This window comes from Gymnodraco acuticeps, unplaced genomic scaffold (assembly GCF_902827175.1).
Source record: "Gymnodraco acuticeps unplaced genomic scaffold, fGymAcu1.1, whole genome shotgun sequence".
In the NCBI taxonomy this organism is placed as follows: Eukaryota; Metazoa; Chordata; class Actinopteri; order Perciformes; family Bathydraconidae; genus Gymnodraco; species Gymnodraco acuticeps.
Window position 1 is genome coordinate 304305 of NW_022990118.1, and position 144179 is coordinate 448483.

The window sequence follows — 144179 nt, forward strand, 5'->3', positions numbered from 1 at the left end:
AGCGCAGCATTAAAGTGAGCCGAGCCTAATAAGGCCTAATCAAACCGAGCGAGGCAGAGCGAGGCCGAGCGAGGCCTGCAATGGAAATGCGCCATAAGTGAGTGGTAGCTACATTGGTGCTAACGATGCTAATTGTAGTCTCCAAGTTAAAACCATAGACTGTATATATAAAGGTTAAAACGAAATAGACAAGTGTTAAGCGTTAAGTGGGATAATACTGTTGAACAAACGGCTTCTGTTTGAGGTTGATAAAATAAGGTCATCCTTGTAACTTAGAGAGATATTTTATTATGTAGGTAGGAACTGTATGCATCTAAGGTTAATTTAAATTGGCTATGCTCAAGTATGTAGACAAGCTAATGTCGAAGTAGTGTATGTGAAATCAACCTCACAATATATATATTACAATTATTAATGTCATATTTCAAGATGATTACTTAGATATTTCAATATGGTTGGTTGAACTGGAGTTCATTATTGAGCTTACACGTTAACGTCACAGTCATCTGAAGAACGAACCCAAACCTTGTTGTTTTTATTAATTGCATTACCAAATGGGTATCAAATAAACAGTAAGCATTGGTAACACAACTTCCAAAGTTACAGTAAAATAAAAAGGACCCTGACTCGGACAATACACAATCCAACATGTTCAACAGAAGAGAATCAGTTATATTGTTTGTACACATGGTACTTTACATATATCTGTTTGTTTAAGGTGTCCAGGTGATGCAGACAGGCTGGACCAGAGAGTGAGAGACATAACTGGACTCCTCACAGCAGTGAACGTCAGCATAGGTACAAAGACTCTATTTTCATACTGTACAAAGAATCAAGAAAGATATTTGCTTAAATAAATGAAGTATTGACTTGAATACACTGATATACATTTAATTAAACAATACTAAATACTAGATCACCGACACATCAGTTAAGTTGAGGGGGTTTTCCAAGCAAAAAGTTACATTTAGATGTTAACAAGCAATATGATTGTGTGGAAATGAGACCTTGTGTCTCAATGAGATCTACACCTGTATAAATAAAGGCTAAAGAAATTTGACAAGTTTTGTCAGCTTTCTAATTTAATGTATTGAAGGCAAAGATATGTAACACATAGTGATAACTGCTACTATTTATCTCTCAATATTGTCTGAAAAACAGAATACCGTATTGTTTAATACAGTATTTATCCACATTCATGGTAATATTTGTATATTCAACAAAAAACCAAAAAATGTCTTCATATTAATAATAATAATAAATCATATGTGTCCGAATGGGAGTAGGAGGAAGCAAATGCTTATTAATTCCCACCCCTTACTTGATCAATGATTGTCCTTTAAATCATTATGCAAGTTATTCCTACATACATTTACATTTATACATACATATACAATCAGGGCCGCCCCTGGCCAACTTGGGGGCCCAAGCGACATTGTGAGATGAGGCCCCCCCCCCCAACCGACAGTTGTTTTTGGAAACAAAGTAGGCTACTTTGCAAATATAATTCCTGTTTATTATTATTATCAACACAGTTACTTTTTCATACAGTGAGGTAAATGGTAAATGTGCATGTATGTCGTTCAGTATGTGTTTACAGCTGAATACGTCTGCATTTCCTGCCAAATACTAGCCTCAAAAAGATTAAAATATAATGAATGCAAATAAACTACTTCTACTAATAATATTAATCATAATCAATTCAATAATATAAATACTATATTATTTTTATTATAATATAGTTGTAATATAGTCAAGACAAAACATGCTTATGACATGCTCTAAAACTGATATTTCTTAAATCTGTATTCAAACGTAGTTCCCTCTGTCAGCAATGTATCAACAACTACACACATATTTCTATCAGTATTTCTCTGTGTTGTGGTTGACATGATGATGACTGTTAGGAGTAAAAGTTTACTTTTATTCATGTATTTTTTCTTTTAATGTTTCTTTTATTATCTTTTACTGTTTTTAAATGCCTTTGTCTGAATGTCTTTCATTTTTGTAAAGCACCTTGAATTGCCTTGTGTTGAAATGGGCTATATAAATAAACTTGCCTTGCCTTGCCTTAAGGGGAGAGGCTGAGCATCACCATGAAATGTGCAAATTTACATAAAAATGAATAAAAGGGGAAAAAATGCTCCATGTTTTTTAGGCTGTAAACTTGAACTGTTATGTAAGCCAACTAGACAGACAGTGTATCACTCGTCCTCTTGTACATCAGCAGATAAAAGGCATAAAATACTTGAATGAATGTTAAATAAAGAATGCTGGAAATACCTGCATCTCCATTAACATGTATGCTATGCAGAGACTGCCTTCTTCATGTCGTGAATTGCAGCTGATGTTTGAATTTGGCAATTTGACTTATAAAACATTCGCAAGTTGTACATTTGACTCATACAATAACCCACCTTCGAGTGATGCTCTAGTTTCTTCAAGTTTTGTTTTTTTTCCCTCTTGCTTGCCCCGGACTGAAACTGTCTTTTCACCGACATCTCTTCACCTGCATGTGGCCGTATCAAAGCCGTGATTGGTCAGATGTCGATTCATTGCAACGGTGTCGGTTTACAGACGTGCTCCCCTGCAGCGGAGAACTGCGCACAGCAGCTGAAGCCCTCTGGGCGGGGCCCCCTGCGCAAGGCGGGGCTCCATGCAGCCTGCGTGATTGGCCTGTAGGGAGGGGCGGCCCTGTATACAATCATTTCTCATCTTCAATCACCTTTCTTCATTCTCATATTTTTCAAAAAAAGTGTTTCTGTACATCCTTTTAAACTGAATTATGCTTGTGCTTTGTTTTAACTCCTGCTCCAAACCATTCCATAAAATCACCCCACAGATTGTTAAACTCATACTTCTCAGAGTTGTTCTGACCTTGAGTTGTTTAAAATGTAGATTTCCTCTCAAATTATACCCACCCTCTCGGTCTACGAACAATGTTTTTAATTTCCTAGGAAGTAGATTATGTCTTGCTCTGTACATGATTTGTGCCGTTTTAAATTTAACCAGATCAATGAACTTCAATATGTGTGACTTCAAAAATAATACATTAGAGTGTTCAAGATATCCAACATTATTGATAACTCTTATAGCCCTTTTTTGTAATGTGCATAACGGCTGTAGGTTGGTTTTGTACGTGTTTCCCCAAATCTCCACACAGTAAATCAGATTTGGCAATATTAGTGTGTTATATAGGTATATGTATATAGGTATACGTATGCAATGAGTTGTAGTCCAGAATGTATCTGGCTTTTCCCAATATTGCGATAGTTTTAGCCAGTTTTGCTTTTACATGAGTGATATGAGGTTTCCAGCTGATTTTGTGGTCTCAAACCACACCAAGGAACTTAATTTCATATACTCTTTCTATGTGTATGTTATCTAGTATTAATTGTATCTGTGGATTTGTTTTATGTTTTCCAAATAACATAATCGTTTGTTTAATGATAATTTGTTTGTGTCAAACCAATGTTTTACTTTAATAATTTCTGCTGTTATCATTTCCATATAACCAGTGTAATATATGTTGGATTCGCTCAGGTGTGGCAGGAAACACTACCACTTTGTCAGAACCTTCCAATAAATACAGAGGCAGCTTTGTACAAAATATAGGACAATCTTTATTTTAACAACACAGTTAATTGATAAGAGGAGAGGAGAGAACTGGAAGCGAGTCCACGGGGCACCAGAAACCCCCACTAGACTGTGGAATCTACTTTTAAATACCCTACAGCAGGGCTAGTTTTACTAGCGTTTAACGCGGCACACCACACCAAGAACACGGCATGCAAACACCCTCTGCCGGAGGCACACAACTAGGCAAAATGAACACACACAGCACACACACACTGCAATGACCCAACCAACAATTTAGGGCGAGAGCTCCAATTCGTGGTAGCCTCTCCCCTGCTGCTCTCCTTCCATACACTGTAAAATACTTCTAAAATCAGACATACAACAATATAAATGGGTGTACGTAACTCGCCAGTTAGCGAGACCCTCCCCCGGGGTCTACGCTTGGGACGCCGTCCAACTCCCCGGGGATCGGCTTCGCTGGACGACGTGAACTGAGTCACTACAGCTGATGTCCGTGTTGCTTGGGCACCGCCGTGCATAAGGAGGGATCGCGGCTCGCACTCACTAAAACCCCGGCCCTGACTATCTATAGGAGGTAACAGGCCTCCCGATCCTGACACTCTAACGCAGTGGTTCTCAAACTTTTTCTGTCAGGCCCCCCCTTTGGAGAAAAAAAAAGTCGGGCCCCCCCCAACACAAATAGTCAGGCTCAGTGGCGGCGACAGAGATTTCTTTTGGGGGTGCCGTGGGGTAGCTTGACGTTTCATAGAGGGTGCTCAAACATTTAGGGTTTTCCATTAATGTACCGGGCGCTACAGTGGAATTTTCTACAGCAACACTCCCCACACGCATATACACAGTGTACCCGCAACTGTTACAACGAAGGCTCGATAATCAGCTCACGGCATATAGGTGTAAGCAGGGGTAAAGTGCTATTTTTATAGGTGGTGTGTGGACCTCACATACTGTAAGGGGGTCCGGGGCAAGCTCCCCCGGGAAGATTTATTTTTAAATATTGAAGTTAAAAGCATCAATCTGGTGCACTTTGAGAGCAAAATTAAGAGACCTATGGATACATCTCTCAACACCCATTTGAAACAGAACTGTAAACAGATTTACTTTTTCTTTATGGATATTTTACAAATCACCCTTTTACACTTTATTCTTGTTTTACTGTCATATAGTATTTCATAGCTGTTTTTCATGTATTCTCTTATTTTTTATAACTATAATGATCATATAAACGTGTGCCTCGGAAATAATTGTTGACATTAATGGTGACCAAAACATTTGAGACCCACTGAGATAACACTGAGAGAGTCCTTTAGCTTACTGAGTCTCTCAGTCTGACAGGAGAGGACTCTCCTCCACTTTGTTGTTGAAAAAACTCCTTATATCCGTTAGCGTAGCTCGCTAGCACCAGAAGCTAACAACAACGATCTCCGATACCGGTGCGCTCTCTCACCATTATTCCTCCTGGTCTCTCGCGCCCCCCCTGGCATGCCTCTGTGCCCCCCAGGGCGTTAATCAAACATGTTTTAAATAAAAAGCACATATGGACAGAAGGTGTAAACCTATTAAATGTATAAGTAAACACATTTAGTCAAATAACGTTACAGACTAGGCCTGTGCAGTTGGTATCAGCTTTGCCCAGCATGGGCTCCTCCATCAGGCCTGGTCCTCCTCGCTGAGGAAAGACCCTCAGTCCTCTCCAAACCAACAGACAGGACGTCCATCACACGGAGGTTTCTCCCTGAAGTCTCTGCAGCTCTCTGGACACCATGCTGTCTCAATCCGTCCACACTGAATATGAGAGGGGGAAAATGAAAATAATAAATGCTTTAGACAATAAGAAACATAAAGTTGACTGTTGAGTTGCTCAGTTTTTTTAGATTGTCAATACTATTACTGTATAACTAATATCTCAGATTAAGAGGCACATTCAAATAAAGATTGGTCTTTAAATACATTTTGTCTTTTGAATTGTTTGTCTAAAGTCAAGGATCTATAACTGGTACTTAGTTTTAATGATAGTCTGGTTATTATGCTGTTTGGAGGAGGCCTCACAGGTAAGAGCGCTAACTAGCTACCATCACATGTACCTTAGCTTGACTTAAATGTATTAAACGTATAATTAAGTGATATCAAAATATAAATAACTAATGTCATGCAAACATATTAATATTTGCTTGATTCCAGTGTTGAATTTAGCACAATTGCATACAAACATTAAGGGGTTTTAAGATTCTGAAGTATTATGTTAAAAGCTCAATAACTTAGATTATTATTTATAGTTTTGCTGAATAGTTTCATGTCCGCTTACCTTAGAAACGTAAAATGCGACGGCCGTGTGCAGATGGGGAGCATGTTAGCTTAGCTTGGTAGCTTCAGCTAGCTCTGGAACTTCCAGCTCGGTCGCAGCAGGTCCCGCCTCGGCTCCGCCTCTTTGCCCTTATTTGGAGCAGGCTGGAATAGGCGGGAGTTGAACTTTGACGTCACTGTCGAGCCGTTAGTGGCCGACTCCGCCTACTAAGGGCTTCTCGGCAACTCTGCAGAATCCTATGGGTGACGTCACGGACCCTACGTCCATTTATATATACAGTCTATGGGTAGTACCCATAGAGTCCAGTAGAGGGCGGAGCCTGTGTAAGATATAACCACCATTGAATGATGGGATACAGGGGCGGATCTAGAAAAAAATGCATGGGGTGGCATGAGGTTGGCAGGAGAATTTCAGGGGTGGCATCCCCTGGCAGAAGTATATGCTGATTTAATCGCAGTCATATCAATCAATGTTAACTTGGAAAGCCACAATATTGATATTTTAACTCAATAACATAGGTGACATTATTGTGGCACATCAGTAAAGCCATAAATATAAATATATATAAGGTGGCAGACGTAATTTAATGAATTTTAACTGAATGAGTTGGTTTCACTCTTAGACCAGCAGGGGTACCAAATCTATGCAGACCGCTGCAATAAGTACAATAATTAACTGTCTCATCGATGTTTGTCTGAATGAATATGATAATATTAACAATCATATCATTCCTATCGGCTGTCAATCCCTTTTATGATTCACATATTCAGTGTTATTATTAAATAAACTATATTTTTTGGAGGAGTTAATGATGAATGTTCGTCTTGCTCACCCTCCTTCAAATTTGAAAAACAAATAATTACTATCATAACTCAAAATAATCAAAAGAACAGTTCAGCGCCCCACAACTTCATTGCAAACAGTTACAACCTTGACTTTACATCAGAAAGAACAAACATTAAATAAGTGACTAACTGCATCAATTAAGGTTAAAAAACGTGTATTCAGCTAAAACATATACATCGCTGTAGTGGAAAGTCCTTAGCTACTGGCCTAGTTAAATCAAAGTGGTTACTTTCTGTTGGCTGGGCAGTGAAGGTTTACACACCGTCTTATTTGACTTTCTCAGGACTTAAAACTGTTTTTTGGGGGCAGACCCCCACAAAGAAAAATATATATACACGCGTAAGGTCATCATCTTAACAGTTTATTATTCTCATCGACTCATCCGTGAGCAGAGCATCAAGTTGGCATGCCTATAACAGCTGAATGTGGCGATTACCATCTTGATCAGCAAAACGCCTCACAAACGATTTAAAGCTATGGTGCGTTTTGATTGAATGCTGAGTAGGCCTACAGCCAAACTTGACAGGCTCTTCTCTGTCATTGTAGACCGCAAATCAGTGGCGGCTCCAGAGTATTTGTGTTGGGTAATCTATGGTAGGGCTAACCCATACAGTGGTGGGGCTCAAGTCAGTATTTGCAATGTAATTACATACACGCTCCCCTTGACAGTGAAATGCCACACGTGAGGTTTAGATTATTTCCCTGTCTCAATCCAAATTGAACTGTATGAAATAAAAAGGCACATTTGTCTTGTAGCAAATAAAAAGGGCGACGTTAGATTTTTTAAAATACTAACATAAAATACACATTCTACTCTCTTGAGAAGAAAAATAAATAAATCTATTACTCCACGACATATTTAAAAAAATGAATGCCATTTTAGTTTTTTGTTACTTTGTTCTGAAAGGCAAGGCAAGGCAAGTTTATTTATATAGCACCTTTCAACACAAGGCAAAAAAAGCTGAACCTGCTGCTCCTCACTGAAGAGGGAAGAGGCTGTGTGAATTACTTTACATTGTGGATGTAAGGGAAACTTCTGTGTAGCAATGCAGTGGGAGTCACCGACTCATGAAAGAGACACAGGACGAGCAGGAGTTCTGATGTCAAACACCGGTAGTTTATTACAAGCATCGGCCGGAGAATTCATATCACAAGTCACAGCATAAAAAAGTTCTGACTGCACGGGTGGGATTTTTCAAAGATGTTTTGCCTTGCATGGCCTCAGATCTACTTCATATAGTAAACACATCTCTTCACTCAGGTATTTTTCCACAGGCCCTGAAACTGCAGTCATTAAACCGCTCTTAAAAAAGAATAATCTAGATGCTTCAGTAATGAACAATTACAGGCCCATATCAAACCTCCCATTTCTAGGTAAAATCATTGAAAAAGTTGTTTTTCAACAGTTGAGTAATTTCTTGCATTTAAATAACTGTTTCGATGTGTTCCAGTCAGGCTTTCGTCCAAACCACAGCACTGAGACTGCTCTTGTAAAGGTCTTCAATGACATCCACTTAAACACAGACAGTGGCAGAACTTCAGTGTTAGTATTATTAGATCTCAGTGCTGCGTTTGACACTGTTGACCACAGCATATTACTAGACCGACTGGAAAACTGGGTGGGACTTTCGGAAACAGTTCTAAATTGGTTTGAATCCTACTTAAAAGGACAGAAACAACTTTGTTTCTATAGGTAAATACACATCTGAGTTGACAAATATGACATGTGGGGTTCCAAAAGGCTCCATCTTGGGGCCTCTTCTCTTTAACATCTACATGCTACCACTGGCTCAGATAATGAAAAACAACAAAATAAGTTACCATAGCTATGCGGATGACACACAAATGTACATAACAATTTCACCAGGAGACTATGCTCCAATTCAAACACTGAGTAAGTGCATTGAACAAATCAATGACTGGATGTGTCAGAACTTTCTCCAATTAAACAAAGATAAAACTGAGGTAATGGTTTTTGGAGCCAAGTCAGAACGTATCAAAGTTAGCGCTGAGCTTCAGTCTGCAATGTTCAAAACAACAGATAAAGCCAGAAATCTAGGTGTAGTCATGGACTCTGACCTGAGTTTCAACAGTCACATTAAAACAGTTACTAAATCAGCCTACTATCACCTAAAGAATATATCTAGGATTAAAAAACTAATGTCACAGCAGGATTTGGAAAAACTTGTCCATGCTTTTATCTTCAGTAGACTCGACTACAATGGTGTCTTCACAGGTCTCACTAAAAAATCTATTAGGAAGCTGCAGCTGATTCAGAACGCCGCTGCTCGAGTCCTCACTAACACTAAGAAAGTGGATCACATCACTCCTGTTCTGAAGTCTTTACACTGGCTTCCTGTGTGTCAAAGAATAGATTTCAAAATACTGCTGCTGGTTTATAAAGCACTGAATGGTTTAGGCCCAAAATACATTTCTGACCTCCTGCTAAATGATGAACCATCCAGATCTCTCAGGTCTTCAGGGACTGGTCAGCTTTCTGTCTCCAGAGTCAGAACTAAACATGGTAAAGCAGCGTTCAGTTATTATGCTCCAAATATCTGGAACAAACTCCCAGAAACCTGCAGGTCCGCTGCAACTCTGACTACTTTTAAATCCAGGCTGAAGACTTTTCTTTTTGTCGCTGCTTTTAATTGAACTATTCATATCTTAGACTGCACTGAAACTTTTATCCATGTATTTTTTCTTTTAATGTTTATTTTATTAGGTTTTCTTTTTAACGACTGATTTTAAATGCCTTTTTCTTAATGTCTTTCATTTTTTGTAAAGCACTTTGAATTGCCTTGTGTTGAAAAGTGCTATATAAATAAACGTGCCTTGCCTTGCCTTGCCTTGTCATGTCAATTCTGCCCAGCCTATCTCTCGAATAGACCTTTAACTAGTTTACAGAGAGCTAATCAGCATATTGGGGGAAGGTATCCGTGAACACCTGGAGACACTGAATCACTCATCTGACTCTATGGCTCTTGTGACCGAGAGTTGACCGGTCATAAAACTGGTAATGTCAGCAATAGCTGAGGCTTCCCATTCCTTAAGACAGATAACAGACTTAGGGTTCGGCCGTAAAACGTCAACAGGCCGAAAGGTCAAATATCTTAAGTAAAGACAACATTAATCCCTAACAGTGGATAAGGGTGGATAGCCCCCATTGTTCTGTGTGTCAAAATGAAAGACAGCCCACACACCTATCAATCATCAAACCGTGGGGTCTTATTTCATTACGTGTTGATTTCTATCAACACGTAATGTTGTATCGATGTATATAGAGATGTAGCCTACTACAGCAAAAGTATTCTCCGTCGGGACTTCCTGCAACAACACCACGCCGTTATTGTGATTCTGATTGGTCAGAAGACATTATCAAAGATGTTCTATTGAGAAGAGATCACTACGTGACAAACGTTTTCAAAATCGTTTCTAGTCTTCGGTATTTCCAGACAAGTGGCTACTGAAACCAATCTTACTAACTGCTGTCTGTGCAATTTACTCCGCGCGAGTTGGCGGACTTTATTTGGCTTACCTTAACATCATTGGTGGGGCTAAGCCATTTCTTGGTATGGCTGTAGCCTACCCCATCCATACCCTGACCGCAAATACCTCATTCCTTCCGTCTACTTGGATCCGAAATGCTTCTCGTTGTGCGCTGTCCCCCGTTCAAAGGAAATCGCTGCCAATCATATTTCCAAGCTCGCGCCAGGGGGGGAGGGGTTACAAGGCTCGCGTCTTGTGCTGCATTCACTTGCACTCGGACATTAGAGATTTTCTCTCATAAATGTCCGATGAGCCACAACTTTTCTTTCAAAACAAAGCTGCCAACTGGGGTGGCAGCTGGGGTGGCAAGGCATTTTTCTGAGGTGGCAGCTGCCACCCTGTGCCACCCCGTAAAACCGCCACTGATGGGATAGTAGACTAAAAGCTTTAGGAATCCAAACTATAACATATAATAAGTACCCTGTATCAAGATTGATGCAAAACAAGTGAAATTTGACCTTTTTAGAGAGATTTAGAAAGAAAAAAACCCACTTCTGGGGTCATTTGGGTGCATTTTCCATATCTCTGGAACCCATCGGTCGATTTTGATGATTGACACCTCTTTTTAACCGTTAGAGCCAATAGAATCGAGGGGAAGTTCCTAAAAATCCATCTCAACATTACCCATTGGTGAATAGAGTGACTTGTAGCCAGAATGCCCAAAACCGGCAGCTGTCATACACTCTCATAGCTATCATAGCAGCTATATATGAAAATAAATATGTGATAAATATGACGATGGATTATCAGTAATCATTTCAAAGTGACACAGACACATTGAATTAACCTATGGATTAACCTTCAGCAGTGTTTTTATAATTTCAATGCCATTGAACACAACTTTTGATCAGAAGAACAGCAAAGGTAAGACTATTTTTCGTTTTTGCTCCGTAAAGCTACGTCGTGTGATGTCTGGGTTTGCTTCCCCTGCCGCGAGTTTTGATCGCACAGTGATGATACTTATACCTCTATCTGTATCTGGAATCTCAGCTATATAGCTGATATCTTGTGCAGATCCGATAAGTAATAAAGTATTTATACCGTGAGTTCTGTGATAAGTGTGTTCGCATTTTTTAGCTCAGGGCTCATTTAGACGCTTCTTGTGTTTTGTTTCGGTAAAAATGGTTCGTACCGTCAGTTAGCTGAGTTTCTTCCTGTTAAGTGGATATGACACATTCATAGTTTGTTAAATGTTAAGAAGCCCTCAGACTCTGTTTCTTGCAAGATGTTGCATTTTGTTGCATGGGGCTTAACTGGACTCGAACATTTAAAAAAGTTAATTCACTGCTAATGTTCTGATGACTATGAACTGATTTGTAATATCGCGTACACAGTGCTCAACCACTTTGGGTCATATTGGTGATTGTACTTAAAGGTCCCATGTCATGCTTTTCCGGTTATTACCCGTCCCCTTGTGTGTTATGAAGGTTTATATGCATGTAAACGGACTGCAGAGTCAAAAACCGGAAAAATACACCCACGTACCTCCCCAAAACGCCTCGTTGGAGATTTAATGTTTACTTTCTGGTAGGGGTGTAACCGTATTCGTCCCGTACCGTCACGGTTCGGATGTCACGGTTCGGCACATGCAGTCACACGACGAATACGCCTTTTTTTTACGAGTGGGAAAAAAGTCTGTCATTCAGGGCAGTATCCACTACACTCTTTATAATCCAGGGGGCGGTATTGTGCCTAAAAGCTGTTTGCCAGCCGCCCTTAAACAACAAATGAAGAACAAGAAGAAAACACAACAACAAAACGAACAAAATACAAGAAGAAGAAAAGTTAGTATGGCGATTTCAGATAACACAGAGAAGCTAGAACCCACCTGCTTCTTTTAAATCAGCTGTGTGGGAACATTTCGGGTTCACTGTGGACTAAATAACGATGAAGTGTGCGAGTGGTGGATCGGACGAGGACGGTGTGTCGGCGTTGTTCGATAGCGGTGCGGTATGCTAATGGTAACACATGCCAAACATGCTAAATCATATCAGAAGGCATCACCCAGATTTGCCAATCACCGGAGCCCAAAAGACAACAGCAGTTCAACAGCTTATCCCCGCTGTTTTTAATAAACCAATAGACATGAAAGCCATGAGACCTAAATAAATAACGGAAGCTTTTGGCATATGTTGTTCAACAACTATGCGCTCTTGAAACACTTTCTTATTATTTATGATGTAATATTTTCAAGACATTCTTTTTAGTTTTACAGCTTGATGAAACCTTTTTGTTTGACATCAGCCATTATAGATAATATGGCCATCTTCAAAAGACCTCATGAAAGAAAAACTAAGAAGTGAGGATACCCGGCCCGGAGGAAGCCCGGGGTCCCCTTCTGGAGCCAGGCCCAGAAGGAGGACTCGTCGGCGAGCGTCTGGTGGCCGGGCTTGCCACGGAGCCCGGCCGGGCCCAGCCCGAAAAGGCAACGTGGGCAACACCTCCGCTTCTCCGTCCCGCGGGCCCACCACCTACGGGAAACATCGATGGGGTCGGGTGCGCTGCCAGAAGGGTGGCAGTGAAAGCGGAGGGTCTCGACGGACCAGACCCGGGCGACAGAAGCTGGCTTTGGGGACGTGGAACGTCACCTCTCTGGGGGGGAAGGAGCCGGAGCTTGTGCGGGAGGTGGAGCGTTACCAGTTGGATCTGGTTGGGCTCACCTCTACGCACAGCGTCGGCTCTGGAACCTTACTTCTGGATAGGGGTTGGACTCTATTCTTCTCCGGAGTTGCTCAAGGTGTGAGGCGCCGGGCGGGTGTGGGGGATACTCACAAGTCCCCGGTTAGGTGCTTCGTTGTTGGAGTTTACCCCAGTGGACGAGAGGGTCGCCTCCCTACGCCTGCGGGTTATGGGGGGGAAAACTCTGACTGTTGTGTGTGCTTATGCACCCAACAGCAGTTCAGAGTATACGGCCTTCTTGGAGACCCTGGAAAGAGTCCTGTATGGGGCTCCTGAAGGGGACTCTTTAATCTTGCTGGGAGACTTCAACGCACATGTGGGCAATGATGGAGACACTTGGAGGGGCGTGATTGGGAGGAACGGCCCCCCTGATCTGAACCGGAGTGGTGGTTTGTTACTGGACTTCTGTGCTAGTCATGGATTGGCCATAACAAACACCATGTTCGAACATAAGGATGCTCATAAGTGTACGTGGTACCAGAGCACCCTAGGCAGAAGGTCCATGATCGATTTCGTTATCGTATCATCGGACCTGAGGCCGTATGTTTTGGACACTCGGGTAAAGAGAGGGGCGGAGTTGTCAACTGATCACCATCTGGTGGTGAGTTGGGTCGAGTGGCGGGGGAAGCCTCTGGATAGACCTGGTAAGCCCAAACGTGTAGTTCGGGTGAACTGGGAACGTCTGGAGGAGGCCCAAGTTCAGGAGGACTTCAACTCACACCTCCGGCGGAGCTTTTCGGGCATTCCTGTGGAGGTTGGGGACATTGAACCAGAGTGGTCGGTGTTCAAAGCCTCTATTGCCGAAGCCGCGGCGGGGGAGCTGTGGTCTCAAGGTCCTAGGTGCCTCAAGGGGCGGTAACCCTCGAACCTCCTGGTTGACACCGGTGGTCAGGGAAGCCGTCCGACTGAAGAAGGAGGCCTTCAGGGATTTGTTATCCCGGGGGACTCCCGAGGCAGTTGCAAGTTACCGACAGGCCCGAAGGGCAGCAGCCTCATCCGTGGCCGAGGCAAAGCAGCGGGTGTGGGAGAAGTTCGGAGAAGACATGGAGAAGGACTTTCGGGCGGCACCAAAGTTGTTCTGGAAAACTGTCCGACACCTCAGGAGGGGGAAGCAGGGAACCATCCAAGCTGTGTACAGTAAGGATGGGACGTTGTTGACCTCAACTGATGGAGTGTTAGGGCGTTGGAAGGAACACTTTGAGGAACTCCTGAACCCGACAACTCCGCCCTCTATGTTAGAGGCAGAGCTGGAGTATGACGGGGGATCAACACCAATCTCCCGGGGGGAGGTCACTGAGGTCGTCAAACAACTCCACAGTGGCAAAGCCCCGGGGGTGGATGAGATCCGCCCGGAAATGCTGAAGGCTCTGGGTGTTGAGGGACTGTCATGGTTGACACGTCTCATCAACGTTGCGTGGAAGTCGGAAACAGTGCCGAAGGAGTGGCAGACCGGGGTGGTGGTCCCCCTTTTTAAAAAGGGGGATCAGAGGGTGTGTGCCAATTACAGAGGCATCACACTACTCAGCCTCCCCAGGAAAGTTTACTCTAAGGTACTCGAAAGGAGGGTCAGGCCGATTGTCGAACCTCAGATTGAGGAGGAACAATGCGGATTCCGTCCTGGTCGTGGAACGACGGATCAGCTTTTTACTCTCGCAAGGATCCTGGAGGGGGCCTGGGAGTACGCTTATCCGGTCTACATGTGTTTTGTAGACTTGGAGAAGGCGTATGACCGGGTTCCCAGGGAGTTACTGTGGGAGGTGCTGCGGGAGTATGGGGTGAGGGGGTCTCTACTCAGGGCCATCCAATCTCTGTACTCCCAAAGCGAGAGCTGTGTCCGGGTCCTCGGCAGTAAGTCGGACCCATTTCCGGTGAGGGTTGGCCTCCGCCAGGGCTGCGCTTTGTCACCAATCCTGTTTGTAATATACATGGATCGGATTTCGAGGCGTAGTCATGGGGGAGGGGGTCTGCAGTTCGGTGGACTAAGGATTGCACCACTGCTTTTTGCAGATGATGTGGTTCTAATGGCTTCATCGGTCTGCGACCTTCAGCACTCACTGGATCGGTTCGCAACCGAGTGTGAAGCGGCTGGGATGAGGATCAGCACCTCCAAATCTGAGGCCATGGTTCTCAGCAGGAAACCGATGGACTGTCCACTTCAAGTAGGGAATGAGTCCTTACCCCAAGTGAAGGAGTTCAAGTATCTCGGGGTCTTGTTCTCGAGTGAGGGAACAATGGAGCGTGAGATGGGCCGGAGAATCGGAGCAGCGGGAGCGGTACTGCAGTCGCTTTACCGCACCGTTGTGACGAAAAGGGAGCTGAGCCAGAAGGCAAAGCTCTCTGTCTACCGGGCCATTTTCGTTCCTACCCTCACCTATGGTCATGAAGGATGGGTCATGACCGAAAGAACGAGATCGCGGATACAAGCGGCCGAGATGGGTTTTCTCCGCAGGGTGGCTGGTGTCTCCCTTAGGGATAAGGTGAGAAGTTCGGTCATCAGGGAGGGACTCGGAGTTGAGCCGCTCCTCCTTCGCGTCGAAAGGAGCCAGTTGAGGTGGTTCGGGCACCTAGTTAGGATGCCACCTGGGCGCCTCCCTAGGGAGGTGTTCCAGGCACGTCCAGCTGGGAAGAGACCAAGGGGTAGACCTAGGACCAGGTGGAGGGATTATATCTCTTCGCTGGCCTGGGAGCGCCTTGGGATCCCCCAGTCAGAGCTGGTTGATGTCGCCAGGGAAAATAAAGTTTGGGGCTCTCTGCTGGAACTGCTACCCCCGCGACCCGACCACGGATAAGCGGAAGAAGATGGATGGATGGATGGATGGATGGCCATCTGAGTGTGTGTGGTACTGTTTGTGGTTTGGTTTTAACTGTGTAATACAGTTAATTATTCAAAATGTCAAAGTTCCTTATTTTTAAACTGAAACTTGCACTACTGTTCAAAAATAAATAACAACAAACCTGGAATTATGCATTTGGGACTTTTTTTTGCTTTTTCTTGTTGTATCGAACCCGTACCGAACTGTGACCCCCAAACCGAGGTACGAACCGAACCGTGACTTCTGTGAACCGTTACACCCCTACTTCCTGAGTATCGCTACGTAGGGATATCCAGTAGCCACGCCCAGAGCTATGGCCGCACCCTCTGCCAGGCTTTCACGAAACAAAGCTTCCCAAACCTTTCAGCGATTCATGCCGGTGTTGCAGTATAAGTTGAGTCATGACAACTGGCGACATTCTATTATTTTCGTCATAGGAATCCGGGGCGTGCACATTGAGGACCCATTGTTGACTTACCAGGAAATAAACATGTCGACCGCCTCGTTTGTCGTTTACGTTAATCTTTTGCTATATCTGCCTTCCTACGATCACTTTGCTGCACATTCAGTGCTCGTATGTGAGGTTGTGGGTGAGAGGTGGATATCGTGACGCTTACAGGGAGGTATCGAACATTACAAAGTAGGTGACTGTGTGGATGCCTGTTCAAAATATTGCAAACTTGAATAAATAATTTAAATTATATATTTGTGTCCGACTTTCATTTGTACATCGTTCTTAACACTAGAACCGCCAGAGGTCGCTGTATACCTAAAACCGCCAACGGGTAAAATGTACCCGCTATTGATTTGCAAGGTACAATGTTATTTTATTTATCATACAGAACAGTGAGTTTTGATCGCACAGGGATGAAACTTATACCAATAGAATCTGTGGACTCTTAGCTTTTCATATGATATAGTTTGTGCAGATAGCATGAAGTATAAAATATCGCTAAGAATGCTGATTTAAACGCTTGGTGTTAGACTTGTGTTTTGTTTAGGTACAAATCTCTCTCTCTATCCATCTATAACTATCTGTAATGTTCTGTTCTAAGGACATATAATTGTCTACACAAACAGACGACGCGGACTACTTCTCTCATTCAGAGTGTCCATTTTTATTCAACTGGCACGTAGCCTATACACATGCATTACGTCCTCAACGTGAGCTCAGTCATCCAAGATCTTGTATTCTCCAAGATGTTACACTATCTATAACTATCTGTCTGTCTATCTCTCTATCTATCTATCTATCTATCTATCTATCTCTCTATCTATCTATCTCTCTCTCAATCTATAAGGAACCGCAGTAGACAAAATGCGTTGCTATAGCTACACGTCATGTTTACGCTGCATTTTCTATGAGGTAAATATTACCCGCTGGCGGATATAGGTATCAATGGCATTTTGTTGGCGAGTTTTGCAATCTGACTTCATATTGACAATTGTTAACAACAGAGGGTGCTACATAACACACTTTCAGGAAAAGTCACGGACTGGGAGACTTTAATATGTTATTGAAAAAAAGTTACATACAATCAAAGAACAGCTGCGGGTAAAATGTACCCGTTGGCGGTTCTAGTGTTAATGTGATGTATAGTAGCTTTGATAGCTGTCCATACCTTCAGACAGCCTAAAAGTAACACACAAGTTGTTTATTCACAGCCCGAACGCTCATCGACATGACTGGATCACTCATGACAAGTTGTGATCAGCTCCGATTAAATTGTGATATAAATGCTGTAGCTATTCTCCAGGGAGCACGTTTTTTAAATGAAATACCTGTATCCCTCTCATCACAACAAGACTCTATACTGTGCAGGAAAAACAATTAGGCTACATGAAAATAACCTTGATGCATGGGAATGAATCACACAAACTATCTTCCGTGGCTATATAGTGATTCACTACTTGTTTAGCTAGCATAAACTCAACAAAGCTAGCGTTAGCTGGCGAACTGACGTTATTTTGCCGCTAAACTGCACAATATAAAACGGTGGTCTTCAAAGCGGATTTAATCCTCAATCACAATAATAATATTCAAAGTAATACTGGGCAAGTAATGGGAAAAACTTACCGTTGATTGATGCGCCATGTCAGCGAACTGGTAGCGACACGAACCGTTAGCCATCCGGTTCGACCTGACTGTGGCTGTGACCATAGATATATCTATGGCTGTGACTGTGACTGACTCGAGCCTCGCATGAGCCTCCTCGTTCTGATAGCTCCGCCCCTTCGCTCCAACCCCCCTCCCTCCCCCACATCTACAGGTGAAAATGACTTTTGCGGCACATTTATCGCAAGAAGTGTAGCAAAAGTCAAGACCGCAGATTCGTCGATTTATACAGCCATAGAGCAGATGTGTCAAGTTGTAATGACTGATTTGAGAGGTTGTAATAACCAAGTTACAGTTGTAATGGAAAATATATTTTAAAAATATGTATTTTTCTGCAAGTGAACATTTCATCACTAAGTTCATTTTTTTCTACAAGCTACAAAACTTTTATTTTTTCTTGTGTGACTTCAAATTTGGTTCACAGTTACGTGGATATTTTATACAAGTGTACATTTGGTTCACATAAATGTATGCACACAAGTTCAGATTTTTTTTATGCAAGTGCTCACATCAGGTTGTACACGCTCTCGCATTTTGCACCATATCTACCTTCATAGGATCACAGCGCACCGAAAAATACCTACAAATCAAACGTTTGGCAACACTTCGGATTTTTCAAGAAAGACGGTCAACTTGAAAAATCGCTCGTAAATTGTAAACGATGCCGTGCCGCTTTAAAGTTCACAAGTAGTACGAGGAACTTAGCGACGCCCATAAAGAGGGGACATGGGGTCTGCGGCTGAAAAGAGAAACCTGAAAGTTAGACATGTGAGTGAAATCACTCAGTGAGGTGTTCTGTCAGAGAGAGTGGTGTTTAGTTTACAGCAGCCTGTGACGGCCAATAATACTTTAAATGTCTTCCTTACTGTAAGCAGTTATGAAATACCTGTTTGTGAAAGGGTATTTGTATTTTTTTTTTCTTTATTGTTCATATAGAAACAGGGGTTTACGTATTGTAACCCTAGTTATATAAGCGCAGGCGGAGCCCTCTACTGGACTCTATGGGTACTACTCTCTATCATGCTGTGCGTGCTTTCACCTACTGAGTTTATGTAAACGTAGCCGGCCAATCTGGGCGAGCCTACCTGAATGCGCGCGCAGGCCTAGAGTATATAAAGGCGGCTACACCCGCCGCCCACTATCCTATACACTCTTCAGCGAGCGGACTAGGAAAGACAGGGCCCCCAGGTAGAGGGCTCCGCCTGTGCTTATATAACTAGGGTTACAATACGTAACCCCCTGTTATATTTCACACAGACTCCGCCCTCTACTGGACTCTATTTTATGAAGGAGCCTGGCGTAGACCAAGACGCCGATGTGCATATATCTTCTACACTCACGCTGCTGAATAAGGCTGTTTGACACAGCCCGTGTAGAATGTGCACGGACCCCAGTGGGGAGGGCTCTCCCCGCCCGTCCATAGGTATGTGTAATGCACCCGCATAGCCATCCTGTTAGGCGCTTCTTGGAGAGATGATGACAGCTGCTCCCGCCTCACCCTATCCAGAAGGAGTGGGATAAGGTGCAGCGGTGGAAAGGCGTAAAGCAGCTTCCTTGGCCATGGCTCGTGTGCAAATGCGTCCACCCCCAAGGGCGGATTGTCCCACCGGGCCAGGGAGAACCACAGGGCACAGTGGCTGTTGCGCCGATTGGCGAACAGGTCCACCTCTGCTCTCCCGAACTGAGTCCAGAACTGCTTCACCACCTCCGGGGTAAGCCTCCACTCGTCTGGCAGGGGTCCGCCTCTTGACATGAGGTCGGCCCCCCCGTTCTCCCGTCCCGGGATGTGCAGGGCCCTTAGAGACAACACAATCTGTGAAACCCACAATCACAGGTTCTCTGCCGCGGTCAACAAGGCTATTGAGCGGACTCCGCCTTGCCTGTTGATGTACGCCACTGTGGTGCGGTTGTCGCTCCTCACTAGCACATGTTTGCCCTGTATTAAGGGTTTGAAGTGCTGTAGGACCAACATCACTGCTTGCAGCTCCAGGAGGTTGCTGTGCCGAGCCTCTGTCAGAGGCCAGCAACCACCTACAGCTCTCTCTAGGCACGTCCCCCCCCATCCTGTCACTGAAGCGTCTGTAAAGACTGTGATATAGGAGGTCACTTGCCCCAGTGGAGCTCCCCTCCGCAGATTCTCTGGGGACCCCCAGAATCGGAGGTTGCTCTCTACTGAGGGGGGGATGATCACCAGACGTCGTTTGTGTCTTGAGATCTAAACGAAGGCCGGTAAACCACCTCTGTATGTGACGTGCATGCAGAAGTCCGAGTGGCACTACGGAGTGAGCAGCCGTCATGAGACCCAAAGTCTGCATGATGATCAAAGCTGTCACCGTCGCCCCCTGACACAGCCTGCAGACTGCCCGCAGCAGGGATGCCTGTCTGCTTTCTGTCAGGGTGGCACGTAGTCTGCCTGCATCGAGTATCACCCCCAGATATTCTACCTGCTGGTGAGGTATGGGGGAGCTCTTCTTCCAATTGACCGCAACTCTTTTTCAACCCAACTTGGTTAGGTGTAGGATCAATTGGGCTGTGTGAAACATTGCCCATTCCCTGGACCTGGCCATGACTATGAGGTCGCCCAGATAAAAGAACACCCTCATGTCATGGTCCCGCAGCGGTTGCAGCGCCGTAGCGTGCGTGGGGATAGGGAGTAGCCGAACGTCAGTCTGTTGTACTCATAGGCTACCCCCTGGAAGGCAAAACGCAAATACTTTCTGTGTTTTGGAGCAATTTCGCCATGAAAGTAAGCGTTCTTCAGGTCGATGGTTGTGAACCAATCGCCTGGCTGCACCAGTCCCAGTAACTGTTTCATAGTTAACATATGGAACTTCTTGCATGCAATGTGCTGGTGCAGGCATTTGAAGATCCAGAATGGGCCTGAATTCTCCTGTCTTCTTGGGAACCAGGAAGTACAGGGAATAGTGCCCCTTCTCTCTGACTTGAGAGTGCACATGCCGAGAGGAAACCTATCTCCTCCTGGGATGACAGATTTGCCTCTCTCATGCCTCTGAACGGAGGAGGGATGCTGCAAAACTGGAGTGAATAACCCAGTCTCAGTGTTCTGTCCGTCCGCCCTGTTAATACACCACTGATTTTTCATTCCCCATAACATTGTGTTAGGGCAAGGATGGGCAAATGGCGGCCCGCGGACCGCATGCGGCCCCCACCTCCTCTTTTTGCGGCCCTCAGATTAATTTATAAACAACGTAATTAATTAAAAAAAAATTATTAAAAAAATAATAATAATCTTTTAATTTGTTTTACTTGTAGTACTGATACCGTCCACTAGACTCCTAGTTACGTCGCGAGCTGTGTACATGATTTCAAATACCGCAAAAATAATCTGTGACGCATTTGTGTGTATTGTGTTTGTTTCCCGGGGAAACACTCACAAGAAACAGCGGCTGTTGTTATGCCTGCTGTGACATTAAGTTGCCTCTTGTAATTATGCCTTTACAAGCTTAAAAGTTGTTTTTAACATCTGAATTTGGCGAAACAAGTTTAATATTCTTAAAACCAAGACTTTGTTGATTTGAAATCAGATGAAAACAAACTGTCACGGACTCTGCCGTGTTATCTATGATTACTACGCTTTTCATTCATAATTTCAGCGGGAGGGAGGGGGAGTGGCGCTGAGGAACAGCAGAGTGCGGGCTGACAGGTGTCTGTGTTGACATTCCCCTTATTGTGGAATAAGGGGAATGCAGAGAATGGCTACAAGTGTTTTAGGTTCAAGTTAGACAACTAATGTCTGGGTTAGTGTTCATGACTTCATGTTTATGTCATCTTAATGGTTAATCTCAATACACACACATTTTCTCTGTGTGTTTAAAATAGGTTTATTCCACTGTTTAATAACCTGTTCAATACAAACATGCCACTTGTAAAAATGAAATAACATTTATGTGAACTGATATTTGTTTAGTGAGCTTATTAGAGGATGTTCCCATTTTTTGGGGATGTTCCCTTTGATTGTAAAATGTCAATGAAGATGTCAGACTTAGTATATTTGTTAATAATTACATACAACACATGGAATTTGTGTGTGTATGTGTTCCAAGTGAATCTGCGGCCCCCTGGTGGCCAGTACATCAATGATGTGGCCCCCACCACCATCAAAGTTGCCCATCCCTGTGTTAGGGGATGTGCAATCAGCTGCGGAGCCGCAGCTATGAGGCTGTGGTACTCTCTGGTGGCCCACTCCGCCGTCAAACCCTCCATAAAAGGAAGTTTGACCCATGGGGGGCTGACACAGAAAGGGCCGTTTTTCTATAATGCAGTTTCCACTCAGAGAACAAAACGGACGATTTTTCACTGAGGTCCCTGAACACACCACGGCACGCACCGTGAGAGCGCGCGCTCCGCCATAATGCTGTTTTCTCTCAGAGAGAAAGAGGCATTAATCTGAGCTTCTTCTATCCATGAACGCACCGCGGCCCACTCTCGGGGGGGGGGGGGGGGGGGGGGGGGGGGGGGCATTATGGGGAAATGTGGAATGTGGAGAGAGATGACTCTTACTCTGGGATAAATGCACTCGTTTTTACTGACTGCATTTTACACACCCATATTACACTACGTAACCCACTGTTCTTCTGCGGAGGTCCCTGAACGCACCGCGGCCACTCTCACGGGGCGGCCGCGCCTCATAATGGGTGTCCAATTAACATCGTATGAAAACGGCCTTGCCGATCTCAACGAGACATTATGGGAAAATGTGGAATTGTGGAGAGCGATGACTCTTACTCTGGGATAAATGCCATAGTCTTTACTAAATTCATTTTTCACACACACACATAACTCTAGAACTAGGGTTACAATACGTAACCCACCGTTCATGCAACAGGGCCTCTTTTCGACTTCCTGTTGAAAGGAAACCTATCTCCTCCCAGGATGATATATTTGACTCTATATTGCCCCTGAATGGAGGGGGACGCTGCAAAGCTTGAGTGAGTAACCCAGTCTCAGTGTCTTGCCCCTCTACTCTGTCAGTACACAGCTTTTGTGGGGCTTCCATTCCCCACAAAACTGTGTTCAGGGGACATGCCAGCAGCTGTGGAGCCAAAGCTAAGAAGCTGTATTCTCTGGTGGCCTACTCCGCTGCCAAACCTTTCCATAAGAAGGGAGTTTTGGCATGGGTGCCGACACAGAAAAGGGCCGATTTTCTACTGAGGTCCTTGAACGCACCGCGGCACGCTCCCGTGGGGCCGCGGCTCTGTCCTAATGCCGTCTCTTTGAAACGGACATTATGGTGAAAAGTGGAAATGTGGACTCTGGGATAAATGCAATCGTTTTCACTGAATACGTTTCTCACACACACATCACTCTCTCTTGAACCCGCACAGTGTTTTAACAGCACTTCGGTTTATTCCACTCACGTGCACGCGCCCACCTACTGGCTCCTATACTGGAGTTTACAGAGGGGGCGGGGAATGTGGGACAGTGTTATTTCCTCTGGGCAGGGGCGAACTGGCCATCTGTAGAATCTGGAGAACCACAGAACGGCCGGTCGTCAAGGGCCGTTGACGGCCGGCCGGCCCTTTAAAAAAAAAAATGGTTTAAGGTCATAATTTAAATTGCGCTGACGGCCGACAGAGGGCAACAGCGGCCGCTAATGCAGTTGTGTGGTTCTTATCTGTCAAAATAACACACGAAGAAGAAAAAAGACCGGCCACACGAAGAGAAGGGATTAGACGCCGCGGCAGACAGGGAGAATGAAAAAACATGAGCCGCTTTCACACCGCAGGACTTGCGTCTGTGCTTGCAGGACTTAGTGCCGGCACTAAAGTACCACGGCACTGAATCCGCCAGGGGGCTAGTGCCAATCGCATTCACACCGCAGTACTTTCCCTGAGGCAAGATTACGCTGACGTCACTTCGTCTTCTTCTTCTCTGGGTTTACTGGCAGGCCGCAAAACCACTTCACGGCGAGTACAAAAAAAACGAGAGAATAAGAACTACACGGGGGATGGGTTATAAAGCCCACCCGCTGTATGAGGCGTTTGTTTACTTTCCGACCTCAGACATGATGGAGTTCATAAGGGTAATTTACAAATAAAATACCCCATTATAACAATGGACTTTATCTTTATGTATTTATTATATATTACCCCCTCAGGCTGATTTTGGAAAAGGACATTAACCCTTGTTTGGTGTTTTTCCCTTATTTATCTAAAACAAATGACATGATAAATGACTTGTGTTTATGTGTGTAAGACTTGTGTTTCTGCCCGTGCCATTGCTGCACAAGGTTGCAACATTGTAGATACATTCAACCACCGACACCTGTCTGCTCTCACATTCTTCTATTCTGCACATTTGGGGTGGGACACAATAAATAAAGCTTTGCCAGTTTGTTTGTTTTATTGCACAGTCAAGACATAACAATAACGGCATCACGCTGTTCCAGGTGTGTTGTATGCATGTACATTGAAGTTAAATAAAAGTGTGAAATGTAAAATAAAGTGTAAGTAGTTTCAAAACAATGTAACAGTGGCAATATATATAGCAGCAGACACACCTTAGTGCAAGTTAGGTGTCAGTATTAAAAAACAGTGGCAATATATATATATATATATAATAACAATAGAAAATCGTTACCACTCTTATTATTGTGGTCTTTAATTTTTGTATAGTCCTGCCTGAGTTTCTTTATTGTTACCCGGCATCCGTGTGCACTGTGCACGATTCCCAGCTCAAGTAGCTTTTGCGAACATCGCTCAAAACTAGGGGTGCACCGAATGGGAAATTCTTGGCCGAAACCGATACCGAAAATAGGAAACAGTTGGCCGAAAACCGAATGCCGAAAGGCCGAAAATGATTAATAGAAATATATATATATAATGTATACATTTTTTACCAATGTTGTTCAGCTACCTGATTATGGAAATAGACATGATTATGGCAAAACTTAACTTAAATAATAATCACTATTATGGGTCCATAAAACATTTATTCAGCACTTTTGAATGCATACAGTACATTTATATATGTCATGTATTATTGCTAAAAAACATTATATCGCAGTCTTAGTGTCGCCAACTCGTTTCTAATATGCAAAGACAACAAATGCGTCTATGATGTATTTTCGATCAGACGAGATCTCTCTCCCCCGTCTGTGTGCGAGGGGGCGGGGCAGTTTACACACACGCAGCTGCTACATGCAGCGGAGCACACTGCGGAGATGGCGGAGAGAACGCGCTCCGAGGTGTGGTTAAACTTTACCCGTCTCGATGTGGAGAATACTTGTTACCATAAGTGCAATAAGAGTTTAGCATGTAAGCACGAGCAATTTGTCTAAACATTTAGCAAAAGTGCACCGCATGCAGACGGAGGAATGTACCGGGTTCGACCGTCTTTCTAGCAGCTCTGTAGCCCCATCCACGAGTAACGGTTCCACGTCAGGTGTTATGTATGCTAGCAGCAACACACGGAGTTAACTACATTATACAAACATGGGTTAATGATTAGAGGAAACTGAGTTATTTAGTTTGTTAAAATTTCAGCTATTCTGTTTACAGTCTGTCATCAGATTATTTAATACGATTTGTTAAAGGCTCAGGGCAATCTCGATGACAAAGGTCAATGTTCCCCCCCCCCTGTGAGCTAGCAGCGAGCATGGTCGCCGCGTCTTTATTACGTCATCACAACAACACGTTAGGTTACCAACGTAGCCTGTTCTGACATTCGGTGATATTTTTTCGGTGCTAAAACCCTTTCGGCCGAAAGCCGAAAGGGCCTTTTTAACCATTTTCGGCCGAATATTCGGTGCATCCCTACTCAAAACATTTGGAGTTGGGAACTGCTTTCTGTAGAAGCTGCTGCATCCCGTCCTCAGAGTAAATTGCCAGAAGCGCCGACACTTCCTCATCATTCCACCGCTCCGGTGTTGTAGTACGTGTGGTGATAACTGCTTTAAAGTACAAAAAAACTACTCGCTCAGGTGTGGATGTGGTTTTGTAGCGAGGAAAAAAATGGCTGCCTAACAAAAAAAATTCAGAGTCTAACGGGGCGTGGTTTGCAATTCGCCCAGCCAATAGAAATAGAATAGAAATTGGCACTCTTTTATCACCAGGTTCGTACCACCTCTCTAGCAGGGACTGAAAATGGCCAAAAGAGTTCCCGGCACTGAGTAGTCCCGGCGGTGTAAACTCGACATTATTGGTACTAACGGAACTAAAGAACCAAAGTACCAGGGAAAGTCCTGCGGTGTGAATGCGGCTATGGATAAATATCAAAGAAAACGAAAAGAAAAAGGTGGGGTCGAGAAGGCAAGAGAAAAAAAGGTGAAGTGACTCGCAGGTGAAGCATATACATTTTGCAAATTGACAGACCTTTTTGGCAGCAGCGCTGCTACAAGCACTATCATCAGCAGCAGCTTGGAACAAGCGCAAGATGATGAAGAGAATGATGAGGGCGCGAGTTCAGATATACAGCCAGTCTCCTGCGTTCATGATGAGGGACAGACTTGAGCTGGTGGAAGAACCAGCTCAACTGGCACATACAAGTGCAGGGCAAGAGCAAGAGGTGAGTGAGAATTATCCCTTGAACTCAGTGGCGTTTTCTCCTGGAGGCCAAGGGAAGCCAGGCTTCCCCTGTTTTTTTGGATTGTAGTTATAATTGTAATAAATAAATAAAAACACTTTGTTTACTTTCGGTAATTATTATGTGCTGTGTGTTGCAGCCGGCCCGTCTCTCCCCCATTCTCATTTTACAAAGAGTGAAACAGCGCCCCTCTAGATGTTATGGTGAAACAGTAGATTGCACTCTCTGTTGCAGAGGAGGCTAGCCAAAATTGGCTTCCCTTGGTGAAAAAAAAGTAGGGATTGACCAATCAGATGAGGCCTACGTCATGCCCCTGCCAACCTGTGATTGGTCAGGGCCATGCCAAGACCAATCCAGAGGCGGCTGGCTGCCTCACAATCCAATCAAATCGCATCAACTTCAGTTCGTACTGTTAATGTCATCACCACCCTTAGAAAGTAGCAAGCAACTGAAGCAAGTGCAATTATGGAGGGTGGAGATTTGAAGTATTTCATCAAACATAATTTTACTAAACTTCCGCTACAGCAGCAACTAAAAATAAAATATGATGACAGGTCAATGCCCAAACTGGAGCTGTGTACTGAGAGGAAAAAAGGAGCGAATCGGACGCAAAACTTGAAATAATAAACAGCAGATTTCTAACATTTGACATTTCATGTGGCCGGACTGGGTCAGTTTCCAGGGCTGACATTTTGTCCCAGTCCGCCCCTGCCTCTGGGGATGAGCAAGAAGCAGCCACGCTGCGACTACTCCTCACCCACGTAACCAAGGAGATCGATCCAAAGAGCCCTTCCGTAAACACGGGGGCTCCCGGCCCGGGAGATCAACAACACGGTCCTTTTGGAAAGTGCCATGCGGCGTGATCCCTCACCGGGATATATCACACGGTAGACAACGGCGGCGGCCACGATCAAGCTACAAATAATCGCTCTGATCTGGTGAGGTGGGGAGCATCTCCAGCAATGAGCGAGATGCCCAACACACCCGTGTTTATTTGCAGTCGCCTTGTCACGCGGTAGCGTGGCAGAGCTGTTTTCAGCTCCCTGCCCAGCCTGCTGCCCGCTGGGAGCAGCTGCGCACCGCCGCCATGGGCATCACCTAGGGCGGTGGACCTCCATGGACCGGACCCGGAAGTGCCCGACAACGGCAAACGGAGCCATCTGCCCCGCTGGAATGGCGAACGTGAATGGCACCGCCTCGGCCATATCCTGGTCCCCCAAACACTCTAAGCAGAGGTGGTGGAGACCGGCGCCCGCGATCAAACCAGGGCAGGTGCATGGCCGAGCTTCCAGTAATGGTGAGTCCATTTTTCCTTCTAATCTTCTAATCTTCGTTCGTTTAACTCTTCGGTTGTCAGCTCGTCTGAAGAGAAAAAGGATAGTGGGCGGCGGGTGTAGCCGCCTTTATATACTGTGGGCCTGTGCGCGCATTCAGGTAGGCTCGCCCCGATTGGCCGGCTACGTTTACGTAAACTCAGTAGGTGAAAGCACGCACAGCATGATAGAGAGTAGTACCCATAGAGTCCAGTAGAGGGTGGAGCCTGTGTGAAATATAACCACTGCTTTCTGCTCACTGGTGAGTTAGCCTATGAACAGGGGCGGACTGGCCATTGGGAATACCGGGAGTTTCCCCGGTGGGAATTGCCTAAATCCTACCGGCCCACATTTGTAAGTGTTCCGGCCCAGCCCAGCCCAGTGGGGTGTGGCCAGGGTTGGGTTGTAACGGAATACATGTAACGGCGTTACGTAATCAGAATACAAAAATCAAGTAACTGTATTCAGCTGGCGTTACATTTGAAAAACGAGTAATCTGATTACAGTTACTTTCGTAAACCTGAAGTGAATACATTTTGGAATACTTATTGGAATTATTGGTGGAAAGATTTCCTCACAACATTTAATATTCATTACTAAAGGTACAGCCGAATCATCACAGCACACAAAACCGTGCAGATGGACCAAAAAGGGGAGCGTTTGAAAGAAATGTGCGGGTCCGCTCAGTGAAACAATAACAACGTAACATGGAGGAACAAAAGTCTGTGTTTAAATCGTGTGTGTGTGTGTGTGTGTGTGTGTGTGTGTGTGTGTGTGCCTCTTGAGGTCTCCATTAAGGCCAATTGTAAATACAGCCTGCTCTTTCCTCACAGCAGCAGCTGCACACTTTTAGTTAATCTGCCAAAAAGGGCTGCATTATTGACCCAAAAGTACACAAAAAGCACACTTCAGATGCTCAGGGTCCTTGACATGCTTCACGCGTTGAAATTTCACCGATATCTGCTACGGTTCTTCAACAAAACGTTCACATGTAAGAGGTTTATCTCTCATTCAGAACAATGGAAAGGCTCTCCTCTCTACTGCACATCACCATGGAAACCTTTGATCTCTGGGCTCAAGCACAGGTGTTTAATAACATCATTAGCTCAAACACAAACACCTGTGTGATAACTCCAACTGACAGGCTCAGAACGCCACCAAACATCACATGATGGTTAACACTGTGGCCCTGAACAGCTCTACGTCAAATCTGATGTTACATAATGTGGTGTTACCATGGCAACGCATCCCTCGCCATAAAACACGATATTGCTATAACTCCTATGAAAATTGTCAAAAAGTGCTCAAAATTCACATGTGTGCCAACAGTCCAGCCGTGAAGACATCTACGGGACAGTTTTGAGATTTCTCAATGCTCACCATGAAACACGGTTTTCTCATAACTTCAGTGAAAATGCTCCAAACGGCCCAAAACTTCACAGGTTTGGTAACGATGCAGCCATCAACACATCTAAGCGTATTATGGGATTTCGTCAAATGCCGTTGCCATGGCGACAGATCACTCGCCATCAAGTTAGTTCAAAAGTTTGCAGTTAAAATATGCTGCTGCTTTCCCAAGCCTTTTTACTTTATTTTCTCTTCTTAATACACATTCATTCACTACTACTCACATTTAATATCTAACTCCTTCAGCCTACTTTCAGCTACAGAAACCATTCAACATTTAACGTATTCAGCTATTTCAGGACATTGAGGCTATACATTTAGTTGTTTATACCTTTTAAAACATTATCTTTTAAATATTAAGCTTCTTCACTATTTTTCCTACTCTACCAGTTTAACATTTCACTTTCAAGTTTTCAACAAAGTCATTGCAATGCATTTGAGCTGTAACAATTTTGATTCAAATCATTTCACTTTTCTGCATTTCTCCGCTAAGTTCAGCAACACATGTTCGCAGTTTACAGCATTCGCACGCATTTTCAGCAGGAAATGCATTTTCTAGTCTTCTTCTTCTTATTATTATTTTAACCAATATTTTGGCTCTCAATAACTTCAGCTTATTTTCAGCTACAGAAACCATTCAAATATCAAACTATTCAGCCTTTTCAGCACATGATGATTTAGAAAAGTTTCAACTTTTTCTAAATATTTTATAGTTTTTGAAATATTCAGCTTTTTAAACTCTTTTTTTAACATGGAACTCAATGGGAGGAACCTTCAAATCCTTTTTTAACTACACCGTGTGCCAAATGCTACTCCTTCCACATACTTTCAGCTAGAGACTTCATTCCAACTTTAAAACGGTCACAAGACCTTCAGCTATTAAAATCCTATTCAGATTTTTGATATCTTTTACACTTTTGATATATTTAACTTAAAGTGGACCTATCATGCTATATTTGAATAATATATTGTAGGGCCATACCTATATAAAACATGTCTGCGAATTTTTTTTTTAAAAATACCAAGCAGATCATGCATTTTAGCCATGCCTCATTTCTGCTCTTTTTTAGCCCTGTTTTTGCAAGGGCTGATTCTGTGAGAAGTCTTCTTCGCTGCTTTTGTGGCAGACTACAGGCCTGGCATATGTACTACAGCGTCTCCAGCGCTTTCAAACGGCAATAGCCGTGGCTGTCTTCTCCTGATAGGTGGAGAGTTGCCCATATAGGCGGAGCTCCTCGTTTCTGACGTCAGAGATATTTCAAATCTGGATCAGTCTGTATCAGATCCGTTGCAGCCCCGTTTTTAGAGATTTGGGTCTGGAGGAAAAGAGAGAGGGTTGTGTTTTCTGACACTTGGTGAGTTCCCTGACACACCAAGGACACATATTCATGTATAAAAGACGTACAAAAGTGCATTTTGCATGATAGGTCCCCTTTAGTTTGGAGCTTGGTAAAGAGGCCTTCTTCAGATTTTAACATGAGTGTGTATTGTATTAAGGCTTAGAGTGTGTGATGTCACAGCTAGAGTGGAGGAGAGCTTGAAATTCGCCTTAAATTATTTTTTAAAACTGCCATAATTCCCAAACCCTCATCATATTTTATGAAAAACGTAGGAAAACCTCTCCTACATTGAAAACTAAATAAAAATATATCAAATAGATCAGACAAAGTGCCTCCTGAGGGCATGAAGTGACAACAACGTTCAACATGTCTCCATTAAGGCCCATTGTAAATCAAGCCTGATCTGTCCTCAGAGCAGCAGCTGCACACCTTTAGTAAATCTGCCAAAAATGCCACATTATTGACCGAAAGTACACAAAAAGCAGACTCTGACGCTCCTCACGGTCCTGACATTCTCCACGCGTTGACATTTTACCAAAGCAGCTACCATTTTTAAACTATAGTTAGAAATGTAAGAGGTTTATTTCTCATTCAGAACAATGGGAAGGCTCTCCTTTCACAGCACATCTCCATGGAAACCTTTCATCTCTGGGCTCACACACAGGTGTTATGATTAGGTGCTCAGCACACTAACAAACACTGACAAACAGACTGGAGTTTAAAGACTGTCTCAGCCTATTATTTTCTGTCTGATGGAGACTTCATACTGACTTCAACATGTTCCACATATTTTATACATTATTGATGACGTTTGGTTTTAGTTCAAAAGTTTGCAGTTAAACTATTCTGATGCTTTTCAAAGCGTCTTTACTTTATTTTCTCTTCTTAATACACATTCATTCACTACTACTTACATTTAATATTTAATTCCTTCAGCCTACTTTCAGCTATAAACCATTCAACTATTAACTTATTCAGCTATTTCAGTACATTGAGGCTATACATTTAGTTGTTTATACCTTTTTTAAACCTTTTCTTTTAAATATTAAGCTTCTTCACTATTTTTCCTACTCTTCCAGTTTAACATTTCACTTTCAAGTTTTCAACTAAATCATTGCAATGCATTTGAGCTGTAACAATTTGATTCAAATCACTTTCACTTTTCTGCATTTCTCTGCTAAGTTCAGCAACACACTTACTTGGTCTCTGTAGCTAAAAGCAGCTACCATTCAGCTAATAACACATTCAGCTTTTTCTGCATTTTCAGCTAAATTCAGCCACAAATGTTCACACTTTACAGCATTTGCACGCATTTTCAGCAGGAGATGCATTTTCTAGTTATAATTATTATTGGAGTCCCTGAAAATAATTCTGCTATATCATTTTCTTCATTTGAGGATTAGATATCTGTTTATTTACTCAACGGTTTGTGCAATTCACCTTTTTTTTACTAGGATCCAGGGTAGTTTTAGCATATGTTACACATTGCACCTTTACAATGCATGTGCTTTTGCCAATTTAGGTATTCAGAAAAGTGATGTTCCTACCAATAATAACATCCAGCAATCTGTGTTTACAGGCTAAACTGTAGCTCCCTCTCACACTCACAATGCCTAATGTTTTCATATAAATGTGACAGTAACTCCATGAATATAAAGAAATGCATGAATGCTTATTTAGGTAACCAAGGGGTTAAAACACAGCAAGACAATAGGCAAATTCATTGTAGTCCAAAGTATTAAGGCCCGACCACACAGGCTGATTTCAGTTTCCTACAATCATATCATTTGTTTAGGCTGTTGGCCGGTTATCTAAACTAAGCATCTGATCAAAAGTCATGGCAGAACAAACTAGTCCACTCACTCACATTCACTGACAGACATATTACAGACCTATCGCTGAACATCCCTGTGACACACGCAACTATAAGCACTTTGAATGTTCAATAATAATGAACCATGGGAAGATTTATTGACCAATTTATATTATTGATAGAAAACAACGGTTTTGCCTGCTGATTCTTTTTTTAAATTTATGTTTTTGTTCATGCTCAGCCTCATGGAAAATGAGGGCCCCTCTCAAACAAAGTGACAGCCACGTTTTGAGGGAAACTAAATGTCTTCACACACAAAGCCTTAAGTATATGTTTGTACCGCCTGGCTGGCATTGGGATCACTGGTGTTGCACTCTCCTGGTTCTCATCATACCTGCCTTGAGGACATCAGGAACTGGATGAGCAGGAACTCAACAGTAGCAAAACTGAGGCCCTGCTCATCGGCTCCAAATCCCCCCTCACCAAGTCACATAACATCCCAGCACCAAACATCACCATCGACGGCTTCCCCATACCATTCGCTGCCCATGAAAAACCTCGGTGTAATTCTGGACGGCTCCCTCTCATTCGCACCACACATAAAAAACATCACCCGTACCGCCTTCTTTCATCTTCGGAACATCTCCAGACTCCGCTCATCTCTGTCCCAGCACTGAAATCCTGGTCCACTCATTCGTCACATCCCGGATTGATTACTGCAATGCACTTCTGACTGGCCTTCCCATCAAGCTCCTCAATAGACTGCAAATAATCCAGAACTCTGCTGCCCGGATCATCACCCGCACCAACTCATCCGACCACATCACCCCCATTCTCACTCAGCCACACTGGCTTCCTGTACGCTACCGTATTGACTACAAAAACCTTCTACTCATTTATAAAGCTCTCCATAACCTTGCCCCATCTACATCACTGACCTCCTTCAGGAGTATACCCCCTCCCGCACCCCCCGCTCTTTGTCCGTAGGACTTCTCACCGTCCCAAGCTCTCGCCTCAAAACCATGGGTGCTCGAGCTTTCAGCTGCTCGGCTCCCAGACTCTGGAACTCCCTGCCACTACACATCCGACAGTCTGATTCCATAACAACATTCAAAACCCAACTCAAAACCCACCTGTTCAAACTGGCATTTTCTTTATAAACTGTACCCTGTGTCCTTTTGTGTCTTTTTGTAGTCCATTTCCTGTTGTTTGTCTTGTCTTACCCCGGCTGATACTTCACTAAATCCACTGTTTTAATTGTTCCCTATATTGCCCCTATGCCCTGTAAGGTGTCCTTGGGTGTTATGAAAGGCGCCCCCAAAATAAATGTATTATTATTATTATTTGGCCAGAGAAAGATTCAGCTATATGAATGCACAATACAAACTGTGAGACAACAATCATTAACTTCCTCGTGGGAACATTTCTTATGAAATGGAAAATTAAACTAAACAAAAAACAGGTTGATAAGCTAAAAACATTGTATTAGTGTAAATTAACACAGGCATCCTGCATCATGCAATTATTTGTACGTGCTTGTTTTTTACTTTATTTAGTTTGTTCATAAATTAATATTACTTATTCACTTTTAATTGACAATTCTATATTTCAAATGTCAGGTTATTCAGTAAAGTTAAATAATTTTGTTAAAAAAATAATACACTATTGAGGTTTCTCTTTTACTCTTGTTTGCTAATTCATGACGTAACACACTGTGTGTTATTGAAGTTAGATATGTAAGTGTCCTTTGGGCACCAGGAAAAGCGCTATATATAAATAACATGTATTATTATTATTATTAAATTAACATTTAGCAGGAATAAAATAAAAAGTATTGTCGCACTTCAAGCCCCAGAACACCTTGCGGGGACGAGGAGACGCTACGGGCGGGGATTGGCTGACAGTCACATGGCACATCCGGCTCACCGCGTCATTGGTCGGCGGTGAGGAGGCTGCTGTGTGATGTGAACGGCGCTAAGTGCTTTGTTTTTAACTCCAGAAGCTACAGACAGGGCTGATACCCTCCCAGGAAGTATATCGACCCGAGCTCCACCACATCCAGGCACGGTGCGCGGCCCCGCGAGCTGTTTTTTTTATCAACTTTACCCTGATAACGTTAAGGCACGTTTGAGTAGTTTGTGTAACGGAAGCCTGTGCGGTGTGCAAAGTCTCACTTATTTACCTCCCGCGGAGCCCTGCACAACTCTCGCTAACGGTAGCTCACAGCATAACGGTAAGTTAGACGCTCCTGTCAATTAAACGCTTTATCAAGCTCTGTCCTATCTGCCACTTTTCGCTTTCTTTACAAAAAGTCGCTATTTGTCTTTAGTTTATCGCTCAGTGATAACTAGTATTGTATTTGAAAGGAAAGTGTACTATCCGTGTTAGGCAACCCTTCAGAACACACAGCGCATGATTTTGACAATCCAGTGTCTTAATTCGCACGCGATATTATTCCACACACAAAAAACTTGCAAATAGCTAAAGCTTATGCTGAAGTGATTCATTGATAACCAGGTTGCACTTGACTTGAGTATTACAATTATTTGCTACTTTTTACTTCTACTCCACTACAGTTCAGAGGTACATGGTGTACTTCTACTCCACTACATGTATTTAATACCTTTAGTTACTTCACAGATGTGGATGAATGATGTGAAATCTAATCAAGTGTTGAATCAGACTTTAGTTCCACCTGGAGTAAATTCACCAGCTACCCTGCAGTATACAAAGTCATTCAGACTAGCTGCACCTTTACCAGCTTTGAGAACACTTTCATGATCAATCATTATAAAACATATATATATTATATATAAGATAAGATAAGATAGTACTTTATTGATCCCAATTTGGGAAATTGTTTTTGTTGCAGCAGCATAAAAGACAAGGCATTTTACAATAAAACAAAACTACAAATAAACAAGAATATAAATAAAATATACATGTTGAAATAGAAATGTACATGTCGATATTATATATACAAATATATATATTCTGAAATGGACCAATCTGCAAAATGACTGCTTTTACTTTTGGTACTTTAACTATATTTTGATCCTAATACTTTTCTACTTGTACTTGAGTAACATTTTGAATGCAGGACTTTTACTTGTAGGAGAGTATTCCTACACTCTACTGTACTTGTACTTGTACTCAAGTTCAAGATCTGAGTACTTCTTCCACCACTGAGTGGTTACAGTATACCAAACAGACAATTTTTGTTGAGATGAATTTTAGTTTCATTCATCTTAAAAGTGAAACAATACATTATCCATCATTTAGATTTGAATTTGAATATAAATTATTTGTAAAAAGCATGCAAATAATTAAATCTTGTGCTAAAGTGATATGTATACGTAGATTAGCATAACAACAATTCCAAACGTGCACCTCCAGTTAGTTAAAAAGTAAATGTCTTACTCATTTTAAATAATAGCTGTCCTCATTGACCCTTAGAGACACACATAGACCGTCTTTTGTACCTCACATTCAACAGTTTAAAGTGTACAAGTGCTTAAAACAGGATGGTTATAAATGAGGACTATTCCCAGGCTCTATTTTGTGTCATTCCAATTGATGTTTAAGTGAAAAACATGCCGGTTTCTAGTGTTTCTTTTCATCTACAGCAGGGGTGTCAAACTCATCGTGGGCCACATTAACATCATGGTTGCACTCAAAGGGCCGGTTGTAACTATATAAATATATATAAAATAATGATTACAATAATTACATTATTGCCTCTGAATTGGATTATTATCGGATAGTATAATAACATAGTAATTAACTACGTCTGAAAGCAGAAGTCCAGGGCAAAAAATTGCAAGTCTCTTCAGTGCGCATGTCACAAAACGAGATGCATTGTGGGACATGTCGTTTATGGGCAACCTGCTTCTGTAAAGTGGCATGTAACCGTATAATAAACTTATTATATTCTTTGCAAGCTCTTGCAGGGCCACATCAAATGGAGTCTCGGGCCAGATTTGGCCCCCGGGCCTTGAGTTTGACACCCCTGATCTACAGTATGTAAATATGGGTTCAGGTAATCATTATCAACAGCAATGTTTGGATTGTCATTTGTTTTTTTTTCAGATTTGGTGCTAGATTTAAGCATTGTTGACTATTTAAGAATGAATTTAGATTGTAAAAAATGCCCCTTTAGGACACGCAAGGACACAGTTTCCCATGTGAGACCCACATGTGGCCGATCTATTGATCCATTCAGGGTGAGCGCACTCACAGGTTCTGGCAAGTGGGGTAAAATATATGGGCTCGTGTTTCTACAATGCTCAGATAATGCCAGCTTTTGGAAACCAACCCTTTTAACTCTTCTCATTTTACTTTAAATGTTGCCTAATTCTGTGTAGTACACACGTGCTTGCCTACCTCAAACTTCCTGTGAAAACCACACAGACCAGAGATCTTTGTCTGTATGTGCCACAACTCACAACAGGGCAGTTTCTCTGCTGCAAAACAGACATATTGATCTCTAACAAAAAAGCCCAGGAGTCAAACTGTTATTGATTCAGAGAGAAAAGTGAACATTAAAGATCCCATGTCATGGCCATTTCTACTGATCATAATTCCATTGTTGAGGTCTACTGGAATAGATTTACAATGTTCCAAACTCACATTGGTTTCTCATACAGCATCTCTGTATAGTGTATTCACTCTCTGTCCTACACGGCTTGTTGGAGCTCCTGCCCCCCCCTCCCTCCCTATGAGCCCACTGTGCTCTGATTGGTCAGCTCGCCCACTCTCTTCTGATGAGTCCACCCCCGTTACAGCGGAACATCAGAGATTATGTGTTACAATGGCGTTTGTTAGCAACCAGGAAATGACACCAGCAATGACAAACAGATGAGAATGCTGCGTGGGGTCTGGGTGCCGTGTTGGGGGGACGTTGCAGGGCTCGCTGCTGTGAGGCTCGAGGAGCGGACGGTGTGAGCTGGGTTACTGGTTTCCTGGTTGCTGCGTGGGGTCTGCGAGACAGCGAGACACCGCAGAGCTCAGCCTGAGCACACACTGTGTGTGTGTGTGTGTGTGTGTGTGTGTGTGTGTGTGCGGAGCTCCGTGGATTGGTCCATGTGGACGTAGTTACGTCAATATGCCCCGGAAGATAAAAATGGAAAAATAAAAATGTCCAACGAGGCGTTCTGGGGCAGCATAGACACGTCTTTTCTGTGTTAGTTGTACTCCCTACAGGGTGTACGTTGAGGGTTTGTGACTCTGCAGACCGTTTACATGCAGAAAAAGCTACATAACACACAAGGGGACGGGTAATAACCAGAAAAGCATGACATGGGACCTTTAACGTAATGCAAATATCTAAACCTTGGACTTGGGTTTAGCCTGCTATCTCATTATGTAATGCATGTTCTCTGTATTTTCCTTCTTAGATCCATCATGAATTTCATCCTGGAAACCCTCCAAGTCCTCCTGATGTCCATCTGGTACAATCTGGAGGCCTTCGTCCACCTGTTTGTGCCCAGGAAGAGGAAGAACATAGAAGGAGAGGTGGTCCTGATCTCTGGGGCGGGCAGTGGGATCGGTCGCCTCATGGCTCAGGAGTTTGCGGCTCTCAACACTGTGCTGGTGTTGTGGGATATTAACCAGGAGGGGATGAAGGAAACGGCCAGGCTGGCTAAAGAGAGCGGAGCCAGCAGAGTGCACTACTATGTGTGTGACTGCAGCAACAAGAACGAGGTTTACAGAGTGGCAGACCAGGTAAGGTTCCTGAAGACTATTGTATTTACACTGGAAGTCGGGGTCGGAACTGGGAATAAGTCACACCCCAGTTCCAGTAGCAGTCATCTCGGGTTACCCATTGTTAGCAATATCATTTCATAAATACTTTATTTTATGAATACAAACGTCATAGCAGTTGTAGCTGACATCCTCGTGGTTTCATCTTCTTATTACAGACACATGCATCTCCTAACATTCGGTCTATATGCTGTAAAATGTATTATCTCTTGGATTTACACACGGCATCTATTGCACGTCTGTCCGTCCTGGGAGAGGGATCCCTCCTCTGTTGCTCTCCCTGAGGTTTCTCCCATTTTCCCTTTAAACTGTGGGTTTTCTCCGGAATTTTTTCCTTGTACGATGTGAGGGTCTAAGGACAGAGGGTCTATTTGATTTGATAGCAACATATCCACAGATAAAGCAGAATGGGGCCTCTTTTAAGTAGACAAGTTGTTAAAAAGGGAGGACATACTACAGTAGGTAACAATAAATATTAGGGGTGTAACGGTATACGTATTCGTACCGAAAATATTCGGTACACGTGTGTACCGAACGAATATAACGAATATAACGTTAAACGTAAAAAATTGAGAACGTGAACAACTTCTTGGAAGTAATCTCAGGTGCTAGGTCGCAGCATTCAGAGTAATTTGCTCACATTGGGTTCAACGCGTCATAGAGCGACCAAGTCATTTCATTGGACGAGAGGCATACTATGAGAGCTGGTCACAGGGATGCGTTCAAATGTAGTCAGTCATTTGAGGAACTGTCGAAATGGCGAACGCAGATCAAGTTGAGCTCGAAAATCCTCCAGCATCATTGAAGTCTCCGGTTTGGGAACATTTTGGTTTCTCAGTTACGTACAAGGATGACGGACAAAGACAGGTGGACCGAACCAAAGCTGCTTGTCGGCATTGTTCAACTACAATTGGTTACGCGGCTGGCAATACATCAAACTTGCACACTCATTTGAAAAGGCATCACCCGAACGTGAATATCACCGGTACCAAAAGAAAAAAGACTGAAGTGCAAACCCAACTCCCACTAGCATTTAAACCTCCACCACTCGCAGAGAGTTCAGACCGAGCCAAAGCTATTACAAACACCAAATATCCTTATGTTGCCATGTTAGCAAAGCGCTACCTGGCTGTATCTGCTACCTCTGTCCCTAGAGAGAGGGTGTTCTCCACAGCAGGAGACATTGTTAGTGCCAGCAGATCTGCCCTTTCGGCAAGCAATGTGGACAAGTTCATCTTTCTTTAAACAACATGAAAATACAATGAGAAGCAAGTCCTAATGTCAAGCTGGCTGCTTAGGTACTAGTACAGTTCAAATACAGATTATTTCAGTTCATCGAAAAGCTGCACCTTAATGTTTATTTTATTATATTTTGTATTTATTCGAGTGAATACATTATTCACAGTTTAATAATAATTAAAACCCCCAAAAAACATTTTATGTTTTGTGATAATTTTTTCTGCTGTACCGAAAACGTACCGAACCGAACCGTGTGCCCGTGACCTAAAAACCGAGGTACGTACCAAACCGAAATGTTTGTGAACCGTTACCCCTACTAAATATTCTAATGATGAAGCAGAAAGCATACTCTGCTATGAGACACACACACACACACACACACACACACACACACACACACACACACACACACACACACACACACACACACACACACACACACACACACACACACACACACACACACACACACAGTGGTGGGAGCTTACAACATCAATAAGTCTGCTGTGTTGATCAATAACACATTACTGGCTGTCATCATCCTGCTCCCTCATAATGTCCACCCTGTCTTCTTCTTGGCCAGCGTTGAAACTTGTCGGTGCTGGTAGCCATAGGCGTCATTTAAACTGGGGACGCACAAATAATTGTACACTTTTATTTGCACAAGAGAACATTTACAATCTCAAGGGCTGTTTTTGGTAACCCCATAGGTGCAATTTGGACCTGTGCCATGTTTAATACTAGTTATAATTGGAAAGAGAATAGTAAAGCTATTGTTACTCTCGCTTTGCAGCTGCGTAACACAGTTTCTGCACTAGTTGTCAAAACATGTATTCAAGGTTCAAGGCTTTTATTGGTCATACGTACATAGCTACAGTGTAGTTATGACAATGCAAATCTTAGGTCCCAGGCTGCTCCAACAGTGCAACACAATAAAACAGAACAAATAGTGCAAGTAAATAGTCAATACAAAAAGAAAAATAGTGAAATAGTGAAATAAGAGTTTATACAAGTTATTGGAATATGATATGTTAGATAAATCATTTCTAAGTAGCAGCCAGTTTAATGTTATGGATGTTGTTTCAAAGTTCAGGTGTTTAACAGTCTTATGGCCTGTGGGATGAAACTGTCCCTGAGTCTGGTGGTTTTAGTCCGGATGCTGCGGTACCACCTGCCAGACGGCAGCAGACTGAACAGTTTGTGGCTGGGGTGATGGGGGGTCATTTATAATCCTGAGGGCTTTCTTCCTGAGCCGCTGGGAGTGAAGGTCCTCCATGGAGGGCAGCTCCGTCCTGGTGATGTGCTGTGCAGTTTTCACAGTGTGCAGCTGCCGTACCAGGCCGTGATGCAGCCAGTCAGGATCCTCTATATGGAGCACCTGTAGAAGGTCAGGATCCTCTCTATGGTGCACCTGTAGAAGGTCAGGATCCTCTCTATGGAGCACCTGTAGAAGATCAGGATGCTCTCTATGGTGCACCTGTAGAAGGTCAGGATCCTCTCTATGGAGCACCTGTAGAAGGTCAGGATCCTCTCTATGGTGCACCTGTAGAAGATCAGGATGCTCTCTATGGTGCACCTGTAGAAGGTCAGGATCCTCTCTATGGAGCACCTGTAGAAGGTCAGGATGCTCTCTATGGTGCACCTGTAGAAGATCAGGATGCTCTCTATGGTGCACCTGTAGAAGGTGAGGATCCTCTCTATGGTGCACCTGTAGAAGGTCAGGATGCTCTCTATGGAGCACCTGTAGAAGGTCAGGATCCTCTCTATGGTGCACCTGTAGAAGGTCAGGATCCTCTCTATGGAGCACCTGTAGAAGGTCAGGATCTCTCTATGGAGCACCTGTAGAAGGTCAGGATGCCTCTCTATGGAGCACCTGTAGAAGTCAGGATCCTCTCTATGGTGCACCTGTAGAAGGTCAGGATCCTCTCTATGGAGGACCTGTAGAAGGTCAGGATGCTCTCTATGGAGCACCTGTAGAAGGTCAGGATACTCTCTATGGAGCACCTGTAGAAGGTCAGGATACTCTCTATGGAGCACCTGTAGAAGGTCAGGATCCTCTCTATGGTGCACCTGTAGAAGGTCAGGATCCTCTCTATGGAGCACCTGTAGAAGGTCAGGATGCTCTCTATGGAGCACCTGTAGAAGGTCAGGATGCTCTCTATGGTGCATCTGTAGAAGGTCAGGATGCTCTCTATGGAGCACCTGTAGAAGGTCAGGATCCTCTCTATGGAGCACCTGTAGAAGGTCAGGATCCTCTCTATGGAGCACCTGTAGAAGTTGCAGAGTATCCTGGAGTCCATGTTGAACCTCCTCAGCCTGCAGAGGAAGAAGAGCCGCTGTCGAGCTCTTTTGGTGATGGTGTTAGTGTGGTGAGTCCATGACGTCACGTCGTGTCACGTTACTTGAATTGAGCCGTCCCTTAAAGATACTATCTCTTTACGTTAGTGATGGGAATTCCGGCTCTTTTTAGTGAGCCGGATCATTTGACTCGGCTCACTAAGAAGAGCCACCTCGTTCTGCTCCCAAACGGCTCTTCATTTGACCACAGTTCACGCGCGTGCTCCACCGTTCATCGCGTCCGAATCGTGCACGTTCTGTGTTGTCCTGTGGCAGGCACAGTCGGTCCAAGATACGAAAAGCTGAAAAGAGGCCGATGTCGGGGAAACAATCTTCAATACTCCGAAAATAATCCTACCAGGCTCCTTTGCCCCTCCAACAGAGAGATGTCCTTGTCCTTTTCGTCATTTGAGCGATAACAACGCTTTTGTTTTTGGACGACAAATGCTGGTAGCTTTTGTAAAACCTGGCTAGACAGGTATTATATATTCCCTTATTACATGCTAACCACTGCAGTGGGTTTACATGTGGGAATGTGTCTGGGAGTAATCCGTAGCTCATCTGCAATGAGCTCATCTCTCTTATTTCATAATGATTTCCAAGCAGCTGTTTAAAGTGACTCTGTAGTCTGGCATTCTCACCATATTGCCCCTCTCACTCCACTTCATCATTGTCCTCCACTATGCTTTCCACATCATGTTACCTAGATGAATGGCAAAAACTAAGATTAACTACTTAGCTACTATTAGTCTAGCAACCCAATCCAATTAGCAACAAGGCTATGGAATATGCATTGTTGTTGCTTCAAGTTAGCTAACACCTGTTAGTTATAATAAACCCATTTTAACCTATGGCGTCAGGCTCCTACTCCCCTGTTGTTTTCTCACATGTGTGAGTGTGTGTCTTTAAACTAGGGCAGGGATGAGTGTTGTGTAAACATTCAGTGTTTTGACTAAGGCTGCAGTTACACGTAGACGAAACGGGTCGTATCCGCTACAGTTCTCTATCATATAGACCAGGGGTTTTCAAAGTGTGGGAAGGTGAGACTCCCCTCAGAGAACATAAGAACAGCCGCGCCCCCCCCCCCCTCCCAATTATTATTATTATTATTATTATTATTATTATTGTTGTTGTTGTTATTGCTATAATGCAGGGGTATTATTATCCAGTGGAATGCCCTTACCTACTGGCCTAGTTAAATCAAAGTGGTTACTTTTCTTTGGCTGGGCAGTGTAGTTTTACACACCGTCTTATTTGACTTTCTCAGGACTTAAAACAGTTTTTTGGGGGCAGACCCCCACAAAGAAAAACATTTTTTTACACGTACGGTCATCATCTTAATAGTTTTGTATGCTTATTGAGTCATCCGTGAGCAGAGCATCAAGTTGGCATGCCTATAACAGCTGAATGCAGCGATTACCATCTTGCTCAGCAAAACGCCTCACAAACTTATTAAGCTCTAAAGCTTTAGTGTGTTTTGATCAGTGGCGAGCCTTGACTTTTATACCTAGGCCCTCTGACCCCCCCCTTGACGAAAAAAAAGAAGAGATATTACGTCACAGCGTATACTTCAGCGGAATATCAAAACAGCGGCCCGGGGTGCAAAACGCATCAATGACAGCGACCCTCTACCACACAAAACAACACCATTTATATAAACACCTATCATGACAAGCTCCCTTACAGCCAAGTAACAATTACAAATGAATGAAGTCGGCACGGCAGCCCACATTGAAAATGACTTAGGCCTACCTTTGATGATCAAATCACTTAAACACAAAGTCCATCCTCCTGTCCTTTTGGATGAAGCACTTGATGGCGGGTCATGCAGCTGATCCTTTGCCACTCCAGTTTATCATTGGAACTCAATCTTGAAAATGACTCGGTTAATAATTTTGCAAACGATGTCATCACTATCACTGAAGTGAGCCATCATGAACGAACTTATGCTAATCATAAATCTATCGATCAGAAATCTATCGATTAGATTTATGGTTCGAAAACAATAAAAGTAGGATAGACATGTGGATATTATCCGGCTGAACACAACGTGCATTTATCTAACAGGTTCGTTTTCCACAGACCTTATTTGCAAAATCCCATGGAGAAATCCCATTGAGTGGCGAAGTCCCTCCCCTTCCAGTGGACCTCCATGGGACCTTATTTCGAAAAATGATGTATTGAAGTCAATGGAGAGAGAAAGATTATCTTTCGATCCCGTTTGAATTGTGCCACGAATTACACATATGATGTTTGTCAATTTAAAAGATCATTTTGCCAGTCAAAAAAATTAAAATGTGTCGTAAAACTGTGTAACACGCTCAATGAATCTCTGGTCTCGCAGAACAACACACGTCACCAAGATGGCCGTCACTACTGTCTTGTCAACAAAACGATTGACTACCCTCACGATCTCCACAATGAAACACGTCCAGAAGAATGTCATGCAAAGCTGCCTGCCTGCCTGCCTTCCTTTGATTCTCTCTGAACTGCCTGGTCTTTTTAATGTTTAATGTCAACCATTTGTGCAGATAGCATGAAGTAGGAAAGTTCGGCGATCGCCGATGCTAGCGTTAGCATTTCTCCCCCGGGCTTAAATTGTGTATTATAGAATGATCACACCGGTGTGACAGTACTCTTCAAAGGGTTCACGAAATATGACTAATACTCTTACTGTTTAACATTTTGGGTTACTTAATGTTACTTCATATTAAGGCTAATAAAAATGACAAGGCTGTAATGCTAACTAACGTGCTATCTACTAGCTAAGTAGCTAACTTGATCCAGCCACTCCTGGTCCTTTCATCAGACGGGAAGCGAAAGAACGAGCAAGACCCATTGCTGGTAAGATAACAACCTGGTACTAAGCACACAGGCATCTTGTTAAAGTTATCTTATCTTAGCCAGCGCCATATAGATAGATTATATTTATATGACGCTGATCTTAGCTATCTCTTAGTGGAGGAAAACAATTGTGACATCACTTACGCGACTCTGGGATTTGTAGTCTTTCTAGTTGCGTATTTTTCATAGTCTTATATTTCAACAGTTTTACGACAAACTGACTTTTTTGACATGGAAATTATTTTTTAAGATTGACAAACATCATATGTGTAATTCGTGGCACAATTCAAACGGGATTGAAAGACAAGTTTTCTCTCTCCATTGACATCAATACATTATTTTTACGAAATAAGGTCCCATGGACCGGAAGTAGATGGGCGTGACTTTGCCACTCTATTGCTTTCTGTCAAGGGAATCCGAGCGCAGCTTTCTTCCGGGTTTTAGGACGCGTCACTGCACCACCACTGCATAGACTTCACAGCGGGCGGAACTGATTGGTTAATTGTACTGTCATTTGACATTACTCTCTCGTTGAGTTACTATAGCTGGCCCTCTGTGAATGTAGAGAGGGACCAACAAGCTCTCCCGTCTTCACAGTAACTCGCAGAGACGGCATTTAATCCTTCACATTCCAACAGAAACTGAACAGGCAGATTCGAAGGATTTATTTATTTGGAAATCTTATTTTAAATACAATTAAATAGTTATTTTGGTAAAACTAATGAAAAATGTAACAAAAAAAAAATATTACATTTTTTTTGTTTTTTTTACGTTTTCAAATATTATTTTTTAGAATATCTTAGGCCCTCACATAGGGCCTAGAGAGCCCTGACGGCTCGCCACTGGTTTTGATTCAATGCTGAGTACAGCCAAACTTGACAGTCTGTGCTCTGTCATTGTAGACCGCAAATACCGCCAATCACATTTCCTCGCTCGCGCCAGGGCCGGGGGAGGGGTTACAAGGCTCGCGTCTTGTGCTGCATTCACTTGCACTCGGACATTTGGGATTTAATCTCATAAATGTCCGATGAGCCACAACTTTTCTTTAAAAATAAAGATGCCAACTGGGTGGCAGCTGGGGTGGCAAGGCTATTTTTAGGGTGACAGTTGCCACCCCATGCCACCCCGGTAGATCCGCCCCTGCTTGACCGGTACTTGCTTTTGATCAAAGTCAATGCGGAAAACCCGCACTCACACAGGTAGGTGGAGGTGAAGGGAATGAGCACTTTTACAGCCTTTTTGGCGAGGTGGGGCAACTTGGTCTTCACAGACAGCCAAAAGTGTGCAAGTGACGTTTTCTGCAAAAAATACTGACGGGCTGTCAGGAGAAGGGGAGGAAAAGAGAGACTCCGTATATTATTCTTATATTATTATATAGAGTCATTATTCATTTGTTTTAAAGCTCAATAAATAACAAAGAACACCTTTGACCGGCACTTTTATAATTTTGTCCGGAAGATTTATACTTTAACGGACACGTTGACCGGCGGAAAAATATTCTAACGGAAACTGCCGCACGGTTCCCTCGTCCCTTGGAAGAGGCGGAGAGGTGGGTGTTTTTCATCTGCTGGTGGACTACCGGGGAGATTTACAGCGGGAGCACACACTTGCCTCTGGGAGGGAGCCAGAGCCCTGGCCCCTGCCTCTCTCCCCACCTCTGCTGCTAAATCCACCGCGGAGAATAAACAGATGGGCAACCATGCATGCATGAATTGGCAGCTTACTTTGGTAGCATCTTCATTCTGTAAAATACATGGGTCTTTTATGGAAACGCAGTCAAAAAAAGTATGTTCATGTGTATGCTCTCAGTACTTGGGCCTCCTTTTGAACGAATGACTGCATCAATGCGGCGTGGCATGGAGGCGATCAGCCTGTGGCACTGCTGAGGTGTGATGGAAGCCCAGGTTGTTTTGTCTACATTACATTACATGTTACGTGCACCACATGCCTCCCTGGCAGCTCGTCTGCATTGTTGGGTCTTGTGTCTCTCATCTTCCTCTTGACAATACGCCATAGATTCTCTTTAGCAGTGGTTCTCAACCTGTGGTACCCGGCCCCGCGGGGCTGGGCGCACCACCGGCCCGTCTCGCCTGCACCGTCGGGGAGGTGGAGCGTGAGCGCCTGCGATAGGACCCGAAAGATGGTGAACTATGCCTGGGCAGGGCGAAGCCAGAGGAAACTCTGGTGGAGGCCCGTAGCAGTCCTGACGTGCAAATCGGTAAACTCGGTCCGGGTCAGAGAAGGCTGTGACTGAGGTCAAAAGCTGAAAAGCACACACTTAATTGTCCTTAATTGTTTTTTTACTTTGCCACCACAGAAATGGCAATAGCAAACATCAGCAGACTGAAGATGAGCTATTAGCCCTTAGGCTCATCTGCTCCTGGAGGCTTTCATTATTGTTGTGGAACTGAATTCCCAATAGGACATTTTTCTGTTACAATGTAGGTTGTTGCAGGAGGCCTACATTCAAACTTTGGTATAGGAAATGACATGTGTGTACAGTTGTCATTTGTTGTGTGAGAATAAGTTATTATTTGGTTCTTTATATTCTCACTTGTGGTGAGAGAGAGAGAGGGACTGCCCTTTGTACATGTAGCTGTGGCTGACAATAAATAATGTTATTATGAATAAATATGCCTCCGAGTCCTGCATAGACTGTATTTTAACATTGGTCATATGGTGGTACTTGGAGAGCCAACTATTTTCTCAGGTGGTACTTGGTGTAAAAAGGTTGAGAACCACTGCTCTATAGGGTTCAGGTCAGGAAAGTTTGCTGGCCAATCAAGCACAGTAATTCCATGGTCGCTAAGCCAGGTCTTAGTACTGTTGGCAGTGTGGGCAGGTGCCAATCCTGCTGGAAAATGAAATCAGCATCTCCATAAAGCTTGTCAGAAGAAGGAAGCATGAAGTGCTCTAAAATGTCCTGGTAGATGGCTGCGTTAACTTTGGACTTGAGAAAACACAGTGGACCAACAGCAGCAGGTGACATGGCTCCCCAAATCATCACTGACTGTGGAGACTTCACACTGGACTCAGAGTTTTCGTTAGCCGGTAATTACCGGACTTTGACTGGTAAAATATGCTGAAGACCGGCAAATCTAAATCTCTCCGGTCAAAATTATTTCCCCTTAGCACAATACCGCATCGGTTGCGCCACTTATGTGACAGACAAGAATAGTATGTGACAGACGTTGTCTCTGGTTCAGGAGTGGCTGGACACGAGGAATGCGACAGTTAGCCCATGTCCTGGATACGTCTGTGCGTGGTGGCTTTTGATGTACTGACTCCAGCCTCAGTCCACTCCTTGTGAAGCTCCCCCAAATGTTTTAATGGCCTTTGCTTGACAATCCTCTCAAGGCTGTGGTTATCCCTGTTGCTTGTGCACCTTTTCCTACCACACTTTTTCCTTCCTCTCAACTTTCTATGAATATGCTTGGATACAGCACACTGTGAACAGCCAGCTTCTTTAGCAATGACCTTTTGAGGCTTACCCTCCTTGTGGAGGGCGTCAATGACTGTCTTCTGGACAACTGTCAAGTCAGCAGTCTTCCCCATGATTGTGAAGCCCACTGAACCAGATTGAGAGACCATTTAAAGGCTCAGGAAACCTTCGCAGGTGGTTTGAGTTCATTAGCTGATTAGAGTGTGACGCCGTGAGTCTACAATATTGAACTTTTTCACAAGATTCAAATTTTCTGTGATACTGATTTTGGGGTTTTCATTAGCTGCAAGCCATAATCATTAAGATTAAAAACAAATAAAGCCTTGAAATATTTCACTTTGTGTGTAATGAATCCATACAATATATGAGTTTCACTTTTTGAATTGAATTAATGAAATCAATTACATTTTCCACGATATTCAAATGTATTGAGATGCACCTGTATAACACCCTACACAGGAAAGGAAAACTCAAAGAGCATAATATGGCTAAACAAGTATTGTTGTAACATATAATAGTGTATCATCAACTTGGTAATGGACCTGACAAGATGTATTTGGATGGAAATATCTACTAAGTAGCCCGGGAACTTTGTGCAATGTATAAATGGCCATTATGGGCTCTCTTTTCCCCAAGCTAGCAAGTGGACCAGCTATGCCCATGTGCCTCCACTCTTTCAAAAGACAATATCATGTCCACCTTAAAATTCAGCCCACCTTGAGCTGTTGAGACATTGCTCCAAAGCAGGAAGCAATGTTGTAACTCAGGATAATTAATAGAACATCTGGATTGGCTTAATAAGAATAATGTATCTGAGCTGTAGGGAGACATGAAAACCAGTGCTTTATATAATAGAACTAACAACAGAAACACTGACAACACAGCACCTATTCACCAGATGATAATTTAATAAATTCACAATGATTAAGTCAAACATTTAGCAAGACAGAAAACTAATAAAGTTATTCCTCAGCACACCACATGTCTTTATCTGTCAGGTGTAAAATACCTTGTCAGTGTCAAGCAGACACCTCTTCTCACCACTTTGTGAAGTAGTAACTGCTGGGGTCAGGAGAAGAGCTAATCTTAGATCAGGCTACAAGTCAGAGACAAAGCCATTGTTAGAATGACAGACGTCAGCAGAGGCAGGTCCTGTCAGCTGCCACTAACTTCATGTTAGCTCTGTGACTCACTGGAGAACACATCAAAATGTATTGGTTAAAATCCTCTCTGCAGCTTGTGATGAGCAACGAGTAGCATCACAGTTTCCGAATAACCTTTCATTCATATCATTAAAATAGTAAGGTCATTATCAATTATATAGCTGCTGTTTAGCATGGATTATTAGCCAGCTGCTGTTTAGCATGGATTATTAGTATTTGGCTGCTTCTTGTCGTAGATTGTTAGTCTGGTAGCTAGCTGTTGAACATAAAACCGTTTTTTTAAGTGACATTAAGCCCAAACTAGCTAAATTGAGAAAATATGAAAATAGTTTTTTTGATTAGAATGGGAACAGGAGACCACATTTTACGGCGGCAGTGGCTCAGACTGTAGGGACTTGGCCTTTGAACCGAATGGTTCCTGGTTCACGTCCTGATCGTACAAGGTACCAGGCTGGTACCTGATGAGGCACGGAACCCCCAACTGCTCTGGGCGCAGGCACACAGCCAGTGCCAGCTTCAGATGTGTTCAGGCAGCCAGCCCCTCACTCTCCCTCTCCTGTCCTGCATGTGGTTCTGTGTGCTCATGTATATCAACCAGTGTGTTTAATGTGAGTGGTAAAAGTAATTTCTCCTGGGATTAATAAGGTATATCTTCATCTTTATTAAAGTTGTAAAGTATGTTTCTCTTTGTCAGGTCTTGGTATTTAGGTTGCGAAGTTTTGGAATACAAAATATTCAAGGGACAACTCAGAGTACAAATGGTAGTAAGCATGTCTTTAATCAGTAGAATTAATCATGGAAACATGTTCTCCTTGTAAAGGGTCTGTGTCCCCACATTTTGAGAACCGTGATGTAAACAATGTCATTCCTGGAATGGTGATTTACTCAGGGTCTCAACAGCCTTTTGCCTGGTAATATTACGAGACAAATGTATCATATCTGGAATTTCTTTATGCATGGGACTGAATTTCCCCTCTGGGATTAATACAAATTAATTTTAATATTAATCCTAATCTTTGAAAGTATATTTTTACAAAATAGGATCACTGACCTACTTTGCTGCATGCAGGTGAAGCGGGAGGTGGGAGACGTCAGCATTCTGGTGAACAATGCTGGGATTGTGACGGGGAAGAAGTTCATGGATGCTCCTGATTCCCTGATTGAGAAGACGATGGAGGTCAACACCATGGCTCACTTCTGGGTCAGTCAGACACAACATACACACACAGTTTACCTCTGGGTCCAAATTATTTCTTACAGAGACTTAACCTGATTGATGATGAAGAGACAGATCAGTCAATATTGTAGAGATATATTAATTTTTTTAATCATTTAGCATTTCTTTCTAATAATGTTCTAAATGTAGGCAGGGCAAGGAACTCCAACACAATATACTATACAATTACATTTGATTGAATCATCAATACATTTCAGAAAGATTAAATCCAGTTAAGCGTTAAAGTTTGTTCCACTCATTTGTTTCTTCCACGACTACATATCACATAACTGAAATTCTAGAGTTAGGTCATGTGACTTCAATAAGCACATTTCCTCTCTTCATGAAGACCCAAAGATCCAGTTAAAAGTTCAACGTTGAAGCATTGAATTGAATTTTGATTTATCAAAAATACTCCTGTATTTAAGTGATGTACTGTGAAAGTCAATTGTCCTCTGAGCTCTACAATCAAACCCTGTTCAGGTCTCTATATCATGCTTCATTTGTGTCTCTCTCTGCTCAGACCTACAAGGCCTTCCTTCCCGCCATGATTGCCAACAATCACGGCCATCTTGTCAGCATTGCTAGTTCTGCTGGACTCATATCCTGCAATGGATTGGCAGGTATGGATGTTTCTGATTTCCCCATTGTTACATTGAAATGATCCATCCTTAACATTATCCAGTTCCATTCTTTCTTTGTCTAGTTGGCGGGGTGTTTAGGCTCGACCCTTTTCAACTCTTACGTTCTCATTTTGCAACTCAAAGGTTTACTAGAAACATTTTCTGACAAAATGTGACGGCTTAAAAGTTCACTTGATTCGTATTTGATCAGTGCTGATCAAATACGAATCAAGTGAACTTTTAAGTGCTGAAACACTCACAATTTGATGGGACTTCACAGCAGTGACATTGCTTCAGGGAGTGTGAGAATAGTTGTATCTAGAACTAGATAAATACTTGGGACTGGGTGAGAAAGCTTCAGATGTGTTCAGGCAGGAGCTGTGTCACTTTTATTGCTGCAGCGAATGTCTTTGTCAATTCTCCTGCCGTAACTTCCAATAAATATTCTGTGTCTGACTTCCACTTGCTTCTCAATGAAACGTCAAACCTATTTACGTATTTTGTGCTGCATCCTGTAATTAAAGTGTAGACAGTATGATGTTTTTAAGTTAATGTTCCAGATCTGTAAAAACGTCACTCCTAGAGTGAACCGTCTATCAACATCTTTACATTGACTTTACATGTAAAGCGACGAGCGAAATATTGCATCTCATCCAGTATGAACACCTCTTAAAACTGCTTCTGTGTCTGTAGTGGTTTTAACAAGCACAGTTGTAGTTTGTTTATCATCTGTTATCTTTTTATTATAGATGTAGTACTAGTCACCATGAACTTTGTCTTAGTCCAAAGATAGATAAGTGATTGTCCCAACTCCAGGGCTGTGTTGGAAGTAATAAAGTAATCATAAATGACAAAACAGTAATTAAGTTCCATTCAGGTTACTTAATCTGCTCATAGTTCAAAAAGGTAATTCACAGTGTGAACATATAACAACATGAATATTGTTCTGGGCCCTAGCAGTGCTTAGGTCTTTTTTTAAATGTATTTTCTTTAAGGCAGAATTACATTTATAGAAGAAACAACAACACCAGATAGAGTGTGCGACAACTCTTTTATGAAATAACTGAGTGCATACTTTTATTGCACGGACTGGGTCAAGTTCTGGCCCTTATATTTGTATCATGTGGCCAGGTGTCACACATTGCACCTTTTTTTTTAAATGTGAAGGTGTCACATTTTCATTTAATTACAGATAATCTGTGATATTTTGTATAATTTCAACACCAGGGAGTTTATATCTAAATGCCAGACCCTGAACGTTGGTGGTGTTTAAACACATTTGATTATCAGATTATTTTCAGTGCAGCTGTTGTTGGGGATTTGGAGGGATAACTGGTCCGCTTTTCAAATCTCCGCGCGTTCCTATGAAGCTGGTTATAATACAGGAAGGAATCCATATCTACAAAGTAACCGTTAACAATAATCTACTTTAATGGCAATATGACAATGCAATACAATCATTACAATACAACATGATATATTACAGTTATATTGCAATGCTTAAGGAGTAATGCCGGCTTACTCCTGCTCTAGTCCGCATACTGCAGAGCTACTTTCACCCGAGCGCAGCATGTGAAGAAGAGGCCGAACGCCAGGGATCCACCGGATATATACCAGAGTAAGAAGGAGGGGTTTGGTGTTAGGTCAGCTGGTCATCTTTTCAGGTCATCTCATTGGGAGACGCAACGCAGCAGGAAACGCAGCAGGAAACCAAACAGGCTCACTTTACAACAAAAGGTCTCAAGGCCTGCATACCTACACCTCCCCCACAGAGCCATAAAACCCTGTTTACTCCAACCAGCCCAGAATGTTTATAGCCATTTGTAGTCCTTACATTTATGAAAGGATAAAACAGAGAAATCAATATAAAACACAAACACAGGTATTGTTTGAACAGTATTCACTTAACTGCTACTGTTGATAACCACCAGAGAAACCCAAGGGACCTCTCTTAACATCACAAACACTGCAGCTAGATCTAAGTTGAATGCAAATCAGGACATGCTCTCACCTTCCCCCATCTTCCTTTGTCCTCAAAAACACATGTCAACAGGCCCCAAATGCAGCTCACAGTTTTACCCAAATTATTCCCATTTTAAGCTTACCCATAGTTTGCTAACATGAATAAATACAAATATAACTCTACAAATCCCCCTTTTTATCTCCTTCTCCAGAGATAAACTCAGACAAGGCATTTTGAAATATACCCACGGTCATTCTTTTCTACTGTGTCCGTAAATCCATCCGAAGCTGGTATTCAGAGTACTTGAAACCTTCATGGAGACAGAACACCACTTTCCATGGCAGTGAAGGAACCATGAGGGGGTAGCTGAGTGCTAGAATCATCAGCCCCCCCCCCCCGAGGAATAGCCCACAAGGACAGCTAATAGGGAGGGGGAGATGCAGCTTTCCCTTCACGGGTAGAACTGATCAGAGCAAAGTAGACTCCTCTGCTGCGCCGTCCCCCAATCCGCTGACGGCAGCTTCTGGGCTGCCTGCTAGAGAGATGTCTTCCTCCTCCTCGTCCTCCGGCCCGCTGATGGCGGCTTCCGGGTCGATGCTGTAGAGATGTCTCCAGGGTCCTCCTTCTCCGGCCCGCTGATGATGCCTCCCGGGTCGTCTGCTGTAAGGATGTCTCCAGGGTCCTGCTCCTCCAGTCTGCTGCTTCCGAGTAGTCCACGTCTGCCAGGGCCACGTCCGTCCTGATGTCGTCCCCTGGTCCTAGCAGGTGGTTTCCCCGCCGCACACTGGCTCCCGTGGTACGAGCTGTCCCCCTTTTCTCCCAGGCAGACGGCATAAGAGGTCCGCTGGGTCACTCGGTCGGGGTCGGAGAGCCTGGGGTTGAGCCACTTTGTCCTCGTGCTTCTCGGGTCCCCCTTTTGGCGCCGGTGACCTGTGTGGAGAAATCTGATACAACTCCCTCAAGCCTACGCTCAGCTGTTTTGACCCACTTGGAGCCTGTTGGTGGGGTGTCTTGAAACAACAGCCGTCTGTGAACAGGTTTTCTAAATTAATTGTAGACCTCCTATCTGCCAGTGCAGCTTCAGAATCTTAATACTTGGACTGTGCCAACTAAATAAGAACCTCAACATCTTTAGGTAAACTAAATAACATATTTCAATAGCTCTGAATTTCTGACAAACATCTGTGTTTATTTTTAAATGAGATCCTATTTAAAATCCAAATCTAATATGAACTGCTAATGTTTCTGGTAAAGAAACACACTAATGTTATGGATTCAAAAACAACCAAAATCACGATGCTAACAAAGTGAATGATTTCCTGGTGATACTGCTTCTACCTGTCAGTGCTTAGATATTATCACGCTGAAAAAATGAATACAGAATTCCAACAAACTGTCATCAAATGTCTTTCTATTCTAAATTTAGATGAAATGTATATCCCCATAATGACCTAAATAATAAAGTATATGGCTTTTACTTCTTTACCAGGCTAGTTACAGGATGTTGTCTAAATTAAATTCTGTCTCATTACATTACTATGTTTTAGCTTTAACTGTAATATGTTCTTTCTACATTTCAAACCTCAGTTACTCTAATGTCTGTTAAAATATTACAAAATTGTTTAACCATCACAGGTCAACTTCTTCGGTTTCACAGTAGCCCCTTGGCCACTGCTTCTTTGTTACCTGTTATAATTCAAATCAATATTTAGAAACATCTCAACATTCATCAAACAGTATCTTATCCCCAGATATGGAGCAGGTTAATTACATTCAATGCTCAATCCTTAAAAGAAAAATGTAAATTGTGAATTTTACAGCCATGTTGAGATTTATACATTATACTCACTCCCCCCTTTTACACATGAAATAATGTGTAACAAAAGCCTGTAATGGGAGGGGAACAAAAACTGTCAGGTAATTGGTTAGGGACATAACGAACATTATTATCATTATTTCCACAGTGAACACTTCAGTGAAAAGAAGTGTTCCTCTCCGTCCTTCAGGCCTAAAAGAAACAGAATCTTCAGATTGTAGTTTTACATTTGCAAACCGCCAACTCATGTGAGAGGAAAATATCACATGTGCGGTTTCCTCTTTTTGTGGAATTTTTAGGAAACCTCTCGTTTCCCTTGGAGCTCCAAAATAATATGTTAGTCCAAAAACATGCTTGGTTAGTTATTGTTTTAGAATCATGCAGTTACACTGATCACATGCCGGCATACATTCACACTCACACTGTCTGGTTGTCATGTCAAGTTTGGTCAGGTTCACCCCAGAGTCAGTCATCCACAGTGCCTTGTCAAGTTACACTGTCGGTCAGGGTCAAAGGTCAGTTGGTCTCCGTCTTTTTTGGCCATGTGTCGTGCTCTGCAGAGACTTTGACATTTCAGCATAGGCCAGTATCCTTTGTCTACAAAAATATGTCACGATTTCAACTATAATTTTCAAGATGATTCTCACTTGTCATTGGGACTTCTGCCTCCCACTTTTCCTGAAACTTGGTACAAAACTCACTTCCTTCGAGTACCACTACTAATTAAAATGTCTAATGATCTATTTCAGAAACTTGTGTACAATAACTATTATCTTGAGTCAAAACATTACTAGGATCTGTGTCGCTCTGCATTTCATAGCTCATTATAATTCTGGTCTACTTAAAAAACGATGTTAAACTCTTTAGCAGTGTGTGGAACCTTGGGTGTCCGAACATGCAACAATTACTCCCTCCTTTATCAAGGATTTAAAACCGAAGTCTGGTAATAACTATGCCACAATGGTGAAATCAACACTTTAGATTGGAATTTAATATGTGGCTTGGCACTAGCCATTAATACAAACAAAGATTTGTCCTATAGAGTGGTTCCTAAAACTATCCTTTTAATGGTGATCAATATTGTAACAAATGAGACCGCTACTTTATTCACACGTGAATAAAAATGTCTTAAAGAATGAATTGTTAACATGATGAAAATATTGAAGAATATGGTTCTACTCTGTCAGTGTGTTTTAGGATGATTATCATTTTACTTTAATAGTTTCCTCTTTACTGCTATTTTTAATTTATCAAATGATTAATAAATCTTTCTGTCTTTCTGTCTTTATGAAGTTAATTCAAGTTATTTAAATGTGCGTTTCGTGAATAAGTGTGTTTATGTGTAACTCACTCATTCCCGTTCTCCTTTCCTCCTCCCCTGGTTTTCTCAAGCCGTGACCCCGGCCTCCTCACTTCTAATCGACCATGCCAACTCCTCTGATTCTGTCTTCTCTTCAGTCCATCAGCTGTTGAATCCATCCGCTGTAACTTTTGTAGGCAGCCATTGGCCCAGTCACATCTGCAGCCCCATCATGCCACTGTTGTTGCACTCCTCCTTTACAGTCTCTCTGCTGTTTTTATGGAGGGCGGATTCTGCTCTCATGTCTATTGTGCCAAATCTCGCGGCGCAGTTTGGAACTTCATGTCCTGTTTGAGGGACCGATGAGAGTTTGCCTCTTTGTCAGCATGCTGGTTTGGTTCTGGATGCCACAGGTGGAGATAGTTCTGGCTGCAGTCTTGATGTAGTCTTGTTGTTGTTGTTGGTTCAGCTCTGGTTCTCTGTCTGTACGATGGAGAAGGAGGAGTCTCCTGTTTGGTTAGGTCTCGTTGTCTGCTTGGAGGGTCGGGATCAAAGCCTTTCTAACTCAGAGGGGGAGTCCAGGTCCCGGTACACATTACCTATAAGAAGTCTAGCACACTGATGTTAAATAAATCCAACCCTTTCCACTCTGTCTCTTTCTAATCATACTATCTGTCTTAGTTGTTAAATGCCATCTAAACAACATAATTAATGTCTACTTATGATATTACAAAAACTCACTCCAAAAATTGTTTCATCCATTGTTACATATTTACCCAACACAACTCTGAAATACTTACATGTTTCCAGCATCACATATTCCACACACTATGAAAGAACATCTCCATATCTTCTCTCATTTTAAATCCCACTGTTACTTCGAACAATAGTAAACCTGCAGAGCACACCAATCGGATCACAGTAATGAAATTTGAATCAAGTGTAGGCCTATGTCTTCTTTCTGAACATTTATTTATATAGTCTACATTTGCAAACAGTTCGAGTGTAAAATGTGTTTTGCACAATGTATTTACACTCTACAGATTCTTGAGTTTACTCATCTCCTGGTGCTGTCGTTGTAAAAAATGTTCAATCCCTTATTGTTTTGTACCAGTTTACCAAACAATACCGGCCAGCAATGTAATGATTAAACTCTAAGCTCGCATAAGTTTCAAGGGTGTGATACCCCCTCTCAGCCACTAGATGGCAGCAGCAGAAGTTTCAAGGGTGTGATACCCCCTTTCAGCCACTAGATGGCAGCAGCAGAAGTTTCCAGACAAAGGGAAACGCTCTACCTTGGTTTAATATATAACAGACCTCTGGCTTTAAGCTTTTAGCATTGGTCTGTTATTTAAACCCCAGTTTTAAACGGCGACTCGATCTGATATATCGAGTTTTCAGGTTTTGCCGTGCAGGATTCAAACCTCGCATTCACACAAACTGCACCATTTCTACGCCACTCAGGAATAAACACCTGCAGATCCGCGCCAAACTGCTCTATTTCACGTCACGCAGGACTTTCGTCTACCTGTCGATCCACGTTTACGTTTTGTATATAACTTTCCTAACATAGTAAAATATGCATTGTATATTCCATTTAAACTATAAAAACACTGTGAAACGCCTACAGACAATCCTAAAGTTTTAGCGTATCCAATTACAGACAGGCGACTTTCATCGTCTGCTTACCTTATTTGCAAAGTTGCAGAGTCCTGCTGATTGTCTGAGATGTTTGAAAGCGTCTGAATTCTTCCTCAGCTTCGTTATCTCTAGACGTCGGGTCACCATTTTGTTGGAGATTTGGAGGGATAACTGGTCCGCTTTTCAAATCTCCGCGCGTTCCTATGAAGCTGGTTATAATACAGGAAGGAATCCATAGCTACAAAGTAACCGTTAACAATAATCTACTTTAATGGCAATATGACAATGCAATACAATCATTACAACACAACATGATATATTACAGTTATATTGTAATGCTTAAGGAGTAATGCCGGCTTACTCCTGCTCTAGTCCGCATACTGCAGAGCTACTTTCACCCGAGCGCAGCATGTGAAGAAGAGGCCGAACGCCAGGGATCCACCGGATATATACCAGAGTAAGAAGGAGGGGTTTGGTGTTAGGTCAGCTGGTCATCTTTTCAGGTCATCTCATTGGGAGACGCAACGCAGCAGGAAACGCAGCAGGAAACCAAACAGGCTCACTTTACAACAAAAGGTCTCAAGGCCTGCATACCTACACCTCCCCCACAGAGCCATAAAACCCTGTTTACTCCAACCAGCCCAGAATGTTTATAGCCATTTGTAGTCCTTACATTTATGAAAGGATAAAACAGAGAAATCAATATAAAACACAAACACAGGTATTGTTTGAACAGTATTCACTTAACTGCTACTGTTGATAACCACCAGAGAAACCCAAGGGACCTCTCTTAACATCACAAACACTGCAGCTAGATCTAAGTTGAATGCAAATCAGGACATGCTCTCACCTTCCCCCATCTTCCTTTGTCCTCAAAAACACATGTCAACAGGCCCCAAATGCAGCTCACAGTTTTACCCAAATTATTCCCATTTTAAGCTTATCCATAGTTTGCTAACATGAATAAATACAAATATAACTCTACACTGTATGGCCATTTTAAGGCTGAACTAATCACAGTAGAACATTGGAAACCAATTTGGATTGTTGTTCGCACTTTTTATAATTGTTTTACTTGAAATGGACCCAAAATGTTTAAATCAGTAACTTTTTTTTGAAAGGTTAATTTTACAATAGCATCTGCAAACCTAGCAATTTTAGTAAATGTGGAAGTGGAGACATGTAACTACATATTTTTGTTTTGTTTTCAGTACAGATCAGTCCTAGTCTTGTATCCTCTTTTTTTCTTTAATGATATGGGTTTTGGTTGAACTTTGTTTGAGAAGCACTGGCTGGCATCTGCTGACTTCATTTGTCGACTAGATAAGAATTCCTTTAATAATACTTCTCTAAGATAATCACTCGTCGCCCTCTCACCCATATTCAGCAGAAAGATTAGTGCCTTATCAATATTGACTCTGCCTGGGTTGTATAATTCAAAAGATGTAGCCATGGCACAAGATAAAAACTGGTGTAACAAACATGTCACATGACTGCTTTGAATATGCATGATTCAGTGTGCTCACTTCCTACTTCCTCTGAATGAAACCGGAGACGCAGAAGATGCAGTGTGAAGATACGCTGCACTGATTTTCAAATACATTGTATTCTAAATGTTGAACAGCCTTAGGCCTGAAATCCACCATTTGTCCATCTCCTCTACAATATGACTGATGTCAGCTCAGTAAAGCATGACTTGTTGATATTCTGCATATTCTAACATTTGCGACACAATTCTGCCTGTGTGAAAACGAGGACCTTTAAGTCACCGCTTTGAAATGGAGTTGAAAGCAACACAAAGGAGTTGGCTTTAGTCTTAGAAAAGTTGTTGGAATTATTAAGCGTCAAATGAAATGCACACACACCAGATTGATCTCCATGTCAACCGCACTTGGTGGGGTTAGATCAAGCTCCCAGGAAGTGGACCAAGTGTTGAAGCACATTATCAACAGTGGCCAAACGGTGGTACTACAACCTCTGTGTCAGTCAATTGTCCTCCCTTAAAGACTTTTCCCATTTACTTGCATCGGGAGAAAGTCTTACATTTGAATAGCCTTTTAACATTTTAATAATTATAAAATGCTCTGATAGCTGATTCCAGGGATATTTCCCCTCTCACTAAGCCGAGCCCAGACATGACATAGTGGATTGGAGGCGGGGTTTAGGGAGAACACTAGTGTGCATGCTCTATGGCCCAATATATGCGTTAGTTAGCTGGAAGAACCAGGTGCTATTTGTTCTGGAGTTAGACCACTTTGGCTTCATTCTCCACTGAGCAACTTTCATAGGACTGAACGGGGGCCCGCCTCCAAAGCTGTATCTAGTTCTCTTTATACCTCCATGGGTTACACACACACACACACACACACACACACACACACACACACACACACACACACACACACACACACACACACACACACACACACACACACACACACACACACACACACACACACATAACCTGTTCATAAAGTCTTAAGAGGTTTGCTACTTGTAAAACACAGTATTGTTGTGCACCAAGGTGCAGAGCCTCACACACATGGAGAGGTGACTCATTTGATGTCATGCAGAGCCTTCAGGCTATTCAAAACAGTAAGAATATTTCTCCATACTCTAAACAGGCTGGCTTAATGTGGTGTGTTTGTCAAAGTTGATGACACTGTATGACGTCATCTGGATTCGTTCACTGTTATATTGAGTTGGCATGGAGAATTGTGAGATTTCACTAAACATTGACGACTAACATTGTTTAAATTGTTGATATTCTATCTCAGTAGGGTTGGGTACCGAGAACCGAACCGGTTCCAACATTTCGATTCCAACAGCATCATTTAGAAATGTGAATTTCGGTTCCGCTTTTCGATGCCTGAGGAAATGTTTCTCGCCGCTCTCCGTAGCCTACTGTATGACTGCGGCGGGGCGGGAAATGTAGCGTTGTACCTACACTTCCTACAGCGTAACCATGTTCTCCTAGGGCGCCAGATCTGTGGAGGCGCTGCGCTGACAGCTCTGGGAGGGAAAAAAACATTTTTGACCGTTGGGGCTCATCCTAATTTTCGGCCTTGATGTAACAACATTCATAATTAAGTAAATGTAACACCCTTTTCATCCCGGTTACACTTTCCATTTGCCCTGTACGATGGACGCTGTAAGTGATGAAAATGGGGGATGTTGGCTTATCTGGCGCCCGCAGCTCACAGCCAAAGTGCGAGTGAGCGTGGGAGCGAGCGAGGGAGAAAGGGAGGGTGCACCGGTACCAGCGCTGTTGTTATTAGCATCTGGTGCTAGCTGCTCTAACGGAAGAAGAAGATGTTTCTACAATGATGTGGAGGGAGAGTTCTCTCCAGTCAGACTGAGAGGCTGATAACTACAGCTCAGTGAGGTAACGGACTCTCAGTGTTTAGATAGTTCACTTTAGTCTAAGTTATCTCAATGGGTCTCAAACGTTTTGATCACAATTGATGTAAACACACATATTTCCAAGGCACTCCTTTATAATTATTGGGTTAAAACAGGTTTGAAATCATTCCAATGTATACTATAGGTTAGTAAACTGGAGAGATAAAAAAATATGCATAAATAAAATAGTAAAATAAGATATGAAATAATGATATAAAACACGTTACATGTATTTGTTATTGGCTATGGTAGGTTATTGGTTATGTTCACATACTTATTTAATTATTAAAATGTAAACCGATCTTTTTCATATGGGTGTTTAGTAGGGATGCACCGAATATTCGGCCACCGAAAATTATCGGCCGAAAATGGTTAAAAAGGCCCTTTCGGCTTTTGAAAAATATCACCGAATGTCAGAACATGGTAATCTAACGTGTTGTTGTGATGACGTAATAAAGACGAGTTAAGTGTTGCCATAATCATGTCTATTTCCATAATCAGGTAGGTGAACAACATTGGTAAAAAATGTATACATTATATATATATATTTCTATTAATCATTTTCGGCCTTTCGGCATTCGGTTTTCGGCCAACTGTTTCCTATTTTCGGTATCGGTTTCGGCCAAGAATTTCCCATTCGGTGCACCCCTAGTGTTTAGAGTTGTACCCCCTAGATCTAGTCTCTAGTCATTCTGCTTAAAGTGCACCAGATTGAAGCATTTTACTTTAAAATGTTCAAACATTTCTTCCCGGTATGCCTGAGAGGCAGATATGCTTGTTTTTCTCAACAAGAACTGTTTTTAAATGGGGGGGGGTTTCCTTTAAAAGTTGGACTGTTGCACTGTTGTAGCTTCAGTGGTTCTCAGGTTACAGTTACATAGCAGTGAATATAAACAGACTGATTCATGTGAATATTACTGTAAACTAACCTGTGTAAAAGTTTCTCGAATAAATGTAATTTTTTTGGTGGAAGAAGCATGTATCATTTGTTTACCCTGCCCCTCAAAGAATCGGAATTGAGAACCGTTAAGAACTGGAATCGAAAAGTGGAATCGGAATCGGAATCAGAATCGTGGAAATTCAAACGATACCCAACCCTATTCTTCAGTGTGCTTTTTATTAATACACATTTATTTTTTTAAACCAAAAAAATTAAAAGAATTCCGGTCACCCATTCCCCTATGTTCTGAGGGTTCAGTGTGGAAGATCTTTATGAGTATGATATACAACATTAGTATTAATGCACTGTGTTCTTACATTTTTACTTGAGTGTGTTTTTTTTTCTTAATGACTTTAAAGGGAACATGTGGTTGGGTTTGAGATTGAGTGAGTGTGAATTAGCAGTATTTCTAGGTTTTACTGTTGCTTTTAAAATGCTCACGCTTGCCTCCTCTTCTCTCTGCAGACTACTGTGCCAGTAAGTTTGCAGCAATAGGTTTTGCGGAGTCCGTGGGTCTGGAGCTGTTGGCCACTGGGAAACATGGCGTGAAGACAACCATTGTGTGCCCATACTTCATCAACACCGGAATGTTCGATGGATGTCAAACTAAGTAGGTCTCTTTACAGGATTTTTTTTTTGTCTGTTCATTTAATGTCTACAGACCTGTAAGGGGTGTATAACAGCAAGGACTTTGGCGATATTAGCTATTATTTGTTCAGGTTGCCCGGGAGTAGCCTACATTAGTTTGTTAGTGAGTAGATACTATGCTTGCTCTCGCCTCCGCTTACTTTCTTCTGCTGATTTTCCTATTGTTCTTATCTGAAAACGTTGAGCAGCGGCTCCGGGACTTTTATTAATCACTGGGACTGTTGTTCTTTGTAGATGGACAGAGGACTCTTGTCATATTTTAAAATGTTAACAACAACCTCAGTCCTGCAGTAGCATGGCCTACCTACATCTAAAGCCTAGACTGCGTGCTACTTAGCTTAAGCTAGTTAGCAAAAAAAGGCCTCCATCTCTACTGATGACTTCCATAAACTTCTTCTGAAGATTGCTGTGTTGGAAACTAAAATGGACCGGTTGGAAGTTCAAGGTCCCATGTCATGGCCATTTCTACCGATCATAATTCCATTGTTGAGGTCTACTAGAATAGATTTACATTATTCAATGTTCCAAAATCACATTGGTTTCTCATACAGCATCTCTGTAAAGTATGTGTATTCACTCTCTGTCCTACACGCCTTGTTGGAGCTCCTGCCCCCCCCCCCCCCCTCCCTATGAACCCAGTGTGCTCTCGCCCACTCCTGTCTTTTTGTATGAAAAGGCCACGTCATATAGGGAATCATTGACATAGATCAAATCTCTCCCATTCTCTGTAATTATCTTCGGTCTTTGGCTTTAGTCTAACATGGCCTGTGTTAATAGCCTCTTCAGATTGTCTTGTCCTGAGTTTATTGAGGTGTGCATGTGTCTGGGTGTAACAGCCCATTTACCTATACTCATGGTGAAGACATGATGAAGACATCAAGGTTCAAGGCTTTTATTGGTCATGCGCTCATAGCTACAGTGTAGTTATGACGATGACAATCTTAGATCACAGGCTCCTCCAACAGTAAAACAGAAACAACAGAAAATATGGTGTAAGTAAATACAAAAAGAAAAATAGTAAAAAAGTGGAATAGTGCAATAAGAGTCTATAGACACCCTGCCGAAATCACTCTTCCAGGGCCAACACCGTCCCTTTTGTACCCATAGCCCCTCCCCACAGGCTTACCGTCAACCGGTTACACAATTATCTCCAAACCACATTGTCAACATAAATGTAATTTCCTCAAACATAAGGAAATTATCCGACCCAAACATACACAGGTTAACTACCTCTTAACCCAGTCATTCCCCATAATTAATAAACGCAAAATAAATAATAAATTGCATCCTATTTAAATCACGGAAGTGATGCGCCTCCGTCTTTTCTACCTTCCCTTTGCTGGGGAGACGGCGGCGAAACTCCGCCCGCCGCTCCCCACGTAAGTATGGTGTAATATAGTTAAATGTATGTTTAAATAACAGTCGACTCACAAGCGTGCACTTATGGTCGCGCTATAGAAAGGAAGGGGAAAAGGTGGACGTTTTAGTGATGTTTTAACCTAATTTATTGGTGTGTGTGTTGTGTGTGTGTGTGTGTGTGTGTGTGTGTGTGTGTGTGTGTGTGTGTGTGTGTGTGTGTGTGTGTGTGTGTGTGTGTGTGTGTGTGTGTGTGTGTGTGTGTGTGTGTGTGTGTGTGTGTGTGTGTGTGTGTGTGTGTGTGTGTGTGTGTGTGTGTGTGTGTGTGTGTGTGTGTGTGTGTGTGTGTGTGTGTGTGTGTGTGTGTGTGTGTGTGTGTGTGTGTGTGTGTGTGTGTGTGTGTGTGTGTGTGTGTGTGTGTGTGTGTGTGTGTGTGTGTGTGTGTGTGTGTGTGTGTGTGTGTGTGTGTGTGTGTCACTAGAGTCAGACAGTCAGTCATCCGCTCCGTCACAATCATATTCAATCACTTGCACATATGCAAGTGATTGAATATGATATATTTAATCATATGAATATGATATGTTAGATACATAATTTCTAAGTAGCAGCCAGTTTAATGTTATGGATGTTGTTTCAAAGTTCAGGTGTTTAACAGTCTTATGGCCTGTGGGATGAAACTGTCCCTGAGTCTGGTGGTTTTATTCCGGATGCTGCGGTAACGCCTGCCAGACGGCAGCAGACAGAACCGTTTGTGGCTGGGGTGATGGGGGTCTTTTATAATCCTGAGGGCTTTCTTCCTGAGCCGCTGGGAGTGAAGGTCCTCCATGGATGGCAGCTCTGTCCTGGTGATGTGCTGTGCAGTTTTCACAGTGTGCAGCTGCCGTACCAGGCCGTGATGCAGCCAGTCAGGATCCTCTATATGGTGCACCTCTAGAAGGTCAGGATCCTCTCTATGGTGCACCTGTAGAAGGTCAGGATCCTCTCTATGGTGCACCTGTAGAAGATCAGGATGCTCTCTATGGTGCACCTGTAGAAGGTCAGGATGCTCTCTATGGTGCACCTGTAGAAGGTCAGGATCCTCTCTATGGTGCACCTCTAGAAGGTCAGGATCCTCTCTATGGAGCACCTGTAGAAGGTCAGGATCCTCTCTATGGTGCACCTGTAGAAGGTCAGGATCCTCTCTATGGAGCACCTGTAGAAGGTCAGGATCCTCTCTATGGTGCACCTGTAGAAGGTCAGGATGCTCTCTATGGTGCACCTGTAGAAGGTCAGGATCCTCTCTATGGTGCACCTGTAGAAGGTCAGGATCCTCTCTATGGTGCACCTGTAGAAGGTCAGGATCCTCTCTATGGAGCACCTGTAGAAGTTGCAGAGTATCCTGTAGTCCATGTTGAACATCCTCAGCCTGCGGAGGAAGAAGAGCGGCTGTCAAGCTCTTTTGGTGATGGTGTTAGTTTGGTGAGTCCATGTCAGGTCCTCAGTGATGAGTCCATGTCAGGTCCTCAGTGATGAGTCCATGTCAGGTCCTCAGTGATGAGTCCGGTCCTCAGTGATGAGTCCATGTCAGGTCCTCAGTGATGAGTCCGGTCCTCAGTGATGAGTCCATGTCATGTCCTCAGTGATGAGTCCTTGTCAGGTCCTCAGTGATGAGTCCATGTCAGGTCCTCAGTGATGAGTCCTTGTCAGGTCCTCAGTGATGAGTCCATGTCAGGTCCTCAGTGATGAGTCCTTGTCAGGTCCTCAGTGATGAGTCCTTGTCAGGTCCTCAGTGATGAGTCCATGTCAGGTCCTCAGTGATGTGGACCCCAAGGAACCTGAAGCTGCTGACTCTCTCCACCGTAGTCCCATTGATGGCGATGGGGGCGTGTCCCTCTCTCTGCTGCTTCCTGTAATCTACAATCAGCTCCTTGGTTTTGCTGACGTTGAGATGGAGGTTGTTATCCTGGCACCAAGATGTCAGGTTTTCGACCTCCTCTCTGTACGCCGGCTCATCGCCGTTGGTGATCTGGCCGATGACGGTAGTGTGCCTGCAAACTTCACGATAGTGTTGGAGCTGTGTGTGGCCACGCAGTCTTGAGTGAACAGGGAGTAGAGGAGAGGGCTGAGCACACAGCCTTGAGGGGCTCCGGTGTTGAGAATCAGGGTGGAGGATGTGATGTTTCCCACCCGCACTGCCTGGGGTCTGCCTGTCAGGAAGTTCAAGATCCAGTCACAGAGGGCGCTGTTGAGCCCGAGGTCTCTGAGCTTGATGGCCAGCTTGGAGGGCACAATGGTATTGAAGGCTGAACTGTAATCAATGAACAGCATTGTCACATAAGTGTTCCTCTGGTCCAGGTGTGAGAGGGCAGTGTGGATGGTGAGGGCTATGGCCTGTTAGCTCTGCAGGCAAACTGCAGAGGGTCCAGAGAGTCAGGGAGGGAGGAGGTGATGAAGGTTTTGACTAACCGCTCGAAGCACTTCATGATGATGGAGGTGAGTGCTACTGGGCGGTAGTCGTTGAGGCTGGTGGTTTTTGTCTTTTTGGGGACAGGAACGATTGTGGAGTGTTTGAAGCATGTGGGGACTACAGACTGCAGCAGGGACCTGTTGAAGATGTCTGTGAACACCTCTGCCAGCTGAACTGCACACACCCTGAGAACACGGCCAGGGATGCCATCAGGTACAGGAGCCTTGTGTGGGTTAACCCTTTTAAAGCATTTGAACACATTTGCCCTGTATAAAACAAAACGGCAGGGCTCCTGGTCCTTCTGTACCTCCACAGACTGGCTGCTCTCAAACCGTGCAAAAAAAAGAGTTTAGCTCATCTGGGAGAGATGCGCACATAGTCCCGTAGCACCCCGCTGCTCCTTTGTAGTCTGTAATTGTTCTTAGTCCCGCCCACATGTTCCGGGTGTTACAGCCTTTGAAGTCAGACTCCACTTTGTCTCTGTATTGTCTCTTTGCACTACTAATTGCTCTCCGGAGTTCATACCTAGATTTCTTGTACTCCTCTGAATCTCCACCTCTGTGCACGACAGTGCGCACTTTCAGATTGGTACGCACCTCACTGTTTATCCAGGGCTTTTGATTCGGGAATGTTCGTAGAGTAACCATCGGTACCACGTCATCGATGCTTTTCCCAATGTAGCAGATGACCTTGTGTGTGTTGATATTATTGTCCTCAAATACACACCAATCCGTAGATTCAAAGCAGTGCTGCAGAGCTGAGTCTGACTCCTCACTCACGTAGAATAGTCCGTGTCACTGGTCTGTCCCGTTTCAGTTTCTGCTTGTAAGCAGGCAGCAGCAGCAGCAGTGAGATGTGGTCTGATTTGCCAAAGGGAGGGCGAGGGAGAGCCTTATATCCATGTCAGAAAGGGGAATAAACATGGTCCAGTGTATTTCCGCCGGCAGCTGATGTGTTGAAAGTATCTCGGCAGGACTTTCTTCATATTGGCGGTGTTAAAATCCCCGGCCACAACAAACGCCGCCTCTGGCCGTGACATCTCCGTCTTGTCGATAAATCCAAACAACTGGTCGAGCGCTGTGTTGTTGTCAGCGTGTGGCGGAATATAGACTGCTGTAATCACAATCAATGAAAATTATCTTGGCAGATGAATAGCCCGGCATGTGATCATGAGGTGCTCTAAATGGGGACAGTCCGAAGAAATAATCCCCACATCTGTGCACCAGTTATTGTTTATCATGACGCACACACCACCTCCCTTACTTTCCCCTTAATTAACAGTCCGGTCGAAATATAGTGAATCCGTCAGGAACAATGGCGGAGTCCGGGATAGCGGGGTTGATCCAAGTCTCAGTGAGAATTAACACGTTACAGTTCTTAACGTCCCTTTGAAAAGCAATCCGACTTCTGAGTTCATCTAGCTTATTTCCAATTGATTGAACATTAGCCAGAAGAATACTCGGAAGAGGGGTCGGTTTCCTCGTTCCTTTTATTGTGGGCAGCCTAAGGCACACCTGTGCAATAATCATGCTGTCTAATCAGCATCTTGATATGCCACACCTGTGAGGTGGGATGGATTATCTCGGCAAAGGAGAAGTGCTCACTATCACAGATTTTTTCAGATTTGTGAACAATATTGAGAGACATGGTTATTTTGTGTATTTAGAAAATGTTTTAGATCTTTGAGTTCATCTCATAAAAAATGGGAGCAAAAACAAAAGTGCGTTTATATTTTTGTTTAGTGTATGATCTCTTTAATATAAGAGGTTTCTGTTATTTTCTATCCTTTTGATAAAGTAATGTTCCAAGCCTGTTGGAATTACCTTGTTTTCGTTCATTAGCTGTAAGACATTACATATTATACTATATGTGAACATATCGAAACAGTTCTAAAGAAAGCAAACAAAAGCATCGCTGTTGCCGTGCAACACATTTCAAATGATCTGCTCACAATTTCTGTTATTGACACATTTTTAGAGCCAGCATTATACAAAGAGGATCCCTTTTGAATGGAATTTTCCTCAATCTGTTCCCAAAAACTCATTTGTTATCAATGCACACATACCACATAGTGCCATGGCCACCCTTGTTGTTTATTCAGTGTACCAGCCTTTAACCTTGCTCTAATGACTCACACAAACAGACCCATGGACAAGAAGAGCGACGAGCCTCAGGCCTTTCCGGGGACACTGGCAAACATTGAACTGACGGTGCCTTTCTTTTTTTCCACACACACACACACACACACACACACACACACACACACACACACACACACACACACACACACACACACAGGTACACTCCTAGAAGTCCTGGGGTCAGGTTTTGAATGTGTTTGCAGACTAGTGTCCATCTGTATTTCTGTCTCTCTGCATTCACCCATCAAACAGCCCCTGAAGGCACCAGGACACATGCTTCACGCCTGACCTGTCACTTCCTACTTCTCACACACTTTTAAAACGGCATCTAAAAAAGGACCTGCTCAAAGGATTAAACTGTTGTGGTATCCATTTATTGCTGTATTTGTTTGTCTAAATCATTTTTCTTGTTTTCACCAGGTGGCCAACACTGCTGCCAATCCTGGATCCAACCTATGTAGCTAAGAAGATAATCCAGGCTGTGCTCACAGACCAGGTGTTACTGCTCCTGCCCAAGACCATGTACCTCATCACTGCTCTCAAGACGTGAGTGTCTACCTTTGTATTTCCCTTCACTGAAACCCTTTCTCCATACACCTTTCACTGTACAGAGTCAATAGCGGACCTAAAGTGTGTCCAGAAATTCGACACTCTTTTAGTCTCCTGACCTTTATGCTAAGCCTTGAAGTGAACCGCCTGTTATTTTCACTAGGCCATGCTCATACAAATGTAAATGTATTCAGAAAGGATGCTAAAATGTGTAACGTGGCTGCACCACGTTATTGTTGTCAGATTCTAAAAGCTTAACCTCTTAACCTGTTAAGCCCGATTGCCCCCGCCGGCACAACAATATTCACGAAACTGTGTCTCAGGGCTTCTTACTATTTAACAACCTATTAATGTGTCATACCCACTTAGCTAACTGACGATATGAACCATTTTTACCAAAACGAAACACAAGTCTAACGCTGAGCGTCTGAATTATCACTAAGCGAAAGAGTGCTACAGTAACACACTTAACACATAACTCACGGTAGCAATATTTTATACTTCATGCAATCTGCACAAACTAGATATCATATGAAAGCTGGGATTCCACAGATTCCAATGTTATATGTATCATCACTGTGCAGGGCTCAACGCTAACTTTTTTAAGTGGTTGCCAGGCTGGCAACCAGGCATCAGCTTTTGGTTGCCAAAACTGAAAATACAGTTGCCATTTTTAGTCACCTTATATTTTAAATAATGAAGATATATACAGTTATACATCAACTTAATAATGAAAATGTGACACAAAAGAATGTTCAAATGCTTTACAATAAGTAATTAACACACTTATTTGAAACTTAAGTGGAAGGAAACTTGTCCACCCTCAAGTGCAGCTGTTGTCATGTTCTTCACAGTTCCCTCACAAATGAATTGAGCAAGTCACTAGTTTCTTGGTCATCCGTTGTCTCCCTTTCAAATGTGTGCTGACCCCCACCATAGATCCACTGGCCCTTCAGCATTGAAGTCTGTCATTGGCCAGACTAATACATTTCTAATGTTAAATAAATGAAAACCATTCATAGTTAAGAATTAGATATTAATTATGAATGCTGTAAATTACCTTTTAATATGTCCAACTATATTTAAAATGTGTTACCTTTTTATAGAAGGGATTATATTTGTATGCCAATATGGTAAAATGGTATGGTAAAGTTTGGTAAATGGTAAAGTTTCGTTTAGCACTTTTATTTTGGTAGTAATAAGATCAGGACTCTTATTTTGAAGGAACTTTTACCGGAAGTGAATGCACAACGGAGCAGAATGTACATATATTTCGCCTCCCAAGACTTTACACATTTCCTCTTTGCTTTTCGTTCGGGTTCATCTTGATCTTTATCAGTTGAATCACTTTGAACATTCATTTGAGATGTTGACGGGTTGGCCGAACTTTTTACCCCAAAGTCGAACAACTTCATTTGCTTCGCCATTTGTTGTAAAACAACAGCATCACTTTCTGGCTCCGTAATCACACCAATGCACGTGCAACTTAAGTATCAGGTTCCGACTGGTCACAACAATAATTAAATATCACTCTTAATACAACAAATAATTAACATTCATCTATTTTGGGGTGCACATTTAGCTGTTTGCAGTCCTTATTTCTTCATGTTAAAAACTGGTTGCCACTGATAGAAACCAAAGGCCAAGAAGTGGTTGACATTTTTCTGAATGGTTACCAATGGCAACCATTACTGTCGAGCCCTGCTGTGTGACCAAAACTCACGGCAGCGAAGCCAGCAAAGACAACACACAACTTCACTTTACGTGGCCAAAACGGCAAATACGTCTTACCTTTGCTGTTTTCTGATCAAAGGTTGTGTTCAAGGGCATTAACACGCATATAAACGCTGCTGAAGATTAATCCAATGTCTCTGTGTCACTTTGAAATGATTACTGATAATCCATCATAACATTTATGTCAATAAGAGTAGTTTCATATATAGCTGCTATGAGAGTGTATGAGAGCTTCCGGTTTTGGGCATGCTGGCTGCGCATCACTCTCATTCACCAATGGTAATGTTTAGATGGATCCACTCGATTATATTGGCTCTTAACGGTTCAAAACAGGTGTCAATCACCAAAATCGACCGATGGGTTCCAGAGGCAAATATACCCAAATGACCCCAGAAGTAGGTTTTATTTTTCTAAACCTCTCTAAAAAGGTCAAATTTCACTTGTTTTGCATCAATCTTGATACAGGGTACTTATTATATGTTATAGTTTGGATTCCTAAAGCTTTTTGTCTACTATGCCATCATTCAAGGGTGGTTTTCACTATAAGTAATGGGTTTTTCTTTGGACGGAAACTATAATTTACATTGTTTTACTATTTTCAATCTTAATTTACTGTAAAATACAAACATCTATATTGATTCTGACTCTTCTAAATCCAACTCACAGGTTTATCATTGCTTTGAGAAAAAAGATTATTAATAAAGTACACCTTTTAGAAGTGAAGATATAGTCATTTGTTCTGGGGATGTCATTTTCGAGCCTGAAACCTGAAAAACAGGCTCCGGGCTTAACAGGTTACGAATATATTAAACACTAAGGCCATTTGCCGCGTTCTCACTGCAGACTTATCCCACTTTAGTTCCGATATAGTTCTGAAATGTCGCGTTCACACCAAAAAGTGCCGGAACTAAAATTAGTTCATCAGACATTTTTTTACCCCCTTTTCCGTCCCTGCTAGAGAGCAGGGACTTTCGTGGGAGAAAAAGGTTCCTATGTCTGATTGGCTGGGCGGATTCCAAACCACGCCCCGTAAAACTCCCAAAAAGTTTTGTGAAGCCGTCATTTTATTATCCTCGCATTAGCATTATTAGCATTAGCCCAGCGCAGAAACGCAGAGAGACTAATTTATGGCAACACAAAAGAAAACATGGGAACGGTGGAGATGAGGAGGTGTCGGCGTTCTGGCGATTTACTCGGAAGGCTTCAGGAGAATCTGCTGGGAGTCCCAGCAGCTTCTCCTAAAGCCAGTCCCCAACTCTGGGGACTTCCGGCCGGGGACTTCGGGTGGCAGTATACGCCGTGAAGTTGTTTGCGGCCTGCCAGTAAACCCCAAGCAGAAGAAGAAGAAGAAGAAGTAGTGACGTCAGCGGCTTCATTTGCCTAATCCTTCCCCAGGGACTTATTCCGGTTCTGTTCTGATTAGTCAACCACCAGAGAGGCTCCGCCCATGTCTAACAGTGCTTTTTTCGGCTCGCTCTCAGCGGAACATCAGTCTTTCGCTAACTAACCGGACTGTACCTACAACTGTTGTTATAGAAGAGTAAGTTATTTTTACCTTTTTAATAAACTACTACTGTTTGATGAGAAATTAAATCATGGTTTGCTATATATGAATGACATAGGAGCAAATAATTCATGGAAGAAAGGCTACTAAGTATTTCCATCAAACTTTATTTTTAGAAATGTACAAAATGAACATGTGTAAATATATACATATATACACTGTATATCATCCATTCCTCCCCTTATATCATCTTGCCTTTGTAAGCTGCTAAAGAGTTCTCATGAACTAAGTTCTCATGAACCTTTGTGGGAAAAGTACTGCGTGTGAATGCGCCTAATGGCTATAAATCCTTTTGGCTTTGGAGTCTGTCATGAGAAAAATAGTGTTGTAGGTGTTGCCAGCAAATCTGACAGTCTGACGTGTTAGTCTGTGGAGCATGTAGATGTTGGCATCATCTACACTGGTGATAATGTTTGCATGCAAACTGCAGGGGGTCCAGGGAGTTGCACACAAGGGGCTTGAGATGCTGCAGGAACAAGTCTTAGAGACCCCCTTTTCCACAGAAGCATGTCATGGGCCGGTTCAGAGTTTGGGGCAGAGGCATGCTTAAAACATTAAAAATTACAATTTACAAAAATACACATCCAAACAAAAATTTACCAGTAACAGTATTTAAAAAGCAAGTGATGCATGTATAAAGTATTGTGACAACATCCCGGGGAGAGAGGTAAAAGCGGAAGTATATATTGCACAGTTATTTACAGATGTATTACAGTAGTTGAATTGTCAACTAAGAGATAGCAGCCCGTAATAATTATAATTACATAGCGGTATATTTATATACGTATATTGCGCATAAGTAATACTGCACAACAGAGGTGTTATAGTCTTGGTTGATGCTACAATGACAGCAAACGGGGCGGTGGTGGCGAAGTCGATAGGGACTTCGGCTTGGCAACTGGAAGGTCACCAGTTCAAGTCCCGGCAAGACCAAGTGCTACCGAGGTGTCCCTGAGCAAGGCACCGTTCCCCACACTGCTCCCCGGGCGCCGTTCAAAATGGCAGCACACTGCTCCTAACACAGGATGGGTCAAATGCAGAGAAACAATTTCCCCACGAGGGATTCATAAAAGTCCATCCATCTTAAACGAGTCCTACTCATTCACAATTTAAAGTGAATATTTAATATGTCATGCGTATGTCTGGTTAATGTTCCACGACGTGTAGTTTACATAATGTGTGATCACATTCTTCTTTTAAACATCCCAGAAATAATACAAGTACTTATGACTATTTAGCTTTGGTGGCAAAGCAAATGTATTCCATGTAATTCGAGATAAACACAGCCTTTTAATTACTGCGCTATATTTGTGCGCACACACATACCTGGAGCTGTTGGCTTTGAGCCTACCTTTTCAGTTGTTCTTTGGAGCTGACCTTAATGTAGTCTGTAATTCATTGTTAAAGTGAATCGATATGGTCGCTGTGGACCCTTTGAACCAGGTCCCAGTCTGTTGACCTGTCTGCACTTCCTCAGCTCTTCCTCAACTTTAACTGATCAATAATGAAGAGTCTTGGGGGGGGCAGCTGCTTTCTCTCAACAGCCTGGTAGGTAGGGACAAGCCTTTAAACTGGTGTTGTGGATAATGGAGCACTACAGGGCTCCTGTCAGACAGCACAGAGTCAGCAGATGGATTTAAAAGTCTTTAGTTTCAGAGCAGAGGGGCAACAAGCAGTACACAATGTTGTTCTACATGAATGAGTGAGGAAGTAAACAATTGAAGAAGTTTCTGAAATGAAGCGCAAGAAACGAAGCGTATATGTGTGAGAATAGTTACTGATTATTAGTCAGCATTAGCTTAGGGCATTAAAAGACTGTATATGAAATCTGCATTCTTTTCACAGTTATTGCAGCAGCAAACTTGAATGTTATAATACACGTACAAATGTACAGACTGTACACATGAATCAGAGCTTCCGTTAAAATTATTTTTCGCCGGTCAACATGTCCGTTAAAATTTAAATCTTCCGGACAAAATGAGAAAAGTGCCGGTCAAAGGTCTTCTTTGTTATTTATTGAGCTTTAAAACAAATTGATAACGACTCTATATTAAACAAACTAATTATAGTAGATTAACTACATTATTCAAAAGTGTACAGTAACTTACAATAACACGGGAATAATAAACGGATCCTCTCTTTTCCTCTCTCTCACTCCTGACAGCCGGTCCCTCTCATGCAGCTCGCTGATCCAGTAATGAGTGAATCAACAGTAAAGAATAAACATATTTATAACTAGTTTAGGTTGTTCCAGAGGTAGATCAACTAGCTAAGTGTGTTAGGTCTAACTTGAAGTGTGTGTTTTGCTCCGCTCACCGGTCCGTCACAGCGGGCGGAGCTGTGATCATGCAGAGCTGCGTGTCTCCGTCAGCAGCAGCTGATCTGATCTCTGATCTCTCTCTCCCGTCAGATTAGACTTCACTCGCGTTTATGTCCATATCGATCAGATCCAGCTAGTTCTAGCTAATGATATGACTGCCTGCTTATCAAAGGACACCTATCAGCGTTGCTTGGCAACGGGGTGTGGCGGCAAAAGTATAACGCAGCATTATGCAGCATTATGTTGCAAATGTATTATCTTTTCAATTTACACACGGCATCTATTGCACGTCTGTCCGTCCTGGGAGAGGGATCCCTCCTCTGTTGCTCTCCCTGAGGTTTCTCCCATTTTTCCCTTTAAACTGTGGGTTTTCTCCGGAAGTGTTTCCTTGTACGATGTGAGGGTCTAAGGACAGAGGGTGTTGTATTGTCATACTGATATTTTGTACAAACTGTAAAGTCCACTGAGACAAATGTAACATTTGTGATATTGGGCTATATAAATAAACATTGATTGATTGATTGATTAAGCATTTGTTTACATCAGGACAGCAGATAGCTTGCACATCTTCCGGCGCAAACTGAAAACTCATCTCTTTCGACTCCACTTCGATCGATAGAACTATTAACAAAGCACTTATATACTAATAAAGGACTGGCTTATCTAAAGCCAGTTGAGTAGCACTTGAAATGTTTGGCTCTATGAAACCTGATGTACTTATATGATTCTGTTTTCTTCAAGGTTGTGTCTTCCTGGTCGAATGTACTTATTGTAAGTCGCTTTGGATAAAAGCGTCAGCTAAATGCAATGTAATGTAATGTTTACATGAGGGGTCAAAATGTCCCCTTCAGGAGGATAAATCTCCTTCTCCACATTAAATGTCAGACATTAGAAAGGAAGTGACTGTGCATGTAGCGTATTGACTCTTCTTGTCTGTCACCTAAGTGGTGCAACTGATGCGGTATTGCACTAAGGGGAAGTTATTTTGACTGGACATTTTGACCGGAGAGATTTAGATTTACAGCATATTTTAGCGGTCATAGTCCGGTAATTACCGGCTAACGGAAATTCTGACATGAATACAGGCAAGGCAAGCAAATTAACGATTTAGCTTAGCACTAATTTCAGAGCAAGCTAACAACCTTTACAGTAGGTTTGGCAGCATTTCCAACGTACAATAAACATTGTTAACATCACATAAATCATGCAACAACATAAATAAGATAGAGAGAGAGAGTTACCACATAGACATTATGACAGCAGATTCACAACTTACATCCTCAATGACTTCCACACCGGACTTCTGCAACGCAGCGTCTGCAGAAACATAATGGAGCGCAAACGGCATAAACAGGATACAGAAACAACCCGTATTACAAAATAAAAGCATATATGAGGAAAATAAATAGTTACATGACCGGGCAACACACTCTCACTCCCTAAGCGTCCAGGAGCGACGCTTGGTCAGGGTCCCGTGGCGTGCAGTTGGGACGCGCCGAGGCTCCTTCAGCTTCATAAACGGACGCAAAGAGCTTTCAACTGATTGCAATGTATTCCTATCGGCGGCGGTATTTGACGCTCAGGGAAGCACTGCATCCATTTATGTCGGCAGCTCTTAAAGGCAATGTGAGCGTCCATTCCCATTGGATAAGGGAGAATTGTACACCCGGAAGTAAGTATTCTCCTTACTGTCAATTGATTTGACAGTGAGATCTCCACTACTCATCAACTCAAAAACACCAGATTATATTTGATAGGTTTAAATTGTGTGCAATGCTTTTGTGTTTTTCCCCTTCAATTCTGAGAAACAACTTGTTTTCTCTGAAATGTGGAGCGCCAAAGAGACTACACTACCCACAATCCCCAGCTATTGTTGTGACGATGCCTGTCCGCTTTGACAAACCTCGTGATAAGTCAACAAGCTCTGTGATTGGATGAAACATAAATTCATACAAAAAAAGTCCAACCCTGTCTCCTAAAAATTACGTTCCCACAGAACTAAACTACATTCTCAATTACGTTTAGCTAGAAACGTATTTTCTCCCACGTTACGTTTGTTATGAACGTATCCCAAATACATTTATTTTCTACATATCTTTGCCATGTATTGTCTTGCTTATAATATTGATAATAGTCATTTATAAATATCATTTTAGAGCACACATTTTAAATCGAGAATCGGGCTCGATATATGGTTAAATTAAAATCAGTAGGCGAGGCTGTAATTTCGCCAGCTGTTACTCTCATGAGCGAGGCAGAAAATAATAGTTGTAACATGCCAAAAAGCTGCTGTGTCGTTTATTGCACCTCAAACATTAAAACAAATCCAGAGTTACGTGTTTCTGTACTTCCTCTAAGCAGAAAGGACAGTAACAGAAGATCTCTGTGGCTTCAGGCTTGATCGCCGTTCAAATGACAGCGTTGGTTTCCCCAAAAGTGGGCGGGGCTGTAAAGTGACGTAGATTTTACTATCTATTATATCTATTATTCAAAACCATTCTATTTATTCTAACGTAAATTACATGCCAGTGTTTTATCTTTGTATTACTTATATTTTTATACTTTATTTGCTATGAGTTATATCTGAAGCAAATGATGTTTCTGAAGATGTGTAGTCAATTCCACCCTTCAATGTAGCATAAATGTGAACTCTCATTACAGGCACAATACCGGAAACAGACATAGGAAAGATCCTCAGCTCGCTGATTGGATGTTTTAGCCGCAATGCACGTTTTTAAAGATATTACTGATTTTCTTTGAATATAAGAACGTAAATACTGAGTTGAGAGAATAGTCAGGGGATTTGGGCGATGGGAGACACATCTATGGAATCACAATTTCAATAGCTTACCATTAAATGACGGATATACCTTTCTCTCTGTGATGTTTTACAAATCAGATATTAATGTGTAGAAGTAAAACATGAGAAATAGTATAGCAATATCCTGTAAAAACATGAATAAAACTAAATATCTTCAGATGTTATACATACAGTTGCAAGAAAAATTATGTGAACCCTTTGGAATGACCTGGATTTCTGCATAAGTTGGTCATAAAATGTGTTCTGATCTTCATCTAAGTCACAACAATAGACAAACACAGTCTGCTTAAACTAATACCACACAAACAATGATATGTTTTCATGTTTTTATTGAACACACCATGTAAACATTCACAGTGCAGGGTGGAACAAGTATGTGAACCCCTAGGCTAAAGACTTGTTCAAGAGCTAATTGGAGTCAGGAGTCAGCCAACCTGGAGTCCAATCAATGAGACGAGATTGGAGGTGTTGGTTAAAGCTGCCCTGCCCTATACAAAATACACACCAGTTTTGAATTTGCTATTCTTAAGAAGCATTGCCAGATGTGAACCATGACTCGCACAAAAGAGCTCTCAGAAGACCTACCATTAAGAATTGTTGACTTGCATAAAGCTGGAAAGGGTTACAAAAGTATCTCTGAAAGCTTGATGTTCATCAGTCCACGGCAGGGGTCACCAACCTTTTTTAGGATGAGGGCTACTTTCAAAAAATAAAACAAGTCGTGAGCTACTTTTACTCCTCTTTTTTGGTTTTTTGCAGTGTATATATTTAGCACATTTTAACATTATTATTTTTAAATGTTGAAGTGAAATGCATCAATCTGGTGCACTTTGAGAGCAAAATGAATTGATGGATACAGCTCTCAACACTCAGATGAAAGAGAGCTGTATACTTTTCAATACTCCAAACATCTTTAGAATATGATCACAACCAATAACAAATCATTTCAACTTGTTTATTCTTATCTTATGTTCCCTAGTTAGCATTCTTTCTTTTTCTTTATGCATATTTTACTAATCACTCCCCTTTTAAACTGTTTTGTACTGTCCTACAGTATCCTCCTGGGACCCAGCCCATTGAAAATGTCCACTGTAGTGGACATTTTGTTAACATGCGTCTCCTTTGACTCTTTTGAGCTACTGTATCAATCCCTGATGTACTGTACAGAGGACATCCTGGTCTTTCCAGTGATATGTCATCGGTTAAAATTGCATGCTGGGAAGTTCCTCTTTCTTTTCATCCAAAATGGCTGGCATACGAAAAACAAAATGTTATAGAAGCAGGAGGAGAAGTCAAATATTGTTGAATAATTGTCATTTTTACCATGAAAATCATATATGTTCTTGTTTATTAACATGTGAGGAACTATAGAATTAGTTCTGAAAGCAATTAAATAATTCAAGTTTTCAAATAACAGCCCTTTTATAAATGTCCATTCTAGTGGACGTCAGGACTATCTTCATGGACTTTATGACTCAATATTGTTGCAGGAGACGGAACTGAAGCAGACATTTTCTGTACCAGATAGTTTAGGGAGATTCAGATTTTGAGCTCTCAGATGATGAGAGAGATGAGGATTTCACACCTGGGAAAGAAGAGGGTCAAGAAGAAGGGGGGGAAAGATGCAGGATGCTCCATGAGCGCACAGATAGATACATAGAGACAGATAGGGACGAGCTGGAAAGACATGGCCCTCTGTGGGCCAAGAGTAGCACGTATGTCTTATTTTTGTTTTTATTTTAATTGGAGCCATGAAAAATGAGAATTGCCTCAGGAATGCAAGCTTTGTTTCTATGAGCAGCTCAAATGGAGACCACATCCATAAAACTAGTCCAGATGACCCTACAGCCCGTGCTGACTGGAGTCAATGAGGTACTTTCCCACTACATCGACTACAAAGTCTTTGAAGATCTGGAAAGATTCACCAAAAAACAAGCTAGTTTTGTATTGACCAAATAAACAGCAATGTTCAGATCAATTACTTATTCATGTTTTAAATAAAGGTGAATGTATTATTGTATTAATATCACTCTATAACCATAATACGTTACATAGTCCATCTGTTAATTTTGGCTGTCTGTTCAAACTAATATGGTCCCGACGTCCTCTACAAAAAAAGTCTAAATTGCAAGATGTTTTTTTAACCCTAAATGGGTAGGAAATCACAAAAAAAAGGAAATTGGAAGACACTTTTTTTCCTCGGGTCCCAGGAGGGTATAGTACACATTGGAATGATTTCTTACTTTATCTATATTAAATAGATAAAGGTGTGCTCTCCCTAGCTCTCTCTCTCCCTCACTCCCTCCCTCGCTCACAGAGGCTGTGTGCTCCTCCGTGGCGATGACGGCTTGCGTTAAAAAAATAATAATACATATTTGTAAAGTGAGGGGACACAAATGGTATTTCGAAAAGTGCGGGGGACATGTCCCCCCTGTCCCCAGTGGAGATTACACCATGCGTGTGTGTGCGTCAAGTGGAATAAATATATATGCAAGTTGCAACCATGGATGCAACACACACAGTAAAACTCTGGCCCTCATGTGCTGTATAGGCTGGCATGATAGGCTGTTCAATGGGGCTGATGTGTTGTGTAGATTCTGCCAGAAGGAAAATCACAGAGAGGTGCCCCATTGCTTTTCTTCCCGACTGCAACGCTGGTCCCGCAAATCAAGCAAGAACGTGATTGGTCGATATTCATTGTGGGAGTGGCGGGAGGAGGGGTGTTAGATATAGAGTTGTAGTAAGTAGATAGAGTTCGCTATGATTGAGGTTTCCTTTATGCATGGGGTAGATTCTTTTAATTACATTTCCTTTTTTGTTTTGTGTATTTTATACATTTTGGATTTGCTTGGCGAGCTATTTTTAGAACATGCCTCAGGTTGCCCCTGCGGGCAACTGAGTGCCCGCGGGCACCGTGTTGGCTACCCCTGGTCCACGGTAAGACAAATTGTCTCTAAATGGAGAAAGTTCAGCACTGTTGCTACTCTCCCTAGGAGTGGCCGTCCTGTAAAGATGACTGCAAGAGCACAGCGCAGAATGCTCAATGAGGTGAAGAAGAATCCTAGAGTGTCAGCTAGAGACTTAAAGAAATCTATGGTACATGCTAACATCTCTGTTGACGAATCTACGATACGTAAAACACTGAACAAGAATGGAGTTCATGGGAGGACACCACGGAGGAAGCCACTGCTGTCCAGAAAAAAACATTGCTGCACGTTTGAAGTTTGCAAAAGAGCACCTGGATGTTCCACAGCACTACTGGCAAAATATTCTGTGGACAGATGAAACCAAAGTTGAGTTGTTTGGAAGGAACACACAACGCTATGTGTGGAGAATCCAAAGGGTTCACATACTTTTTCTTGCAACTGTACATAAGTGTCCTACACTAATAATACCAAATTATTATTAGTATGCTGTGTGTACCTTGTGTGCACCACCTAGTGGTTAAAGCACGTTATTGAATTATTTTTGTTGAATAATGTTATTTGATGAAAAAAATATTAAGAGTACATACTTTCATAGGGGAAAAGTAGAAGGTCAATGATAGAAGTATAGAATATAAAAAATCAAGAAGATACTGTAAGTGATCTCTACAATAAAACAGTTTAGTGCAGGATGTACAAAGATATTAATATGAGGATGTGCAGACAAACTAATTAACCTTTATTTAAACATTAAAGAATACTTTAGGTTAAGGTCTTCTTTCAAATAAGAAAAAAGTTTTGGGGGTATCTATCTACAGATAAATATTAAGCCTGACAAAGTACTTAACGTCTAATATATTGCTTTCCTGCAATGTTAACTATGTTGAAGCACTTATTTTAACTGATATTATACATATGAATTATACTCTTATGTAGATAGAATAAGTAAAGTGCAGAATATGACAGTTTAATGGTGGAGGTATACACACATATTGATAGATGTCTTGTAATGCACTGTTGAGGAACCTCTGACCCAAGTGTTTCATTCATTGCATAACTACACCGTAGTTGTGTATATGATATGTCAATAAACCTTTGAAAATCTTGAATGCTTGAAAGGGATGTGCAAAATAGCAATTATATACAGTTTATAATGTACTATTAGTAGAGAATAACGAGTAATGAATATACTTTATAGAGATCTGCAGATAGATGTTTAGTCTTCTCAAGCACCAACTATCAAATATCTCCTGATTGTTGGCACTTGACAATCACCTTCCCTGAATTTTACTCAGGTGTAACTAAAGTCTGATTTAAGGGTTGTTTATATTTCACATCATTAATCAGAATCTGCAAAGTAACTCAAATAAATGCAGTGGAGTAAAAATACCAGGTTAACCTCTGAATTGTAGTGGAGTAGAATTACAAAGTAACAATGAGCTGTCATGTGGGTATATATTAATGCTGCCCATTATGGATACAAGCGATGTTCATTTAGTAATTACATGTTTTAAATGTGTACACACCAATGTGTTTCCTATCGCCTAAACCTCCAGGGCTGTACACAGTTTAATACTGTCAACTTCTAATTTTGGGGAAAACGTCTTTTAAAACTACAATTCCCAGTAGAGACGTGCCATATAGAACATGTTGTGAAACACAATAGCCAGCATGTGTAGTTCTGGGGGGGGCGTTCGAGTCCAGTTTTGAATAGTCTGCCGTGGTTTCGTTCCATTTCAAAGAGATTGACGCTCAGCGTAACCTTGGCGCACTACCACTCCAACATCCAATCCCAGAGCTTGAAGATTAAACACAGGGTTTGTCGCAAAGCGGACAGGCGTCGTCACAACAATAGCTGGGGATTGAGAGTAGTGTAGTCTCTTTGGCACTCCACATTTCAGAGAAAACAAGTCTCAGAATTGAAGGGGAAAAACACAAAAGCATTGTACAGAATTTAAACCTATCAATGTCGTTTAATTAACAAAGGTAATCTGGTGTTTTTGAGTCGATGAGTAGTGGAGATATCACTGTCAAATCAATCGACAGCAAGGAGAATACTTACTTCCGGGTGTACAATTCTCTGTTATCCAATGGGAATGGACGCTCACATTGCCTTTAAGAGCTGCCGACATGGACCGATGCGGTGCTTCCCTGAGCATCAAATACCGCCGCCGATGGGAATACATTGCAATCAGTTGAAAGCTTTAGGGAGTGAGAGTGTGTTGGACCGGGTAACACCATTTAAAGACATGATATGCCATGATAGTCTGTGGTCATGGTAGGGTGGTTAGTAGCAGGAATAATATAGCTTTTATGAACTCAAATGCTGAATTTGCTGCCTTTTAGCTGTGAAATAAGCTCATTAATTTCTATATTTTTCCCCTGCCTTCCTCATCCTCCTCCTCCCCAGTGTTCTGCAGTGGAAGCTTTTATCCCTCCTCAGCTCTTACCTGGGATTGTCTGTTGAAGTAGACTGCCAAACTTTCCTAAGTCGGCATCTCAAATTGCAATAGCACACACACAGTCAATATTACACACTGTATTGGCGCTGCCTCAGTCTTGTCCTCTATCACTACTGCACTTTACATCTGCTGTAGAGAGCAGTGTAGCGTTAGCAAGCATTGTTGTTCTCTATTGATTTACTGTAGAACAGAGCCAACAGCAAGCTTCTTCTTTCATAGTTTAGTGTGCACTCACATAAATGGCTTCCCACATGCTGAACCTGTTTGTGATGTCATTAATAGACTTCAGTATATTAGCAATATTAAACAGCTTGCAGGTGTTTTTATCGTCTGCTCATCCTCAGCAGGCTCCTGATGAACTTCTTCATCAGTGTGTGGAGAGTAGCTCCAGGTCATCATGACTCGACAGAGGCACGTTTGATATAAGTTTATAGTTTTTAACATCCTTTATCAAATGAGAGTCTTGGAGATAACCAGTAATCATTGTGCCTTGTTGGTCTTTTGTCTGCATATTGAAAGTGTTAAATAAAGATTATGTATTCTTTCATGAATCTGAATAATGTGTGTTCATAAAAAAACAACACAAGTAGGCTTACTATCAGTGAGGCTTTCTTAAGGATCATTCAAAGGATTGTATTATGTTAAAGCTCCATCAAATAGGGTTGCTGGCTTCTTAAACGTATTTATACATAAGTTGCTCTCCCTCCCGTTGCTGCTGCTGCTACTGTTGAGATTCCCCTGAGCAAGGCACTGAACCTCAGACTAAACTACTCTAATGATATATAATATCAATGGCATTGCTGCAGTCCTTCTCTCACTACTGCAAGTCAACAGCCTCAGATCTAAATCTGCTGAGCTCTCAGCAACAACCATTACGAACATCCCATGATCCTATAAGGGAGGAGGTTTCCTTTGGTGCAAATCTACACATTTTTGCATTTCTGTTTATATTATATACATTATATTTTTCCCTGTGTTCCTGTTGATGTGATGAATACAGAATAACTTCTCTATCGGTATAATGTCATGTCAGGCGTTTCACCTTGCCGTTTGATTAAGCTATCATGAACTTGGTCTGGCAGTGTTTAGTTTTTTTGGTGTAACTAAATGTGGATCAGAGGCCTGAACAAGAAGCAGGATTTGGGGTTAGAGAGATACTTTAGGGTTAACTCTGAGTTTTTAGTCCTACGACCCTGGTTAACTTTTTACGTGGGTAAATCGCCATACATATGAAGTCATGGATGTATACAGTTGAACTTCTTCATATTTATCAAATATTATAGTTTACTCTTCATTCATGAAATATGACGCGTTGCTGTCAATACACTTCTCTATATTGTGATTAGTGGAATGTTGCTAACTCCGACCCTTTCATGTGAACCCGCTCATAGCAGGACAGAGAAACCCTGGCTTGACTTAGGACCGCTTAGCGAGATCGCGTTTGTTAGGGTTAGTTAAGCCAGATAACTCAAACCTATCCAGGGTGTGTTGAACTGGCTTCTCAGTACAGGCCTCTAGAGTATGGCCCAGCATGTCAACACATAACCAGGCTTGCAGTAACATATTTACAAAAAAAGATAACTGTATTCCCTTACTTTTACATAAAAGAATGCATCCAGGTTACTGTTACATTTCAAAAACGTGGGGATTACTAGCAGGATTACAATGGTTTTTTTAAACGATATTTTATGATGCACATTTAGGAGTCTTGAACGAAACCAATCATCATGGCCTCTGGTTCAAAGAATGTGTGGACATTTCTCCATGTACTGTATGTATTAAACTAAAACAAACTCAGATTGTATTATTGCTTTTTTAAACTTTACTTTAACTGTGTCCACAGACCACTTTCTGAATATGCTTGATTAAAAAGCATTTTGTTCTATCTGTAATCTCTGCATAGTGCACAAATTGAATAAGCCTTTTCGACACTTCCTGCTGATTTTGACTCACATTCTCAAGCCATGCTGAACTGCATAGGCGGTTTTGATACAAAAGGAAGCGTGACCTGAGAGGACCTTTGCTGTGACTCCATTGGTGATTCACCGGGTGCTGTCAGGGCACTGGGGACCTTTTTCAATTCTCACGTCACTTCTAAAAGCATTCCCCTTGAGTCAAACGCCCCCCATTTGTTTACCACATTATCTGTCCACCAATTTAGAGGCAGGGGCTTTGAATAGGGGGCATCAAAGAGAAAGGACATGAGAACAATACATTATAAGCAAGCTACTCAGATCTATTAAAGCACAGACCTACTGGACAAAATATAAACTACAGACCATTGTAGGCATGTATGGGAAAACTCTATATGAGGGAACTGGTTCATGACCAAGGGACGGGCTGTCTGAGCACACCATCACAGTTTATTAAATGTGGAAAGTGGCATTCTTCGAAGGCATGGGACTGTAGACTCTGTCTTGAATGGATGAAGAACTCTGTACAGTTCATTCGTTCTTACTGGGGCTGACTGGTGCAAACATGAACACATTTCCATTAGGAGAAACATGCTGCACTTTCAAAAACCATGCAAATATCAAAACATTCAAATTAGGAAACTGAGGTTACCTACTGTAATCCAGCTTCTATGAGTATTGGTGCAGCCCTCTAAGGCTATTGCTATTGGGTTTACCCTTCTGCGCCCCCGCGCAGTACTGAAAACACTTGTAGTCCACGCCCACCCGCTAGGTGGGCCCCACCCTCGGGCCTCCTTCCGGTATAAATAGGGAGGTTGCCCGGCGATCTGCTCCCATACAATATAACTTTTCTTCAGCTATTCGTAGAGCCAGTGGGGCCCAGCGCTTAGAGGGCTGCGCCAATACTCATAGAAGCTGGGTTACAGTAGGTAACCTCAGTTCTATTTCGTATATGGCTTCGCCCTCTAAGGCTATCGCTATTGGGTTAAGGGCGAAGCATGATGTAGTCTGCGCCCCACTGGGTCCGTCCAGCACTAGAAGCACAGACATACCTGCTTAATAACACCCCCCTGCCTGTTGTGCCATGCGTAATGGAACATCCCCGTCCCTGGAGCAAACATACCTGTTTTCCTGACGGGGTGAAGGCTGGGAACAATACATACCGACCGCTGTGAGAAAGTAGAGACGAAGGTCCCACCTTGTCCTGCGATCATAGAGGGGGAACAGCCGTTCTCTCCGTGTCAGTCAGGTAGGAGAGCTCTCAGCTGGATCCCTGACGTCACTCACTCTGACCAGGCACTCCCTACGAAGTGTGTCAGAGGAAGGGGAACGTCCCTCTCCTACGAGGGGAAAAAGGGCCGCTCTCTGTGTGCCGCGAGGCAGGAGAGAGGCGCACAGCTGGATCCCTGACGTCACTCACTCTGACAGGACACCCAGTACAGGGTGTGTCAGAGAGGAAAGGGAGACGTCCCTCAAATAAAAGTGAATAAATGAACAGGGGGAAGACCAAGATGCAGCCGTGCAAATATCTTCCACTGACATTCCTCCGCGCAACACCGAGTAGGAGGAAATTCCTCTGGTGGAGTGCGCTTTGATATTCTCCGGGGGCTCCCCCCCAGAGGAGACATATGCCTGTGACACAGCCTCACACAGCCAGTGTGACAGCCGTTGTGTAGACAGAGGTTGCCCGATCGAGCGCTCTCTGTAGTGCGCAATGCCGCTGTGCGCGCTACATAGCAGACAGCGCGCGCACCGGCCAGAGGAGATGAGATGTTTCTTCTTCCTCCGACCTCTTGCATCCCATGGAACTGCTGGGGGGAGAGGCTTCTCTGTGATGTGCCGTCATGGTGACGTGCCACGCCCTCGCCGCTGCTGCCCGTGAAGCAAAAAAGCTGCGAGGGAGTTTCCACACGCTGCATTCCACTCTGTCTCTCATCATGAGGCGCGTACACGCCCAGAGGATGAGAGGTGTGTGTATGCTGTCCTCACGAGGCGTTATAACAGTGCTCGTGGATTTATTATGACCGTGTGTAAGGCATATCTGGGACAGAGGAATGCCTCGAGCTCTGCAGTTTCTAAACCAATAGGTTAAAACAGCGGGCTTCTGCAGTGAATGAAGCACCTCTGGAGACTCCCCCTGTGGGGGAGACCCAGGGGAATCCCCCCCGTGACCAGCTGACGCTAATGCCGAGCAGCTGCGTCACGGAGAGGGCTGTGTGGTTGGTGACACGCCGGAGGAGAGCTGTCAGTTTCTCACTCACTGCCAGAGAGCGCTCTGCTGCTGGCTGAGTTTTTAATTCCACTCCAGATAACGTTTGTCTGAGAGGGAAGGGAACAGCTCTTCTTCCAACTTGTTATGAAACCCAGGCTTTGACAGATGCGATACGAGATGTACCGTCTGTAAAGCGACTTCCTCCCTGGAGCGAGCCAGCAAAGCAGGTCGTCCAAAGGAAACCACCCTCTCATCCCTCCTCTGTGTAGCGGCTCCAGCCTTCTCTACACAAAAATGGGAGGAGCCAGGAAATATCCAAACGGCAGACGATTCCCTGAAATGAGAAACCGCAGGAATTTCCTGTGTTTCGGGATGATGGGTACGTGGAAGTATGCATCCTTCAGGTGGAAGTGAACCAGTCGTCCTGGTGAACACATTCCAGCACCTGTTTGATCGTCAGCATGTGGAATACTGACAGATCGAGGATGTCTCATTGCCCCAGTCTTTTTCGGGATTAGAAAAATAACGTGAGTGAAAACCCCTGATTTTCCTCCCTTTGAGGAACCCTGGAAATATCCTCTTTCAACAGGAGTTCCAGCAGCTCGGATTTGGAGCGCAAGACATAGCTTCTGGGAGGACAGGAGTGTTTCCTGTATCCCATTGAACTGTGGGGGGCTTTTTCGTCACCACGCTGCGGGGTGTGACACGTCGAAGGAGAGCTGTCAGCGTGTCCACTCCACTCTCTGCCGTGAGAGTCGTGCTCTCATGCGGGCTGAGTTCAATTCCACCCAGGTAAACAATACTCTGGGCTGGAATGGGACAGCTCTTTTCCCAATTTATCATGAAACCCAGCTTTGACAGATACGATATGAGTTGTACCGTCTGTAAAGCCGCTTCCTCCCTGGAGCGAGCCATGCAGCAGCAGGTCGTCCAGGTAAAAATAGTACTCTCATCCCTCCTCTGTGTAGCGGCTGCAACGCCGTCTCTACACACTTTGAAAAAGTGCGAGGAGCCAGGGAATAGCCGAACGGCAGACGGTTGTACTGGTACGCTATTCCCTGGAATGAAAACCGCAGGAATTTCCTGTGTTGCGAAATGATGGGTACATGGAAGTATGCATCCTTTAGGTCTATAGAGGTGAACCAATCTCCCTGGTGAACACACTCTAGCACCTTTTTGACCGTCAGCATGTGAAAAGAACTTTTCATTATTGCCTTGTTGAAAACTGACAGGTCGAGGATGGGTCTCATTCCCCCTGTCTTTTTCGGGATAAGAAAATAGCGGGAGTAATACCCCTGATTTTCTTCCTCCTGGGGAACCCTGGAAATAGCCTCTTTCAACAGGAGTTCCCGTAGCTCTGCTTGGAGCGCAAGACACTGTTCACGGGATGTTAGGCATGTCACCTGTATTCCGTTGAACTGTGGGGGGGAGGCGAACTGCAGGGTGTACCCTCTGCTGATCAGCCTGTTCATCCATCTGTCCATCAAACACATGCGCTGCCACGCTGAGAAACACTCTGACAGCGGGCGCGCATGCTCGAGATGTGTTGTGCTTGTCATGACGACGAGCCACGCCAGAGCCCTCGCCGCCGCTGCCCATGAGGCAACCCAAGGTGGGCCTAGAGCGAAAGGGCTGTGCGGAGGCCTCCACACGCTGCATATCACTCCGCCTCGCATCATGAGGCGTGTACACGCTCAGAGGATGGGTGGAGGTGTGTGCAGTAATATCCACATGAGGCGTTAACACTGCGCTCCTGGGCTTATTATGACCGTGTATAGGTGGCGTATCTCGGACAGAAGAATGCCGCGAGGTCTGTGGTTTAATAACCGAAGAGTCATAACCATCAGATCCCTGCAGCGAACCCTGCTGCCTACTAATCACCAGATTGAAGGCAGCTGGTGTAATTACTGTGCTCCGCAGCTTATTAATCGATAGATTAAATAGCGCAGGCTTTTGTACCGAACCCGGCTGGCTATTAACCGATAGGTCATAGGCAGCTGGCTCACCGGCCAGAGTGGGGGATATGTGAAACACATTTGAAACTGATGACTCAGCCAACATGTTGGGAAATAATCTTCTTTTATTTTCCTCACACTGCCTCCCCAACCGTCACGGCCGCTCTGCTTCCTCGGCGGCTCTCATGGAGCAGACGCCGAACGGGAGTACCTCACTCCCTTTTTACCCCCCCTCTCCTGGTGGGGGGGCGGAGGCCCCGTGAGGCAACCCAAGGTGGGCCTATAGCGAAAAGGCTGTGAGGACGCCTCCACACGTTGCATTCACTCCGCCTCGCATCATGATGCGCGTACACGCTCAGAGGATGGGTGGAGGTGTGTGCAGTGATAACCACATGAGGCGTTACCACGGCGCTCATGGCTTATTGTCACCGTGTGTAGGTGGCGTATCTCGGATAGAGGAATGCCGCGAGGTCTGTGGTTTAATAACCGAAAGTTATAACCACCAGAACCCTGTAGCGAACCATGCTGCCTACTAATCACCAGATTGAAGGCAGCTGGTGTAGTTACTGTGCTCCGCAGCTTATTAATCGATAGATTAAAATGCGCAGGCTTTTGTAACGAATCCTGCTGGCTATTAACCGATAGGTCATAGGCAGCTGGTTTACCCAGAGTGGGGGATATGTGAAACACATTTGAAACTGATGACTCAGCCAACATGTTGGAAAATAAGCTTATGTTTATTTTCCTCACACTCCCCCGGTGCCCCGGCCGCCACTGACGGACGATTCTGACGCCTCGGCTGCTGCTGCCGCTGGTGTCACTGCTGCTTCACCGCTGGCTGTCCTCGCCTGGGACACCGCCATGGCTGCGCACAGCGACGGTGGTGTGTTCTGGATGGGCTCCTGCCCACCCCAGACGTCTTCCTCACCCGCAGCAGCTAGAGCGTCCGCCCTTCGCTTCCTGTCGGATGAAGGAAGACGCACATAGTGAGGACATGCGACCTGCTGGCTGAGAGCCGCGTCCGCGTGCTCTGGCCCCAGACAGGCTGCGCATATCGGATGCAAATCGTAGCTCATAATGTAGCCCGTATTGCACGAAGGGCACATACGGACACACTCTTTATTGCTCATGATGTTGCTTTTCTCGTGCTTCAGTAAACTGCTGGTTGCTGAAGAAAAGAGGGAACAGATCGCCGGGCAACCTCCCTATTTATACCGGAAGGAGGCCCGAGGGTGGGGCCCACCTAGCGGGTGGGCGTGGACTACAAGTGTTTTCAGTACTGCGCGGGGGCACAGAAGGGTAAACCCAATAGCGATAGCCTTGGAGGGCGAAGCCATATACGAAATAGAACATCTTCACCAACTTACTTGATGAAACATGCACAGCGTTTACTAAAAGCGCTGAATACACAAAGCGCCATTGTTTCTCCTTGCCTTGTTGAGGAAACAGAGATCAGTCCATAGTCCCAGGTAGGGGGACCAAGTGTCCTTTGTCCCACAAATTGAGACCATGTCCCTTCATTTGATTGACAGTCGCCCAGACAGTTGAAGCTTTGCATTTATCCAATGGCTGTTCTCTGCCAGAGAGGGCTATCACCATTAGCTGTTTCAGATGTCAATCAATCATACAATGATTTACTCACGGGTGTAGCTGGTGAAGAGTTTGTTGTGACATTTGCCAGAGTTTTTTTTTTATCGCTCCCAGAAGTTAATAGGATTTGAAGCTACACTACATACAAGACTCATGAGAAACCCCTGACTCATAAAGAACGACCAAAAGAGGATATCCAAACACACGAGGTAACAGCAGTGAAATAATGAACGTATACCACACTGTGCAGTTCAGCATTTTGTGGTAGTAAGCTACCTGCGTTCAAATATATTTAAGTCCTTAACTTGCATAGTTTGTGCAAACAAATCAACAGAAAAGCCTAGTATTCATATTTACAAGCTAATAGTTTCAATAGAAATGTTGATTTTTTTCATGAGGGTTAAATGAACATTATGGAAATCTAAACTACCTCTAAGCATCGCTGTAAGTGTCCCACATTGTCCCTCACAAACCTACTCTCAGGGAACCCGGGGCATTTCCCTGACTGCTTATCCAGCCTTGGATGTGAAGAAATACAGCAGTCTATATATTAAATGAAAAAATATATCAAATGAAATCTTTCAGGGGTGGGTGAAAGAATCAAGGATCATATCTTCTTCTGTTCTCCAGTGATTCACACATCACAGAATTGGTTCTTTGGCATCATCAAAGAGAGAGAGGGTGAGTCGCGAGACGTCACCTTGCAGCTGGAGAGACACGTTTCACTCTGGCTGCAATATTTATAATGGTTAATGCAAAGCTGGCCAGGGAAACGGAAATGACCAACCTGTTGACAGGGTACAGGTTTAAATTGTTTTATTGATGTTTTAAATAAATAATACATATCCAAAATAATCTGAATAAATGAAACGTTTTTGAAATGTAAGGTTAAGGTTAAGATAAAGTGTTTTTGGAGTAAAACAAAATATGAACTCCCACACTGCAGTACAACACTTCGGCAAAACTCAGATTAGGTTAAGAAAAACTAATTGGAGCTTGTTGGACAGAGGACTCTGGGGGGGGGCTGGGGTCGTAAGGTTGGTAAAAGCTCAAAGCTTTCTCGAAGCAATTCTGTAGTTTTCTCCCAAGTACTTAACTAGTTCTGAGAAAATAATCAACATTCTGCATGACAAGACATAACAAAGCACTATGACTCCTTGTTAAGGGAATATGTGCCAAAGGGGAACACGTCCCCGATAAGATGCACTACCAGATGTCCCTAGTAGTGGCAAAATGTCCTGTATCAACCATAGACTGTATATATAAATGGACGTAGGGTCCGTGACGTCACCCATAGGATTCTGCAGAGTTGCCGTGAAGCCCTTAGTAGGCGGAGTCGGCCACTAACGGCTCGACTGTGACGTCAGAGTTCAACTCCCGCCTTCTCCAGCCTGATCCAAATAAGGGCAAAGAGGCGGAGCCGAGGCGGGACCTGCTGCCACCGAGCTGGAAGTTCCAGAGCTAGCTGAAGCTACCAAGCTAAGCTAACATGCTCCCCATCTGCACACTGCCGTCGCATTTTACGTTTCTAAGGTAAGCGGACATGAAACTATTCAGCAAAACTATAAATAATAATCTATGTTATTGAGTTTTTAGCATAATACTTCAGAATCTTAAAACCCCTTAACGTTTGTATGCAATTGTGCTAAATTCAACACTGGAATAAAGCAAATATTAATATGTTTGCATGACATTAGTTATTTATATGTTGATATCACTTAATTATACGTTTAATACATTTAAGTCAAGCTAAGGTACATGTGATGGTAGCTAGTTAGTGCTCTTACCTGTGAGGCCTCCTCCAAACAGCATAATAACCAGACTATCATTAAAACTAAGTACCAGTTATAGATCCTTGACTTTAGACAAACAATTCAAAAGACAACATGTATTTAAAGACCAATCTTTATTTGAATGTGCCTCTTAATCTGAGATATTAGTTATACAGTAATAGTATTGATAATCTAAAAAAACTGAGCAACTCAACAGTCAACTTTATATTTCTTATTGTCTAAAGCATTTATTATTTTCATTTTCCCAATCTCATATTCAGTGTGGCCGGATTGAGACAGCATGGTGTCCAGAGAGCTGCAGAGACTTCAGGGAGAAACCTCCGTGTGATGGACGTCCTGTCTGTTGGTTTGGAGAGGACTGAGGGTCTTTCCTCTACGAGGAGGACCAGGCCTGATGGAGGAGCCCATGCTGGGCACAGCTGATACCAACTGCACAGGCCTAGTCTGTAACGTTATTTGACTAAATGTGTTTACTTATACATTTAATAGGTTTACACCTTCTGTCCATATGTGCTTTTTATTTAAAACATTTGATTAACTTTTGGTTCACATTTCAATAAATTGTATTTGTATTTGCACTCCTTTTGTCCATTATTCTTACTGAAAATGTTAGATTACACATTCACATCTGACTGAAGATTGGCCCCATTTATCTGTGACGTTGCAAACTCTGCGGTACAAGGCACAAGTGATGTGAAGCTCATAAAGCGAGGCAAATATAAATAATCATCTGATGGAGTGTAGATGTGGAAATAGCTGCATTCGATCAGCTGACTGTTTTTACAATAAAAGTAGTTTCTTAGTGAATGTCCTGTACTGGTCTTAAAATCTCATAACATCAGCTTTTAATGTTCTTCTTGGATGTTCTTCTTGACCCTCAGAGAAGGAGAAAATGTCGTGTCTTTCAGGCATCTCCTTTCCTAACAAAAATGACAGGAAACATAAAACATATTATTGCAGAACAAGTGTGTTATTTATGAAAGCGGTGTGTTTGTGTGTTTAGGGGCTGTAGATATCATTATTTTGTAATTGTAATGTTTTTTTTTTATTTCAACAGTGAGCTACAAAGACAATCAGATTATGAATGAACAGTATGAAGTTCATCAACATTGAAATATATGTTATCAAAATAATATTGAACTGTTTTCAAAATGTAGTGTAACTGTAGAAGGTTGCTCTGTTGTCTCACTGAAAGAATCACTTTTACCACGTTTTTTCAGACAATATTGAGAGATAAATAGTAGCAGTTCTCACTATGTGTTAAATATCTTTGCCTTCAATACATTAAATTAGAAAGCTGACAAAGTCATATTGCTAAATATCTAAATGTAACTTTTTGCATGGAAAAAACCCTCAACTTAACTGATGTGTAGGTGATCTAGTATTTAGTATTGTTTAATGCAGTGGTTCCCAACCTTTTTTCCCAAGAGCCCCCCCAAATAACTCCTGTTGGAAGTTGCGCCCCCCCCCCACACACACACAAGGGGGGGGGGGGCGCAACAGCGGTAATTCAAACAGGATGAATGTGAAGTATTTTGTTAACGGAGGATGAAAGCGTAATTAAGGAGCACTATTGGAGTGACTTTGATGGTTATTGGACTCAGGCTTCATTCATTTGGATTCCCGCTGTGTGAATAAACTAAAGGACGGCGCAAGTGGAAACAATTCACAAAGGGATTAAACTGTTTAAAACACATGCTCAAAGTAAGCCGGATTTTGCCGATGTGTTTATGTGGATTCAAAAGTCGTAAATAATCTACAAAATGGACGAGACCGATCTTATCGGAGCAACTGTGACAAATAATCCAACTGAAACCGGCATGGACAATGACTGTTTTAAAAATGCGCTTATCCAGAAAAGCCCGGTTTGGACACTTAACGCGCAGAAGAAACATTTCTATTAAAGAAAGAATTATACATTTCTGTCTTTTTATGCCTTTAGCTACTAACTTGAATTGTTATTCAAATTAATTAATCAATTATTTTTTATATTTTATTGTAATGTAGAGACAAGGCTTTTAGTGACAATCATGTATTGCTTTACAATTATATGTGTAAAAAAACAAAACAAAAAAAAAAGTCTAAATATGATATTTGGCCTCAAATCATCTGAGGCCTGGCCCTGCGATCTTTACAATGTTCCCCAGGTTGGGAACCACTGGTTTAATGGAATGTATATCAGTGTATTCAAGTCAATACTTCATTTATTTAAACCAATATCTTTCTTGATTCTTTGTACAGTATGAAAATAGAGTCTTTGTACCTGTGCTGAAGTTCACTGCTGTGAGGAGTCCAGTTCTGTCTCTCACTCTCTGGTCCAGCCTGTCTGCATCACCTGGACACCTTAAACAAACAGATATATATGTAAAGTACCGTGTGTACAAACAATATAACTGATTCTCTTCTGTTGAACATGTTGGATTGTGTATTGTCCGAGTCAGGGTCCTTTTTATTTTACTGTAACTTTGGAAGTTGTGTTACCAATGCTTACTGTTTATTTGATACCAATTTGGTAATGCAATTAATAAAAACAACAAGGTTTGGGTTCGTTCTTCAGATGACTGTGACGTTAACGTGTAAGCTCGATAATGAACTCCAGCTCAACCAACCATATTGTAATATCTAAGTAATCATCTTGAAATATGACATTAATAATTGTAATATACACACATCTTATTGTGAGGTTGATTTCACATACACTACTTCGACGTTAGCTTGTCTACATACTTGAGCATAGCCAATTTAAATTAACCTTAGCGATGCATACAGTTCCTCTACATAATAAAATATCTCTAAGTTACAAGGATGACCTTATTCTATAACCTCAAACAGAAGCTGTTTGTTCAACAGTATTATCCCACTTAACGTTTAACACTTGTCTATTTCGTTTTAACCTTTATATATACAGTCTATGATTTTAACTTGGAGGCTACGATTAGCATAGTTAGCACCGATGTAGCTACCACTCGCTTACACGCTAACCCAAGCCTTAACATTTATTACGTAGCTGATTCAAATCATAAACACATCCAGGGTTTCCCACACATAGACTATACTTGGGCGGGCCGCCCAGGTATATTAACGGCCGCCCAAGTATATTTCGCGACCCATTTAGGTTGTTTTTTTTTTATGAAAAAATTGTTTTAGAATTTTTTGTTGTATTCGTCCGTGACCACGACGCCATCTGCGATCAATTAACTTGTGGACAATGATCCCTCGCTCCCTTGCTCTGATCTCGCCTCCTTCTGGCCTGTTAAGTGGCCTGCCTCACACAGGGTGAGTGGCTGTCCACATGATGTGGCCTGCCGACATGGCCACTGTCATACAGATCATAAATCAAAGCCCTTGATTGGTCTCTGTGTGTCATTCAAGCTCGGGATAACCTCAGCTCAGGTGAGGTGAAGGACTCTGAGTGTTTAGATAGTTAACTTAGTCTAAGTTCTCAGTGGGTCTCAAACGGTTTGGTCACCATTTATGTAAACACGTATTTCCATTTGAGAGGGTAGAGATTGGTCTAATGGATAGTGAGGTGGGCTGAAGATCGGAAGGCTGTGAGTTCAAATCCCGCCAGGAACACCACCACTAGTGTGCCCTTGAGTAAGGCACTTAGCCCTTAGTTACTCGCAGGGAGAATGTCCCTGTAATCGGTCATTATAAGTCGCTTTGGATAAAAGCGTCAGCTAAATTAAATGTAATGTGATTAGTAAAATATGCATGAATAAATAAATAAAAAGTTAACTAGGTGAAAAAAGGTAAGATACACTTTTAAAACTTGTTGAGAGAAAACTAGTCTTTGCTGCTGCCTCAAAGAGGAGCAGGGGGAGAGGAGGGAGACAGGAGAGGCTGATTCAGGAGCACAGACACACTCACAACTATAAATGAACCAAAGATAAATTAATAAACAAGTTTCAGTGTTTTTTTCATATTGGAAATGGTATGTTGTTGGTTATGGCCATGATTTTATGATTATTTAAATGTATACAGTTCTGTTTCATATAGGTGTTTCCATAGATCTAGTCTCTTTATTTTCCCCTCAAAATGCACCAGATTGATGCATTTAACTCCAAAATAAAATCTTAACGGGGCGGCATGCCCCTGGACCCCCCTAGAGGATTTGAGGTCGACCCCCACTAAAAATCACATGGATAGGTTCCTAAATACATTTATAAATACATTTACTTTTTTAAATAGTAACCCATTTCCATATGTTCATGTGTGGGTAGTAGATTTAAATTATAGGGCTATCATTATGGACCCTGCCAGTACCTGTACCTGTTCGCTCTGCCATCGCGTGAAGGGTCTGCTAACAAGCGACCAACAGAAAGGTTAATGTTGTTGCACGTTACCTCAACCCCCCCCCCGCTACCACCACCCCCCCAAGTATATTTCAGATCTGTGGGAAACACTGGCAGTTAATGGACCAGCACCAGAGGCGTTCCCATACACACAGGCGTTGGAGCTGTTCTTCATGAAATCCCAGAAGGATGAAGTGCTCTGACAAACAGTGCCATCTTTGCGCAAAATAATTATACCGGAATGAAAAGTCAATAAATAAACATGTTGTTAAAACTTTTTTTTTTTTTTTTGTTAGAAAACAATTCACTCACAGATTCATAATCATGAAGGTGGAACCTAACTATATTCATAATAATATGTATTGCATGCAGGGGTAGAAACATTTTTTTTCTGCTGTAAAGTTGGGCATTTTAACATGGGGTCTATGGAAATTGCTCCTTTCTGCAGTCAGTCCCTATCGGCCAATATATGAACTGCAGTGTGTGGCACTTCCGTATTGGCGTCCCGGCTCTTCCCCAGAGTTTGCCGCTTGGTATCAACCTATGCCTGACCCATAACAGGCAATAATAAGGAGATTGTGGCACTCCAAGGTCTCATGTCTGTGCTCTGAGAGAGGGGAGTAGCAAGTGACATCACTATGTAACATGCTTAGCGCTGCTATTGGCTAGCGCTCTAACACATTGTACCTGATAGGCTAAGGGGCGGGACATCTCTAAGCAGTTGACCAAACACAACAGAGCCGTCCAGCTAACCAATCAGAGCAGACTGGGCTCTGGTTTCAGACAGAGGGTGAAAAGAGGTGCTGCAGCACAGGCAGTATGAGAAGAATAAAGAGCTTTTGAGCATTAAAGCATGTAGACATGTCCCAGGAGAGACACTACATACTGATATACACCTGGAAATGAACAGAATATGTCCTCTGTAATGAAAGCACTCAAACGGAAGGGTTATAACATACGAGCTAGTGAGGGTGTGTGCATGTCAGCAAGGCAACATTTCCTCCTGGATCCACCTCCTCTGGCCATCGGCTAGTCCACCTCTCTGCAGCTCAGCCACTGTCCTGTGAAGTGCTCTGAGGCTGCAACAACAGTGCAGGAAGATATCTGTGATTACTATACCTGCATTTTCTTCCGCATTGAAAAGGTGATGAATAGATTAATAAAACAACAGACTAGTTGTGGGAACAAAAACCCAGAGCCCATCTAAAGTGAACCATAAGCAAATGTCTTCACATGCAGAGCTTGAGTACAGTCGGACATCAGAAACAACAGAGCCACAACATTAGAAGTAAATCAACAGGCTGCTATGTATCCCAGTGTTTATGACGGTCATTCACAACACAGGCCTCCAGCTGCCTTTCTACAGCAGCAGCAGCAGGCGTCACTTTTATGGAGACAGTCTGGGTCTTTATGGCAGGAGGGATCAGGCTACAGCCACCTTATGAAGCATGAAAATGGTTCAATAAGGAGCTGCTGTCAGCTGGAGCACGGTCACACATGCTCACCACGGGTATGATGGGATTTCATTGCTCATTTATGTGCAGGTACATGCATAAACCAGCTGGAAAATGAAGAATACAATTCTTTAGGGCAGTTACTGCTCATGTCCAGAACATTCAATTTAGCCCTTAGAATGAGCACTTGTAACGATACACAGTACATATATCAGCTTTAGTTCTCTTGTTTCATGTGTATCTACAGAATGGCCAAGCATCATGGGAGGGTATTGTCAGTTAAAGGTACACTCAGCTTCATTTATTAATCAATGTTGGTATCATGGTAGCTTTTACATTAACTTTGGTTTAGCTAACACTTTTATAAATAGGTGCAATCCACAATAAGGATACAAACTCAGAACAACAAGAGTCCTGCAAAGGCATTAGCTTTCAATAAGCCAAACCATTTTAAGAGCAACATGTGTTTTAGGAGCAATGGAAACAGGTGGGTTCTACAGTGAATATTACGTTTGAAAAGATCATTCTTTCAACAGAAAGGCACAAAGAAACTGAGGACATGACATGTATTGGATCCAGTGGTTTTGGAGCTTTTCCCATAGCGGGTCCTCAATTCATGAAATGTAAAAGTGGGTGTTGATGTGGTGGCAGCTGATGTTTTGCTGCAGCACGCAGGTCTGTACATAAATCCAACAGCATAGTGGAACCGAGAGGATACTAAGTCTGCTCCTGTTGTGACACGTTCTTCATGGCAGGAGAATAATCTTTATTAGACATTTGGCAGATTGTGTTACAAAAAGAGGTGATCTAAGAAGGTCTGACATGATCTTTAACCAGCTTTAATCAGCTATCTAGACACTCAATTGTATTTCTTTTTTTTGAGTAAGTTACATTTGAGTTAGTTAAACATGGAATTATTATTTTCCTTTGGACTTCCTTTTGAGTCCATCTCCAAATGTCCATGTCACCAGGTAGCATCAAGGTGCTTTCTCTTTCTGAATGACTTCAGGCTGAATGGTCCATTTGATGCAGGTTCTGGAGGTGTGTGGTTCATGCACAGCTGTGGTTTAATGTGCATACAAATCACCCAGCTTCAATACGAAAATAACAGAGCTCTACTAGAGACTGCATCTTAAAAAGGAACCTTTCTTTTTAGCTTCCTTCACTCCATGTATTAAAGTGTGATATAAATCAGTTGAACACCCTTTAACTGCTCTTCCTTTACTGAATGACTTCATGAGTGTTTTAAAGTAAATTCAGAGCTAGAAGAACACTAGTTGCAGTTGTAACGACTTCATTAAAATATTACACGCTGACATATGACATATATTAGACATGTAGGGTGATGTGTCTTTCCCGAGGACATAGCGGCATGTGGACTGCAGTGGTGGGTTAGGGTTACCTAGGTGGGTTCAATCCCACCAGGGAAGAAAGGTGGGATTGAACCTGCTTCCCTGGTCCCCTGATCTGAAGATCAGCACACTAAACCACTGAGCCACAGCCGTACACTGACAGTTGCAATATGGTTTTAGGAGTTAAGTTTAGAAGAAGTTTAGAAGTCCACCTTTTAAATCATTTTGGATACCTACAGTAAAATACAATGCTCTTTTATGAGGTACGTTCTGCCAAATATCCGCCTGCCAGTCTGTGTGGATGTTTAATATGATGATGCTTGAGCGCATTTGTAGACGTTTGGACAGTGAAGACAATGAATATACCTTACAGACCGTCTCTGCTATTACCAATGGTGGCTACACAACAAATCAGCAATTCTTGTATTTGATTTCTTAAATAATCTAAGGTGTCCCTTAAAACAAAAAAAACGACTACCCAGTTTTTATTTGTGTCGTGGTTTTTACTCATAACACTTTAGTTTTACCCGAATGCCAAGCAGCAGTCAACATAACGATTGGTAATACTCATGCTCTCTAAATTAGATAAGGAGTTTGAGGAGGGATAAGCTCGCTGTATATGACGTGGACTGCTTAGTTAGATTTGGAAAAAAATGTGTTAGGGTTTGGTTTAGCTGAAATGATCTGAAAAGCCATTTGATCTGGTTCAGTTCTGCCAGAGAGCAACGATGGAGCTTATCTTCGCCTTAACGGAGTAAAGTGGGGTAGTGAGTGGAATGGACATGATACTAACCTCACTGCTTTTAAGGGTTATTGATTAGTAAGAGTGCTTCTTGTGAGGATGTAATGCACTTACCAGTCTGCTGATGGAAGCGTTGCCGAGGAGCTGTAGTTTGAATGGCAAACAGGGAGGGGAGAGCACACATGTGCAGTGTGAAGTTCTAACTCATAGTAGGATACTGATACTAGAATTGTATTAGTAGTGTTAGTATTACCAATACATTTTATTCAATTCCAGGATTCTGGACACCCAGTTTGATACCCTGGTGAAAAACAAAACAATAATTCCCATCTCCTTAACAAACACCTATGTATACCCTCTGCTTAGGGTCTTTATAAGGTGTTCTGAATCCCTCTCTAATATCTATTAGGGATGTAACGATACCAACAACTCACGGTACGATAATATCGCGATAAAAAGTCCACGGTAAGATATTTATCGCGATATTGAAAAATAAAGAAGAAAACAAATTGTTGAATTCATTTTTTTTTATTTGACTTTTTTCTTTTTTGAATAATAAATCTGATTTGTGCAGCATTTTAGTAGGATAGTAGTATTGTAAAGTGTCAACAATATAATAATCAGACCCTGCAATAGAATAAATCAAGTTTCACTTTAGTTTTTCAAGTAACTCAACTCTAACTCACTCACTCAGCGTCATCAAGGTTATCTTTTAGGAATATGAGCATGTCCACATTTCCAGGTAGAAGCTGGGATGTTTGGGCGTTTACAAAATCCCCTGCTGTGGAAACAACTCTCTTGCTTGGTACTGATGTTGCTGGGAGAGAGAGATATGCTTTGGCCATGGGTAACAGCAGTGGGTCAAACTGTCTCTCCACCATTTAAAAAACAATACCGTGTTCGCCAAGAAGGTGAGGCTTATTGACAGAGATATAAATATACTGTTGGTACTTGTCAATGTCTCTAGGTATGTACATGTAGCCCTGTAAATACAATGTCCTTTTGTGTTATCTGTTGTTTTATGTTCATGTTGTAACCTACTTGCTGCCATGTTGGACAGGTCTCCCTTGAAAAAGAGATCGATAGTCTCAATGGGACCATCTGGTTAAATAAAGGTTTAATTAAAAAAAAGTGTTTTTATAAAAATAAAAATAAATCGCGGTAGATTTTGTCAGTCTCACGACGGTATTGAATCATTTATTTACTGTAATATTCGATATATCGTTACATTCCTAATATCTATTATACTTTGCTGTGAAAACATTTATTTTCAACAACTAGATTAATTACATTTCCGGCAAAACTACATTTTAAACATGACATTTAACTAATGCACTTTTAGAAAGAGTTCTAAAACATCACAATGTTACTCATCATAAAGTTAGCTGTTAGCTCCTGAATTTAGCAAAGCAGTACTGTTCTGCCCTCCTGCAGCTAACAGCTAATGTTAGCTAGCTTTCCTCCTGCCAAATTCATCACAATCACATTGTTCCTAATGTAGCATTATCAGGGGGAAAAGGTAGTATAAGGAGATCTCTGATCTATTCAGAAAGAAAAGATTAGCATACCTCACAGACGGATGTGACAAGTTGAGACAATCATGGCCAATTACATTCAATTATTTAATCCTCATTAAACTGCAACGTGCAGCATTTCAAAAATGAAATAATGATGAATATACAGGGTGTTCCCTCTCCTGTAGTGTGTTCTATACTGTAGCTTTTAGTGTACGTAAATGCTCTGCAAAGGCTAAAATCCCTGTGTTCCCTCCAGAGGGAGTTTCTCTACTACACACTGGGCTCTGGTTTCAGACAGAGGGTGAAAAGAGGTGCTGCAGCATAGGCAGTATGAGACAAATAAAGAGCTTTTTGAACGTTAAAGCTCTGAGACATGTCCCAGTAGAGACACTTAATACAAATATGAACCTGAAAAGGAGCATAATAGGGCCCTTTTTAGGATTTTCGGATGTGTGAAGTCTTAATAACAGGAATAGGTGTGGTGCCTACATTTCCCATAACGCAGCAGTAGCAGTAGTGTGAATGACTCCCGTCACTTGACCCAGGTGATAAAAGAGGAGCATTGTATTGATCCCTCAGTGCTCCGCGGTCTTTCTGCAGTCTTCTGTCCTCCTTCCCTCCTTTCTCGGAGCTATTATTTAATATTTATAAATGATTCTCATTAGAAAGATTTTCCTCTCTGGAACACGGCTCACACAAATGGAGATAGCGCTTTTCCTGTCCCCTCTGCTGGTTTTACATAAAAGCCTTTGTATTCCGTCTTTAATAACGCGTTGTTGTATTATCCAGCCTTGTCTCTGCTCCGTCTTCGGAGACAAAAGAGTAATTGTTAGTCACGAGAAGCTGCTAACACAAATCTTTTTTACAAGGAATGCAGGAGGCATTCTGGCTCTAATGATTTTACATTAGTACAAATATGTTGTTCAATTAGATAAATGTATATTTATTTCTGGCTTTAAATGGGTTATCCAGAAATATAGCATTCCTCCATAGCATTAGGGGCCATCCTGATTGGTCTTTTCTTAGTTATGCTATTGTAAACCAAAATCCCATGATCAGCTCTGCCATAAAACGGCACACTGCACAACAACAGATAGATTGTTACTTGTGTCGTTGACCGGGTTACAGGTAAAACAAAATTCACCATTTAAGCATTTTGTGTTCCGGTACATCACCTTCCATAATGACAGTAATATATGGGATCATTTTGGTGATGCAACTTACAAATTGTACCTTTCTGACAAATAAATCCAATGATCCCGTGTCTAGACTAAGAGCTTCATTGAACTACTAATGAAATATATCAATCTTACCAGGGCTATTTCTCTATTGAGGTACTTGAAGCTTATAAATAAGACATCACACTAAATCAAAAGAAATGCAGCACGGAATCATACATATAAATCTAAGTGATAGAGACATAAATAGATGAACCCATGCATAGTAAGCGCTGTGGATAACCTGAGGTACAGTGACTCTTCGGTCAGAGTGCAGATTATTAAGACCACCGCTCAAACCGCATGTCTAATAAATCCTCCTCGTGGAGCTTCACTGTTCCTGCTGCGTCTCACTGGGTATTTTAGCAGGCTGTAGTTTCTCTGCTGTGAGCTGTGTTGAGTTGTACAGACATATGTTTCCATTTACTGACGTATGTTACTGTATGTCCTAGAACCAAACGTGAACATCTCTTCAGCTTGTGTTAACCACAGATCTTATTTCAGGCTTCTAACCACAAACGTGTTAAAAAAACCATTGACTTTGATTTGAGGGAACCGGAAGTGCTAAATGTTGAATTTGAAACTGATTTTCAAGTAAAAAAGTTGTGTCCTATACTCAGTCCTTTCCCTCTGCACAAAAATGTGTCTGCAGCACATAGAAAGTCTGGGCACATACCATCATTGATCATCCCTTTCACATGTTGCTTTAAGAGAATCCGTTGAAACAGCGAACACAGAGCTACTGTAGGGAATGTGTCACTTTATTGTTGGAATAATTACATGAAATGGAACCACATTAAATATAAATGCCTATGGATTGAGGTCAATACAGAACATTCCCCACTACTGTACATGATTCATATATTTAACATATATAAACTAGACTTGATCTTCTTTTAGGGGCTTCTAACGTTGGTTTAATATCCATACCCCACTCCTCACCTGAACTAAAGTGAGAGCTAACAGACATTTCCTTTGTTTCTCCGCAGCCTCCTCCCTGTGAAGCAGGGCATCATGCTGGGCCAATACCTGGGAGCCTTCAGCCTCATGGACCACTTCACGGGACGCGCCATCAAAAAGCAGGAGTGACCGAGGGGAGAGGACGATATGAAGCTAAGAGACACGGAAACATTACAGGCATCAAAGCCAATTCAATCTTAATGGTCCCAGTGTATGAAGTATTAGAGGTGAGGGCAGAACATAATGCTGATCCTCTCATTTCAATCCAACAGTATATCTCACTGTATAATCCATCTTTTAAGCTCTCATATCCTTAACGTACTTTTTTATATGTATATATAATTAGTGAAATTCAAATGTAATCTTCTTATTAACAGTTTGTATTTGATTAGTGCTCAGAAGTTTCAGGCAGCCCGTGTCCTTATACAACTCCTAGACATGTAACAGCATGTTTCCTGTCCATGTAAGACAGGAAACATGGGTCCAAAGTCAAGTGTGATGTTTTCTAAGATCCCCTTACCTGCTGTGTACGTAGTGCTACAGCTCAGGTGGAACACAGATGTTTCTTCTTCTGCTGTCAGAGAAGCAAGTCAGTGTACTAATGACTGTAAAGTACACTGCTCTAATAATTGTAGACAGGGCTCATTATCTCTTACAATTCGAAGAAATACGCATACATACAAAAATCCAGCATTAATAAAATGCAACCTCTATCACTAGTATGTGCTGAGAAGAAGTGACATCTAAAGTTTAAGTGTACAAATATCAATATACACTTATTACGCAGACATTTGATCTGGTATAATGCCATATGAGCGCATTTGTGAAAGTTTAGAGTTTAAATGTTAATCAGGCTCAGTGTTTGCAGTCTAAATCATTTCACCTTCAAAAGCAATTGCTCTTACTCAGGAACAGCGGACCCTGCCTCAGGGTTGAAATGTGATACCCTTGATATATCGTCACCTTGTAAAAAGGGGACACATCTTCAACTCCTTTATTCCCGTCCATCTTTATTCCTTTATTCGCAATTAGCTAGCAGCGCATTAGCATGCTACAGCTAGCCGCAGAGTGTGGAGCCCCCTCTGCTATTCTTCTTCTTTCCATTAATTCATGAAAGCCTGGTAAGCACAGCATGTCACTGTCAAACCACTAACCTTGCTAGTGCTTCATATATAACTATATATGTAACAGTATGGTGTGTGGTCAGGAAGTGTGTGTTGGTACAGTACAGGTCTCACAATGAAGTCATTGTTTTGAAGAACATGCATGTTTTTTGCACCTTATTGCCACATTAATGGTCCTATCATTACAAGTATATTGTAACGATTACAATACTTATATGTATCATGAATCAACCGTTGTTTTAATCAAACAATGTGTCATATTTAATATGTAACAGTAGTTGATGCTTTTATATTGAAGGATGTAAAGTCATCCTAGCTGTTGATGATATTGAAGTTATTGAAATGAAGAATGCACCTGTTGCCTTAATCATGCTAACAGTGAAGGACATGAGATGTCAAAGAGATGAGTTAAAAAGAAGGTTTGAAGTCAGAACCATCTCTCAGTTTGAATGTTTTGTGAATTATTATCAATAAATAACCATTTGTACATTTTATTTCTGTTTGGAGTCTTCTGTTCAGCATTATACTTCCCACAGTTCCAGCACATGACACATGACAAGCGTTAACAGAATGCTTCTGTGATTGTTATTCATTAGTCATTGAATTTGACCATTTCATAGCCCTAGGCATACAATTACCAAAACGTTGTCTTTGATGAAGACTTTTTTGACAGCCTATTATAGCGCAGACCATTACACAGTTCATACCGTATTGGAATACAATGTATTTTGTTTGTATAAAAAAGTCAGAAAGAGGATTAATGAGTTCTGTAGCGGTCTGTCCTCACACAGGTCCGAGGACCTGAGGGGTCATGTCTGACGAGTTTTCAGGTGCTAGTCCATGGAGTGATTTGAAAATGGTCAGATACATTGTAAACTGAGACAATGACATACACACTACTGTAGTATCTCAACAATCAATGTCATCATTGACTGTATTGGAAGCAGAGCTTAAATCTAAAAATACTAATATTCAGAGTTTCATGTGTGCATATTCAGTTACAGGCAATTCTTAACTTTAATAGCATCAAAAGTAAACCAAGATCTCTTCAAATGAAAATTATAAATGTTGCAATAAAGCGGGGAGGATATTTATTCACCGTTCAAATCATACAAGATAACAGCAGCTACATTCAGTAGCTATCCCTTAGCAAAACAATCTGTAGAATACTACAGGATTTTTGCGGATATACTATAGAAATTGCCTACGTGTTTTACTATAGATTCTGGGAAATAATCTATAGAATACTATAATACTATAGAAAATATATACTGTGTAGATGGTTTTTTTGTAGAAAAGAATCTATAGAATCCTATAGAAAACCCCATGGATGCTTTCTATAGAACTGTTCTGTAGAATACCATTCTGTAGAATACTATAGAATTTGTGACCTATATTCTATAGAATCTGTGGACATTTCTATAGAACTTCTTTGAAGAATACTATAGAATGTTTGATATTCTATAGCATTTACCTATGGATTTTACTATAGATTCTGCAAAATAATCTATAGCAAAATCAATTGATGTTTCTATAGAATATACTGCAGGATATTGGCAAATATTCTATAGAATTCACCTGGATTTTACTATAGATTCCACCAAATAATTTATACACTGAACAAAAATATAAACGCAACACTTTTGTTTTTGCTCCCATTTTTCATGAGATGAACTCAAAGATCTAAAACATTTTCTATATACACAAAATAACCATTTCTCTCAAATATTGTTCACAAATCTGAAAAAATCTGTGATAGTGAGCACTTCTCCTTTGCCGAGATAATCCATCCCACCTCACAGGTGTGGCATGTCAAGATGCTGATTAGACAGCATGATTATTGCACAGGTGTGCCTTAGGCTGCCCACAATAAAAGGCCACTCTGAAACGTGTAGTTTTGCTTTATTGGGGGGGTCCGAAAACCAGTTAGTATCTGGTGTGAGGGGTAGGGTTAGGGTAATGTTGTGAATCGAGTGGCCTGTGTTCGTCGTCCATAACATACGCCTGCCCATACCATAACCCCACCACCACCATGGGCCACTCGATTCACAACATTACCCGAACCCTAACCCTACCCCTCACACCAGATACTGACTGGTTTTCGGACCCCCCCCAGACCCCCCCCAATAAAGCAAAACTGCACGAGACAGAATCGAGTGACAATGAGTCGTCAATAGACTCGGTGCACTTTCAAGAAGAGGAGGATTTCATTGAAGAGGATGCCGGTGTGGTGGAATCAGATCATGCGGGTGAGTCTAACTTGGTGGAACCATACCAGTTTGAGCCACAGTATTCAAGTAGCGGTAGAGATACAGACGGGAGCGAACTAGGGGGGTGATGATCCTGGATTTGGCGGAGATCCGATGCGGCAACAGAACACAGACTGGTATACATTTGACTTTAATTCATAGAGATTCTCAAAAAATAGTAAATAAATAATAATGACTCTGCTGAAAAAACCAGCTTAGATAAATGTAGCTTGTCAGGCTGTTGTAAATTGACCAGCCAGTAGATATTAGGCTGGAATGGTTGGCTGTAGAGGGGTTTTGGACACTTCAGCTGGCCAGGATGGCTGGTTTATCCATCTATCACCAGCTTATGTTTAATAATAGTATTAAATATACCCTGCTGGGAGCTTACCAGGATTCCAGGTGACCAGCACACATTAAATACTGGTATGATTATTTAAACAAGAGAACATAAATATATTACAAAGATTCATTGTGTCATGTATTCTGGTATCTACTAAAATAAAGACATTGTATAGTGTCCGACCCTTGTCAATTAACTACAGGGGTCCCTCAGGGCTCTGTTCTTGGTCCCCTCCTCTTCTCCCTGTACACAAACTCGCTCGGATCAGTCATTAGCCCGCATGGTTTTTCATACCACGGCTACGCTGACGACACCCAATTAATTCTGTCCTTTCCCCGCTCAGAGACCCAGGTCGTCGCACGCATCTCTGCTTGTCTAGCTGACATCTCTCAGTGGATGTCTGCTCATCACCTCAAACTCAACCTTGACAAGACTGAGCTGCTCTTCCTTCCGGGAAAAGATTGTCCCACTCTTGACCTAACAATCAACATCCGCACCTCAGTTGTTTCCCCGACTCAGACTGCAAGGCATCTGGGTGTGATCCTAGATAACAACCTGTCCTTCACTGCAAACATCGCTGCTACAACCCGTTGCTGCAGATACACGCTTTACAACATCAGGAAGATACGTCCCCAGCTGACACAGAAAGCGACTCAGGTTCTGGTCCAGGCTCTCGTCATCTCACGCCTAGACTACTGCAACTCCCTCCTGGCTGGTCTACCTGCATGTGCCATCCGACCTCTGCAGCTCATCCAGAATGCAGCGGCTCGTTTGGTCTTCAAATTCTCCCACATCACGCCGCTCCTCCGCTCCCTTCACTGGCTTCCGGTAACTGCTAGAATCCACTTCAAGACACTGGTACTTGCGTACCATGCTGCGAATGGATCTGGCCCTTCGTACATCCAGGACATGGTTAAACCGTACACCCCAGCGCGTGCACTACGCTCTTCATCAGCCAAACGGCTCGCTGCACCCTCGCTGCGAGGGGGACCCAAGTTCCCATCGGCAAAAACACGTGGGTTTGCTGTCCTGGCTCCAGGATGGTGGAATGAGCTCCCCATTGACATCAGGACAGCAGATAGCTTACACACCTTCCGGCGCAAACTGAAAACTCATCTCTTTCGACTCCACTTCGAGCGATAGAACTATTAACGAAGCACTTTTATACTAATAAAGGACTGGCTTACCTAAAGCCAGTTGAGTAGCACTTGAAATGTTTGGCTCTATGAAACCTGATGTACTTATATGATTCTGTTTTCTTCAAGGTTGTGTCTTCCTGGTCGAATGTACTTATTGTAAGTCGCTTTGGATAAAAGCGTCAGCTAAATGCAATGTAATGTAATGTAATGTAATGTGTTCATAACAGTATTTTAATTTAATAAATAGCTAGTTAATATAATAAAATACAGTAACAATACAATAATTATACAAATAACAACCAACCTGCAAATCAACCTACACATCAAAATAAATATATTATCTAAAACCGGTGCATTTGATTTAAAATAAAAGTAATACATAGAATTCGATATTTAAAGAAACAACAAAACCGTAACACTATAAATGATAAGAAAAAGGCAACAAAGAAAGTGTTTTTTGGTTGTTTCTTGTTCATGTCCATAATGTTTCCCGCTGTGTAGCGTCCAGCCTTTCCCAATCTGGCCTGCACTTCTGTCTGTCGAAGCCACTTCTTCACGCAAACTGAAAAGAAATGTACAGATATAAGTACACTGTAAAAAGAAAACTTGACATTTACGTTAACATTTAGGCTGCTGTGGTTGCCAGAACCGTTAAAGTATAATACATTACAAATTACAGTTGGTTGGCATAGAGTCTAGACGTTACAGTCAACAATTGCTTATGGTGAATTACAATGGCAAAAACAAATAGAGCTAGTGTACACGGTGCAGCGGTATTATCTGGGAAATAGAAGAATCGGATCAGGATCAATATCAAATGAATCGGATCATTATTAGCATCTGATCACCTTTGTCGACTTGCAGCCTAAATACAAAGATAACTCCACTCCTCTCCTACCACTCTTACCTCTAATAAGCCTTGGGAGAACTAGTGTCCGAGTCATAGGGTCCAGAGGCCTGTACTACGAAGCCTGTTCAACCTAACCTGGATATGTTTGAGTTAGCCGGTTGGCCTAATCCAAAACATACGCGCTCTCGCTAAACGGTACTACGACGCTGGTTATCAAGTGGATCGCTCAAGCCAGCCGTGTCCTATCTAGTTAGGTGCGCGTTCACATGAAAGGGGTGGTATTTGGAGCATTCGACCAATCACAAACATGGAGAAGCGTACTGACAGCGCAGCGTCATACTTCCTGAATGAAAAGTCAACTATAATATTAGACATATGAAGAAGTTAAACTTTAAACATCCATGACTTAAACACTTTATCCAGGATCAAAGCCACAGAGCTGCACCTGCAAGGTGAATACAGCTGGTAAAAGAACAAGTGTTTGAATGCGTACATTAACAGGTTTATGATATCACTGCCCCATCTAAAACACGATCTGACTTTAATTACATTTGACTCAAGTATTTCCTCAACTTAATGTGTTGCTTAAAATAATACTTCTGCATACAGTATGTGACACTGTGAGTGTTGCACGGCCAGATACGGCTCAGCTGACTCAGATAAGAAAATATATGATACATTATGAAGTGATATGCCGCGGACTGTACTTAATGTTACTCTGATCCGGTTACTTATGTTGTGGCAGATATTTAAGTAAGCTTTCTTAACGCTAATGTTATAATACTCAGACTGCTCTGAAGATGGGAGGTGATATTCTATTAATGTTCACGTTCACACAGTCGGTGATTTTTGCTGGCCGTCTTTCCTGCACCGGCAGCTTTTCTGTATTTCCTTTCTCCTGTAATATGACTTGATCGCTTTAAACTCCGCACACTGAGCTCTGATTGGTCAGCAGACAGTGCTTTCACTGAGTTGAGCTCTTAACCTCTTAACTCAATAAACATTGATGCAAACTGTTGCGTTGATTTTCTTTGTTGAGCCAAGGCATTTGTTTTTAGAGTGTATGTGTATTTTTTTTGTCATGAACCTTTTTCGGACCACTTATTTATTTATTTTGGTGACGATCCGACCTCCATGCTGCTACTCTGGTTCAAACTGCATCCACCAAACAATATGATTTATCTCGACCTCCCCAAAATAACCAAAATCTGACACGGTGTGAGATGTCTTTTTTAGCTGTTCTGTCGTCATTTCCTGCGATCTTCTTCATAAAGTCAGTCAGAATGAATTAATTAATGGGCGTGTCTTTGACTATTTATAGGCAAATATGGGCGTTACGTGAAGCCTGCAAAAGCTGCACCGCATTTCGAGTCGATTGTGATTTATAAAGAGAAACCGGCGTAGGAAGTGCCGTACGCACTTCCCTCGCCGGTGCGCAATGTTTGGTGAATCGGAAAATGTCGGAACATTTCTGTACCTATTTTTTGGATTTCTACTATGTAAGCAACCTTCCCACGTGAATCCTACGCACAGCGTTATAAATGAGGCCCCTGGTCTCATACGACGCACTTGTTTTGTCCATATACGCAACATTTGATCATTTTTTGGCCACAAAAACATCCCATGACCAGATGTTGAGACGGCCCCACCTCCCCATACAACATATCGCTTGCCAATTATTCTTGGCGTCTTATTGCTGTGCATCCTTTTTCATAATATTTGGCCCTTCAAGGCATTCAAACGGGACTGAGCTCAGCTGTGTTCTACTCATGACGTCACCGCCGGAAATGGCCGAAGTTGATGTTTCTGGCGCAACGAACGATTGTTACTGACAACTTTTGTATGTTTTTATAATAGTGATTTATTACAAATAGATCAATAATTAAAAAAATGATATGGCACATTTCACAATACAAATGCAACCTCTATCATATACTAAGCCCACTGACAGGTGCTAAAAGCATTTCGTAAGCTCTTTAATATGCTCGTGAAATGCAACAAGTTTTCGGTTTCACCGATAGGATTTCTATGATCTTGGTGATGCTGACTCATATGACTCATATGACTCAAATGACTCGTATGATCCGCATCTCTTCAATGACTGACTCAGAAGACCCTGAGTCCGTAAAAGGATCCGGATTTGCCATCTCTAATGGAAGCACGGTATTCGTTTGTGTCGGCTGCTCTTAAATGCAATGTGAGCGTCCATTCCCATTGGATAACGGATAATTGTATACCCGGAAGTAAGTATTCCCCTTACTGTCGATTGATTTTACAGTGATATCTGCACTACTCATCGACTAAAAAACACCAGATTATCCTTGTTAATTACACAACATTGATTGGTTTGAATTGTGTGCAATGCTTTTGTATTTTTCCCCTTCGATTCGGAGAAACAAATATTTTTTCTGAGTAAAGGATGGCAGAAGACACTACACTACCCAGAATACCCAGCTATCGTTTAGGACTATACCATGTGCTCTGTTTGACAAGCCCTGTGATTAGTTCTCAAGCTCTGTGATTGGTTGACCTCCAACTGCATTCCATTCATTCCAATGGCTGGCGTCTATGTCACGTGATCTTCAAATTTCTCCCTGCAGAAAAAAAAAAACATGGCCGAACTTCGTTTTATTCTCGGTGGAAAATGGCTATTTTAATGTTAGTTTGGTCATTAAAATGCGTTTTGATGTCATTTGATGCGAGAAATATGAGTTGTTATTTCAGATTATGTGTGCAGTGGATGTACATGATCTTTAGTTTGCTCGTTATTACGAAGATTACTTCAGGAAATTGTGTCCATTCAACGTTTTCATTGTTACCAAGGCGGTTGCTAGGGACGCTGCTATCGATATTATTTCTGTTATGTTGTGTAACTGTTTAATGGTGTTATCTTTATTGCTACCCCCTTCCCCGTCAATGTATAGTGTTGGTCCACAGCGCAAACGTATTAGTTTAACAAAATCCACATCTAAAATTGTGGCATAGATACGTTATTTTCCCCTGTGCAATTCTCCATTTACTCAACAATAACACATAATTATCCTTGTGTTTATTTATTTGTTTGATTAATAAACACAAGTTGGAGTCCGTCAGGACCGAAGGTCGGAGCAGCTCATTTGCTTTAGAGAATATTACACCCGGAAGTAAGTATTCTCTCCGCTTCGCTGGACAAACCCCTTGATAGTCCTCAAGCTCTGTGATTGGAGAGTGTGCTCCGAGGGTTACGCCGAGCGTCGAACAGCACTTGAAATGGCATAATAAGAAGTTGCCAGTATTAAACTGGGTACATCCATGGAGGTTTAGGGGATAGGAAACACTCAAATGTAAAACATATAATTAATAAATGGGTGAAAATTGCTTGTGCCCATAATGGGCAGCATTAATATATATACCCACATGCCAGCTAAGGTCAGAAGAGCTTTATTTAACAGCTGTTCTTATGTCTGTGACCCCTACTGTTGTTCATTGATGAGCCTGAAACATGCACTTGTTAAGGTTCAGAGGCACATTTTGCAAATATGGCAGTAGCCATCGATCATCTTAAGATAAGATATACTTTATTGATCTCAAGTTGGAACATTTGCGTTACATCAGCATGTGTAACAGTTGTAAATATGCAGTGGTGTTTATTTACATCATTTAGTATAATCACACAAATTCTGTGTTTTATATTCCACAATTCTGTGTTCTTTATTTATTGATTGTTCAATACCTGACAAGGCCGGAGATGAAATATCTACATACATCTTATAAGAGTATAATACATTATGTATAATATCAGTTAAAATAAGTGCTTCAACATAGTTAACATTGCTGGAGGTACGCACAAATATTGATAGATGTCTTGTAATGCACTATTGAGGAACCTGCGACCCAAGTTTTTCATTCAATGCATAACTACACCGTTTGTGAATATGATATGTCAATAAACCTTAGAAAATCTTGAAATCTTGAAAGGGATGTGCAAAATAATCATTATATACAGGGCTGCACATAACTGGTGCGCATGCGCACCCCCCGCCAAAAATGGAGCACCGGATCATTTGAAAAAAGGCACACATTTGCGCACCAACATAGAGAGAGAGAGAGAGAGAGAGAGAGAGAGAGAGAGAGAGAGAGAGAGAGAGAGAGAGAGAGAGAGAGAGAGAGAGAGAGAGAGAGAGAGAGAGAGAGAGAGAGAGAGAGAGAGAGAGAGAGAGAGAGAGATTAACTATTAGTAGAGAATAACGAGTAATGAATATACTTTATAGGGATCCTATTAATATCTAATAATAAAAATAATGAAATTCAATAACATGCTTTAACCACTAGGTGTCCCTTTATATCAGCTGTGCACCTTTATGGTGTAAATACAGCCTATCTACCAATTGGATCAAATATAAAAGTCAGCCAAATTAGTGTTGATACTGCAAGGAGACGTATTGTGTGAAAAGAAATGTAAGATGTTGTTTAATGGCTGATATATTCATGATCCACGTCACGTTTTCAGTTCCTCATGTTTGTCTAGAAGTCTTCTCATCAGGGCTCTATAAATACAGAACTACGGCAGATATCTAATATTTAATGCAGCCGAACCGTGTATTACAATGCCATTTAGGTATTTTTAGGTGTATTACAATGCCATGCCATTTAGGGACGGGTGGCGCAGTGGTCTGTGCATCTGATCATCAGATCAAGGGGGGTGCTGGGGAACTCCAGTTCGAAACCCGCTCCTGCCGCCACTGCGTCAGGCCGTTGTGTCCTTGGGCAAGACACTTCACCCGGATTTGCTCCTGTGGGTAATGTCCACAATACATGTATGATATCAATGTGTACTTGTAAAAGCGCCTCGATGACTTCGAGGCGTGAAGATGGACGGTGTGGCGCAGTGCGCTGTGCAATGATCATCAGATCAAGGGGTGAAACCCGCCGCTGCTGCGTCTGTAAAGCCGTTGTGTCCTTGGGCAAGACACTTCACCTGAACTTGCTCCTGTGGGTATTGTCCACAGTGACCATTGCATGTATAAAAAAAAAATATGTGTAATGTGTATTTGTAAAAGCGCTTTGAGCATCTGGAAAAGCGCTATAATAAATGTAAGGAATTATTATTATGTGATGACTTTCAAAGAGAAAAGCAAGCACACTCGGAATAAAGTATTATTTTATTTTTTTTAAATGTTTTCGGTCTGTTTCCGGTATTTGTTAATGACGATGTGCTGTGAGATGTGAGACTGGAATTGCACAGGGGAAAATAACGTATGCCACAATTTTAGATGCGGATTTTGTTAAACTAATACGTTTGCGCTGTGGACCAACACTATACATTGATGGGGAAGGGGGTAGCAATAAAGATAACACCATTAAACAGTTACACAACATAACAGAAATAATATCGATAGCAGCGTCCCTAGCAACCACAATGACTTTTACCTTCTCAACGGCTGGGAAAGGAAACACCTCGCTTTTGGAAGTGCAAGCATTCATGCATTATTAACTGCAAACCCGACGCGAAAGTACTTACCCCCGTCAGGCAAACTAGACCGAAGAAGTATGATCGTCTTGGTCTTATTGTTAGCGGGAGACATCCATCTGAATCCGGGCCCGGTGCAGACAAGAAGCCAGTCCTGCATGCTCGAGGAGCTAGCATCACAACTAGCATCTCTTCCGCTGCAGCAACAACTACGCGACGACAACAGAGACCGTGGAGACAGCGGAGACCGAGGATTAAACGGAGACTTCGACATTCCCCCGGGGACGCCTCGGCAGACAGACACGCGTGAGGCAGTGACGAGAGGAAGAGAACCGAGATCCGAGGGAACAAATATCCGCCATGTTGTTAGCCACCCTGCTAGCATATCAACGGCTAAAGCTACAACGGAGCCTCCCTCCCCCCATCACCACCCCACCGCTCCAAACACCACGGCAGGCCGCAAGCCGGTTGCTGTAACGGACAAAGACAAATATCTGCAAGCTGACGACATTGTGCATTTAAGCAACAAAAATGGACTACATATTTTTCATCTGAACACTAACAGCCTGAGACACAAACTGGCTGAACTCAGGCAGCTATTCATGAACGGTAAGGCAAGCATATTATGCTTTTCTGAGACCAAATTGGACAATTCCATTACAGATTCAGAGATTGAAATTGAAGATTATCTTGTAGTGAGAAGGGACAGGAACGTGAATGGAGGTGGTGTCTGCATGTACATACATAAAGACACCAATTTCAAAAACCGTACTGACCTGCATCATGAAAATATTGAATCTGTGTGGGTTGAAATTATTTTTGACAATGCTAAATCTGTAATAGTCGGGACAATCTATAGACCACCGGAACAGAGTGACTTTTATGATACATTAGATGGGTGTTTGGCTGATATGGGGGATGTAGAGACAATTATTATTGGAGACTGGAACACGGATATGCAACGTAAAGACACGTCCGTCTTCAAGTCCTTCAGTAGGATTTGTGATCTGCACGGCTTCAGCCAGCTAATCACCCAACCCACCCGGGTATGTGAAACAACACAAACTACCATTGATCTCATTCTGACCTCTGACAGGTCCAGGATCTCCAGTAAAGGGGTTATAGCATGCGGGTTAAGTGATCATTATATGATATTCTGTACCCGCAAAAAGCTAAAACAAAGGGCCGGCTGCCACAAAACAGTCATATCTAGAGACCTCAAAAACTACTCTAGCGAAGCCTTTAACCGAGAACTGGAGAGCCTGGACTGGTCAGATGAGCTCAGTGGTACACAAGTTGAAGAAACATGGCTTGGTTTCAAAAACAAATTCTCTGCAATACTCAATGATTTGGCCCCCCTAAGAACAACCAGGGTAAAAAATCGCGCTGAGCCGTGGATGCACTCCGGCATACTGACCGCCATGAAAACCAGAGACAAAAAATGCTCTGAGTTTCATAAAAGTCAGTCAATGCTTTCCAAAAGCACGAGCAGTGAACTCCAGGCCCACGTGACTGAACTAAAAATTGAAAGAAACAGACTAAGAAATGACGTAAGCTCCATGATCAAAACTGCCAAAAAGAATTTCATCAATGTCAAAACTGAGGAAAACAAAAATAAACCCCGTGAACTTTGGAAATGACTCAATAACCAGCTTGGCTGCAGTAAAAAACTCAAAACGAGATTTTCTAACTTAAACATAAAGACAGATAACAGGCTCATCACAGACAAACTGGATGTGGCCAAGTACTTGAACATTTTTTTCACAAACATAGCCACAACTCTTGTAAATAAATTACCCTCCCACTCAGGGCTTTTTGGAGTAGATCACATCATGACCTACTACAAAAACCTAGGGGTACGCAAAGATGATTTCAGTCTAGCAAGGGTAACAACAGCAGAGGTACTCATTAAACTGAGCGCCCTCCAACCTAACAAGGCCACTGGCCACGACAATATCCCCTCCAAATTCCTCAGAGACACAGCAACCGCCATCTCACCAGTCATAGCTCACATAATTAACCTCTCCATAAAACAGGGAAAAGTACCCAAAGACTTCAAAATTGCAAGAGTAACCCCCCTGCACAAAAAGGGCAGCAAATTGGACCCAGGCAACTACCGCCCTGTTTCTATTCTTACCTCCATCTCGAAAGTCATGGAAAAAATAGTATATGAACAGGTCGAAAAGTACCTCGCGGAAAATAAACTAATATATGAATTTCAATCTGGCTTTAGAACATCCCACTCCACTGACACATGCCTTCTTTATTTGAGCGACCACATCAAACAAGAGGTGGACGAGAGCAAGTACTGCGGCATGGTGATGCTGGACCTACAAAAGGCTTTCGACACTGTCAATCACCCCATTCTGATTGACAAGCTAAAAGCAATTGGTTTTGATAAACTATCGGTGAGCTGGATGCAATCCTACCTGGAGGGGAGAGAACAGATGGTGGAGGTAAACGGTACTCTGTCCCCCCCCCTCCCAGTGAGCTGTGGTGTTCCACAAGGAAGCATATTAGGTCCGTTACTGTTCCTAATTTATATAAATGACATGTCATCAGCATGTGACTGCAACTTGTTCCTGTTCGCGGACGACTCAGCCCTGCTGGTCTCTGACAGGAACAGGTTGCAGGTTGAAAAAACCCTCAGCTCCGAGCTCGGCAGAATCTGCACCTGGCTCGCCGATAATAAATTATCATTACACCTGGGTAAAACAGAGTCCATTCTCTTCGGTTCGAAACATAATCTCAGCAAATCCGACGACTTCTCAGTTGCAGTGGGCGACATTATTGTCACAAGTAAGAAGGAAATTACATACCTAGGATCTATTCTTGAGGCAAACCTCTCCTGTGACAAAATGGCATCCAATGTAATAAAAAAAGTCAATCAAAGAACTAGATTCCTATACCGGATCTCCTCTCTGGTAAACAAAAACACCCTGAAAACTCTGGCAGGAGCACTCATTCAAGGGTACTATGACTATGCTTGCACGTCATGGTACCATAGCACCTCCAAGGCGCTAAAAATAAAACTTCAAACATCGCAAAATAAACTGGTCAGACTACTGCTTGACCTTTCATCTAGAACCCACCTCACCTCTGCCCACTTTGACAACCTAGGATGGCTTAGAGTAGACGACAGAGTACAGCTACTTGCAATGGGCCTGGTCTACAAGATCCACTACACCTCTATGGTACCCATGTACATGTCAAAATTCTTCCCAAAGGTCAAGGAATACCATGATCATAACACCAGAGGGAGCTCCACAAATCATGTGAAACCCAGATTTGGCACAAAAAAGGGGGAATACACGTTTCGCAATTATGCCACATCAAGGTGGAACGCTCTTCCCACAACTGTAAAGGAAAGTAAAACTATACTTACCTTCAAAACCTCTCTTAAAGAGCACCTTCGGGGGAGAGCATTGCAAAACTGGCCCCGGTAATGGTACAAATCTCAACCTGTCGTTCAATGGACAGCTTCCCCCCCCCCCATCTATGTATATACTCGCATTTTAGACTCTGTTACTAACTGTATATCTGTAGACTTGGTATGTCTTAAATGTCCGGTTAGGATGTATTAGAACGAAATCTAAAATGAAAATTGTAAATAAGCAATCTGTATGTAAAAAACCACCTGTATGTAAATTGTAAATAAGCCATCTGTATGTCAAATATGTCTTATATGTCTTAAATGACATGATGAATTGGAAATGGGGGACCCTGATGTAAACAAGACGAAAGTCTTTCTCTGGTCTGCATCCCCTTAACAATTGTATGTTTTGAGCTGTACTGTACTGTACCCAATATACAAGCTGTTAATAAACTTTTCAATCAATAAATCAATCAATCAACCACCTTAGTGACAATGAAAACGTTGAATGGACAATTTCCTAAAGTAATCTTCGTAATAACTAGCAAACTAAAGATCATGTGCGTCCACTGCACACATAATCTGAAATAACAACTCATATTTCTCGCATCAAATGACATCAAAACGCATTTTAATGGCCAAACTAACTTTAAAATAGGCATTTTCCACCGAGAATAAAACGAAGTTCGGCCATGTTTTTCTTTTTCTGCAGTGAGAAATTTGAAGATCACGTGACATAGACGCCAGCCATTGGAATTAATGGAATGCAGTTGGAGGTCAACCAATCACAGAACTTGAGAACTAATCATGGGCTTGTCAAACAGAGCACATGGTGTAGTCCTAAACGATAGCTGGGGATTCTGGGTAGTGTAGTGTCTTCTGCCATCCTTTACTCCGAAAAAATATTTGTTTCTCCGAATCGAAGGGGAAAAATACAAAAGCATTGCACACAATTTAAACCAATCAATGTTGTGTAATTAACAAGGATAATCTGGTGTTTTTTAGTCGATGAGTAGTGCAGATATCACTGTAAAATCAATCAACAGTAAGGGGAATACTTACTTCCGGGTGTACAATTCTCCGTTATCCAATGGGAATGGACGCTCACATTGCCTTTAAGGGCAGCCGACACAAACGAATGCCGTGCTTCCCTGAGCGTCAAATCCCGCCGCAGATGGGAATACATTGCAATCAGTTGAAAGCTATTTGCGTCCCTTTATGAAGCTGAAGGAGCCTAGGAGCGTCACAACTGCACGCCACGGACACTGACCAAACGTCGCTCCTGGACGATTATGGAGTGAGAGTGTGTTGCTGTAACAGACACACAGACAGCTGTAGCTCGCAGGAGGAGACCCGCTCAAACTGACTGGATGTTTCAAATGTGAACGACAGGCGCGGACAGTTCTCATTGGCAGGTTTCTTCGATTACGTGTATATTAACCAATCAGGAGTGTTGTGGACTCATTCCAAACATGCCTGACTTGTCTGCCGTGTTTTGGCTGAATTCTATTTCAAGTGCCGTAGCTCTGGCTGTCGGCCAGAATCCGAAAACCATACATTATACTGTAAAACTAACTTTTATTACTGTATCAATATAGAGTAATAAACCTTAGTTTTACAGTATAACGTATGATAATGGAAGAAATAAACACAGCAACAGAACACATAAATAAAACAAGGATAACTGTGACTTATTGTTGAGTAAATAACAGTGTGTGTTTTAAACCTTGGTCCTCCCTGCAGAGATGTCTCCACTTTCTATGATTTTTATTTGTTTTAATGATATTGTCAACTGTAGATGTTTACAAAATAGTAAGTTAGGAATTTAATGAGAACATATTTATTTACTTTTGTTTCAACATTGGATATTTTATGTTTGTGGTGGATTCAATCGAATATTGAGAAAATGATTTATGTAAAAGATGTTTACTTACAGTTTACGTTTTTTTTATTTGATGCTTTTTTTTGACAGTTTTATGTTTACCTTAAAATTACAAAGAAATATCTTAAAGTCTTATAATAGTAATACACTTTTATATTACGAGTTATATATTTAATTACAGATAATACTTTTTATTTTACGTACATCTGCATGTATTTTCTGAAAGTGCAAAAATACTGTAAATATTATATAGTACATTTACTGTAAAAAAAAAAAGGAAATAAACGTTATTTGTTGTTATTGTCAAAATAATGTTTTGGGTTGTTAATTTAGAGTTCCTGTAAAATTACGATCTTTTTTTACAGTGTATAATAGACTGCACAACAGAGTAGAGTACTGCAGACTCCAATGAGTTGTTTGTAACAGACTCACACTAACAACAGATATTGTTATCACTTAGCTTTAATCTCCAGTTGTAACAGATAATTAGTTACATAACAAAAGTGATCAACGTATACATACAGATGCAGTCACAGAAATTCTGGAGCATTTACATCAGAATACAAGGACAGTGACATTCATTCAGTTTAGAGTTCCATTCCAATATGTTGTATATGGTTATGTAAAGGTTACATCATTTAATTTGGCACATAATCCAGTATACAGTTGTAAAGATTTCAAAGGGATATATCCGTACAGCTTTTGCAAAGCAGCTCAGTTCCACAAAATGATGTAGATTACTATGATTTTCTCTATTCCAATTTAAAGACGAGTTTTATATCATTCTATAGAATTCTATATAATTTAGTATCGGTTGCATCAGAGAGAACATTTCATGCATGTTTTCTTTGAATGCTATAGATTTCTACAGATTTCTATAGATTTCTACAGATATGTCATGAGTCGGTTCTGTCCTATAGAATTCTTTATATTGTTATAGTTTTAATTATAGAAGTTTATAGAAAAGTACAAATGTATAGTATTCTACAGAATGATCTAGAGATTTCTATAGTATTCTATAGAATTATTCAGCATGGCTTACAAATACGACTATGTTCTATAACATGCTATAGATTTCTACAAGATTCTATAGGATTCTATAGGATTTTATAGATTTTTTTGCTAGCGTAGCAAAAAACTGCTAACGCTAGTCACGCTAGTCTTTGATGTGCTGGCTGTTCTTTTTAGAAACGATATCTCCTTCCATCCACACCAGGTACAAGTACAACACAATGTTTAATCAGAACTGGCTGAAAATCCACAAACCAGCCTGAAAATAGACACGATCTGAAACGATCAGAATTCTGTTCAGTTTAGTTTAGTAAGTTACACAAGATAGTTTTGACCTATTCTTTAAAAATAACTACTTCATATCACTTCATATGATCAACATTCATTTATATTACTGGCATTTTGATATGGATTACTATTATTCATGTTTGAAAAAGCGTGACCCAGGATTAGAGAAAGACAAATAAAAAAATAACACAATCCTAACGTCACCAAACCAGATCTAACAGAAAAGATTCACCCCTTATGCTAACACTCTCTAACCAGTTTCTCCTAACGAACCATTCTTATGAGCGTATCAGGAGCACTCAACAGCAGAAATGAATCAGGAACACTCCAATTCCTGTCTGTGCCCCCGCGCACAGGATATATTACAGGAATGCTGATTAGCTGGTCAGAATAAATGGACATAGTCTTTGAATACAAGGACCTCAGCATTTGTAAATGTGTCTCATGAATTTGAGAGAAAGTGCTGTGAACGTGCTGCTTAGATTCACTTACACAGAGAAGTTGAAACAGACGAGCAGCCGATACGACATGTGTGGGTGTGATGATAACGGTGGTGCTGAAGCAGGGCGGTTATTTGGGCCCGGAGTGGATAATGGGAGAATCAAAGGCTGTCAGTAATGTGGCTCTGTAGTAGGTAGAATCGTGCTATAGAGTATGGAGCTTTGTTTCAGAGCTGATGTGATATACAAGCCATTCTGTGATCCCTGCTGACTGAGAACAGAAGAAGAGGGGGAGAGGGGGGAGAGGGGGGTAGTGCCTCTAATATGGACTGCTACTGCCCCCCTGTGGACCCTCTCTGAACATCAACCCTTTGTTCAGACGCTGCCACATGTATCTAACCTGGTTTGGGTAAGAATATACCCAGCATGTATGTAGCATACTACTACTATGACGTTTTGTTTTGTTATATCTATATATCCCGTAAACTCTTTTCTCTATCTTAATGTTATATTTTCTTTTAATGGTTTTTTATAATTGTTTTTATTTTTTGGTTGTTTTTCTTACAATGTATCTTCTTTAACTGTGTTTATGTATCACTATACATACCAAGACAAATTCCTTGTGTAAACCTATGTTTCTGATTCTGATGCACTCTTGTGCTTTTAAATTAAATACTGTTCATATTCTCACAATCGTTCTTACGGAGGGATACTGCAGGTTAGGGATGGGTATCGAGAACCGGTACTAAGTCAGTACCGGTACCTGATTGGACGGTATTGTTAAGCCGCTGGACAAACGGTGCTGCTATCGATATATGCATAGAGAACCGCAGTGACGCGTCATAAAACCCGGAAGTAAGTTAGCATTTTTACCACGTCCGGTTCCTTCGATAAAAAGCAATGCAATTTCTCCATAGGATTTTGGAAAATAGCTCCAAATAAGGTCTGTGTTTGACACAAATTGAAGAGACAGATCACGTTTTGTTCTAGGACATTAAATCCATCAGCAGTGACCCCGCTGGTGATTTCTGCAGAGTTTACGTGTCTGAAAAACGATGGTTGTTACCAAGTGGCTGAATAGGACTACAGAAGTTACAGTTACTACAGAAGAAAATGCAGCTGCACGTCTCCTCACGCATACCAAATTATGGCATCACATCACCCCAGTCCTCAAAGACCTCCACTAGCTTCCTGTCTCCCATCGCAACAACTACAAAATGCTGGTCCTCACCTACAAAGCCCTCCACCATCTGCCCCCCCCTTATCTCACAAACCTTCTCACTCCTTATCAACCTCCACGGTCCCTCAGATCCACCGCAGCCGGACTCCTATCCATTCCCACATCCACACTCTGCAGCTTTGGGGACAGAGCCTTCTCAGTGGCAGCTCCTAGGCTCTGGAATTCCCTCCCCCAAGATCTCCGTGACTCTGAGTCCCTCACAGTCTTTCAGTCCCGCCTCAAAACACATCTTTTCAACTCTGTCTACCCATAAGCCCCCCCCCCCTCTCAATCAACTTCCTCTTGACTGCCTTTTTATTTTTTACTTACTTGTTTGCCTGTCCTTGTTTGTCTACCCTCATACTGTAAAGCGTCTTTGAGTTGTGAAAAGCGCTATATAAATAAAAATGCATTATTATTATTATTATTAGAAGTTGTCCAGGCCGTTTTACGTCATTACACCGAACACGTAAAACACTCCCGCCAAGTTTGTTTGCCCTGTTCTGCTTGAAAGCAAGTACCTGCCTCCTGCAAACTGTTCAAACAAACGCTTCAACTCGTACAATTTAGAATCTGTGTGTTTGAATATGGATCTTAAGTTGGCGTGTCGTTGAAGCAGCGACCCTGCTGTAGTTCCTTTATAGCATAACGTTAGCATTTTGCTTCTTGCGACTAGATTTATGCTTCGAAAATTATAAAAGTAGGATAGACATGTGGATATTATCCGGCTGAACAAAACGTGATCCGTCTCTTAAATGTGTGTCAACCACAGACCTTATTTCCAGCTATTTTCCAAAATCCTATGGAGAAATTGCATTGCGTTTTTGACGAAGGAACCGGAAGGAGTTTACATCCGGGTTTTAGGTAGCGTCACTGCGGTTCTCTCGCTACTTCCTTAGTTTAAACAATTCTGGTTGGTTGGGAACACTCATCCCATGTGACATATCCAGCTTAAGTACCACTGATTGGCCACTGTGAATGCCACTCGTCATCTCTCCTAACAGCACTCTTATTATTGTATTGTGAGACTCCCGGGGGCAGACCATAGGGGCAGACGCAACATCTTGCTACTGTAGAAACAGCGTCTCAAGGCTGATCCTTTGCCACTCCAGTTTATCATTGGAACTCAATCTTGAAAATGACTCTGTTAATAATTTCGCAACGATGTCATCACTATCACTGAAGTGAGCCATCATGAAGGAACTTATGCTAATCATAAATCTATCGATCATAAATCTATCGATTAGATTTATGATAAAATAATAAAAGTAGGATAGACATGTGGATATTATCCTGCTGAACAAAACGTGCATTTATCTAACAGGTTAGTTTTCCACAGACCTTATTTCGAGCTATTTTCCAAAATCCTATGGAGAAATCCCGTTGCTTTCTGTCGAGGGAATCCGAGCAAAGCTTCCTTCTGGGTTCTAGGATGCGTCACTGCACCACTTGCATAGGCCATGGTTGCGTTCCGATAATCCAAAAATCAGCTCCTAAATTCTAACCCTATCTCCTATTCCTTGACCTCTGAGTGAAACGTCACGGGGTTAAGGGATAGTGGATAGGAGCATTCAAAAGGACTTAGGAGAAGAGACCGCGGTACTTTAGAGAATCCGACTGCACTTTCACTATCCGACGTGTTTATGATGCGCCAGCGGACGTCCTGAATGTGCGTCTGCTGCTGTGGGGAAACTATGGAAACTACAGTTTTCTATACAGCGGACTACAACATGGATGTTTAATAAGAACGAGGGACTACTGTAAACTCATCTAGAGACTCTGCACCGTGCTCTGATGCTGTTGCTTTATGATTTATGAACGTGGACAACAGAGAAACATATTCTTCAGGACCAAAGTTGGAATTGAAATAAAAAAGGAAAGTGAAACTTATGCTCGTCACCCTCTCCCTCCGGTCCACATTAATACAAATGATCCCAATACGTATGACTGTATGAACTATTAAAAGATCTTAAAATCAATACAAATGTATTTATTATAAACGTTAGTCCTTAACATCTATCACTGTGTATATCACCATTCAAACATATTTTAAAAGTTGAACAAACCCCACACAGCTCAGTAAAGACTGCGAAATGTTGACTTTATTTGATCATTTCAGTAAAAACTAACGTTCATATTTCTCTTTGATTATAATACTGATGAACGTTCAAAACAAAGCACTTTGGCAACTTACCACCTACGTTTTAAAAAGCTTAATAAACACCGTAACTTTCATGATATCATTTCTCCGTCATAATCGGTTGTTTCCGTGAACGGCCGACTGTTGAGTGACGGCAAATGCTGCGGCTGCAATGCATTGTGGGGCAGCATTTTCTCCTCTCCTTTCGGTTAGGGAGGTCCAGTGGTTCCTAAGCTAAAGGAGGTTATAAACAGGGCTGCACATAACTGGTGCGCAGGTGCGCATGCCCACCTCCGCCAAAAAAAGAACACCGGGTCATTTGAAACAAAGCGCATTTGCGTACCAACATTGAGAGAGGGAGAGAGAGAGGGAGAGAGAGAAGGGAGAAGAGAAAAGAGAAAATAGAGGAGAGAGGAGAGATGAGAGAAGAGAGAGAAGAGAGAGAGAGAAAGATATTTGCGAGTTGCATATGAACCATGCATGATATGAACTCAGGGCCGGCCCGTATCCCTGGCTAGATGTTCGCCTAGGGCGCCAGATCTGGGGAGGTGCTGCGCTGGCAGCTCTGGGAGGGAAAAAAACATTTTGACCGTTGGGGCTCATCCTAATTTTCGGCCTTGATGTAACAATATTCATAATTAAGTAAATGTAACACCCTTTTCACCCCGGTTACACGTTTCATTTGCCCTGTACGATGGGCGCTGTAAGTGATGAAAATGGGGGATGTTGGCTTATCTGGCGCCCGCAGCTCACAGCCAACATGCGAGTGAGCGAGGGAGAGAGGGTGGGTGCACCGGTACCAGCGCTGTTGTTATTAGAATCTGGTGCTAGCTGGTCTAACGGATATAAGAAGAAGATGTTTCTACAATAATGTGGAGGGAGAGTCCTCTCCAGTCAGACTGATAACTACAGCTCAGTGAGGTAAAGGACTCTTAGTCTAAGTTCAAACGGTTTGGTCGCAATTGATGTAAACACATATTTCCAAGGCACTCCTTTATAATTATTGGGATAAACAGGTTTGAAATAATTTTAACCCTTCACATTCCAACAGAAACTGAACAGGCAGATTCGAAGGATTTATTTCTTCTTTTAAATACAATTAAATCAAGTTATTTTGGTAAAACTAATGAAAGATGTAACATCAACAAAATATTAAAAAAAATATTTAAAAAAAACGTTTTTTCTTTTAATGTTTTCAAATATTATTTTTTAGAATATCTTAGGCCCTAGAGGGCCCTGACGGCTCGCCACTGCTCATTACAATTATAAATAATAAATGCAATATAATGGTTAGCCGACCGGAGCTTCCGGTTTAGGAGGTGCACACGCAGCGTCTCGTTTTAACTGAATAATGGTCATGTTTACATGGATTTATGAACTGCCCCTAATCCCCCCCCCCCCCCCCTTCCAGAGACACACTGTCAAACACACTCATACCTGCTTGGTATGACATTGAAAAAGTTACATTAAATAATAAATACAAATAATTTACGATAACATGACTGTTGTTTAATCTTCACATCTTGTAATCATTTCTATAATTTGGAGCACCAAGAAAAGTCAGAATCATTAGATGTTTTTTATTTTAAAGAAAATTCAGATTGAACATTAAAACCCGTAAATTATAGTGTCCGTCCAAAAATAATGTTTTACTTATAGTGAAAACTACCCTTGGATGATGGGTTAGTAGACTAAAAGCTTTAGGAATCCAAACTATAACATATAATAAGTACCCTGTATCAAGATTGATGCGAAACAAGTGACATTTGACCTTTTTAGAGAGATTTAGCAAAAAAAAAACACTTCTGGGGTCATTTGGGTGCATTTTCCATATCTCTCTTGGTCGATTTGACTCATGAAATCTCTTTAAAACCGCTAGAGCCAATGGAATCGAGGGAAAGTTCTACACACACAAACACGTTACCAAATAAGGAGTGAGAGTGAAGCGTGGGCAAAACCGGAAGCTGCATACACTCTGGTGACTACCATTAGCAGCTAACTTTTTTCTCCAATTTTTACATAAAAATGGAATTATGGATTATAAATAATTGTTTCAAAACCACAGATACATTATCAACCTATGGATCAACCGATTCAGCCGCTTTTTTTCTCGTTTTAATGCCATTGAACACGTCTTTTGATCAGATTGACAGCTACGGTGAGACGATCTCCCGTAAAAGCTCTGTAAAGCTACGTGTTGTGATGTCTGTGTTTGCTTCCCCTGTCGTGAGTTCGGATCGCTCAGTGATGATACTATACTTAAATAATCTGTGGGGTCTCAGCTTTAATCGGATATATTGTATGTGCAGTTACGATAAGTAATAAGGGTATCTTTATCTTGAGTTCTGTTCCAAAGTCAGTTTGCATTGTTTCGCTCAGGGGTCTTTTAGACGCTTCTTACGAGACTTGTGTTTTGTTTTGGTAAAAATGGTTCATATCTTCAGTTAGCTGAGATTCTTCCCGTTAATCTGGTGCTACACATTCATAGTTTCATAAATGTTAAGAAGCCCTGAGACACAGTCTCGAAAAACAAACATTGGGGGGCCCCTCCAGGGCTTAAGAGAATAATCACCACCGCCCCTAGAAGAGCACACACAATAACACTTGTGTGAAATATATACTGTTTTACAACTTATTTGTGTTATTACTGGCTGTCACTCCACTACACATAGACTATTGTACTGCTTTAAGAGAAGACTTTTGAATTTGTACACAGTATTAATGTTAAACTCTGCTGCCACCTCATATATTTTCACTTTTTAGAATGCTGCTTCTTATTTCTGTCCCATGAATATGTACTTGATTTTCTTTATTAACTTGCCAATCTTTTTAACATGTGACTTTTTACCTTTTGTGTACACACATTGTACATGTCCCTACTGTGGGATAAAAATAAAATACTTCTAATTCTGAATTTCAGATTTTTTTATTTTCAATATTGTATACTATTGTATATTTCTCGATACTCTCTTCCATTATAGATATTCTTCCCACAGGCCAGCACATCAGCAGTCTATATCGTCTGATCTGGATCCCATTTCATTGTTAATAGTCTCTGGAGATAAGACCCTGATTCTGATATCGTATATTTTAAGGGGGAAGTGCAGCCTGGAGTATATTAGGAAAAACCCCAGGGGGTCTAGACACTGGTGGTGATGATGAAGATCTGGATTTGATGAGGAGATGGGATGAAGAGGATGCTGAAGATCTGGATTGATGAGGAGATGGGATGAAGAGGAGGTGTGATGAGGTCTTTGGATTGGCTCTCCTAGCACTGAACATGATGACTGGAGGTAGATGGGGTGGAGGCGGGCCGCAGCATAGACACCTGAAATCACAGCTGATTGCAGGAGAACAATTTTGAAGTTTAACTGCAGCACGATGATTGGCTGCTGGAGAATGAGGTGAAATATAATTGGTTAGAGAGAACACCCGTGATGAGCTGATTAATGCAGCTGTAGAGGGAATTCATGTATAGCCAGTCTTCCTGCTTGAACTCATGCTAAGCTCCATTACCACATTTTTAAACTGGATAACTTTTCAATAATGCCTTCACTATAACTTTTTTAACATCATATTTATTTATTATTAATTACTAAACATCATCATCATCATCATCATATAGTAGTTGTCACAACCTTAAGGAGAACCCAAATGCAGCACTCGAGAAACCAAGGAGAATTGGTAATAAACTTTATTGGAGATTCCACTGGATCTGAGGAATACCAACCGAGAAGTTTAACGCACCGGAGGACAGCGGGCAGAAGGTGAGTCAGGGACAGGCAGAGAGTCAGGGAGTAAGCGAGGCGGTCAGCGTAGATACAGGCAGGGTCGGATAACAGGCCAGACAGGATAGTCGAGGGACAGGCAGGATCAGGGAACAAGCAGAGCAGGCAGATCGAGGACAGGCAGGGTCGGAACCGGGTAGGCAATCTAGTATCAAACGCGGGAAAGACAAGCATGAGGCAAAGTACAATCTGGCAAAGAGTGTGTGTAAGGTGCGTGTGGCGCGAGTGAGACAAAGCACGCGCACCGGTTACGTGTATTGTTGTTGTTGTTAGCATCTGGTGCTAGCTAGCTAGCTGCGCTAACAGATATAAGGAGCTTTTTCAACAACAAGGTGGAGGGAGAGTCCTCTCCTGTCAGACTAAGAGACTGATAACTACAGCTCAGGTGAGGTAAAGGACTCTCTGAGTGTTTAGATAGTTAATTTAGTCTAAGTTATCTCAGTGGGTCTCAAACGGTTTGGTCACCATTTATGTAAACACATATTTCCATTTGAGGGGGGAGTGATTAGCAAAATATGCATGAATAATAAAAAATAAAAACGTTAACTAGGTGAAAAAAGGTAAGATAAACTATTAAAACTTGTTGAGAGCTAAAAACTAGTCTTTGCTGCTGCCTCAAAGAGGAGCAGGGGGGAGAGGAGGGAGACAGGTGAGGCTGGTTCAGGAGCACAGACACACTCACAACTATAAATGAACCAAAAACAAATAAATAAACAAGTTTCAATGTTTTTTCATATTGGATATGCTATGTTATTGGTTATGGCCATGTTTTTATGATTTTATGATTATTTAAATGTATACAGTTCTGTTTCATATGGGTGTAGTCTCTTTATTTCCCCCTCAAAGTGCACCAGATTGATGCATTTAAGTCCAACATTAAAAACAAATCTTACCGGGGGAGCATGCCCCCGGACCCCCCTATAGGAGTTGAGGTCCACCCCCACTTAAAATATGTTCACATAGGTTCCTAAATAGATTTGCACATTTTTTAAAATAGTAACCCATGTCCATATGTTTATTTTTGGGTAGTAGATTTAGAGGGCTATCACTATGGGCAGCAACGCTGTAAATATTGACAAATAAATCCAGCAAAATGGCACAAAAAACTGGTAGTGGCCTGACTGGGTGTATAATTCCCGGCCTGACTTATTGTCCCAGTCCGGCCCTGATGGTAAGTAACGTTAGCCTGGGGCTGGCTAGGCTACATTTTTGAGACATGTCCAAAAAAAAAGTAGAAAACGTTTTTACATTGAATGTGATGTGACCTAATTAACTGCATAGTCCTACTTGTGACAACATATTAGCCCAGAGTTGACGACGCTGAAGTTGGCTTCCGATTCAGAGCATCCGATTCGGCAGTTAAGGGGAAAGTTAAGGGACATTTAATTTACAGCGCTGAGCGAACAATCCTCCGTGTTTGAACCTCTTAAATCGCTGCATAGCCGATTTATTTGGACTGTATTATCCCAGAGAGTCTAAAGATTCTTTATAACCCAGTTTGAGATTTGTGAAACCTTTATTCTATTTGTGAAAATACAAACAAGGGAGATTTCAGTGCTTTTTTTGCATCCTGACCACATTAGACCAGGTCCTGATCTAAAACCACTAGACCTAGACTCATCAAATCTGGACTGGATTATCCCACGGAGGCTAAAGATTCTTTATAACCCAGTTTGAGATTTGTGAAACCTTTATTCTATTTGTGAAAAACAAGAAGGCATAAAGGCTTGCCCAGCTGGGAGGTTCACTCTCTGATTCTGATCCTGGCCTGCTGCAGCAACCTCAGCCTTCCACCTGTGTTTGTATTTTCACAAATAGAATAAAGGTTTCACAAATCTGAAACTGTTATAAAGAATCTTTAGACCCTCTGGGATAATCCAGTCCATATTTGATGAGTCTAGGTCTAGTGGTTTTAGATCAGGACCTGGTCTAATGTGGTGAAGATGCGAAAAAATCACTGAAATCTCCCTTTTTTTAATTTTCACAAATAGAATAAAGGTTTCACAAATCTCAAACTGGGTTATAAAGAATCTTTAGACCCTCTGGGATAATCCGGTCCAAATAAATCAGCTATGCAGCGATTTAAGAGGTTCAAACACGGAGGATTGTTCGCTCAGCGCTGTAAATCAAATGTCCCTTAACTGCCGAATCGGATGCTCTGAATCGGAAGCCAACTTCAGCGTCGTCCAGAGTTGAAGGGCTGTGAATGTTGGTAGTTGTGGTTGATTTTGTTTAAATATGCCGAATTGTGATATTATGGGTTATTATTGTTCAGATGATTTAGCTAGGCTAGCTAAGAGCTGCTAACGTCAGCGGTCTCTTGTTGCCATAGTAACAGTAAACTTTCACATGGACCAACACGCTGTAAGTAGAGATGCAGAATCAAGCTGTATTGTAAATACAGATGAGATACTTTGAATTTTAGCACAAAATACAAGTAAACCTATAGGAAATAATTAGTTTAATTTGCAATATTTGCTATTGAATTTATTGTAATCTTTCAATTCATTTATTGTTTACTGAGGTGATAACTATTTCATAATTTGTGTGTAACTTTAATTTCTGTGTAAATGTGTTACTTTTACTGTAGTTTTCAAATGGCTGTGTATAGTGCTGTCTTGAGCATTTTCAGGTATTGTCACAAAGATCTGACTTGTTTGCATTGGAAAACACTAGTAAGTGTCATAATGAAAACATGGCAAAGCCACTAGTGTTGTTACGCTCGCGAACGTTTCGTTCAATATGAACTCATCTTTTATCTTGTACATTATTCTGTGGTTTTGAGTTATTTCCCCATCCAATGATAAATGCTTTCCCTATGTCCAGCCCGGACAGGTTCAGGGCAAGTCCAGCTGGTCAGTTCAGGGAGAGATCCAGACCAATTCAGGCAGCCCAAAGACTGCACCACCTGAGAGGGAAAAGGCTGTAGACAGTGAGGAGTATGTCAGCCCAAAGACTGCACCACCTGAGAGGGAAAAGGCTGTAGAGAGTGAGAAGTATGTCAGCCCAAAGACAGGACCACCTGAGAGGGAAAAGGCTGTAGAGAATGAGAAGTATGTCAGCCCAAAGACAGGACCACCTGAGAGGGAAAAGGCTGTAGAGAGTGAGGAGTACGTCAGCCCAAAGACAGGATCACCTGAGAGAGAAAAGGCTGTAGAGAGTGAGGAGTATGTCAGCCCAAAGACAGGATCACCTGAGAGGGAAAAGGCTGTAGACAGTGAGGAGTGTGTCAGCCCAAAGACAGGATCACCTGAGAGGGAAAAGGCTGTAGAGAGTGAAGAGTGTGTCAGCCCAAAGACAGGATCACCTGAGAGGGAAAAGGCTGTAGAGAGTGAGGAGTGTGTCAGCCCAAAGACAGGATCACCTGAGAGGGAAAAGGCTGTAGAGAGTGAGGAGTATGTCAGCCCAAAGACAGGATCACCTGAGAGGGAAAAGGCTGTAGAGAGTGAGGAGTGTGTCAGCCCAAAGACAGGATCACCTGAGAGGGAAAAGGCTGTAGAGAGTGAGGAGTGTGTCAGCCCAAAGACAGGATCACCTGAGAGAGAAAAGGCTGTAGAGAGTGAGGAGTATGTCAGCCCAAAGACAGGATCACCTGAGAGGGAAAAGGCTGTAGAGAGTGAAGAGTGTGTCAGCCCAAAGACAGGATCACCTGAGAGGGAAAAGGCTGTAGAGAGTGAGGAGTATGTCAGCCCAAAGACAGGATCACCTGAGAGGGAAAAGGCTGTAGAGAGTGAGGAGTGTGTCAGCCCAAAGACAGGATCACCTGAGAGGGAAAAGGCTGTAGAGAGTGAGGAGTGTGTCGGCCCAAAGACAGGATCACCTGAGAGGGAAAAGGCTGTAGAGAGTGAGGAGTGTGTCGGCCCAAAGACAGGATCATCTGAGAGGGAAAAGGCTGTAGAGAGTGAGGAGTGTGTCAGCCCAAAGACAGGATCACCTGAGAGGGAAAAGGCTGTAGAGAGTGAGGAGTGTGTCAGCCCAAAGACAGGATCACCTGAGAGGGAAAAGGCTGTAGAGAGTGAGGAGTGTGTCAGCCCAAAGACAGGATCACCTGAGAGGGAAAAGGCTGTAGAGAGTGAGGAGTGTGTCAGCCCAAAGACAGGATCACCTGAGAGGGAAAAGGCTGTAGAGAGTGAGGAGTGTGTCAGCCCAAAGACAGGATCACCTGAGAGGGAAAAGGCTGTAGAGAGTGAGGAGTGTGTCAGCCCAAAGACAGGATCACCTGAGAGGGAAAAGACTGTAGAGAGTGAGGAGTGTGTCAGCCCAAAGACAGGATCACCTGAGAGGGAAACAGCTGTAGAGAGTGAAGAGTGTGTCAGCCCAAAGACAGGATCACCTGAGAGGGAAAAGGCTGTAGAGAGTGAGGAGTCTGTCAGCCCAAAGACAGGATCACCTGAGAGGGAAAAGGCTGTAGAGAGTGAGGAGTGTGTCAGCCCAAAGACAGGATCACCTGAGAGGGAAACAGCTGTAGAGAGTGAGGAGTGTGTCAGCCCAAAGACAGGATCACCTGAGAGGGAAACAGCTGTAGAGAGTGAAGAGTGTGTCAGCCCAAAGACAGGATCACCTGAGAGGGAAAAGGCTGTAGAGAGTGAGGAGTGTGTCAGCCCAAAGACAGGATCACCTGAGAGGGAAAAGGCTGTAGAGAGTGAGGAGTGTGTCAGCTCAAAGACAGGATCACCTGAGAGGGAAAAGGCTGTAGAGAGTGAGGAGTCTGTCAGCCCAAAGACAGGATCACCTGAGAGGGAAAAGGCTGTAGAGAGTGAGGAGTGTGTCAGCCCAAAGACAGGATCACCTGAGAGGGAAACAGCTGTAGAGAGTGAAGAGTGTGTCAGCCCAAAGACAGGATCACCTGAGAGGGAAAAGGCTGTAGAGAGTGAGGAGTATGTCAGCCCAAAGACAGGATCACCTGAGAGGGAAAAGGCTGTAGAGAGTGAGGAGTGTGCCAGCCCAAAGACAGGATCACCTGAGAGGGAAAAGGCTGTAGAGAGTGAGGAGTGTGCCAGCCCAAAGACAGGATCACCTGAGAGGGAAACAGCTGTTGAGAGCTATGAGTGTGCCAGTCAAATTTTCACAACCTGATCAGAAACATTTCCAGTCATTTTTAAATTACCATCCTCAGCAAAAAAGTAGCAATCCAGTGGTGCAGAAAGTGTTCTGTAGCAGAGAAGGTGGCTGATGTACTTTCCAGAGTGTCACATGCTGTATTGTTTCATCTGCATGGCATTCGGTAAGAGAACTGATAGCAGTCTGTTCATCAGTGGAATGTCAGATTGGAGGCATATACACCAGCGCACAGAGGAGCATGAGAGAAGCAGTGCACATAGAAACTGTGCTGAAGCTTACCTCTTGAAATCCGCCAGTGCTGATATCAGCAGTGTGTTTGGTGGCAGTCAGATGTCAGAGCAGGTCAGAAGGAGACGGCAGGTTTTGGAGCGCATCATAGATGTCATCAAGGTTCTTGGGAAGAGGGGGCTTGCATACAGGAGGTCAGAAAATGAGGCAGCATATACTCTGGAAGACCACACAGTTGATCATGGTAATTTCTTGGAACTCATACTTCTACTGGGGAAGTATGATTTATGTTTAAAAGAGCACCTGGACAGCTGCATTGAGAACAGCAAAAAGTTGCATTTGTCTGGTGGCACGAGAGGCAGAGGCTCCCTTTTCTCCAAAACCACAGTCAACTCAGTGATAGATGCAATTCACCATCTGATTCAAGAAAACATCTCCAGTGATATCAAGAAAGCAGGAATGTTTTCAGTGCAGCTGGACACAACGCAGGACATCACCTCTCAGGATCAATGCTCTATAATTATGAGGTATGTTACTGATGTTGTTCATGAGAGGCTTGTTGCAGTGCTGAAGTGCAGTGCATCCACTGGACAGGCCTTTGTCAACATGCTGTCAGAAGTTCTGGACAAAATGGGCCTCAGCAAGACCATGTGCATTGGAAATGTGACTGATGGGGCATCAAACATGCAAGGCCAATACAAAGGATTCTCCTCACTGTTGTCTGCACAATCTCCAAACCAGGTGCATGTATGGTGCTACGCACATGTACTAAATCTGGTGCTTGCAAACACAACCCAGATTGTTATTGAGAGTGGGTCCCTGTTTGCGCTCCTCAATAGCATTGAGGTATTCATCAAAGAGTCATATAAAAGGATGAATGTGTGGGAAGAGTCAGGCCGAAACAAGAGACGTAGACGCCTTGCTCCTATTGGCGAGACACGCTGGTGGGCCAAGCATGAGGCCCTGAAGAAGAGACACGCTGGTGGGCCAAGCATGAGGCCCTGAAGAAGAGACACGCTGGTGGGCCAAGCATGAGGCCCTGAAGAAGAGACACGCTGGTGGGCCAAGCACGAGGCCCTGAAGAAGAGACATGCTGATGGGCCAAGCATGAGGCCCTGAAGAAGAGACACGCTGGTGGGCCAAGCATGAGGCCCTGAAGAAGAGACACGCTGGTGGGCCAAGCATGAGGCCCTGAAGAAGAGACACGCTGGTGGGCCAAGCGTGAGGCCCTGAAGAAGAGACACGCTGGTGGGCCAAGCATGAGGCCCTGAAGAAGAGACACGCTGGTGGGCCAAGCATGAGGCCCTGAAGAAGGTGTTTGGCTCCTTTGGAAAAGCGGAAGATGGTCTGTACGTTGATGTGCTGTTGACATTATCAGCTATACAGAAACAGGCAACAGTGAAACCATGTATCCGTGTCATGGCCAGAGGATATGCAGAGTCATTGCTCAAGTATGAGACAATCTTGACGGCTCAAATCTTCCTCCGCATATTTGAACATACCTCTCCATTGTCTAAATACCTTCAGACGGCAGGATTGGACATCCTCTCTGCTCACAGAATGGTGGAATCGACACAGGATACGCTGAAAATCTTGGAAAGAGATTTTGAATCTGTAAAAAAAGCAGCAGACACATTTGTCAACTGGACAAACACAGAAATCCAAGAGAGAGATGATACGGACATTGAAGTGGAGGCCACACTGCCACAAAAGAGGAGGAGGATGAAGAAAGTCTTGCCTGGAGAGATGGCTCAGGATGAGACCCTGGATGATGCAGAACAATCCTATGAGGTGAATGTGCATAACCGGATCATGGACACAGCAATTGAAGCCATTCATAGGCGCTTTTTAACACACTGCAATCTATATGCTGACTTGGCATGTCTGGATCCCAGTGCTCTTCCCTCAGCTCTGCACCAGTGCTCTTCCCCAGTCTGCCCTTCAAGACTTAAGCAAGTGCTTGCAAGGATTTGACAGCAGGGCAACCAAGGAAAATCTGCAGGCCGAGTTGAAAAGCTTTGCACTCCAGTGGAACAGGCTGAAGGCATCCCCATTGGCAGAGTACAAAGCAAGAACAGTAGAAGATGGATCAGGTGGTGAGGAGGAGGACAGCACAGAAGAGGTTGAGATAACTCCCATAAGCTGTTGCTCCTGCAAAGAATGCCCTCTGTGCTGCTACCAGATACGTCGCCGTTTCAACATGCTAACAGATGCATACCCTGTCCTAGGCCTTGCTTATAAATACCTGCTTACATTATCGCTCACACAGGTGGCTTGTGAGCGCACATTTTCCATTTTTGAAGTTTATTCAAAACAGACTCAGAAGCACCCTCTCATCTGAGAAATTGGAGGCATTTATGTTGATGGCCACAGAAAAAGACATCCTCATGGCCTTGGACTCTGACTCTGTGATAGACAGACTTGCAGAGAAGAGTGAACTGCTTAAAAAGCTGCTCCACTGATAAGGCCAGAAATATTTAATATTATTGTTATTATCACACATCACACATTATGGATGTAGTAATTCATTATTTGTCATTTGAATGATGCTTTTCAGAAGTGTTATTGTGCTTATGTGTTGATCCTTAATGGTGTGATCATGAACACTAAATGATCAATTATTCTCCATTACAGGTTGTTCTGATATATTTGAGGAGTCGTTCTCCCTCTGTTCTATATGTGGACTTGTTCTCTCATTTGGGACCACTGTTAGAATTTGGTAAGTTTATCATGTATTTTTTAATGTTGTATAAATTCATACTTCATAATTTTAAAAAAGTTTTGAAAGAAACGCACATCCCAAACGTTTTCAACTCTAGTTGAGAGGAAAACATTTTATTTATTTTTCAGACTTAATAATGTATCAAATTCCCTCTCAGGTTGACCACTTGACATGTGAGAGCTTGAGGAGTTGTTCCCCCTCCGTCCATTTTCAAGGATTTGCTCCACTTCACCACTTTGTGGCTACTGAGAAGTCTATGATTTGTTGAGTATGTCATGTGTCTTATAATGTTATATGAATTCATACTTGATTTGTGATGATGAGAGACTTAATAATGTTTCCATGTCTCTTTTAGGTTGACCACCCTATATATGAGAGCCTAAGGAGTTGTTTTCCCTCTGTCCCCTTTTGAGGACCTGCTTTGTCTCCTCCATCATTCACTGGGTCACTTTTGGGTTCCTGGGCTTATTTCATGTGGTGAGAGGAATGCAATGTGTGTATGTTTAAAGGTTTATGTGAAGAAACATACTATATGTGATAAAATGACAATTGGTAAATCATAAATGTCTCTTTATATTCTCTGCTACCATTATCTCCTGGCAAACAGCTTTTCCTGACCTGCTAGAAGTTCTTCTATGATGCTTGAGTCATCCATCATATCTGAGAGCTTCGTCTTGACTGTGAGTTTATTATGCAACTTGTTTTGTCTCAGATTGAAACAAAAGGTTTGATTATGATTATTTCCTGGCTGAAGATTTTCATATTGATGGTTTTAATTTCAAACATCTGCATATCTTTTAAGTTCAATGAACAGTTATGCAGGTAGGCCTTAGGGCTCTTTTGAGACTTAAGTCATCCTTCATGACAGATACATGTGTTCACTAAGTGTCACCACGTCACAAAAAGGCTACATGGCTACATATACTTGTCAGTACACAGATACTGAGTACAAGTTCTGTTTGCTGGTTCTTGCAGGTCACGAATTTGGTGAGGAGTGGAGCTGGCTGGCTGCGGACGAGGAAGTAGAGCAATACATACTTGTGCACATACACGTATATGAGAATGCATATCTATTCAGACCTGTCTTAGACTTTTCACACAGCTATATATATATATTTTTTTTTTTCCAATTCTCTATTTATGGTTTCATAATGACTGAGTCACCGTTGAGTGAGTGAGTTTCAGCTCTAATGCTGCTACTGTCTGTAATATGTTTCTATTTAGATTATTTGTCAGGATATGTTTTTGTTATTATTATCTGAGTCTGGTTTGAACTAATACTGGGCTTACACCAAAAGATTTTCACAGTCACAGACTAAAAACTGAAAGGGTAGCATAAGGGTTCTTCCCGTTAGTCTCGTCCCACCCCTAGTCATGACATAACTTCTGTTGTGATTTGACACTATAATGAATAAAGATTGATTGATTGATTGCTATAGCTCTCAATTGTAGTCCTTGAGTTCATAGTTAAGTGCTTTATTTGTTAACTGCTATCAAGGAATATGACTCCTTTGTAGTATGCTTGAGAAAAGATGCCGCAAGATTAGTGGACTTCTATGTAGTGTCCGCTGATAATGTAGTGGGCTGGTCTGGACAGAAAATGCCAGGGCTGAATTTTTGTCCCAGTCCACCCCTGTGTGTAAGGTGCGGGTTTAAATACTGGCAGAAGCTAATGGGTGCAGAAGAGAAAGAGAGTGAGCTAACGAGTGGGTGTGGAAAACAGGTGAGACAGGTGAATGGAAAACTACTGAATGATGGAGCAGACTATGACAGTAGTAGTATAAGAGGTATATATTTAGATTGTACTCAGTGCTCACACCATGTGTACAATTATCCAGTGCAGAGAGTGAAATATACTGTAGTCTGTGCATTTAGCTGCTGTGTTTTTATCTTATCGAATCAATCAATAACTTTGTTCTTTTGCCTCTGGGGCTGTAAAGGTTTACTCCTGGTTGTTAGCTGGTCTCACACTGCCCTCTTGTGGTGGAAGCTCTTGGCACAACTTCCTTTATGCTCCAACTGTCCAGTTTACATTACTTTACATTACAAGTCAATCATCATCCAAAGTGAATAATAAAAGCATGATTGAACCACTGAATGTACATGTTTGTCTGAGTGGATGGTCGAAAATGACACCAACATTTCGGCACAGATATTTTATAGACAGGGACAGAGAACTAAGGCTGTTAGAAATGTGGGTGACGGCAGTATCAACATGACCTATCATAATAGCTTCCGTTTTATCAGCATTTAGCTGCAGGAAGTTGTGTGACATCCATTTGTGGATACCCTGAAGGCAGTTGAGGAGATTAACAGTGTCACTGTTGAGGGAGTGTTTAGCAGAATCTCAGTTTAAATAAATCTAGGTGTCATCTTTACTTTCTTTGCTTCATTTGTTCTGTTTTTATTTCAGCAGGTTAACCTATATGTTCATAAAATAGTGTATGAGCTTAACTGTGTGTATTAACCCTCTGGAGTCTAAGGGTATTTTCTCGATTTTTAGATGTTTTCTTAAATCACCTTTTAAATGTATTTCTTCTAACATGGCACCCCATGTGTTACATATCAAAATGCTCAGGACAATATCTGGTCTTGCTATATATGCATATAGCTCAAAAGCTTAAAATTTGACATCCGATTTTCGGAAAATTTTCAAAACTCTTGTGAAAACACAAATTTACCCATGTGATCGAATTGTTTTGGTGTTTTAGATTTGGTTACCAAAGTCTTAGGATCACAAAAGCAGTGAAATATTTGAATTACACTGTATATAAATGTGTTATTCATGTCTAAAATGAAAAACATTAAATTCAAATGTTGAGTAAAATAGGTGTTTATCACTCTACTTTCACCACAGCAGGGGCTGAGATACATTAGGACTGAATAATGACTTCATATTACATACCAAGGTTCATGTGATGTGTACAAATACAAATTGAGCATGCAACCTTTTTTTCAACCAACAATTTATTATAAATATGTTTTTTTCAACCAACTATTTATATAAATATAAGAAACTGGAAAATATAACTATTTACAAAATTGAACATCAGAACTTTCAACCAACTATTCATTATAAATGTCAAGACAGTGTCAAGGTCTTTGTCTGTCTTCCAAGACAGTGGGTCTGGCTGCTGTGAAGATGGGGGTGATGGTGCATGGGCTGCTGTGTAGGTGGGGTGTACAAGTGCTATATGAGACCTCCACGAGACCTCCTTGCTGGCTGGGTTGAAGGTGATGGCTGTGGTGGAGCCTTTGTGCTGAGGTGTATCTTGACCTGGTGGCAGCCGCAGATGGAGGTGGAGGCAGTGGTAGTGATGCTGGTCTGCTGCTCCTTGGTGGTGATGGCTCTTGTGAAGGCCCTTGAGCCACAGTAGATCTTGACCTGGGGGCTGGCACAGATGGATGTTCTGGCTGCTGGATAAACGCCGCCTGTGGGCCACTAGGCCCAGGCAGCTGGGAAACATCTCTGTAAAACAAATTAAAATGTAGGACAATAATTACAACTAATTTCTTTGAAATAAAGTTCAAGTAAAATGTTGCTCAAGCACAAATAACAATGCACACATAAAAAGAAAGTTTGGGAGGTTGGAGAAGGAGTCTCTCTCGATCTCTCTCTCTCTCTCTCTCACACACACACACACACACACACACACACACACACACACACACACACACACACACACACACACACACACACACACACACAGGTATTTCCAGTTACTTTACATTCAGTATAAAATTACAGACACACACACACACACACATCCACACACACACACACACACACACACACACACACACAGGTATTTCCAGTTACTTTACATTCAGTATAAAATCACACACACACACACACACACACACACACACACACACACACACACACACACACACACACACACACACACACACACACACACACGTATTTCCAGTTACTTTACATTCAGTATAAAATCACAGAAACACATATACATAGGCTACATCTGATTACAAAGTCTCATCTGTACAGGACGGTAAAATAATAACAGGCACACATATAAATAAATCTATGACAAAGTCTCATCTGTACAGAACAGTATGATAAAATAATCGATGGCAAAAACATGTCACTGTAAATGTCCGTTGTGGGACGAATACATGATTAATTTAATCATCTACACATGTAATCTCACTTTTACACACCAAAATAACGTTAACACAGAGTAAACGTTTGCTAATGGAGAGTCTATTTTGTCCAATAAAAAGTTAATGACTATCGATAACAAATATATATCAACAAACCTATTGTTCATTTTCGCGGTATTCCCCTCACATTACTGTAATATTTACACCTACCCATGTCCAAATGGATCCTTGTTGTTGTCTTTGTATTCTTCTTCTTCAGAAGAGTCGAAGAATTCAGGTTCTGAGGCTCTATCTTCACTGCTGCTAGCGAAAAAAATCTCTAGCAAAGTCGGCAACTGTAAAGTTTTTTTAGCCATTTTCTCTGTCTCTCTAGAGGGTTCTCAATACTCAAATTTCCCCTCCTCGACTGCTCGACTCCTCGGTCCTCCGGTAGTGACCCGGAAATGAATTTCAGAGCGCCATTTTGAAGGACGTCTCATTTCTCTAAATGCACACCGAGGACCGAGCATCGAGCGTCGAGGAGGCTCTCTGGAGGAGCTATAACCGAGGATACACTGATGGTTCCTCCACGGCTCCTCCACGGATGCATTTCCGGGAACGGTGGAGGCGTGACGCACGGCCGGACTTATCTCAGCCAATGACAGCTCTGCATGCATCCCCTGGATATTATTTTAGAAACTGCTTTCATCGCGTCGAGATGTTTCCAGAGAGAACAGCTGTAAGGTCCGTGCAGAAAGCAGAGCAGTGTGTATAATATATATCACTCAGTATAACAGGCCTACTCTCTTTATTTGCTTTAGTTTAGTAGATATCTACAAACAAAGAGTCGATATTTTTCTAAGACCATTGCTTCACATAATAAAATACACAACGGCTTATGCTTTAGGAGCTGTAGGTGTGTGTGGTACAGTGTGTATGTGTGTGTGGTACAGTGTGTAGGTGTGTGTTGTACAGTGTGTAGGTGTGTGTGGTACAGTGTGTAGGTGTGTGTTGTACAGTGCGTAAATGCGGCGGACAGACGGGTCTCAGTTGGTTTGGTGTCATCTGCTTACTTTTAATAGGCCTACTTGTAAATACAACTTTTGGCCCGTAATTTCAATTCCCCATTTCAGCGACCAGAGAGAGGGGGGGATATATCCAGTCTCTGATTGTGTTGCGTTATTATGAGAGTGCTCTCATACTTTAAATTGTGTATATATATACACTGGCAGCCAGGATAAGTGCCGTTCCAATCATAGATATATATAAACACTAGATGGCTCATGGGAGATTTTCCAGCGTAGCTCACCGGCCGCCATCTTGCTACAGTCAACAGCTACTCTGGTACGCGCTATGATAGCTGTTGTAAGGTGAGTGCTCTGCACAAAAATACTCTTAAATAGCTGAAATCTTGACTGATTTACAAACGGTTTGGTTTATTATAAACGTTATTAGCATGGCTATGATACAGGATGCTTGGACATGTTGAAATTGCAGCTTTTCTTTGTGTATGACGTGGTTGTATTTATTAGCTGGCTAATAACAAGAGGCTGTGAGTGAGACCTAGTATTACAAAGTTGACCCAGCAACTTTACACCAGTGGGAGAGGCAGAACTGCTCTTTCTTTTCAACATAATTTAAGTTACACATGATTTCTTCCAAGTGGTTTGGCTTGTTAAAACATCTTACATTTTAGATACATTATGAAACAGGAAATTGCTGGCTTTGTGTTTACAGAAGTACCTGACTATGCCTGACTTTTGTGCAGCCTACGGCTGCTCTAATCACCGCAGTCTGCAAACAAGAACCCGTGGAATCACCTTTCACGTGTAAGATATGACAATATTATGACTATAATTAGGATAATCGTTCATTACTTAGTGGATGTATGTACATTACAAGTCCTGCTACACAGGATCAGTGGGGCTATGTGAGATAATAGTATTGCAAGATTGATGTTGACCCAGCCTCTTTAGAATATGTTGCTACCATTTCTTTACACAATTATGTAATGTTTCTTTTGGACACCTTTTTTATTACTCTTAGTGTGGTTGTCTTATTCTTAAAGTATACATACATACATTACATACATACATACAATTACCCCAAAAATATGATAATTTCGGTGTGTATTTTTGTCCTTACCCTTAATGTTAAAGGGAGAAGGGCGGACAATGTTGACAATAATTTATATATCTGGCTACCTTTCTCATGTTTTTAAGGTTTCCCAAAACCGGAGAGAGGAGGAGGCAGTGGGAACTCGCCCTAAGAAGGGACGGTTTTGTTTCCTCTGGCAGGACGCTGCTCTGCAGTGAGCACTTCAGGAGTGAGGACTTTGACAGGACGGGGTAGACTGTCCGTCTTAAAGATGGTGTTGTGCCAACAGTATTCAATTTCCCAGTTCATCTTCAAAGGGTATGTGTATCATTGGCCAACAAAAATTCAAGGTGTATAAGATTGATTGATAAATATGTGATTAAATGTCACACTTTAGTTTTTCTTTCTGCAAGTTTAGGAATAAATAATGTGTTGTGTATTACAGCACATTTTAAACACTCAAAATGTCTTTAATTATGTTTATTTTAGCCAGAAGCAACAAGAAGCACAATCACTTCAAGAAGAGCGGAAGATGAACCTCAGCCTAATGTTGTGAGTATTCTGAATGTGGCCAAGACCAGAGAGATGGTCATTGATTTCAGGAGGGTGAGGACATCTCTTCTACCCCTGTGCATTCTGGGAGAGGATGTGGCTGTTGTGGAGGACTACAAATACCTGGGAGTGCACTTAGACAAT

At 42.2% G+C, this 144179-nt stretch overlaps 1 protein-coding gene and 2 long non-coding RNA genes across 3 annotated transcripts in view; all 3 read left to right on the forward strand.

Annotated features, from left to right (window-relative positions):
• The first annotated feature begins 34259 nt into the window (after nt 1-34259).
• On the forward strand, nt 34260-105594 carry LOC117546361 (epidermal retinol dehydrogenase 2-like). Its single transcript, XM_034216571.1, has 7 exons — nt 34260-34555; nt 37719-38046; nt 50180-50311; nt 50850-50949; nt 62477-62621; nt 69023-69148; nt 104006-105594. Exons 2-7 carry the CDS (start codon nt 37726-37728, stop codon nt 104103-104105), a joined length of 924 nt encoding a protein of 307 aa, XP_034072462.1. The 5' UTR covers nt 34260-34555; nt 37719-37725; the 3' UTR covers nt 104106-105594.
• A 31467-nt stretch (nt 105595-137061) lies between these two features.
• LOC117546356 lies at nt 137062-137680 on the forward strand. The gene is made up of 3 exons (XR_004568996.1): nt 137062-137279; nt 137440-137550; nt 137638-137680. It is a non-coding gene; the product is annotated as an uncharacterized LOC117546356 (long non-coding RNA).
• A 5258-nt stretch (nt 137681-142938) lies between these two features.
• Nucleotides 142939-144179, forward strand: part of LOC117546355 — a 1248-nt gene continuing 7 nt past the window's right edge. Inside the window, exons 1-3 of the long non-coding RNA XR_004568995.1 lie at nt 142939-143215; nt 143609-143801; nt 143973-144179. The exon at nt 143973-144179 is cut by the window's right edge and continues 7 nt beyond it. This is a non-coding gene — a long non-coding RNA (uncharacterized LOC117546355). The remainder of the gene's footprint in view (nt 143216-143608; nt 143802-143972) is intronic.

Excerpts from the sequence above, each read along its gene's own strand:
- LOC117546361 (XM_034216571.1), top strand. The coding sequence starts at position 37,726 with ATGAATTTCATCCTGGAAACCCTCCAAGTCCTCCTGATGTCCATCTGG. Across the intron at positions 38,047-50,179 it reads TTTACAGAGTGGCAGACCAG|GTGAAGCGGGAGGTGGGAGA; the intron begins GTAAGGTTCCTG and ends TGCTGCATGCAG. Across the intron at positions 69,149-104,005 it reads CTCATCACTGCTCTCAAGAC|CCTCCTCCCTGTGAAGCAGG; the intron begins GTGAGTGTCTAC and ends GTTTCTCCGCAG.